General features: G+C 48.9%; 2 protein-coding genes, 5 long non-coding RNA genes and 1 pseudogene across 8 annotated transcripts; 5 read left to right on the plus strand and 3 right to left on the minus strand.

Annotated features, from left to right (window-relative positions):
* Nucleotides 1-11,910: 11,910 nt before the first annotated feature.
* On the plus strand, nucleotides 11,911-47,762 carry LOC116798923. Its single transcript, XR_004360966.1, has 3 exons — nucleotides 11,911-12,109; nucleotides 46,881-47,486; nucleotides 47,547-47,762. It is a non-coding gene; the product is annotated as an uncharacterized LOC116798923 (long non-coding RNA).
* LOC116798925 lies at nucleotides 19,203-23,988 on the plus strand. Of its 2 annotated transcripts, none has more exons than XR_004360969.1 (5): nucleotides 19,203-19,362; nucleotides 22,317-22,326; nucleotides 22,413-22,472; nucleotides 23,680-23,803; nucleotides 23,851-23,988. It is a non-coding gene; the product is annotated as an uncharacterized LOC116798925 (long non-coding RNA). The 2 variants fall into 2 exon arrangements; XR_004360968.1 differs by having other exon boundaries at nucleotides 19,205-19,362; nucleotides 23,680-23,759; nucleotides 23,856-23,988.
* Nucleotides 35,010-59,399, minus strand: LOC116798922. Its single transcript, XR_004360965.1, has 3 exons — nucleotides 58,783-59,399; nucleotides 52,393-52,397; nucleotides 35,010-35,021 (listed from the first exon to the last, which is right to left on the minus strand). It is a non-coding gene; the product is annotated as an uncharacterized LOC116798922 (long non-coding RNA).
* LOC116798926 lies at nucleotides 39,700-45,940 on the minus strand. Its single transcript, XR_004360970.1, has 3 exons — nucleotides 45,765-45,940; nucleotides 42,724-42,761; nucleotides 39,700-39,845 (listed from the first exon to the last, which is right to left on the minus strand). It is a non-coding gene; the product is annotated as an uncharacterized LOC116798926 (long non-coding RNA).
* Nucleotides 59,400-61,410: 2,011 nt separating the features above from the next.
* Nucleotides 61,411-82,215, plus strand: LOC116798924. The gene is made up of 3 exons (XR_004360967.1): nucleotides 61,411-63,382; nucleotides 72,749-72,753; nucleotides 82,205-82,215. It is a non-coding gene; the product is annotated as an uncharacterized LOC116798924 (long non-coding RNA).
* Nucleotides 63,432-64,699, plus strand: LOC116798921 (annotated as a pseudogene).
* A 36,792-nt stretch (nucleotides 82,216-119,007) lies between the features above and the next one.
* On the minus strand, nucleotides 119,008-121,860 carry LOC116798691 (acrosin-like). Its single transcript, XM_032711279.1, has 5 exons — nucleotides 121,672-121,860; nucleotides 121,261-121,461; nucleotides 120,659-120,924; nucleotides 120,231-120,376; nucleotides 119,008-119,773 (listed from the first exon to the last, which is right to left on the minus strand). The coding sequence occupies exons 1-5, from the start codon at nucleotides 121,755-121,757 to the stop codon at nucleotides 119,198-119,200; spliced, it is 1,275 nt and encodes a 424-aa protein (XP_032567170.1). The 5' UTR covers nucleotides 121,758-121,860; the 3' UTR covers nucleotides 119,008-119,197.
* Nucleotides 121,861-136,510: 14,650 nt separating this feature from the next.
* On the plus strand, nucleotides 136,511-137,352 carry LOC116798514 (olfactory receptor 10A4-like). Its single transcript, XM_032711010.1, has one exon. The coding sequence runs from the start codon at nucleotides 136,511-136,513 to the stop codon at nucleotides 137,297-137,299; it is 789 nt and encodes a 262-aa protein (XP_032566901.1). The 3' UTR covers nucleotides 137,300-137,352.
* Nucleotides 137,353-140,473: the final 3,121 nt, after the last annotated feature.

Raw genomic sequence — 140,473 nt, forward strand, 5'->3', positions numbered from 1 at the left:
AGGAGTCTCTACGTGGCAACAGAGGAGGAATGTGAAGGAAGAGACGATGGCTGTGAACAGAGATCATGACCTGTGTCAATCTTGAGTTCCTCGATACTAACCCGCACCCCTGCCACCCAACCCGACCCCGGTGCCTCCGTGGTGCAGAACCCCGACAGTCGCCGTGCTGCCCCTGTTGAAGGGGAGATCAGAGAGAAGAGCAGTTTTCTCTTCTTTCTCTCCTCATTTCCTTACAGAAGTAAGATCGTCTGGACTGAACACATGCAAGGGAGCAAGTACGAGATTTGGAACGATTTTTCTCTATTCAGTGGTGTTCCCCCACGGTGCCTGAGAAGGTTGTTGAGTGTTTTTTGGGAGGAGGAGGAAGGACACATTGATGAAAAGCCGGGATAGAGAGAGGAGGAGGTCCAGGCAGAAAGTGAGGACGAGATAGCCGAAGTTCATGGTGAGACCGTTTTACCTGTTTACTGAGAGGGTCAGAAATCAACTCCCTGTCCCGAGAGAAGAGAGCTGCCAGAAACGACTCCCTTGGGGAGCAAAGGAAGCAGGAGGGCAGAGAAATGAATTGTTCTTTCAGTGTCTGGACTGCTCTCTGTGTTTCTCCCTCCCACAGCCGCAACCCCTGTGGCTCCCTCAGCCGTTGGCCCCAGTCACTGCCCCGGACCCCACCGTCCCCGGTCGCCAGCCCCGCGCACGGAGCAGAACCGCAGCCAGCGCCGCCAGCCCAGCTCCCCGCCAGCGCCGCAACCGCCGATCCGCCACCCGGCATCTCGCTGCCCCCGCCAGCACCAGTTCTCTGCTCTGGGTGGGCCGCCTCCTCTCCACCTCCTCTCCCTCCTCTGCCTTCCTCTCCCTCCACTGCCCTCCTCCGACAATTTCACCCCGCGGCTGAGCACGGCACCGGCGCCCCTCGGGTTCTCGTTGGATGCGGGCTGGATGCCGAGGGCAGGCGAGAGTGGCGGCAGCGAGGCGACGGTCGGGGCTCTGCACTGCGGAGGCGGCGGGGCCGGGCTGGGTGGCAGGGGTGCGGGTTGTTATCGGGGAGCTCAAGATCCACAAGCCATGAGCTCCTTTCACCGCCATCATCTCTTCCCTCACATCCCTCCTCTGCTGGCACGTGGAGACTGCTGAATTGTCCTCCAGGGCACGCGTTCTGCTGTGTCCCTCCTCCTGTTCCTCTTGCCAGAGGACCAGCGAACAACCTGTCACACCATACTGGATGTCCTGGAAAGAGCGTATCAATGGCAGGTTGGGGGGCACTCAGGGGCACAGCCAAAAATTCATTCTCTTTCCCATCGCTGTCACTCACCTCCGTAGGAGGACATGAAGGACCACCAGGGTAGGGTGTGATTTGTTGCCATGTACACTGGAAAACCCAGGTCGGCTCCCCAGGGCGTGCATCCCAGACCTGAGAACCAGTCTTGGCTGGCACTCACAACAGGACCACTACTTCCAGCACTGGTTTCTCACCCAGCCCACAGAGGTTCTTTAACCTTCTCTGGAGAGACACGGAAGGACTAAACAGGCTGTCTCTATTTGCATTGCACAGACAAGTCTTGAGCACACCCCTGGTGTTGGTGCGGGGAGATGACCCTGAGCAAGTACAAATGCCATCAGTCTCCTGGGGGAGACTTGAAATTATGTGGGACAGAGTGTCTCGGTGTCACATTGCATTTACAGTACTAAACACCGACAAAGGCCTGGATTCACCTCTGGGATGTGCTTCTGTGGCCAGATCTCCCCGTGTCCATCCCTCAGACTGTGGGACACCTCGGATAGTGGCAGAGCAGGTGGTACCCCACAAGGGCTGAGGTACATCTAGGCTCCGGGCGTGGCAGCAGGAGCCCCAGGAGATACTGTCCCTGCTGCCATGAACTGTCTGCGTGCGTATGCAAGGGAAGGACTCGTGTGTCTGAAAACTCTTGTGTGACTGAGCAGTGAGCCCCCGCCAGGGCACCACTGACTCTCGGTCAACTGGCCATCCACCAGGACCCCAGAGGCCATTTTCTAGTGCTGCTATGCAGCAAGTCATTCCCAGTCTGTTCGTACATCAGGGGTTACCCCATCCCAGGGACAGAATCCGGCACTGAAATGGGAGAGGATCTCCTTTCTAAAAGACTTCGGAATTCATAAGTGTTTTCTTAGACAAATATCCTAATCAACAAAGGGATTTGTTTTCTTAGTATGGTAGTGGTCTTTTCTTTTAAGATTACAATTAGTTTTAGGAGAGAGAAGGTAGATGATACATGGAAACTAATAGAGAGTGCATCGTATGCCCATCTTCAAGAAATTAGCTTACATACCTCAGAAAACTTGTTTAAAAAGAGATTGTTCTCCTAAGAAGAAAGTCAATTAAACATTGTTTAAGTAAATGGGAAGTTCTCAGACAAATGTCCTAGCTGGTCCTAGAACATTTAGTTTAGGGGTTAGAGGTCGGATAGATCAACCAGAGATGCTACGAGGCCTGCTAAGCGAGAAGACTACTCCGCGAAAATGACTGTCCCCCTAGAAGAAATGGAAGCTAGATGGCAGTCTTGCTCCACGAATGCTATTTGACCCCAAAATAATAACAGAATCCTGGACTGCTTGTGAAGCGGAGGGGCGTTCAAGTATCACTGTGTTTACATTCCTAAATTTATACTGATTCTTTGATTCATGCATAGCAGAGTACCCCCATGAAACCCCAGGTGGCATATTAAAGAAATGTTCGATCCAATGGTTTCTGGTCATTGGGTTTAATTCTTTTGGTTTACCCCTCTGATTCCATGAAGTTCCAAAGAGATCCCAGGGTTTGTTTAGTTCATTGAGGTCCTGCACGTCCCGATGACCTCCCTTAATTCCCTGGTTTTCTGTAGTTTCCCAGGGAACATTTGCCTCCATGACGCAGGACAGTGTCACGACTGTCGCATGATTCCCTGAGTTCTCCCAGTGTCCCAGCAGTCCTTTGGTTCCATGAGACCCTGCAGTGTTGCAGGGGGTTGACCTTACCTGGATACGAGGTGCCCACCAAGCCGCTCTATCGCTGCCCTTCCCAGTCAGACAGAAGAGACAGAAAAACATGGAAAATGACTTCTACCTTGAGATCAGGCACTTTACTAAAGCAAAAACCAAAGTTTGTGCATGCATAAGTGAAGAGGAAAATAAAAAGATTTATTCTCTACTTCCCATCAGCAACCATGCCTGACCACTTCACGGGAAGCAGGGCTTCACCACACAGAGAGGTCACTCAGAAGGCAAGTATTGTAAAAAAATGGATTTCCCCCCTTTCCTGTTCCTTTCCTGAGCTCTTGTAGTTGAGCTGACGTCATATATTCTGCAATATCCCTTTGGTCCATTTGGTTCAACTGCTCTGTCTGTATCCCCTCCCATGATCTTACACCCGATTCAAGAGAGGAAGCTGACAATGTGGATGCTGCATCAACTCTGCTCAGCAGTTGCCAAAGCACTGGTGTGATTAACCCCTTTGTAGCTCCCAATGCAAAACACAGCACTGTGAACGCTGCAGTGAGAAAATGAACTCCAGTTCAGACAGACCCAAGACACGTGGGATTCTGAAATGTCTCAGGGTTCCTTTGGTTCCACGACACCCCCCGTGTCATTGTGACACAGCTGTCAGACCTGGCAGTAGAAAAATAAATCCAAAAATTCAGAAGAAATCATCTTAAAGTCATGCTAAGCCTGTCTTCTACAGTCCAGAATCTACATATGTGTGACTGCAGATACTTGGGATGAGGGTAGATGCTCAGAGGAATTCATGGGTTTGATCTAGGAAACCTGTCCCAAAGTTTTCCCTGGCTTTTCCTCCTTGGACACTTCCTGATGCCTGGAGGAAGCTCATGTCCAACAGCAACTCCATCCCCCACTTCCTCCTCCTGGCATGCGAGGGCTGCAGGTCTTGCACTTCTGCTTCTTCCTGGGCATCTCCCTGGCTACCCTCCTGGGCAACAGCCTCATCCTCATCGTCGTAGCCTGCCACCACCAGCTGCACACCCCCAGGGACTTCTTCCTGCTCCACCTCTCCCTCACAAACCTGGGCTGCACTGTCCCCAAAGACATGGTCAATTTCCTCTGGAACACCAGGAGCATCTCCTACTCAGGATGAGTTGCACAGGTGTTTTTTGCTTTTCTTCTTGATCCCAGCGGAGGTTACCCTTCTCACCATCATGTCCTACGACCACTGCATGGCCATCTGCAAAACCCTGCATTACAGGACCCTCCTGGGCAGCAGAGCGTGTGCCCACATGGCAGCAACTGCCTGGGCCACTGGGAAGAGGGTCTGATCCTGGGGCTGCAGGAGCTGCCGCCTGAGCTGATGATCTCCTGAGCAGTCCAGTCCCTGCCCCTGTCCTCTATTTCCTCCCTTTCTTGATGCACGACCAGAAACGACTGTGCTGCTCTACTGGGCTGGGGCGGGGCAGGGAGATGGGGGGACCGGGGAGGGGCTGGACTGGGCAGTTCCAGTGAGTAGAAAACCCCAATGTTCATCTGAAGTGTAGGAGTGGGCAGGGTGGGAGTACTACAGGGTTGAGGTGGCTCCAGGCTCTGGGAGTGGCAGCAGGAGCCCAGGGAGACACTGCCCCTGCTAGAATGAACTGCCTGTGTGTGTGTGAGGGAAGGACTCGTGTCTCTGAACACGCCAGTGTGTGTGAGCAGTGCATCAGTCCAGCTCAGGGGTGGACACCTCTCAGAACCCTGACACATTTCTGAGTGTGACTCCAGGAAAATCCCCATCGTGCCAGGGAGTTATCAGATCCTTTGCTGTCACCCTCCTGGCGTCCTGTGTAATGATGAAACTAGAAAAGGTGATCATCAGACCCTTTTAATTTTCTAAGAGGAGAAATGTCACTACTGGAAAGCAGTGTCACTGAAGAGGTGAGAAGAGGGAGCATCATTGTTTCCTTCAGCCTGTTCCACAACAGGTTCCCCTGGAGCCCCAGGGACACCTGCGGGGAACCCAGAGGGGCAGAGAAAGGGCTGCCTTTGGCTCTTGCTGTGTTGCTCAGCTGGGCCGGGCTCCTGGCACACAGGGAACTCCTGGCAAGCGGGCAGCACTGCAGAGAGACAGCTCTGCCCAGGAGCAACTCCTCTGCACAGCCCAGCAGGGCCGAGGGCGCTGCCTGTAGGCACGAGAGAAGAGAAGCAAGGCAGAGGGAGGTTAAAGGCAGTGGAAAGATGGGAGGTGTTCAGCTGAGACTTCCCTTGGGGACACAACTTCACATTCCTCTGCAGAGTGAGTCTACAGGTGCAGGGCAATGTCGCTTGTGTTCCTGGAGGAATCTCCTAAAGCTACCACATCCCACAGCCTTGTGCCTCTGTCAGGAGTCTCCCAGTTTGTCTGTTGCACAGGAGGAGGATGTTCTGCAGGGCAGGCCTTCCCTGCAGCACCATCAGAGGGACAGTGCAGGTGGGCTCCTTCTGCCAGGGATGGTTGCCGGCTAGGAAGGTGAGGGTGCAACCAGGGGTGCCTGGGGCTGTCCTGCAGAACCGGGTCCCTGTGCTCTGGGGTTCTTCGTGCCAGGGCAGGGACCCTGTTGCCTGACGGGGTCAGGTCTCATCCTGCCTGGGGAGTTGCCCACACCTGTGCAGGGAGAAGCTGTCGGTGGGGGAGGGGTCACAGAGTGGGGGAGGATCCATGGGGTGGTGGAGGGACCATAAAGTGGGGGAGGGGTCATAAAATGGGGGAGGGGCCACAGAATGTGGGAGGGGTCATAAAGTGGGGGAGGGGTCAGGGGGTGGGGGAGGGGTCAGGGGGTGGGGGAGGGGCCATAAAGTGGGGGAGATTTCACAGAGTGGGAGAGAGGTCACAGAGTGAGGGAGGGGCCACAGAGTGGGGGAGGGGTCATATAATGGGGGAGGGGCCACAGAATGAGGGAGGGGGCGGGGCAGTGACCCTGGGAAGTGGGATGGGTCAATGGGTCGGGGAGGGGCCTCACCTGATCCCAGAGCCATCGGGGTCATGGCAGGGCCGAACCTGGGGGGGACACCCAGATTTTTACCAAATTTCCCCTCATTTTTCCCAATTTTTCATCCATTTTTCCCAAATGTCCCACTTTTTTCCCAAATTTCCCACTCTTTTCTCCATTTTCCCCAAATTTTCCACTTCTTTCCCCAATTTTTCTCCTATTTCCACCATTTTTCCCAAATTTTTCCGTTTTTCCCAATTTTTTCCAAATTTTTCCCAATTTTTCATCATTTCCCCTGAATTCCCCCATTTTTCCCAAATTTCCCCATTTTTTCCCAAATTCCTCCTATTTTTCCTCAATTCTCCCATTTTTTCTCAATTCCCCCATTTTTTCTCAATTCCTTCCATTTTTCCCAATTTTTCCCCCCATTTTTCTCAAATTTCCCCCATTTTTCGCAATTTTTCCCTAATTTTCCCCAATTTTTCATACAGTTTTTCCCAAATTCCCCCATTTTTTCTCAATTAACCCCATTTTTCCCAAATTTCCCCATTTTCCGCAAATTCCACCCTTTTTTCCCAATCTTTTTCTCAAACTCCCCTAATTTTTCCAAATTTTCCCTCATTTTTCGTGATTTTTCACTCGTTTTCCCCAAATTTCCCACTTTTTCTCCAATTTTCCCTCCATTTCCCTTCAAAATCCCCCATTTTCCCAAATTTCTGACTTTTCCCCCCAAATTTCCCCCATTTTTCCCAAATTCTCCCCATTTTTCCCAATTCCCCCCCCCATTTTCTCTGATTTTCTCCCATTTTCCCACATTTCCTGATTTTTTCCACATTTTCATGGAATTTCCCTCATCGTTCCCAAATTTCCCCCCATTTTTCCCCATTTTTGATCAATTTTCCCCAAATTTCCCCAAATTTCCCACATTCTTCCCAATTTTCCCTCCATTTTTGCCAGTTTTTAATTCATGTTCCCCAAATTTCCCACTTTTTCCCCAATTTTTCCCCATTTCCCCCAAAATTCCCGCTTTTTGCCCAAATTTTCCCCCATTTTTTCCCACTGGTGAAACTTGGGAAATTTTGAAAACTGCGGGCCCAAAAATCCAGGAGAATGGGGGGAAATGTGGGGAAAATCTGGAGAAAAATCTGGGAATATGTGGAAAAAATGGGGGAAAAAATTGGGAAAATGGGGAAAAATATGGGAAAATGGGGAAAAATCTGGGAAAATGTGGAAAAATGGGGAAAACCGCAAGAAATTCCAGGAAAAATATGGGACAAATCCAGGGTAATGGGGAAAAATGTGGGAAAATGTGGGAAATTCTGGGAAAAATGGGGAAAAATCTGGGAAAATGTGGAAAAAATGAGGAAAAAATGGGGGGAAAATGGGGAAAAATGTGGGAAAACGCGGGAAAATCTGGGAAAAATGGGGAAAAATCAGGGGGGAAAATGGGGAAAAATCTGGAAAATCTGGGGAAAAATCTGAGAAAATCTGGAGAAAACGCTGGGAAAAATGGGGAAAAATCTGGGGGAAAAATGGGGAAAAATCTGGGAAAATCTGGAGAAAAATCTGGGAAAATGAGGAAAAAATGGGGGAAAAAATGGGAAAAATCTGGGAAAATGGGGAAAAATCCAGAAAAATGGGGAAATTCTGGGGAAAATGAGGAAAAATCTGGGAAAATGTGGGAAAATGTGGGAAAAATGTGGGGAAAATAGGGGAAAATGGGGAAAAATACGGGAAATTCTGTGAAAAATGGGTGGAAATGGGGAAAAATGGGAAAAAATTTGGGAAAATATGGAAAAAATGGGGGAAAATGCGGGGAAAATCAGGGAAAAAGTGGGGAATAATGGGAAAAAATTCGGGAAAATGGGGGAAAATCTGGGAAAATGTGGGAAAAATGGGGGAAAAATCTGGGAAAATGGGGGGAAAATGGGAAAAAACCTGGGAAAATTGGGAAAAATTGGGAAAAAAATCAGTGAAATTTGGGGAAAAATGGGAGAAAATCTGGGAAAAATCTGGAAAAAATGGGGAAAAAATGGGGAAAGTGGGGGGAAAATGGGGAAAAAATGGCGAAAATGGGGGAAAATGGGAAAAATCTGGGAAAATAGGGGAAAAAATGGGGAAAAAAACCCAGGAAAATGGGGGGAAAATGGGAAAAAATCTGGGGAAATGGGGAAAAAAATGGGGAAAAATCCGGTAAAATGGGGGGGAAATGGGGAAAAAATCTGGGAAAATGTGGGAAATTCTGGGAAAAATGGAGGAAAAATGTGGGAAAATGTGGAAAAATCTGGGGAAAATACAGGGAAATGGGGAAAAAATGGGGAAAAATCTTGGAAAATCTGGGAAAAATGGGAAAAATCTGAGAAAATGGGGAAAAAATGGGGGAAAATGCAGGAAAATGGGGAAAAATGGGGGGAAATGGGGGAAAATGAGAAAAAATCCGGGAAAATCTGGGAAAAATGGGAAAAAATCTGGGAAAATGGGGGAAAAATGGGAAAATGTGGGAAAATTGGGAAAAATCAGGGAAAATGTGGAAAAAATGTGGAAAAACTGGGTTAAACTGGGAGGAACTGGGAGAAACTGGGCCAGAGGGAAAGGGCCGTTGCCATGGAAACATGAGCCCACCCCTCCCCCACCCGGCCCAGGGCCCGCGGGGGGGGAACTGGGTTAAACTGGAACATACTGGGAGGCACTGGAGGGGACACTGGGAGTTACTGGGAGCTACTGGGAGCTACTGGGGGCGGTCACTGGGGTTACTGGGATGGACACTGGGGTTACTGGGAGCTACTGGGGGGGTTACTGGGAGTTACTGGGAGCTACTGGGGGGGTAACTGCTGGGAGTTACTGGGATGGACACTGGGGTTACTGGGAGTTACTGGGAGCTACTGGGATGGACACTGGGGTTACTGGGAGCTACTGGGAGCTACTGAAAGCTACTGGGGGTTCACTGGGGGGGTTACTGGGAGCTACTGGGGGGTCACTGGGGTTACTTGGAGGGGTCACTGGGGTTACTGGGAGCTACTGGGAGGGTCACTGGGGTAACTGGGAGGGTTACTGGGGTTACTGGGAGGGTCACTGGGGTTTACTGGGAGCTACTGGGAGGGTCGCTGGGGTTACTGAGGGGGTCACCAGTAACCTAAGAGGGGTCACTGGGAGGGTTACTGGGGTTACTGGGAGGTACTGGGGGGGTCACTGGGGGTTACTGGGAGCTACTGGGGGGGTCACTGGGGGTCACTGAGGTTACTGGGGTGGTCACTGGGGGTCACTGGGAGGGTCACTGGGGGTACTAGGGGATCACTGGGGTCACTGGGGAGGTCACTGGGGGTTACTGGGAGCTACTGGGGGGGTGATTGGGGGGGTTACTAGGGTTACTGGGAGGGTCACTGGGGTTACTGGGAGCTACTGGTGGAGTAACTGGGGTTACTGGGGGGGTTACTGGGGTTACTGGGAGGGTCACTGGGGTTACTGGGGGGTTCACTGGGATTATTGGGGGGGTTGCTGGACATATTGGGTGCGTTACTGAGGTTACTGAGGTTACTGGGAGCTACTGGGGGGTCACTGGGATTACTGGGGTTACTGGGAACTACTGAGGGGGTCATTGGGGAGGTTAGTGGGATTACTGGGGGGTTACTGGGAGTTACTGGGGGGGTCACTGGGGATTGAGGTGAGTAACTGGGGTTACTGGGGGGCTCACTGGGGTTACCGGGAGCTACTGGAAGCCACTGAGAGCGGCCCATCCCCCTCCCCCACCCAAGGTCACCCCGAGGACATGGAGGGGGGGGAGGAGGGGAGGTCCCGCCCCCTCCCAGTCCCTCCCAGTTCCTCCCAGTTCCCTCCCAGTCCCTCTCAGTCCCTCCCAGTACCTAAACTGGTTGCACTGGGAGCAGCTCCAGGTCCCTCTCCCCAGTTTGGGCCCCCCCGGGCTATTTTTGGGACCCGGTGACGTCACTGCAGGGGGAGGGACCTCGAGGGGGTGGCCCCTCCCCTCTCCCTTCCCAGTACAGACCAGTAAGGGATCAGTAACGGCCCCTGCCCTCCCAGTTCCACCAGTAAGGCATCAGTAAGGGCTGGGGGGAGATCGGGGGAGGCTCCCAGTTCGACCAGTAAGGGACCAGTGGCGGCGTGAGGCCACGCCCCCTTCCCAGTAACGGACCAGTAACGGACTGGGGAGGTCCGGGACCCTCCCAGTAACACCAGTAAGAGCCCAGGTACCCTCCCAGTAACACCAGTTAGAGCTCAGTGACCCTCCCAGTAACACTAGTACCAGCCCAGGGACCCTCCCAGTAACACCAGTAAGAGCTCAGGGACCCTCTCAGTAACACCAGTAACACCAGTAAGAGCCCGGGGACCCTTCCAGTAACACCAGTAAGAGCTTGGGGACCCTCCCAGTAACACCAGTAACAGCAGTAAGAGCTTGGGGACCCTCCCAGTAACACCAGTAACAGCTCAGGGACCCTCCCAGTAACACCAGTAAGAACTCAGGGACCTTCCCAGTAACACCAGTAAGAACTCAAGGACCCTCCCAGTAACACCAGTAACACCAGTAAGAGCTCAGGGAACCTCCCAGTAACACCAGTAAGAGCTCGGGGACCCTCCCAGTAACACCAGTAAGAGCTTGGGGACCCTCCCAGTAACACCAGTAAGAGTTCGGGGACCCTCCCAGTAACACCAGTAACACCAGTAAGAGCTCAGGAACCCTCCCAGTAACACCAGTAAGAACCCAGTAAGAGCTCAGAGGGTGGAGGAGGGGCCTGGGAGGGGGGTTTTTGGGGGTGGGGGAGAGACCTTGAGCATGGGGGAGGGGCAGGAGGGGACCCTGAATGTGGGGGAGGGGTAGGAGGGACCCTGAGTGTGGGGGAGGGGAACCCGGTATCCCGAGGGTGGGGAGGAGTAGGTGGGTCACTGAGGGTGGAGGAGGGGCAGGAATTGATGGGGAGGCATGAACATGATGCTCACAGGCCATTATGGTCGGCAATATATCAAATTTATTATTTAAATCAGTTAACTTTTATACAGTTTAGTTTGTTTGGGGCACATACTTACAACAAAGTGATTGGATAGCTCAGTCTGTGCACGCGTCTCATGTCTCCAGTTCATTGGACCTGATATTCTGTCCACGCGATCTGAAATCATCCTTGGCATAGAAACCTCTTTCTAATTAATCTGCTTTTAGGGTTTTACTAAATTTGCAGGTGTTTCATTATCTTCAGTTTCTCAAGGTTTTTTTTCTATAAACATATTATGTTCTCAAACCTTATAATTAGACACAGAGCTAACAAGTATAAACATCACATATTTTCACAGAGTCTATAAGTATATACAATACAGCTTGTCACTTCCATGGCAAGCAAGGCCTACAGTGCGCAGGAAAAATTGTTCAGAGAAATCTCTCTGTTCTGGTGACAGGCAGGAGGGTCCCTGAGGGTGAGGAAGGAGGTACCCCGAAGGTGGGGGAGGGGAAGGAGGGTCCCTGAGGGTGGGGGAGGGGCCCTGAGGGTCCCTGAGGGTGGGGGAGGGGCAGGAAGGGACCCTGAGGGTGGGGGAGGGGCAGGAGCGTCTCTGATGCTGGAAAGGGGCAGGAGGTTCCCTGAGGGTGGGGGAGAGGTAGGGAGGGAGCTTGAAGGTGGGGGAGGGGCTGGAGGTTCCCTGAGGGTGGGGGAGGGGCAGGAGGAGACTCCGAGGGTGGGGGAGGGGCCCTGAGGGTCTCTGAAGGGGGGGGGAGGGGCAGGAGGGGACCCCGAGGGTGGGGGAGGGGCAGGAAGGGGGGGGGAGGGGGTTTGGGGGGGGTCCTTAAAGGTGGGGAGGGGGGCTGAAGGTGGGTCCGTCCATGGGAGGGGACACCCCCACTCAAAAACCAGTAAGTCCCAGTTGAGCTCCCAGTTCAGGAGGGGGAGAGGAGGCAAAAGACACACCACTTGGAGAGACCACGCCTACCTTGGGAGGGGACACGCCCACCAGGGAGAACAGCCCACCTAAAGAGGAGACATGCCCAGCCCCATACCAGTAAGTCCCATCTGAGTTCTGCCTTAACTGGTCCTTACTGGTCCCACCACCCCATTCCACGTTCCAGTGACCCGTACTGGTTTATACTGGTCTATCCTGGTTTATACTGGTCTATACTGGTCTATACTGGTTTGTACTAGTCTGTACTGGTCTGACCTTGATGGAGATGCTGAAGTGCCCCCAACCCCCTTAACTGGTCCTTACTGGTCCCACCACCCTGCTCCCCATTCCAGTGACCCATACATACGGTCGGTGGTGGCGAGAACCCCAGCAGGAGCCAGGCAGGGTCTTCCTGCCATTGGATGAGTGCTGTGAGAGGTCAGGGCTGCTCACAGATCCAGATCACAACAGCACATTTCCAAGAGCACTGTCAAATGGGAAGGACAAAACACAATTATAAGGAAGGAAAGGAGCTTTTCTGAGTCAGTGCTTTCAGTTTCCTACTCCGGAGGAATCTGGGGGTTGAGAAATGGAAAAGGAGCTCTCCTGTTGGACAAGTCACTGAGACTCCTGAGTTGTAACTTGGAATGCACCGTACCTCTGCAAGCAACTTCCTCAAGTGCTTTCGACCTCTGCTCTGCTTTTGACAGAAGTAGCATCACTTCTACCGGACCCATTGAATCCGAAAAATCGGTCTAAGAAACTGCTCAGAGACTTTTTTATCTTTAAGCAGCAAGGTATTTCTTTATTCAAAGCTGGGAGCAAGCCAGCTTGCGCTGGACAAACTTGCTCAAAGGCTTCACACAAAATCAGTATTTTTATACAATCTTCAGATGTGATTACAACATCTATCAATGCATATTAATAATAGGTGGCGTATAGGTGGAGCTCGGGCAGGGTTTGGGGCGGTGCTTCTCTTGGTCCTCAATTTTGGTGGGTCTGGGGGCTTAAACTCATCTTCCTCAGCTTGACCTTCCTTCTCTTCCATTGTTCTTGACCCGCTCACTGAAGCTTGGAAGAAGCCCTCGCTCCAGGCCTATTTCTCCTATAAAAATGTCTACCTGATCCTGTTATATTTCTAATTTATTGCTTCTAGGCCTATTACATGTTCTTGTACTATTCTCTGAAGCTTTGGTCCAGTAAGTAGAACAGAACAAGTACAGATCGTTTTGGATGTTGGTAGTTTGTTAGCAGGCCCAAATTTCTTAGTTAACTCTTTTGAGCCTGGCCTCCTGTTTCACCATCTCTTTTTTCTTTATCTGCCCTTTTCCACCTGCAAAAAGAAAAGTTGTCCTGTCAGTGCCCTGCAAACAGGCAGGTTTCTCTCAGGCCAAAGTGAGTGCACAGACATTCGCATGGACTACTGACACGGAAGTCATGAATGGACTCTGATGTTGAGTCTACTGTTTTGAAATCAGAAAATATGCTGTTGAAGTCATCGTTAGCCTTTGAGAGGGAAACAGGAGAAAAATCGGATAAACTTGTTGCTAAAAATGAGCTGCTTCAAACTGAGGTTGACCATCTTCAAAGTCTTGTTGCACCAGAGTGCAGAGAGAAAATTTGCTGAAAAAACAGGCTCCTGGTTTGGTCAGGCAACTTCATAAACCAGTGTCTTATCCTGGCATTGAGACTTGGGAAACCACAGAGAACCCTGATTCTAAGTCTGAGGAGAGACAGAAACCGGGAGACTTTGAAGTTCAAGTGATGTTTCTACAGTCTCCCAGCTTTCCTCACATTAATGAAAATAGAGTGAGTGACCCCTGTGATAATGAACAAAGGGAAGATTATTCTTTACCTCTCTCAAATTCCTTTGTGCCTGAAACTGAATCCGCTAAAAAACCTTGGACTCAACAAGAGAACCCGACCCGGAAAACAACTCAATTCAATCTGATTCAGGTGGCTAAAGAGCAGAAACATTATGGTGATAAGCCTGGACAAATAAAAAGCCAGCCAGTGAAATCCTATCAATATATCACATACCTTGGAATTCCACTTAGTTCTCATCGACATTTAATACAATTTCCAATGGATATGGGGACACAACGTTCACAGCAAAATGCCAAAGATGGGATTAAAATCCAGATGAAAAAGAGTTAAAATCACTGGAAAAAAAGGAAGCAACCAGGGTCTTCAACAAGAGTTTCACCCTGTTACTGTTTTGTTGATATTACCTTTTAGCTTTTTATTCTAATAATCATATTGTATGTTAAAATGTGGATGATTATTGTAATAGATTAGTTGTAGTAAAATAATTTACTCATTAAATTAGTAGTAGTAAAATAATTTACTAATTCAATGGTATTACATGTCATATTTGTTTCATCTTTTCAGCTCCACCTCTCAAACTACAACCAGGCACCCAAAATTGCATACGGACGAAGATTCCTCACAGAACAAAGGTGCCAGCAGAGAAAGCTCTTGTTGCCCAAGGAGTCTCCAGGCTGACAAACAACAAAAAGCAAAAGCTTCCAGTCTTTCTTTCCTGTTTTTTCCTCTTTTCAGCTCCACCTCTCAAATGCCAGTCAGACGCCCAAAATTGCAAACAGTCAAAGATTTTTTCCACACCAAAGGTGCCAACCAAGAAATGTCTTGCTGATCATGGAGTCCCAGGCTTGACACACCAACTGCACCACAAAGGTAAAGTTTCCAGTCTTTCTTTCCTGGAGATAAGGGCTGTTGTTTCCTGTTTTAAGCGCTGCCTCCCCACTGCCAGCCAAACTTCCAAAATTGCATTCGGGCAAAGATTCCTCCCACACCACAGGTGCCAGCACAGAAAGCTCTTGCTACCCATGGAGTCCCCAGGTTTCCCCACCAACTGCACCACAGAGTCAAAGCTTCCAGGCTCTCTTTCCTGGCCATAAGGGCTGTTGTTTCGTCTTTTCAGCCCTGCCTCCCCACTGCCAGCCTGACCCCCAAAATTGCATACAAAGAAAGATTCCTGCCACACCAATGAGGTCAGTAAAGAAAGCTCTTGGTGTTCATGGAGTGCCAAGACTGGCCCCCCAACTGCACCACAAAGCCAAAGCTTCCAGGCTTTCTTTCCTGGGGATAAGGGTTGTTGTTTCCTGTTTCCATCACCGCCTCCCAACTACCAGCTCGACTCCCTAAATTGCATACGGATGAAGATTCCTCCCAAAACAAAGGTGTCAGCACAGAAAACTCTTGTTGCTAATGTAGTAGCCAAGCTGGTCCACCAATTACACAAAAGTGTCAAAGTTTGCAGTCTTTCTTTCCTGGGGATAAGGGCTGATGTTTCCTGTTTTCAACCATACCTCCCAACTGCCAACCCAACTCCCAAAATTGCATACAGCGAAGATTCCTCCCACACCAAAAGTGCCAGCACAAAAAGCTCTTGCTGCCTATGGAGTGCCCAACCTGGCCCTTCAAGTGCACCACAAAGCCAAATCTTCTAAGCTTTCTTTCCTGCAGATAAGGGCTTTCTTTCCTGGTCATATGGGCTGTTGTTTCCTGTTTTCAGCCCTGCCTCCCGACTTCCAGCCCTACTCCCAAAATCGCATACAGATGAAGATTCCTCCCAGACCAAAAGTTTTTAACTGTGTCTGACAACTGCCAGCCCGACACTGAAAAATGCATTCGGATGCAGATTCATCCCACAGCAAAGATGCCAGCACAGAAAGCTCTTGCTGCCCATGTAGTACCCCAGTTGACACACCAACTTCACCACGAAGTCAAAGCTTCCAGGCTTTCTTTCCTGGGGAGAAGGGCTTTTGTTTCCTCTTTTCAACCCTGTTTCCCAACTTCCAGCCCGACTCCCAAAATTGCATAAAAAGATTCCTCCCACAGCAAAGAGGCCCTGACAGAAAGCTCTTGCTTTGGAGTCCCTTGGGTGACACAAAAACTGCACCACAAAGTCAAATCTTCCAGTCTTCCTTTCCTGGCGTTAAAGACTGTTGTTTCCTGTTTTCAGCCCAGCCTCCAACTACTAGCCCGACTCCCAAAATTGCATACAAAAAAAGATCCTCCCACACCAGGGGTGCCAGCACAGAAAGCTCTTGCTGCCCATAGAGCGCCCAGCCTGACGCACCAAGTACACCAGAAATGCATAATTAGATCTTACTCATCTGAGGGCAAAACACAAGAATGATAATTTCTCAGTTCACAACTAGAAAACACAGTAAAATACAACTCAAAAGTATGTTTGTGTGAGAGCATGAAAGTTGTGTGAATGTATGCATGTGAATATATGAATATATGATTATTAATATATTCTGGTTTTGCTCACAAATGCGTAAACATATTGCCTCACATATGCATAAGCACCAATAGATAAAAATAGGAGACACATAACCCTGAGTAAAATGAAGTTTCATTTGAAAAATAAAAGTTTTCAAGAACCACATGGAACAAAGAGCCGAACCAAGTGAAAGACCATCAATCAGGCCTGGATAGTGCAAAATAAAAAGGGGGAATTGTTGAGATAATATTAGATGATGCAAGACATATGCTACTTCAGGCCTGCTTGCACAATTCGACCTGCGTGCCGGATTGCAGGGACCTGTGTTCTCCAGGAGCAGATGTGTGTCCTTGAGCAGTAGATATCAGAAAGCTTCCTAGAGAAAAACAAGGAAGGAGGTTGTTATCCAGGGTGTGAGAAACCAGAAGATGGGGGGCCTGGAAATGTGCCTTGGCTAGTAGAGCCAATAAAGTTATAGATATAGTGTGTGGAAGTGAATGTAACCAATAGAAAGTTAGAATAGAGTGTGTGAACCCTGTAGGACCCTGGATAATGGGTGTATTTTTGGAATAAAGTTAGAACATTCACTGTACCTCCATGAGGATGTGTCTTTGCCTCTGGAGTTCCTTTTTTATATCTTCTTGTATTAGTGTGTCAGGCTGGGGACTCCATGAGCAACAAGAGCTTTCTGTGCTGGGACCTTCGGTGTGGGAAAAGTCTTCATCCGTACGCAATTTTGGGAATCTGACTAGCATTTCCGAGGTGGGGAAACAATAGCCCTTATGACCAGGAAAGAAAGACTGGAAGCTTTGGCTTTGTGGTGCAGTTGGTTTGTGAAGCTGGGAACTCCTTGGGCAGTAAGACTTTTCTGTGCTATCACTTTTGTGCTGTGAGGAATCTTCGTCCGTATGCAGTTTTGGGAATCTGGTTGGCCTTGGGAGGCGAGGTTGAAAACAGGAAACAACAGTCCTTATGACCAGGAAAGAAAGCCTGGAAGCTTTGGCTTTGTGGTGTAGTTGGATGGTCACGCTGGGCACTCCATGGGCAGCAAGAGCTTTCTGGGTCTGGGAGTCAGTCTGGGAGCCTCAGAGGGTTTGAGGGGAAGTTGGGAGTGTCCTGTGGGACCAGGATGGGATTTCAGGGCTCCTGGAGGGGCTGGGAGGGGTTTATTCCTTTATACTGCGGGCATCGTCTAGTATTGATGGGGGTAATCGGTGAGCTGACTGTTTCATAATCATCCCAATTTTAACAAACAAGATGATTATTAGAATAAAAAGCTAAAAGGTAATATCAACAAAAGAGTAACAGGGTGAAACCCTTGGTTGAAGACTCTGGTTGCTTCCTTTTCTCCAGTGATTTTAACTCTTTTTCGTCAGGGTTTTAATCCCATCTTTGGCATTTTGCTGTGAACGTTGTGTCCCCATATCCATTGGAAATTGTATTAAATGTCGATGAGAACTAAGTGGAATTCCAAGGTATGTGATATATTGATAGGATTTCACTGGCTGGCTTTTTATTTGTCCAGGCTTATCACCATAATGTTTCTGCTCTTTAGCCACCTGAATCAGATTGAATTGAGTTGTTTTCCGGGTCGGGTTCTCTTGTTGAGTCCAAGGTTTTTTAGCGGATTCAGTTTCAGGCACAAAGGAATCTGAGAGAGGTAAAGAATAATCTTCCCTTTGTTCATTATCACAGGGGTCACTCACTCTATTTTCATTAATGTGAGGAAAGCTGGGAGACTGTAGAAACATCACTTGAACTTCAAAGTCTCCCGGTTTCTGTCTCTCCTCAGACTTAGAATCAGGGTTCTCTGTGGTTTCCCAAGTCTCAATGCCAGGATAAGACACTGGTTTATGAAGTTGCCTGACCAAACCAGGAGCCTGTTTTTTCAGCAAATTTTCTCTCTGCACTCTGGTGCAACAAGACTTTGAAGATAGTCAACCTCAGTTTGAAGCAGCTCATTTTTAGCAACAAGTTTATCCGATTTTTCTCCTGTTTCCCTCTCAAAGGCTAACGATGACTTCAACAGCATATTTTCTGATTTCAAAACAGTAGACTCAACATCAGAGTCCATTCATGACTTCCGTGTCAGTAGTCCATGCGAATGTCTGTGCACTCACTTTGGCCTGAGAGAAACCGGCCTGTTTGCAGGGCACTGACAGGACAACTTTTCTTTTTGCAGGTGGAAAAGGGCAGATAAAGAAAAAAGAGATGGTGAAACAGGAGGCCAGGCTCAAAAGAGTTAACTAAGAAATTTGGGCCTGCTAACAAACTACCAACATCCAAAACGATCTGTACTTGTTCTGTTCTACTTACTGGACCAAAGCTTCAGAGAATAGTACAAGAACATGTAATAGGCCTAGAAGCAATAAATTAGAAATATAACAGGATCAGGTAGACATTTTTATAGGAGAAATAGGCCTGGAGCGAGGGCTTCTTCCAAGCTTCAGTGAGCGGGTCAAGAACAATGGAAGAGAAGGAAGGTCAAGCTGAGGAAGATGAGTTTAAGCCCCCAGACCCACCAAAATTGAGGACCAAGAGAAGCACCGCCCCAAACCCTGCCCGAGCTCCACCTATACGCCACCTATTATTAATATGCATTGATAGATGTTGTAATCACATCTGAAGATTGTATAAAAATACTGATTTTGTGTGAAGCCTTTGAGCAAGTTTGTCCAGCGCGAGCTGGCTTGCTCCCAGCTTTGAATAAAGAAATACCTTGCTGCTTAAAGATAAAAAAGTCTCTGAGCAGTTTCTTAGACCGATTTTTCGGATTCAATGGGTCCGGTAGAAGTGATGCTACTTCTGTCAAAAGCAGAGCAGAGGTCGAAAGCACTTGAGGAAGTTGCTTGCAGAGGTACGGTGCATTCCAAGTTACAACTCAGGAGTCTCAGTGACTTGTCCAACAGGAGAGCTCCTTTTCCATTTCTCAACCCCCAGATTCCTCCGGAGTAGGAAACTGAAAGCACTGACTCAGAAAAGCTCCTTTCCTTCCTTATAATTGTGTTTTGTCCTTCCCATTTGACAGTGCTCTTGGAAATGTGCTGTTGTGATCTGGATCTGTGAGCAGCCCTGACCTCTCACAGCACTCATCCAATGGCAGGAAGACCCTGCCTGGCTCCTGCTGGGGTTCTCGCCACCACCGACCGTATGTATGGGTCACTGGAATGGGGAGCAGGGTGGTGGGACCAGTAAGGACCAGTTAAGGGGGTTGGGGGCACTTCAGCATCTCCATCAAGGTCAGATCAGTACAGACCAATACAGACCAGTATATACCAGTATAGACCAGTATAAACCAGGATAGACCAGTATAAACCAGTACGGGTCACTGGAACGTGGAATGGGGTGGTGGGACCAGTAAGGACCAGTTAAGGCAGAACTCAGATGGGACTTACTGGTATGGGGCTGGGCATGTCTCCTCTTTAGGTGGGCTGTTCTCCCTGGTGGGCGTGTCCCCTCCCAAGGTAGGCGTGGTCTCTCCAAGTGGTGTGTCTTTTGCCTCCTCTCCCCCTCCTGAACTGGGAGCTCAACTGGGACTTACTGGTTTTTGAGTGGGGGTGTCCCCTCCCATGGACGGACCCACCTTCAGCCCCCCTCCCCACCTTTAAGGACCCCCCCAAACCCCCTCCCCCCCCTTCCTGCCCCTCCCCCACCCTCGGGGTCCCCTCCTGCCCCTCCCCCACCTTCAGAGACCGTCAGGGCCCCTCCCCCACCCTCCCAGTCCTCCTCTGCCCCTCCCCCACCCTCAGGGAACCTCCAGCCCCTCCCCCACCTTCAAGCTCCCTCCCTACCTCTCCCCCACCCTCAGGGAACCTCCTGCCCCTTTCCAGCATCAGAGACGCTCCTGCCCCTCCCCCACCCTCAGGGTCCCTTCCTGCCCCTCCCCCACCCTCAGGGACCCTCAGGGCCCCTCCCCCACCCTCAGGGACCCTCCTTCCCCTCCCCCACCTTCGGGGTACCTCCTTCCTCACCCTCAGGGACCCTCCTGCCTGTCACCAGAACAGAGAGATTTCTCTGAACAATTTTTCCTGCGCACTGTAGGCCTTGCTTGCCATGGAAGTGACAAGCTGTATTGTATATACTTATAGACTCTGTGAAAATATGTGATGTTTATACTTGTTAGCTCTGTGTCTAATTATAAGGTTTGAGAACATAATATGTTTATAGAAAAAAAACCTTGAGAAACTGAAGATAATGAAACACCTGCAAATTTAGTAAAACCCTAAAAGCAGATTAATTAGAAAGAGGTTTCTATGCCAAGGATGATTTCAGATCGCGTGGACAGAATATCAGGTCCAATGAACTGGAGACATGAGACGCGTGCACAGACTGAGCTATCCAATCACTTTGTTGTAAGTATGTGCCCCAAACAAACTAAACTGTATAAAAGTTAACTGATTTAAATAATAAATTTGACATATTGCCGACCATAATGGCCTGTGAGCATCATGTTCATGCCTCCCCATCAATTCCTGCCCCTCCTCCACCCTCAGTGACCCACCTACTCCTCCCCACCCTCGGGATACCGGGTTCCCCTCCCCCACACTCAGGGTCCCTCCTACCCCTCCCCCACATTCAGGGTCCCCTCCTGCCCCTCCCCCATGCTCAAGGTCTCTCCCCCACCCCCAAAAACCCCCCTCCCAGGCCCCTCCTCCACCCTCTGAGCTCTTACTGGGTTCTTACTGGTGTTACTGGGAGGGTTCCTGAGCTCTTACTGGTGTTACTGGTGTTACTGGGAGGGTCCCCGAACTCTTACTGGTGTTACTGGGAGGGTCCCCAAGCTCTTACTGGTGTTACTGGGAGGGTCCCCGAGCTCTTACTGGTGTTACTGGGAGGTTCCCTGAGCTCTTACTGGTGTTACTGGTGTTACTGGGAGGGTCCTTGAGTTCTTACTGGTGTTACTGGGAAGGTCCCTGAGTTCTTACTGGTGTTACTGGGAGGGTCCCTGAGCTGTTACTGGTGTTACTGGGAGGGTCCCCAAGCTCTTACTGCTGTTACTGGTGTTACTGGGAGGGTCCCCAAGCTCTTACTGGTGTTACTGGAAGGGTCCCCGGGCTCTTACTGGTGTTACTGGTGTTACTGAGAGGGTCCCTGAGCTCTTACTGGTGTTACTGGGAGGGTCCCTGGGCTGGTACTGGTGTTACTGGGAGGGTCACTGAGCTCTAACTGGTGTTACTGGGAGGGTACCTGGGCTCTTACTGGTGTTACTGGGAGGGTCCCGGACCTCCCCAGTCCGTTACTGGTCCGTTACTGGGAAGGGGGCGTGGCCTCACACCGCCACTGGTCCCTTACTGGTCGAACTGGGAGCCTCCCCCGATCTCCCCCCAGCCCTTACTGATGCCTTACTGGTGGAACTGGGAGGGCAGGGGCCGTTACTGATCCCTTACTGGTCTGTACTGACCAAACCAGGAGCCTGTTTTTTCAGCAAATTTTCTCTCTGCACTCTGGTGCAACAAGACTTTGAAGGTGGTCAAGCTCAGTTTGAAGCAGCTCATTTTTAGCAACAAGTTTATCCGATTTTTCTCCTGTTTCCCTCTCAAAGACTAACGATGACTTCTCAGCACATTTTCTGATTTCAAAACAGTAGACTCAACATCAGAAATCCATTCATGACTTCCGTGTCAGTAGTCCATGCGAATGTCTGTGCACTCACTTTGGCCTGAGAGAAACCTGCCTGTTTGCAGGGCACTGATAGGACAACTTTTCTTTTTGCAGATAGAAAAGGGCAGATAAAGAAAAAACAGATGGGTCCAGCAGAAGTGATGCTGCTTCTGTCAAAAGCAGAGCAGAGGTCGAAAGCACTTGAGGAAGTGGCTTGCAGAAACACTGTGCATTCCAAGTTACAGCTCAGGAGTCTCAGTGACTTGTCCAACAAGAGAGCTCCTTTTCCATTTCTCAACCCCCAGATTCCTCCGGAGTAGGAAACTGAAAGCACTGACTCAGAAAAGCTCCTTTCCTTCTTTATAATTGTGTTTTGTCCTTCCCATTTGACAGTACTCTTGGAAATGTGCTGTTGTGATCTGGATCTGTGAGCAGCCCTGACCTCCCACAGCATTCATCCAATGGCAGGAAGACCCTGCCTGGCTCCTGTTGGGGTTCTCACCACCACCGACCCAGTATGGGTCACTGGAATGGGGAGTAGGACGGTGGGACCAGTAAGGACCAGTTAAGGGGGTTGGGGGCACTTCAGCATCTCCATCAAGGTCAGACCAGCATAGACCAGTATAGACCAGTATAAACCAGTATAGGCCTGTATAAACCAGTATGGATCAGTACAGACCAGTATGGGTCACTGGAATGGGGAATGGGGCAGTGGGACCACTAAGGACCAGTTAAGGGGGTTGGGGGCACTTCAGTATGTCCATCAAGGTCAGACCAGTACAGACCAGTATAGACCAGTATAGACCAATAAAAACCAGTACGGACCAGTACGGGTCACTGGAACAGGGAGTGGGGTAGTGGGACCAGTAAGGACCAGTGTAAGGGGGGTACTTTTGAATTGGATGATCAATGGAGAATAAGAGGCGTGAGAAAGGAATCATAGTAGGATGTGAAACCAACCAGAGTATGGTACAACGTAACTTCATGGTACAGGCTAATTGTGCTTTTTAGTAAGTCAGTTTGATATCCCCTATTATCAGAGCTGAGTTCTTCCTTGGTTTTGCTACATATTGCAAGATGGATACATCTACTCTTGAAACACAATGGTAGAGGTCATACATAGGGGTGAGAAAGATGATGATGGGAGGAAGATTATGTGGGCAGGGGTCGCTCGCCCCTTGCCCTACAAGTAGGGCATGCGCAGACTTGTTATCAGGTGATGAACAGGCGGGGTTTGGCTGCCATTCAGGCATCACCTTATACTACGTACTGGCCTTACGCAGTGTAATGTGGAACTGATAAAAGTGGGGTGTCGGGACTGCTGAGCTGAGCAATCCTCATCCTGCCACAGAGACTGTGTTGCTCCACGGAGACGCCCGCTAAGCATGGGTACCGACCAGCTGCTGCAGATCCTGACAGCCCTGGCCTGTCTGTGTGGGTAAGCACAGTTTATTGATAGGAAGCAACTGAGAGAACAAACTTTTTAATATCCTTTTAGTGTTCCCTTTAATTTCCCTTTTTACTAACCAATATTGTGTTAATAGTTATCCATAATACTGTGTTAAGATCCCTTTTTTGGTATCCCTTTAACCCCCTTTTCACTAGTTAATACTGTATTAAATGCTGTTGGTAGTATTTGTTTTTAAGGCCACACAATAAGATATCTTGTATCCTTTTTTAGTTTTTTGATTCTCTTTGCTAAGTTTATTGTTATTATTATTCTCACTGTAATAAAAGATATTTTGTGTGTTTGAATATTTCTGGCACTTGTCTTTATTCCAGACATGTATCCAAACAAACTGTTAAAACCGGTTAAGGGGGTTGGGGGCACTTCAGCATCTCCATCAAGGTCAGACCAGTACAGACAAGTATAAACCAGTATAGACCAGTATAGACTAGTATAAACCAGTATAGACCAATATAAACCAGGATAGACCAGTATAAACCAGTACGGGTCACTGGAATGGGGAATGGGGTGGTGGGTCCAGTAAGGACCAGTTAAGGGGGTTGGGGGCACTTCAGCATCTCCATCAAGGTCAGACCAGTACAGACCAGTATAGACCAGTATAGATTAGTATAAATCAGTATGGACCAGTATAGACCAGTATAAAACAGTACGGGTCACTGGAAAGGGGAATGGGGTGGTGGGACCAGTAAGGACCAGGTAAGGGGGTTGAGGGCACTTCAGCATCTCCATCAAGGTCAGATCAGTACAGACCAGTATAGACCAGTATAAACCAGTATAGACCAGTATAAACCAGGATAGACCAGTATAAACCAGTATAAACCAGTACGGGTCGCTGGAACGCGGAATGGGGTGGTGGGACCACTAAGGACCAGTTAAAGCAGAACTCAACTGGGACTTACTGGTTTGGGGGTGGGCGTGTCCCCTCTTCAGGTGGGCGGAGTCCCTCTCTGGTGGGCGTGTCCCCTGCCAAGGTGGGCGTGGTCTCTCCAAGTGGGTGTGTCTTTTGCCTCCTCTCCCCCTCCCTGAACTGGGAGCTCAACTGGGACTTACTGGGTTTTGGGTGGGCATGTCCCCTCCCAAGGATGGACCCACCTTCACCCCCTCCCCCCATCTTTACAGAACCCCCAAGGCCCCTCCCCCCCCCCTTCCTGCCCCTCCACCACCCTCAGGGTCCCTCCTGCCCCTCCCCCACCTTCACAGACCCTCCAGGTCCCTCCCCCACCCTCTCAGTCCCCTCCTGCCCCTCCCCCACCCTCAAAACGTCCTGCCCCTCCCCCACCCTCGAGCTCCCTCCCTACCCCTCCCCCACCCTCAGAGAACCTCCTACCCCTCCCCCACCCTCAGGGTCCCTCCCTACCACTCCCCCACCCTCAGAGACTCTCCTGCCTCTCCGCCACCCTCGGGGAACTTCCTACCCTTCCCCCACCCTCAGGGACCCTCAGGGACCCTACACCACTTTCGGGGTCCCTCCCTGCCCCTCCTCCACCCTCAGGACCCTCCTGCCCCTCCCCCACCCCCGGGGTCCTCTCCTGCTCTTCCCTCACCCTTGGGGACCCCTCCTCTCCCTCCCCCACCCTTAGGGACCCTCCTGCCCCTCCCCCCCTTTGAAGTCCCTCTCTACCCCTCCCCCACTCTTGAGGTCCCCTCCTGCCCCTCCCCCACCCTTAGGGACCCTTCTGCCCCTCCCCCACCCTCAGGGACCCTCCTGCCCCTCACGCACCCTCAGGGAACCTCAGGCCCCCTCCTCCAGCCCCAGGGTTCCCTCCTGCCCCTCCCGCAACCTCAGGAACCCTCCTGCCCCTCCCCCACCCTCAGAGGACCCTCCTGCCCCTCCCCCACCCTCGGGGTCCCCTCCTGCCCCTCCCCCACTCTCAGGGTCTCCTCCTGCCCCTCCCACACATTCGGGGGCCTCTCCTGCCCCTCTCCCACTTTCAGGGACCCTCAGAGACCTTCCTCCACCCTCAGGAACCCTCCTTCCCCTCCCCCACCCTCAGGAACCCTCCTTCCCCTCCCCCACCCTCAGGGACACTCCTGCCCCTCCCCCACGCTCAAGGCCTTTCCCCCAACCCCAAAAACCCCTCTCCCAGGCCCCTCCCCCACCCTCTGAGCTCTTACTGGGCTCTTACTGGTGTTACTGGGAGGGTCCCCGGGCTCTTAGTGGTGTTACTGGTGTTACTGGGAGGGTCCCTGATCTCTTACTGGTGTTACTGGGAGGGTCCCCGAGCTCTTACTGGTGTTACTGGGACGGTCCACGGGCTCTTACTGGTGTTACTGGGAGGGTCCCTGATCTCTTACTGGTGTTACTGGGAGGGTCCCCGAGCTCTTACTGGTGTTACTGGGACGGTCCACGGGCTCTTACTGGTGTTACTGGGAGGGTCCCTGATCTCTTACTGGTGTTACTGGGAGGTTCCCTGATCTCTTACTGGTGTTACTGGGAGGGTCCCTGAACTCTTACTGGTGATACTGGTGTTACTGGGAGGGTCTCTGGGCTCTTACTGGTGTTACTGGGAGGGTCCCAGACCTCCCCAGTCCATTACTGGGAAGGGGGCGTGGCCTCACGCCGCCACTGGTCCTTTACTGGTCGAACTGGGAGCCTCCCCCGATCTCCCCCAGCCCTTACTGATGCCTTACTGGTGGAACTGGGAGGGCGGGGGCCATTACTGGTCCCTTACTGGTCTGTACTGGGAAGGGAGAGGGGAGGGGCCACCCCCTCGAGGCCCCTCCCCCTGCAGTGATGTCACTGGCTCCCAAAAATAGCCCAGGGGGGCCCAAACTGGGCGGGGGGACCTGGAGCTGCTCCCAGTGCGACTAGTTCAGGACTGAGAGGGACTGGGAGGGAACTGGGAGGGAACTGGGAGGAACTGGGAGGGACTGGGAGGGGGCGGGGCCTCCACCCCTCCCCCCTCTCCGTGTCCTCTGGGTGACCCTGGGGGGGAGGGGGATGGGTCGCTCTCAGTGGCTTCCAGTAGTTCCCAGTAACCCCAGTGAGCCCCCCAGTAACCACAGTTGCTCACCTCATTCCCCAGTGACCCCCCCAGTAACTCCTAGTAACCCCCCAGTAACCCCACTAACCCCCCAGTGACCCCCCCCAGTAGTTCCCAGTAACCTCAGTAACCCCAGTAACGCCCCCGGTATCTCCAGCGACCCCTCCAGTAACCCCAGTGACCCCCCCAGTAGCTCCCAGTAACCCCAGTGTCCATCCCAGTGCATCCCAATGACCCTCTCAGTAACCCCAGTGACCCCCCCAGTTACTCCACTAGTAGCTCCCAGTAACCCCAGTAACCCTCCCAGTGACCCCTCTCAGTAACTCTAGTGACCCTCCCAGTAACTCCAGTGACCCTCCCAGTAGCTCCCAGTAACCCCAGTGACCCCTTCCAGTAACCCCAGTGACCCCCCTAGTAACCCCAGTGACCCAGTGACCCCCCCAGTAACCCCAGTTACTCCACCAGTAGCTCCCAGTGACCCCCATGTCCATCCCAGTGTCCATCCCAGTAACTCCCAGTAATCCCCCCAGTAGCTCCCAGTAACTCCCAGTAACCCCCCAGTAGCTCCCAGTAACACCAGTGTCCATCCAAGTAACCCAAGTGATCCCCCCAGCAGCTCCCAGTAGCTCCCAGTGTCCCCCACAGTGCCTCCCAGTATGTCCCAGTTTAACCCAGTTTACCCCCCTCGAGCCCTGGGCCGGGTGGAGGAGGGGTGGGTTCACATTTCCATGGCAACAACCCTTTCCCTCTGGCCCAGTTTCTCACAGTTCCTCCCAGTTTAACCCAATTTTCCTACATCTTTCCTCCATTTTTTCCACATTTTCCCCCATTTTTTCCACATTTTTCCCCATTTTCCCAGATTTTTTCCCCATTTTCCCAGATTTCCACCATTTTTCCCAGATTTTCCACCATTTTTCCACATTTTCCTGAATTTTTCCCCATTTTCCCAGATTTTTCCCAATTTTCCCACATTTTCCCCATTTTTGCAAATTTTTTCCCCATTTTTCCTCATTTTCTCGGATTTCCCCCGTTTTTATCCCATTTTCCCAGATTTTTCCCCATTTCTTCCCCATTTTCCCAGATTTTCCCAGATCTTTTCCCATTTTCCTGGATTTTTCCCCATTTTTTCTGCATTTTCCCAGATTTTTCCCATTTTTTCCACATTTTTCCAACATTTTCCCCGATTTTTCTCACATTTTTCCCCATTTCTACAGATTTTTCCCAGAATTTGCTGCATTTTTCTCCATTTTTCCCAAATTTTTTTTGATCTTTCCCCATTTTTCTCATTTTCCTGGATTTTCCCACATTTTTTCCACATTTTCCCAGATTTTTCCCCATTTTTTCCCCATTTTCCCAGATTTTTCTCCAGATTTTTCCCACATTTCCCCCCCATTTTCCTGGATTTTTTGGCCCCCCAGTTTTCCAAATTTCCCCAGTGGGAAAAAATGGGAGGAAATTTGGGCAAAAAGTAGGAATTTCAGGGAAAATGGGGAAAAATTGGGGAAAAAGTGGGAAATTTGGGGAACACAAATGAAAAATTGGGAAAACTGGGGGGAAATTTGGGAAAACTGGAGGAAAATCCAGGAAAATGTAAAAAAAATCGGAAAAATGTAGAAAAATGGGGGGAAATCCAGAGAAATGGGGGGGGGAAATTGGGAAAAATGGGGAGAATTTGGGAAAAATGGGGGAAATTTGGGGGGAAAGTCAGAAATTTGGGAAAATGGGGGCTTTTGAGGGGAAATGGAGGAAAAATTGGGGAAAAAGTGGGAAATTCAGGGAAAACAGGTAAAAAATCAGGAAAAATGGGAGGAAATTTGGAAAAATTAGGGGAGCTTGAAAAAAAATTGGGAAAAAATGGTGGAATTTGGGGAAAATGGGGCGAACTGAGAAAAAATGGGGGATTTTGGGAAAAACTGGAAGAAAATTGAGGAAAAATTGGGAAAAATGGGGGGGAATTTGGGGGAAATGGGGAAAAATGGGGGAAGAAGAAGGAAATTCGGGAAAAATGAAAGGAATTGAGAAAAAATGGGGGAATTTGGGAAAAAGAGGAGGAATTTGGAAAAGAATGGGGAAATTTGGGAAAAATGGTAGAAATAGGAGGAAAATTGGGGAAAGAAGTGGGAAATTTGGGAAAAATGGAGAAAAATGGATGAAAATTTGGGAAAAAAGTAGGAAATTTGGGAAAAATGGAGAAAAATGGATGAAAATTTGGGAAAAAAGTAGGAAATTTGGGAAAAATGGATGAAAAATTGGGAAAAATGAGGGGAACTTTGGGAAAAACTGTCCCCCTCAGGTTTGGCCCCGCCATGACCCCAATGGCTCTGGGATCAGGTAACCCCCTTCCCCCACCTCCTGACCCCTCTCCCTCCCCGGGGTCACTGCCCCATGCCCCTCCCTGGTCCAGGCTGTGACCCCTCCCACATTCTGCAGCCCCTCCCCCAATTTATGGACCCTCCCCAACTTTATGGCCCTTCCTCCACTCTCTGACCCCTCCTCCACCGACAGCTTCACCCTGCAGAGGTGTGCGCAACTCCCCAGGCAGGATGAGACCTGACCCCGTCAGGCAACAGGGTCCCTGCCCTGGCATGAAGAACCCCAGAGCACAGGGACCCTGCTCTGCAGGACAGTCCCGGGCACCCCTGGCTGCACCCCCACCTTCCCAACCAGCAACCATCCCTGGGAGAAGGAGCCCACCTGCACAGTCCCTCTGACGGTGCTGCAGGGAAGGCCTGCCCTGCAGAACATCCTCCTCCTGTGCAACAGACAAACTGGGAGAGTCCTGACAGATGCGCAAGGCTGTGGGATGTGGTAGCTTTAGGAGATTCCTCCAGGAACACAAGCGACATTGCCCTGCACCTGTAGACTCACTCTGCAGAGGAGTATGAAGTTGTGTCTCCAAGGGAAGTCTCAGCTGAACACCTCCCATCTTTCCGCTGCCTTTAACCTCCCTCTACCTTGCTTCTCTTCTCTCGTGCCTACAGGCAGTGCCCTCGGCCCTGCTGGGCTGTGTAGAGGAGCTGCTCCTGGGCAGAGCTGTCTCTCTGCAGTGCTGCCCGCTTGCCAGGAGTTCCCTGTGTGCCAGGAGCTGAGCAGCACAGCAAGAGCCAAAGGCAGCCCTTTCTCTGCCCCTCTGGGTTCCCTGCAGGTGTCCCTGGGGCTCCAGGGGAACCTGCTGTGGAACAGGCTGAAGGAAACAATGATGCTCCCTCTTCTCACCTCTTCAGTGACACTTCTTTCCAGCAGTGACATTTCTCCTCTTAGAAAATTAAAAGGGTCTGATGATCACCTTTTCTAGTTTCATCATTACACAGGACACCAGGAGGGTGACAGTAACTCTGATAACTCCCTGGCACAGTGGGGGTTTTCCTGGAGTCACACTCAGAAATGTGTCAGGGTTCTGAGAGGTGTCCACCCCTGAGCTGGACTGATGCACTGCTCACACACACTGGCGTGTTCAGAGACACGAGTCCTTCCCTCGCACACACACAGGCAGTTCATTCTAGCAGGGGCAGTGTCTCCCTGGGCTCCTGCTGCCACACCTCAGCCCTGTAGTGCGCCCACCCTGCCCACTCCTCCACTTCAGATGAACACTGCGGTTTTCTACTCACTGGAACTGCCCAGTCCAGCCCCTCCCCGGTCCCCCCATCTCCCTGCCCTGCCCCAGCCCAGTAGAGCAGCACTGGTCGTGCATCAAGAAAGAGAGGAAATAGAGGACAGGGACAGTGACAGCGTGTCTGGACTGCTCAGGAGATCATCAGCTCAGGTAGCAGCTCCTGCAGCCCCAGGTCCAGACCCTCTTCCCAGTGGCCCAGGCAGCTGCTACCACGTGGGCACACGCTCTGTTGCCCAGGAGGGTCCTGTAGTGCAGGGCTTTGCAGATGGCCACGTAGCGGTCGTAGGACATGATGGTGAGAAAGGCAACCTCTACTGGGATCAAGAAGAAAATCAAAAAACACCTGTGCAGTTCATCCTGAGTAGGAGATGCTCCTGGTGTTCCAGAGGAAATTGACCATGGTTTTGGGGACAGTGGTTCAGATGCAGCCCACGTTTGTGAGGGAGAGGTGGAGCCGGAAGAAGTCCCTGGGGGTGTGCAGCTGGTGGGTAGGCTACGGCGTTGAGGTCGTTGCCCAGGAGGGCAGCCTGGGAGATGCCCAGGAAGAAGCAGAAGTGCAAGAGCTGCAACCAAGAGGAGGAAGTGGGGGATGGAGTTGCCGTTGGACATGAGCTTCCTCCGGGCATCCGGAAGTGTCCAAGGAGGAAAAGGCAGGGAAAACTTTGGGACAGGTTTCCTAGATCAAACCCATGAATTCCTCTGAGCATCTACCCTCATCCCAAGTATCTGCAGTCACACATATGTAGATTCTGGACTGTAGAAGACAGGCTTAGCATGACTTTAAGATGATTTCTTCTGAATTTTTGGATTTATTTTTCTACTGCCAGGTCTGAGAGCTGTGTCACGGTGACACGGGGGGCATCATGGAACCAAAGGAACCCTGAGACATTTCAGAATCCCACGTGTCTTGGGTCTGTCTGAACTGGAGTTCATTTTCTACTGCAGCCGTCACAGTGCTGTGTTTTGCATTGGGAGATACAAATCACACCAGTGCTTTGGCAACTGCTGAGCAGGGCTGGCACAGTGTCCGCATTGTCAGCTTCCTCCCTTGAATCGGGGGCAAGATCATGGGAGGGGATACAGACAGGCCAGTTGAGCCAAATGGACCAAAGGGATATTGCAGAATATATGACGTCAGCTCAACTACAAGAGCTCAGGAAAGGAACAGGAAAGGGGGAAATCCATCTTTTTACAATACTTGCCTTCTGAGTGACCTCTCTGTGTGGTGAAGCCCTGCTTCCCCCTGAAGTGGCCAGGCATGGCTGCTGATGGGAAGTAGAGAATAAATCTCCTTATTTTCCTCTTCACTTATGCATGCACAAACTTTGGTTTTTGCTTTAGTAAAGTGCCTGAAGGTAGAAGTCATTTTCCATGTTTTTCTGTCTCTGCTCTCTGACTGGGAAGGGCAGTGATAGAGGGGCTTGGTGGGCACCTGGTATCCAGGCAAGGTCAACCCACTGCAACACTGCAGGGTCTCATGGAACCAAAGGACTGCTGGGACACTGAGGGAACTCACGGAATCATGTGTCCGTCGTGACACTGCCCTGCGTCACGGAAGCAAATGTTCCCTGGGAAACTACAGAAAACCAGGGAATTAAGGGATGTCATTGGGACTTGCGGGACCTCAATGAATTAAAGAAACCCTGGGATCTCTTTGGAACTTCATGGAATCAGAGGGGTAAACCAAAAGAATTAAACCCAATGACCAGAAACCATTGGATCGAACATTTCTTTAATATGCCAGCTGGGGCTTCATGGGGGTACTCTGCTATGCATGAATCAAAGAATCAGTATAAATTTCGGAATATAAATACAGTGATACTTGAACGCCCCTCCCCTTCACAAGTAGTCCAGGATTATGTTATGATTTTGGGTCAAATAGCATCTGGGATTGTATTCGTGGAGCAAGACTGCCATCTAGCGTCCATTTCTTCTGGGGGGGACTGTCATTTTCGCGGAGTGGTCTCGCTTAACAGGCCTCGTAGCATCTCTGATTGATCTGTCCGACCTCTAACCCCTAAACTAAATGTTCTAGGACCAACTAGGACATGTGTCTTAGATGTCTAAGCATTTGCTTAAACAATGTTTAATTAACTTTCTTCTTAGGAGAACAATCTCTTTTTAAACAAGTTTTCTGAGGCATGTAAGCTAATTTCTTGAAGATGGGCATAACACATTAGTTTCCATGTATTATCTACATTCTCTCTCCTAAAACTAATTGTAGTCTTAAAAGAAAAGACCACTACCATGCCAAGTAAGCAAATCCCTTTGTCGATTAGGATTTTTACCTAAGAAAAACCTTCTGATTTCCTAAATCATTTAGAAAGGAGATCCTCTCTCATTTCAGTGCCATTGTGACAATATGGGGGCATCATGGAAGAGGGAGGTCCTGCAGAGAGACTTCAGATCAGAGGTTTGGGCAATAATCAACCAGAGGAAGTTCAACAAGGGCACGTACCGGATTCTGTCCCTGGGATGGGGCAACCCCGGATGTACAGACAGATTGGGAATGACATGCTGCATAGCAGTTCTGGAAAATGGCCTCTGGGGTCCTGGTGGATGGCCAGTTGACCGAGAGTCAGTGGTACCCTGGCAGGGGCTCACTGCTCGGTCACACGAGGGTTTTCAGACACACGAGTTCTTGCACACAGACACAGACAGTTCATGGCAGCAGGGGCAGTATCTCCTTGGGTTCCTGCTGCCACACCCGGAGTCTAGATGTACCTCAGTCCTGTGGGGTGCCACCTGCTCTGCCACTATCAGAGATGTCCAACGGCCTGAGGGACAGACACGGGGAGCTCTGTCCACAAAAGCACATCTCAGAGCTGCATCCAGGGCTTTGCCAGCGTTTAGTACTGTAAATGCAATGTGACACCGAGACACTCTTTGTCCCACGTAACTTCAAGGCTCCCGCAGGAGACTGATGGCATTTGTGCTTGCTCAGGGTCATCTCCCCGCACCACCACCAGGTGTGTGCTCAAAACTTGTCTGTGCAATGCAAACAGAGACAACCTGTTTAGTCCTTCCATGTCTCTCCAGAGAAGGCTAAAGAACATCTATTGGCTGGGTGAGAAGCCAGTGCTGGAAGTAGTGGTTCTGCTGTGAGTGCCAACAAAAAGTGGTTGTCAGGTCTGGGATGCACGCCCTGTGGAGCTGACCTGGGTTTTCCAGTGTACATGGCAACAGATCACACCCTACCCTGGTGGTCCTTCATGTCCTCCTACGGAGGTGAGTGACAGCGATGGGAAAAACTATTTGACTGTGCCTCTGAGTGTCCCCCAACCTGCTGCAGATGTGCTGGTTCCAGCACATCCAGTTCAGGTGACAGGCTGTTCCCTGGTCCTCTAAGAAAGAGGAGCAGGACGAGGGACACAGCAGAGCTCACTTAAGGAGACTGCATCTCCATGAAATACAAAGCAGGTGGGAGATGCCACACCACGTCCGAGTTTTCTCTGCGGAAGGTGCTTCTCCCATGCACTGCCTCACCGTAACACTGGTGCCACAGCCCCCGACAAAAAGCCAAGTGGTCTTTGCCTCCAGCAGAAGTGCTCCTGCTGCCAGTAAGGTTGCTCTCCGGGACGGAGCAGGAGAGGCTGTGCCCGGGGTGCTGAGCCCGGAGGCATGTTCTACCTCTCGTGCCCCTCGACCATTCTCACAAGCTCGTGCCGTGGAGGACAATTCAGCAGTCTCCAGGTACCAACAGAGGAGGAATGTGAGGGAAGAGAAGATGGCGGTGAAAGGAGCTCATGGTCTGTCAATCTTCAGTTCCCCGATGCCAACCCCCACCCCTGCCACCCAGCCCGAACCCACCGCCTCCGCGGTGCAGAGCCTCGACAGTCGCCGTGCTGCCACCGCTCTCGCCTGGCCTCCACCTCCAGCTCGCACCCGACGAGAACCCGAGCACCGCCGGTGCCGGGCTCAGTCTCGGGGCCGAATTGTTGGAGGAGGGCAGCGGAGGGAGAGGAAGGCAGAGGAGGGAGAGGAGGCGGAGAGGAGGCCCGCCCAGAGCGGAGAACAGGGACTGGTGGGAGCAGAGAGACGGATCTCTGGATGCGGTGCTGCCGGGGAACTGGGCTAGCGGCGCTGGCCTCGGTTCTGTTCCGTGCGCAGGGCTGGCGGTCGAAGACCTCGGGGGTCGGGGCAGCCGCTGGAATGGCCATGCAGGTCCCTCGAGACTACCGTCCTGCCTGGCAGGTTCTTCACAGAGCCCTACCCCCGAACTATCCTCCCGTCTGTTCCCCCCTCTGTTCCATAAAGCATTCCCTCGGAACACTCATCGCTCTTTTCTTTGTCGAGCCATTCCTCTTTCCTTTCTTTACTTTCTGTCCTTTAGAGAACTCCTGCTGTCCGTCCTTCGCCTTTCCTACTTTTCTTCCTCTCTTTGCTTTGCTTAGTCCCGTGGCTTTCCATTCTTCGGTGACTCCACCAATCCACCTCTCTTTCCCGCACTCATCTCTCCAGCAAACACTAATGGACACTTCCACTACTACACACCTTGACATCCTCTTAAAATTCTTCTCCGTATGGTCCTGACTGCTTCTGTGCCCTATGTTCTGGGAAACAACATCCAGTGCAAAGAGCACTTCTGACGAACTTTCTTCTTTTTCTCCCCTCCACTGGCTGCAGTTAGAGCCCAGGTGCAGCAGGACCCATTGGTGGAGACCACCGAGGACAGTGAAATCACCATCAAGTGCTCACACGCCAACGCAAGGAGAGGCGATTTTATCCATTTCTACCGGTAACTCCCTTGCCACAGCCCCGAGTTCCTGGCACGCGCTGCTAAAGGGTTCAGAGAGCTGAGGACGAAAGCCGGGTTGCTGCCGGTGTCGGCAGACCGTCTTTCCACAGTCTTCTGGTTCTCCCGGTCCCGTCATCGTGACGCGGTTCTGCACCCTGGCGGACGCCGAATCATTGACACCGTCGTCTTTGGAGCTTTCAGGGGATTTTCTTGGAAATACACAAATCGGTTAATTGGTTCTACTGTGGAGCAAATTAGCACCCCTATGAAAACAGGACGATTCAGTCCTAAGCAGAGCACAGACTTGTAAAAAAATGCCTGTGTGCCAAGTGAGGTACACAGTACAGTGCAAGTCTGGGCATTCTGCAGTCAGCTGCAATGTGTGTCTCTAACTTCTCCTGAGCCATCCTTGCTTACACCTTCCTTACACCTTCCTTGCTTCTCTGGTTCATGGAGATGTATCTCTTTGGATAGTAAAATGTTCTGACTTTGCCTTGAGTGTGGAAAAGACACAGTAAGGGTCGGCAAGAGGAGGAATGTCACTCGTAAAAGATCTGAACACTATATCTCGGACGTGTGCTGAAGAAATTGTGAAGGTAGACAGCGCTACTGAGTGAGGTGCAGCCAAGCCAGGCCAAGTGTTAGAGGTGGTGAGAGAGGAAACAAAAGCAGGAAGAAAGGAGAGACTTCCATTCATGTGGCCCTGGGCTCAGGAAGGATGGTTACAGGACCATCCTCGATTATTCTCTCAGTACAAATGTAGACTTTTCACCTTCCTGTAAATGTGTTACCTCTGCTCTGATACCTAAAAGGGGAGAACCATGGCAGGAGCACACAGGCATAGGAAGGGTGAGCTTTATGCTGATCTTCCACCTGGGAAGACTGTGAAAGACTCAGGACCCTGTACGAGCCAAGGAGTCTCTTTTAGATCTTGTGGACGTGCAGCACTTCCACTGGAATGCTCTTACTCATACCATTATCCTCATTCCATCGTTTATCATATCATCATATTTACTTTGTAGAGAAAACACCGTCTTAGACAAACAAAATGAACAGTATGTTTCCTGTTGTGTGATGGGTGCCAGGGATCACAGTGGAGTTGATCTAGAGAAGGGGTTGGGAGTAAGGATCTCCATCTACCAAGCCCCCAGACCTTCAGTTGCGCTTTCAGGTGGGTGGGCCAGGGCTCTCCCAGCCCCACCACTGGCAGGAAGCACTCTGGTTGTTGCCCAGTGTGCTCCCTTAGTGTGCGTGACGGTCACATACTGAGTGTTCATCCTGTTCCCTGCTCATCCCTCAGCACATTCCCTAGGGTTTATGCTGTCCTTGCCAACACTGAGGCTGGGATATCCAGCAGCCCTGCTTAAGCCACTTTCCTCTATCGCACTGTGCATTTTCCCAGCTGAGAAAGGTACAACCAGAGACACTGGGCTGCTGCCAAGGAAGACTCATCTCCTTGGGAGCTGGGAGAGAGGCATTCTTCCCAGGTAGATGAAGAAGGAAAACGGAAAAACCACAGAGGTGGAGGAGACACGTGTTCCCCGAGGAAGTTGCAAGCAGCACAGAGAGCTGAGGAGAGCACGGGAAGTTGTGAAAGGTGCAGCAGGGAATAAGTCACGAAACTCCCAAAAGGTCAACAGTGGGTGTGCAGTAGACCAGGTGATTGCAACTGGGGAGGGGAGGACTGCAATGCGATCTGACGGGGAACAACCGCTGCCCATGAATGAGGACTCAGAGCCAGGCATAGCTCAGAATACAGTCGACGGAGGGATCGAGAGGGACTGCTGCTTGGGGAGGGAGAAACTCAAAGACAGAAGAGGTGATTTCTTTGCCCTCCTGCTTCTTTCTCCCCAAAAGAGTCGTTATTGGCAGCTCTCTTCTCTAGAGAGGGAGGTGATTTCTAACGCTCAGCAACCAGGCAGGTTGGTCTCACCATGAACTTCGACAATCTCCTCCTTAATTTCTACCTTTACCACATCCTCTGTAGAGTGCTGCATCCCCATGACGGGGTCGGGAGAGTCAGAGGACTGTGGAAAGACGGTCTGCCGACACCGGCAGCAACCCGGCTTTCGTCCTCAGCTCTCTGAACCCTTTAGCAGCGCGTGCTAGGAACTCGGGGCTGTGGCAAGGGAGTTACCGGTAGAAATGGATAAAATTGCCTCTCCTTGCGTTGGCGTGTGAGCACTTGATGGTTATTTCACTGTCCTCGGTGGTCTCCACCAATGGGTCCTGCTGCACCTGGGCTCTAACTGCAGCCAGTGGAGGGGAGAAAAAGAAGAAAGTTCGTCAGAAGTGCTCTTTGCACTGGATGTTGTTTCCCAGAACATAGGGCACAGAAGCAGTCAGGACCATACGGAGAAGAATTTTAAGAGGATGTCAAGGTGTGTAGTAGTGGAAGTGTCCATTAGTGTTTGCTGGAGAGATGAGTGAGGGAAAGAGAGGTGGATTGGTGGAGTCACCGAAGAATGGAAAGCCACGGGACTAAGCAAAGCAAAGAGAGGAAGAAAAGTAGGAAAGGCGAAGGACGGACAGCAGGAGTTCTCTAAAGGACAGAAAGTAAAGAAAGGAAAGAGGAATGGCTCGACAAAGAAAAGAACGATGAGTGTTCCGAGGGAATGCTTTATGGAACAGAGGGGGGAACAGACGGGAGGATAGTTCGGGGGTAGGGCTCTGTGAAGAACCTGCCAGGCAGGACGGTAGTCTCGAGGGACCTGCATGGCCATTCCAGCGGCTGCCCCGACCCCCGAGGTCTTCGACCGCCAGCCCTGCGCACGGAACAGAACCGAGGCCAGCGCCGCTAGCCCAGTTCCCCGGCAGCACCGCATCCAGAGATCCGTCTCTCTGCTCCCACCAGTCCCTGTTCTCCGCTCTGGGCGGGCCTCCTCTCCGCCTCCTCTCCCTCCTCTGCCTTCCTCTCCCTCCGCTGCCCTCCTCCAACAATTCGGCCCCGAGACTGAGCCCGGCACCGGCGGTGCTCGGGTTCTCGTCGGGTGCGAGCTGGAGGTGGAGGCCAGGCGAGAGCGGTGGCAGCACGGTGACTGTCGGGGCTCTGCACCGCGGAGGCGGTGGGTTCGGGCTGGGTGGCAGGGGTGGGGGTTGGCATCGGGGAACTGAAGACTGACAGACCATGAGCTCCTTTCACCGCCATCTTCTCTTCCCTCACATTCCTCCTCTGTTGGTACCTGGAGACTGCTGAATTGTCCTCCACGGCACGAGCTTGTGAGAATGGTCGAGGGGCACGAGAGGTAGAACATGCCTCCGGGCTCAGCACCCCGGGCACAGCCTCTCCTGCTCCGTCCCGGAGAGCAACCTTACTGGCAGCAGGAGCACTTCTGCTGGAGGCAAAGACCACTTGGCTTTTTGTCGGGGGCTGTGGCACCAGTGTTACGGTGAGGCAGTGCATGGGAGAAGCACCTTCCGCAGAGAAAACTCGGACGTGGTGTGGCATCTCCCACCTGCTTTGTATTTCATGGAGATGCAGTCTCCTTAAGTGAGCTCTGCTGTGTCCCTCGTCCTGCTCCTCTTTCTTAGAGGACCAGGGAACAGCCTGTCACCTGAACTGGATGTGCTGGAACCAGCACATCTGCAGCAGGTTGGGGGACACTCAGAGGCACAGTCAAATAGTTTTTCCCATCGCTGTCACTCACCTCCGTAGGAGGACATGAAGGACCACCAGGGTAGGGTGTGATCTGTTGCCATGTACACTGGAAAACCCAGGTCAGCTCCACAGGGCGTGCATCCCAGACCTGACAACCACTTTTTGTTGGCACTCACAGCAGAACCACTACTTCCAGCACTGGCTTCTCACCCAGCCAATAGATGTTCTTTAGCCTTCTCTGGAGAGACATGGAAGGACTAAACAGGCTGTCTCTGTTTGCATTGCACAGACAAGTTTTGAGCACACACCTGGTGTTGATGCGGGGAGATGACCCTGAGCAAGTACGAATGCCATCAGTCTCCTGCGGGAGCCTTGAAGTTACGTGGGACAAAGAGTGTCTCGGTGTCACTTTGCATTTACAGTACTAAACGCTGGCAAAGCCCTGGATGCAGCTCTGGGATGTACTTCTGTGGACAGAGCTCCCCGTGTCTGTCCCTCAGGCCGTGGGGCATCTCTGATAGTGGCAGAGCAGGTGGCACCCCACAGGACTGAGGTACATCTAGACTCCGGGTGTGGCAGCAGGAACCCAAGGAGATACTGCCCCTGCTGCCATGAACTGTCTGTGTCTGTGTGCAAGAACTCGTGTGTCTGAAAACCCTCGTGTGACCGAGCAGTGAGCCCCTGCCAGGGTACCACTGACTCTCGGTCAACTGGCCATCCACCAGGACCCCAGAGGCCATTTTCCAGAACTGCTATGCAGCATGTCATTCCCAATCTGTCTGTACATCCGGGGTTGCCCCATCCCAGGGACAGAATCCGGTACGTGCCCTTGTTGAACTTCCTCTGGTTGATTATTGCCCAAACCTCTGATCTGAAGTCTCTCTGCAGGACCTCCCTCTTCCATGATGCCCCCATATTGTCACAATGGCACTGAAATGAGAGAGGATCTCCTTTCTAAATGATTTAGGAAATCAGAAGGTTTTTCTTAGGTAAAAATCCTAATCGACAAAGGGATTTGCTTACTTGGCATGGTAGTGGTCTTTTCTTTTAAGACTACAATTAGTTTTAGGAGAGAGAATGTAGATAATACATGGAAACTAATGTGTTATGCCCATCTTCAAGAAATTAGCTTACATGCCTCAGAAAACTTGTTTAAAAAGAGATTGTTCTCCTAAGAAGAAAGTTAATTAAACATTGTTTAAGCAAATGCTTAGACATCTAAGACACATGTCCTAGTTGGTCCTAGAACATTTAGTTTAGGGGTTAGAGGTCGGACAGATCAATCAGAGATGTTACGAGGCCTGTTAAGCGAGACAACTCCGCGAAAATGACAGTCCCCCCAGAAGAAATGGAAGCTAGATGGCAGTCTTGCTCCACGAATACAATCCCAGATACTATTTGACCCAAAATCATAACAGAATCCTTGACTACTTGTGAAGGGGAGGGGCGTTCAAGTATCACTGTATTTATATTCCGAAATTTATACTGATTCTTTGATTCATGCATAGCAGAGTACCCCCATGAAGCCCCAGCTGGCATATTAAAGAAATGTTCGATCCAATGGTTTCTGGTCATTGGGTTTAATTCTTTTGGTTTACCCCTCTGATTCCATGAAGTTCCAAAGAGATCCCAGGGTTTCTTTAATTCATTGAGGTCCCGCAAGTCCCAATGACATCCCTTAATTCCCTGGTTTTCTGTAGTTTCCCAGGGAACATTTGCTTCCGTGACGCAGGGCAGTGTCACGACGGACACATGATTCCGTGAGTTCCCTCAGTGTCCCAGCAGTCCTTTGGTTCCATGAGACCCTGCAGTGTTGCAGTGGGTTGACCTTGCCTGGATACCAGGTGCCCACCAAGCCCCTCTATCACTGCCCTTCCCAGTCAGAGAGCAGAGACAGAAAAACATGGAAAATGACTTCTACCTTCAGGCACTTTACTAAAGCAAAAACCAAAGTTTGTGCATGCATAAGTGAAGAGGAAAATAAGGAGATTTATTCTCTACTTCCCATCAGCAGCCATGCCTGGCCACTTCAGGGGGAAGCAGGGCTTCACCACACAGAGAGGTCACTCAGAAGGCAAGTATTGTAAAAAGATGGATTTCCCCCTTTCCTGTTCCTTTCCTGAGCTCTTGTAGCTGAGCTGACGTCATATATTCTGCAATATCCCTTTGGTCCATTTGGCTCAACTGGCCTGTCTGTATTCCCTCCCATGATCTTGCCCCCGATTCAAGGGAGGAAGCTGACAATGCGGACACTGTGCCAGCCCTGCTCAGCAGTTGCCAAAGCACTGGTGTGATTTGTATCTCCCAATGCAAAACACAGCACTGTGACGGCTGCAGTAGAAAATGAACTCCAGTTCAGACAGACCCAAGACACGTGGGATTCTGAAATGTCTCAGGGTTCCTTTGGTTCCATGATGCCCCCCGTGTCACCGTGACACAGCTCTCAGACCTGGCAGTAGAAAAATAAATCCAAAAATTCAGAAGAAATCATCTTAAAGTCATGCTAAGCCTGTCTTCTACAGTCCAGAATCTACATATGTGTGACTGCAGATACTTGGGATGAGGGTAGATGCTCAGAGGAATTCATGGGTTTGATCTAGGAAACCTGTCCCAAAGTTTTCCCTGCCTTTTCCTCCTTGGACACTTCCGGATGCCTGGAGGAAGCTCATGTCCAACGGCAACTCCATCCCCCACTTCCTCCTCTTGGTTGCAGCTCTTGCACTTCTGCTTCTTCTTGGGCATCTCCCTGGCTGCCCTCCTGGGCAACGACCTCAGCGCCGTAGCCTACCACCACCAGTTGCACACCCGCAGGGACTTCTTCCTGCTCCACCTCTCCCTCACAAACCTGGGTTGCATCTGCACCACTGTCCCCAAAACCATGGTCAGTTTTCTCTGGAACACCAGGAGCATCTCCTACTCAGGATGAACTGCACAGGTGTTTTTTGATTTTCTTCTTGATCCCAGTAGAGGTTGCCTTTCTCACCATCATGTCCTACGACCGCTACGTGGCCATCTGCAAAGCCCTGCACTACAGGACCCTCCTGGGCAGCAGAGCGTGTGCCCACATGGCAGCAACTGCCTGGGCCACTGGGAAGAGGGTCTGGACCTGGGGATTGCAGGAGCTGCCGCCTGAGCTGATAATCTCCTGAGCAGTCCAGACACGCTGTCACTGTCTCTGTCCTCTATTTCCTCCCTTTCTTGCTGGGTTGGGGCGGGGCAGGGAGATGGGGGGACTGGGGAGGGGTTGGACTGGGCAGTTCCAGTGAGTAGAAAACCCCAGTGTTCATCTGAAGTGGAGGAGTGGGCAGGGTAGGAGCACTACAGGGTTGAGGTGGCTCCAGGCTCTGGGAGTGGCAGCAGGAACCCAGTTCATTGCCCCTGCTGCAATGAACTGCCTGTGTGTGTGTGAAGGAAGGACTCGTGTCTCTGAACAAGGTAGTGTGTGTGAGCAGTGCATCAGTCCAGCTCAGGGGTGGACACCTCTCAGAGCCCTGACACATTTCTGAGTGTGACTCCAGGAAAACCCCCACTGTGCCAGGGAGTTATCAGATCCTTTGCTGTCACCCTCCTGGTGTCCTGTGTAATGATGAAACTAGAAAAGGTGATCATCAGACCCTTTTAATTTTCTAAGAGGAGAAATGTCACTGCTGGAAAGAAGTGTCACTGAAGAGGTGAGAAGAGGGAACATCATTGTTTCCTTCAGCCTGTTCCACAACAGGTTCCCCTGGAGCCCCAGGGACACCTGCAGGGAACCCAGAGGGGCAGAGAAAGGGCTGCCTTTGGCTCTTGCTGTGTTGCTCAGCTGGGTCGGGCTCCTGGCACACAGGGAACTCCTGGCAAGCGGGCAGCACTGCAGAGAGACAGTTCTGCCCAGGAGCAGCTCCTCTGCACAGCCCAGCAGGGCCGAGGGCACTGCCTGTAGGCACGAGAGAAGAGAAGCAAGGTAGAGGGAGGTTAAAGGCAGCGGAAAGATGGGAGGTGTTCAGCTGAGACTTCCCTTGGAGACACGACTTCACACTCCTCTGCAGAGTGAGTCTACAGGTGCAGGGCAATGTCGCTTGTGTTCCTGGAGGAATCTCCTAAAGCTACCACGTCCCACAGCCTTGCGCATCTGTCAGGACTCTCCCAGTTTCTCTGTTGCACAGGAGGATGTTCTGCAGGGCAGGCCTTCCCTGCAGCACCGTCAGAAGGACAGCTCAGGTGGGTTCCTTCTGTGAGGGATGGCTGCGGGCTGGGAAGGTGGGGGTGCAGCCCGGGGTGCCTGGGGCTGTCCTGCAGAGCAGGGTCCCTGTGCTCCAGGCTTCTTCGTGCCAGGGCAAGGACCCTGTTGCCTGACGGGGTCAGGTCTCATCCTGCCTGGGTAGTTGCCCACACCTGTGCAGGGAGAAGCTGTCGGTGGGGGAGGGGTCAGAGAGTGTGGGAGGGGTCAGAGAGTGTGGGAGGGGTCACGGGGGGCACAGAGTGGGGGAGGGGTAATAAAGTGGGGTAGGGGTCAGAGAGTGTGGGAGGGGCCACGGGGTTGGGGAGGGGTCATAAAGTGGGGAGGGGACACAGAATGGGGGAGGGGCCATAAATTGGGGGAGGGGCAATGGGGTGGGGAAGGGGTCACAGTTTGGACCGGGGGGGGCCACGGGACAGTGATCTTGGGGAGGGGAGAGGTCAGGGGTGGGGGAGGGTTCTCACCTGATCCCAGGGCCATCGGGGCCATGGCGGGGCTGAACCTGGGGGGGACACCCAAGTTTTTCCCCAAATTTCCCCTCATTTTTCCCAATTTTTTATCCATTTTTCCCAAATTTCCCACTTTTTTCCCCAATTTCCCACTTTTTTCTCCATTTTTCCCAAATTTCCCACTTCTTTCCCAAGTTTTCCCCCAATTTCTACTATTTTTCCCAAATTTCCCCATTTTTCCCAATTTTTCCCCAATTTTTCCAAATTTTTCATCCTTTCCCCTGAATTCCCTCATTTTTCCCAGATTCCCCCCTTTTTTTTCAATTCCTTCCATTTTTCCCAAATTTCCCCCATTTTTCCCCATTTTCCCCAAATTTCCCCTCATTTTTCCCAATTTTCCCCAATTTTTCATCCAATTTTTCCCAAATTTCCCCATTATTTTTCTCAATTCACCCCATTTTTCCCAAATTTCTCCATTTTCCCCAAATTCCACCCTTTTTTCCCAATTTTTTCCCAAACTCCCCTAATTTTTCCCAATTTTCTGCAATTTTTCCTGATTTTTCACCCGTTTTCCCCAAATTTCTGACTTTTTTCTTAATTTTACCTCCATTTCTCCTCAAAATCCCCCATTTTCCCAAATTTTTGACTTTTTCCCCCAAATTTTCCCCATTTTTCCCAATTTCCTCCTTCATTTTCCTGGATTTTCCCCCATTTTTCCACATTTTCCTGATTTTTCCACATTTTCCCGGATTTTCCCCCAGTTTTCCCAAATTTCCCCCCATTTTTCCCTGTTTTTCATCAATTTTCTGCAAATTTCCCACATTTTCCCCAAATTTCCCACATTTTCCACAATTTTTCCCCCATTTTTCCCAATTTTTCATTTGTGTTCCTCAAATTTTCCACTTTTTTCCCGAATTTTTTCCCATTTTCCCCAAAATTCCTGATTTTTTTCCCCATTTTTTCCCACTGGGGAAATTTGGGAAATTTGGAAAACTGGGGGCCCAAAAATCCAAGAAAATGGGGAAAAATGGGGGGGAAATGGGGAAAAATCCAGAGAAAAATCTGGGAAAATGTGGGAAAAATGGGAAAATGTCGGAAAAATGGGGAAAAAATGGGGAAAAATCCGGGAAAATGGGGAAAAATCTGGGAAAATGTGGGAAAATGGGGAAAAACGTGGGAAATTCCAGGAAAAATGTGAGAAAAATCTGGGGTAATGGGGAAAAATGGGGGGAAATGTGGGAAATTCCGGGGAAAAATCTGGGAAAATGTGGAACAAATTAGGAAAAAATGTGGAAAAATGGAGACAAAATGGAGAAAAAGGGGAAAAACGTGGGAAATTCTAGGAAAAATGTGAGAAAAATCCGGGGTAATGGGGAAAAATGGGGGGAAATGTGGGAAATTCTAGGGAAAATGGGGAAAAATTCCAGGGGAAAATGGGGAAAAAGTGGGAAAAAAATGGGAAAATGTGGGAAAAATGGGGAAAAAAGGGGAAAAATCCGGGAAAATGTGGGAAAAATGGGGAAAAATGGGAAAAATCCGGGAAAATGTGGGGAAAATGGGGGAAAATGAGGGAAAAATGTGGGAAAATCTGGGGAAAATGGGATAAAATCTGGGAAAATGGAGAAAAACGGGAAAATCTGGGAAAATGTGGAAAAAATGTGGAAAAATTCGGGAAAATGGGGGGAAACTGGGGAAAAATCCGGGAAAATTTGGGAAAATTGAGGAAAAATTAGGGAAAATGAGGAAAAATGGGAAAAATCAGGAAAAATGGGGGAAGATGCAGGATATTCTGGGAAAAATTGGGAAAAAATCTGGGAAAATGGGGAAAAATCTGGGAAAATGTGGAAAAAATGTGAAAAAATCCAGGAAAATGGGGATAAATCCCGGAAAATGGGGAAAAATGGGGAAATCCGGGAAAATCTGGGAAAAAAATGAGGGAAAATGTGGAAAAAATGTGGGAAAAATGGGGAAAAATGTGGAAAAATGGAGAAAAATGAGGAAAAAATGTGGAAAAATCAGGAAAAGTCTGGGAAGAATGGGAAAAAATAAGGAAAAAATGTGGGGAAATGGGGAAAAATGGGGGAAAATGGGGAAAAATCCCGGAAAATGGGGAAAAAATCTGGGAAAATGGAGAAAAATGTGGAAATAATGGGGAAAAATGTGGAAAAACTGGGTTAAACTGGGAGGAACTGGGAGAAACTGGGTCAGAGGGAAAGGGTCGTTGCCATGGAAATGTGAGCCCGCCCCTCCCCCACCCGGCCCAGGGCCCGGGGAGGGGGAACTGGGTTAAACTGAGACATACTGGGAGGCACTGGGGAGGACACTGGGAGTTACTGGGGGGTTACTGGGGGGGTCACTGGGGTTACTGGGATGGACACTGGGGTTACTGGGAGCTACTGGGGGGTTACTGGGAGTTACTGGGAGCTACTGGGAGCCCTGGGAGATACTGGGAGGCACTGGGGTGGACACTGGGAGTTACTGGGAGCTACTGGGATGGACACTGGGGTTACTGGGAGTTACTGGGATGGACACTGGGATTACTGGAAGCTACTAGGAACTACTGGGGGTTCACTGGGGGGGTTACTGGGAGCTACTGGAGGGGTCACTGGGGTTACTGGGGGGGTCACTGGGGTTACTGGGAGGGGTCACTGGGGTTACTGGGAGCTACTGGGGGGGTCACTGGATGGGTCACTGGGGTTACTGGGATGGTCACTGGGGGTCACTGAGAGGGTCACTGGGGTTACTGGGGGGGTCACTGGGGGCTACTGGGGGCTACTGGGGGGGTCACTGGGGGTTACTGGGGAGGTCACTGGGAGTTACTGAGAGCTACTGGGGGGGTGATTGGGGGTGTTACTGGGGTTACTGGGAGGGTCACTGGGGTTACTGGGAGCTACTGGTGGAGTAACTGGGGTTACTGGGGAAGTCACTGGGGGTTACTGGGAGCTACTGCGAGCCACTGGGAACAGCCCATCCCCCTCCCCCACCGAAGGTCACCCCGAGGACACGGAGTGTCCCCTCCCAGTTCCCTCCCAGTCCCTCCCAGTCCCTCCCAGTACCTGAACTGGTCGCACTGGGAGCGGCTCTGGGTCCCCCTCCCAGTTTGGGCCTCCCGGGGCTATTTTTGGGACCCGGTGACATCACTGCGTGGGGAGGGGCCTCGAGGGGGTGGACCCTCCCCTCTCCCTTCCCAGTACAGACCAGTAAGGGACCAGTAACGGTCCCTACCCTCCCAGTTCCACCACTAAGGCACCAGTAAGGGCTGGGGGGAGATCGGGGGAGGCTCCCAGTTCGACCAGTAAGGGACCAGTGGCAGCGTGAGGCCACGCCCCCTTCCCAGTAATGGATCGGTAAACAAACTGGGGAGGTCTGGGACCCTCCCAGTAACAACAGTAAGAGATCAGGGAACCTCCCAGTAACACCAGTAATATCAGTAAGAGCTCAGGGACTCTCCCAGTAACACCAGTAAGAGCTCAGAGACCCTCCGAGAAACACCAGTAACACCAGTAAGAGCTCAGGGACCCTCCCAGTAACATCAGTAAGAACCCAGTAAGAGCTCAGAGGGTGGGGGAGGGACCTGGGAGGGGGGTTTTTGGGATTGGGGGAAAGGTCTTGAGCGTGGGGGAGGGGTAGGAGGGGACCCTGAGGGTGGGGGAAGACCAGGAGGGGACCTCAAGGGGGGGGGAGGAGCAGGAGGTTCCCTGAGAGTGGGGGAGGGGCAGGAGGGGACCTCAAGGGTAGGGGAGGGGCAGGGAGGAACATCAAAGGTGGGGGAGGGGAAGGAGGGTCCCTGAGGGTGGGGGAGGGGCAGGAGAGTCTCTGAGGGTGGGGGACGGGCAGGAGGGGTCCCCGAGGGTGGAGGAGGGGTAGGAGGGTCCCCGAGGATGGGGGAGGGGCAGGAGGGACCCTGAGGGTGGGGGAGGGGCAGGAAGGGGGGGGAGGGGACCTGGTGGGTCCTTAAAGGTGGGGGGAGGGGTTGAAGGTGGGTCTGTCTTTGGCAGGGGACACGCCCACTCAAAACCCAGTAAGTCCCAGTTGAGCTCCCAGTTCAGGGAGGGGGAAAGGAGGCAAAAGACACGCCCACTTGGAGGGACCCCGCCCACCTAAAGAGGGGACACGCCCACCCCCAAACCAGTAAGTCCCAGTTGAGTTCTGCCTTAACTGGTCCTTACCAGTCCCACCACCCCATTCCGCATTCCAGTGACCCGTACTGGTTTATACTGGTTTATACTGGTCTATCCTGGTTTATACTGGTTTATACTGGTCCATACTGGTTTCTATTGGTCTGTACTGGTCTGACCTTGATGGACATGCTGAAGTGCCCTCAACCCCCTTAACTGGTCCTTACTGGTCCCACCGCCCCATTCCCCATTCCAGTGACCCATACTGGTTTATACTGGTCTATACTGGTCCATACTGGTTTATACTAACCTATACTGGTCTATAATGGTCTATACTGGTCTATACTGGTCTGTACTGGTCTGACCTTGACGGAGATGCTGAAGTGCCCCCAACCCCCTTAACTGGTCCTTACTGGTCCCACCACCCCATTCCCCGTTCCAGTCACCCTTACTGGTACGTACTGGTTTATACCAGTCTATACCGGCCCATACTGGTCTATACTGGTCTATACTGGTTTATACTGGCCTGACCTTGATGGAGATGCTGAAGTGCCCCCAATCCCCTTAACTGGTCCTTACTGGTCCCACCACCCCATTCCCCGTTCCAGTGACCCGTACTGGTCCGTACTGGTTTATACTGCTCTATACTGGTTTATACTGGTCTATACTGGTCTATGCCGGTTTATACCAGTCTATACTGGTATATACAGGTTTATACAGGTCTGTACTGGTCTGACATTGATGGAGATGCTGAAGTGCCCCCAACTTCCTTAACTGGTCCTTACTGGTCCCACCGCCCTGCTCCCCATTCCAGTGACCCATACTGGGTCGGTGGTGGTGAGAACCCCAACAGGAGCCAGGCAGGGTCTTCCTGCCATTGGATGAGTGCTGTGGGAGGTCAGGGATCCTCACAGATCCAGATCACACCAGCACATTTCCAAGAGCACTGTCAAATGGGAAGGACAAAACACAATTATAAGGAAGGAAAGGAGCTTTTCTGAGTCAGTGCTTTCAGTTTCCTACTCCTGAGGGATCTGGGGGTTGAGAAATGGAAAAGGAGCTCTCTTGTTGGACAAGTCACTGAGACTCCTGAGCTGTAACTTGGAATGCACAGTGTTTCTGCAAGCAACTTCCTCAAGTGCTTTCGACCTCTGCTCTGCTTTTGACAGAAGCAGCATCACTTCTGCTGGACCCATCTGTTTTTTCTTTATCTGCCCTTTTCTACCTGCAAAAAGAAAAGTTGTCCTATCAGTGCCCTGCAAACAGGCAGGTTTCTCTCAGGCCAAAGTGAGTGCACAGACATTCGGATGGAGTGCTGACAGGGAAGTCATGAATGGATTTCTGATGTTGAGTCTACTGTTTTGAAATCAGAAAATGTGCTGTTGAAGTCATCATTAGTCTTTGAGAGGGAAACAGGAGAAAAATCAGATAAACTTGTTGCTAAAAATGAGCTGCTTCAAACTGAGGTTGACCACCTTCAAAGTCTTGTTGCACCAGAGTGCAGAGAGAAAATTTGCTGAAAAAACAGGCTCCTGGTTTGGTCAGGTAACTTCATAAACCAGTGTCTTATCCTGGCATTGAGACTTGGGAAACCACAGAGAACCCTGATTCTAAGTCTGAGGAGAGACAGAAACCAGGAGACTTTGAAGTTCAAGTGATGTTTCTACAGTCTCCCAGCTTTCCTCACATTAATGAAAATAGAGTGAGTGACCCCTGTGATAATGAACAAAGGGAAGATTATTCTTTACCTCCCTCAAATTCCTTTGTGCCTGAAACTGAATCCACTAAAAAACCTTAGACTCAACAAGAGAACCCGACCCGGAAAACAACTCAATTCAATCTGATTCAGGTGGCTAAAGAGCGGAAACATTATGGTGATAAGCCTGGACAAATAAAAGGTCAGCCAGTGAAATCCTATCAATATATCACATACCTTGGAATTCCACTTTGTTCTCATCAACAATTAATACGATTTCCAATGGACACAAAGTTCACAGCAAAATGCCAAAGCTGAGATTAAAACCCAGACGAAAAAGAGTTAAAATCACTGGAAAAAAGGAAGCAACCAGAGTCTTCAACCAAGAGCTTCATCCTGTTACTGTTTTGTTGATATTACCTTTTTGCTTTTTATTCTAATAATCATATTGTATGTTAAAATTGGGATGATTATGAAACAGTCAGCTCACAAATTTCCCCCATCAATACTAGATGATGCCAACAGTATAAAGGCAAAAACCCCTCCCAGCCCCTCCAGGAGCCCTGAAATCCCATCCTGGTCCCACAGGACACTCCCAACTTCCCCTCAAACCCTCTGAGGCCCCCAGACTGACCCCCAGACCCAGAAAGATCTTGCTGCACATGGAGTGCCCAGAGTGGCCGTCCAACTGCAGCACAAAACCAAAGCTTTCAGGTTTTCTTTCCTGATGATATAGGTTGCTGTTTCCTGTTTCCAGCCCTGCCTCCCAACTGCCAGCCAGACTCTCAAAATTGCATAAGGATGAAGATTCCTCCCACACCAAAGGTATGCACCACACCAGCACAGAAAAGTGCTGCCAATGGAGTCTCCAGGCTGACACACCAACTGCATCACAAAGTCAAAGCTTCCAGTCTTTCTTTCCTGAGGATAAGAGTTGTTGTTTCCTGTTTTCAGCCCCCCCTCCCAAATGCCAGCCTGACCTGCCAAAATTGCATAAAAAGAAAGATACCTCACAGACGAAAGTTGCAGCACAGAAAGCTTTTCCTTCTCATGAAGTGCTCAGCGTGGTCCACCAACTGCACCACAAAGTCAAAACTTCCAGTCTTTCTTTCCTGGCCATAAGGGTTGTTGCTTCCTGTTTTCAGCCTTGCCTCCAAAGGTCGGACAGATTCCCAAAATTGCATATGGATGAAGATTCCTCCCGCACTAAAGGTGACAGCACAGAAAGTTCTTGCTGCCCAAGGAGTCTCCAGGCTGGCAAACCAACTGCAATGAAAAGCAAAAGCTTCCAGTCCTTCCTGGAAGGAAGCTGTTGTTTCCTGGTTTCAGCCCTGCCTCCCAACTGCCAGTCATACTCCCAAAATTGCGTACAGAGAAAGATTCCGCCCACAAGAAAGGTGATACCACAGAATACTCTTGCTGCTCATGGAGTCCGTAGGCTGACACACCAACTGCACCACAAAACCAAAGTTTGCAGGTATTCCTTCCTGGGGATAAGGGCTACTGTTTCGTGTTTTTAGCCCTGCCTCGCAACTGCCAACCAGACTCCCAAAATTGCATACGGACGAAGATTCCTCTCGCACCAAAGGTGACAGCACAGAAAGCTCTTGCTGCCCATGGATTCTCCAGGTTGACACACCAACTGCAATACAAAACCAAAGCTTCCAAACTTTCTTTCCTGGCGACAAGAACTGTTGTTTCCTGTTTTCAGCCCTACCTCCAAACTACCAGCCCTACTCCGAATACTGCATACGGACGAAGATTCCTCAAACACCAAAGATACCACCACAGAAAGCTCTTGCTGCGCAAGGAGTCTCCAGGCTGACAAACCCACTGCAACAAAAAGCAAAAGCGTCCAGGCTTTCTTTCCTGGGGATAAGGGCGGTTCTTGCCTTTTTCCAGTCCTGCCTCCCAAATGCCAGCTCTACTCCCAAAATTGCATACGGACAAAGATTCCTCCCACAAGAAAGGTGCCAGCACAGAAAGCTCTTACTGCCCATGGAGTCCCCAGGTTGACACACTAAAACGAGAAGAAGCAGAAAAGGAGTTCCAGAGGCAAAGACACATCCTCATGGAGGTACAGTCAATGCTCTAACTTTATTCCAAAAATACACACATTATCCAGGGTCCTACAGGGCTCAAACGCTAACTTTCTACTGGTTCCATTCATTTTCACACACTAGATCTATAACTTTATTGGCTTTACTAGCCACGGCACATTTCCAGGTCCCTCATCTTCTGGTTTCTCACACCCTGGATAACATCCTCCTTCCTTGTTTTCCTCTAGGAAGCCTTCTGATATCTGCTGGTCCAGGACACACATCTGCTGCTGGAGAACACAGGTCCCTGCTGTGCGACATGCAGGCCGAATTGTGCAAGTAGACCTGAAACAGAATGTTATGTGTTCCATCATCTAAGATACTCTCAACAACACACCAACTACAACAAAAAGCTAAAGCTTACAGTCTTTCTTTCCTGGGGATAAGGGCTGTTGTTTCTGTTTTTCAGCCCCGCCTCCCAACTGCCAACCCGACCAGCAAAAATTGCTTAAAAAGAAAGATACCTCACAGGCGAAAATTGCCAGCAGAGAAAACTTTTGCTTCTCATGGAGTGTTCAGAGTGGCCCACCCACAGCAACAAAAAACCAAAGCTTCTAGTCTTTCTTTCCCGACCATAAGGGCTGTTGTTTCCTGTTTTCAGACCTGCCTCCCAACTGAAAACCTGACTCCCAAAATTACATACAAAGATTCCTCCCACAAGAAAGGTGCCAGCACAGAAAGTTCTTACTGCCCATGGAGTCCCCAGGCTGACAAACAAACTGCACCACATAACCAAAGCTTCCAGGCATTCCTTCTGGGGAATAAATGCGGTTTTTTCCTCTTTTGAGCCCTACCTTCCAACTGCCAAGCCGACTCCCAAAATTGCATAGAAACAAAGATTCCTCCCAAAACAAAGGTGCCAGCAGAGAAAACTCTTCCTGCCCATAGAGTCCTCAGCCTGATCCACCAACTGCACCACAAAACCAAAGCTTCCCGGCTTTCTTTCCTGGGGATAAGGGCCGTTGTTTCCTGTTTTTTTACCGTACCTTCAAAATGACAGTTTGACTCCCAGAATTTCATAAAAACAATGGTACCTCACAGACTAAAGTTTCCAGCACAGAAAGCTCTTGATGCTCATGGAGTGCCCAGCCTGACCCACCAACTGCACCACAAAGCCAAAGCTTCCCGGCTTTCTTTCCTAGCGATAAGGGCTATTGTTTCCTGTTTTCAGCCCTGCCAGTTCCACTCCCAAAATAGCATACAAACAAAATTCCTCCCAGACCAAAGAGGCCATGACGGAAAGCTCTTGAAGCCCAGGGAGTCCCCAGGTTGACACACCAACTGTACCACAAAGCCAAAGTTTCCAGGATTTCTTTGTGGGAGATAAGGGCTGTTCTTTCCTATTTTCAGCCCTGCCTCCCAACTGAAAACCTCCCTCCCAAAATTGCATCCGGACGAAGATTCCTCCCACACCGAAGATGCCAGCACAGAAAACTCTTTGTGCCCATGGAGTCCCCTGGCTGACACACCAACTTCGTGTGAGAGGAATCTTCGTCCGGATGCAATTTTGGGAGTCAGGCTGTCCTTTGGGAGGCAGGTTGTCCGTTGGGAGGCAGGTCTGAAAAAGGAAAGAACAACCCTTATCACTAGGAAAGAAAGACGGCAAACTTTGGTTTTCTGGTGCAATTGGTTGTCCAACCTGGGGACTCCATGGGCAGCAAGAACTTTCTGTCATGACCTAATTGCTGTTGTAGAGATCTTTGTTTATATGCAATTTTGGGAGTGGGGCTGGCAGTTTGGGAATAGGCTTACAAACGGAAAACAACAGTACCTATTCTCAGGAAAGAAAGACTGGAAGCTTTGGCTTTCTGCTGCAATGGGTGGACCAGGCTGAGAACTTCATGTGAGGCAAGAGCTTTCTGTGCTGGCAGCTTTCCTATGGGAGGAATCTTCATCCGTATGTAGTTTTAGGAGTCTCTCTGGCTGTTGTGAGGCAGGGCTGAAAACGGTAAAAAGCAGTCATCATTCCCAGGAATAGAAGGAAGGTGGAACCTTTGGCTTTGTGGTGCAGTTGGTGAGTCAACCTGGAGAGTTCATGAAGAGCAGGAGTTTTCTGCGCTAGCAACTTTCTTTTCGGAGGAATCTTTGTTTGTATGCAAGTATGGGAGTCAGGTTGGCAGTTAGGAGGCAGGGTTGAAAACAGGAAACAAAACCGCTTAACCCCAAGGCAGAAAGCCTGGAAGCTTTGGTTTTGTGGTGGAGTTACTGGGTCAGTCTTGACACTTCATGAACACCAGGAGCTTTTAATACTGGCATCTTTGCTGTGTGAGGAATCTTTCTTTTTATACAATTCAGGGGTAGGGCTGCCAGTTGGTAGGCAGGGCTGAAAACAGGAAAAATCAACCCCTATCCCCAGGAAAGAAAGCCTGGAAGTTTTAGCTTTGTGTTGCAGTTGGTGGACTAGACTGGGGACTCCATGAGTATCAAGAGCTTTCTACACTGGCACCTTTGGTGTGAGAGGAATCCTTGTCTGTATGCAATATTGGGAGTTGGGATGGCAGTTGGGAGGCTGATCTGAAAAATGAAACAACAGTCATTACGCCAGGCAAGAAAGACTGGAAGTTTTGACTTTCTGGTGTACTTGATGGGTCAGCCTGGGCACTCTATGGTCAGCAAAAGCTTTCCGCGCTGGCACCTTTGGTGTGGAAGGAATATTCATCCGTTTGCAATTTTGACAATAGGGTTGGCGGTTAGGAGGCAGGTCTGAAAACAGGAAACAACAGCCCTTATCGCCAGGAAAGAAAGCCTGGAAGTTTTGGCTTTGTGGTGCAGTTGGTTTGTCAGCCTGGTCACTCCATGGGCAGCAAGAGCTTTCTGTGTTGGCACCTTTGGTGTGGAAGGAATCTTTGTTTGTATGCAATTTTGGGAGTCGAGTTGGCAGTTGGAAGTCACGGTTGAAAACAGGAAACAGTAGCCCTTATCCGCAGGAAAGAAAGCCTATAAGCTTTAGCTTTGTGTTGCAGTTGGTGGACTAGACTGGGGACTCCATGAGCATCAAGAGCTTTCTGCGCTGGCACCTTCGATGTGTGAGGAATCTTCCTCTGTATGCAATTTAGGGAGTCGGGTTGTCAGTTGGGAGGCAGGTCTGAAAACAGGAATGAACAGTCCTTATTCCCATGAAAGAAAGACTGGAAACTTTCACTTGTTGGTTCAGTTGGTTTGTCAGCTTGGAGACCCCATGGGAATCAAGAGTTTTCTGTGCTGGTACCTTTGTTTTGGGAGGAATCTTTATTTGTAGGGAATTTTGGGAATCGGGCTGTCAGTTGGGAGGCAGACTGAAAACAGGAAACAGCAACCCATACTGCCAGTGTAAGGGGGGTACTTTTGAATTGGATGGTCAATGGAGCATAGAGGCGTGAGAAAGGAATCATAGTAGGATGTGTAACCAACTAGAGTATAGTACAATGTAACTTCATGGTACAAGCTAATTGTAAGGTCAATTGTGCTTTTTAGCAAGTCAACTTTATATCCTCTATTATCAGAGCTGAGTTCTTCCTTACTTTTGCTACATATTGCATGATAGATACATCTACCCTTGAAACACGATGGTAGAGGTCATACATAGGGGTGAGAAAGATGATGATGGGAGGAAGATTATGTGGGCAGGGGTCACTTGTCCCTTGCCCTACAAGTAGGACATGCGCAGACTGTTGCCATTAGGTAATGATTAGGCGGTGTTTGGCTGCCATTCAGGCATCACCTTATACTATGTACTGGTCCTATGTAGTGTAATGTGGAACTGATAAAAATGGGGTGTCGGGACTGCTGAGCTGAGCAATCCTCATCCTGCCACAGAGACTGTGTTGCTCCACGGAGACGCCCGCTAAGCATGGGCACCGACCAGCTGCTGCAGATCCTGACAGCCCTGGTCTGTCTGTGTGGGTAAGCACAGTTTATTGATAGGAAGCAACTGAGAGAACAAACTTTTCTTTTTAATATCCTTTTAGTGTTCCTTTAATTCCCCTTTTTATTATTGAATATTGTTACATAAAAAAGTTGTTCATAATATTTCCCTTTAATTTCGCTTTTTACTAACCAATACTGTGTTAATAGATCCCTTTTTTGGTATCCCTTTAACCCTCCCTTTTCACTACTATTAAATGCTGTATTAAATACTGTATTAAATGCTGATCGTAGTATTTGTTTTAATGTCACCCGTTAAGGTAGTTATTTTGTATCCCTTTTTTAGTTTTTTTTTTTTGATTCCTCTTGCTAAGTGTAGTACAATTTTTATTATTCTCACTGTAATAAAAGATAGTTTGTGTGTTTGAGTATTTCTGCCACTTGTCTTTATTCCGAACATGTATCAAAATGAACTGTTACAGCCAGGAAAGAAAGCCTGGAAGCTTCGGTTTTGTGGTGCAGTTGGTGTGTCAACCTGGGGACTCCTTGGGCAACAAGAGCTTCCTGTGCTGTCACCTTTGGTGTGGGAGAATTTTTGTCTGCATGCAATTCTGGGAGTCGGGTTCGCAGTTGGGAGGCAGGGCTGAAAACAGGAAACAACAGCATTTATTCCCCGGAAAGAGAGCCTGGAAGGTTTGGCTGAGCGATGCAGTTTGTTTGTCAGCCTGGGGACTCTATTAGCAGAAAGAGCTTTCTGTGCTGGAACCTTTGGTGTGGGAGGAATCTTCGTCAGTATGCAATTTTGGGAGTCAGGCTGTCAGTTGGGAGGCAGGGTTGAAAACAGGAAACATAACAATTTATTCCCTGGAAGAAAACCTGGAAGCTTTGTCTTTGCGGTCCAATTGGTGTTTCAGCCTGGGTACTCCATGGGCAGCAAGAGCTTTCTGTGCTGGCACCTTTGGTGTGGGAGGAATCTTTGTTTGTATGCAATTTTGGGAGTCGGGCTGGTTGTTGGAAGTCACGGTTGAAAACAGGAAACAGCAGCCCTTATCCCCAGGAAAGAAAGCCTATAAGCTTTAGCTTTGTGTTGCAGTTGGTGGACTAGACTGGGGACTCCATGAGCACCAAGAGCTTTCTGCGCTGGCACCTTCGATGTGTGAGGAATCTTCCTCTGTATGCAATTTAGGGAGTCGGGCTGTCAGTTGGGAGGCAGATCTGAAAACAGGAAACAACCATTATGGCTAGGAAAGAACGCCTGGAAGCTTTGACTTTGTGGTGCAATTGGTGGGTCAGCCTGGGGACCCCATGGTCAACAAGAGCTTTCGTGCTGGCATCTTTGCTGTGGGAGGAATCTTCGTCCGTAGGCAATTTTGGGAGTCCGACTGGCAGCTGGGAGGCAGGTCTGAACACAGGAAACAACAGTCTTTATTCCCTGGAAAGAAAGACTGGAAGCTTTGACTTTGTGGTCCAATTGGTGAGCCAGCTTGGGTACTCCATGAACAGCAAGAGTTTTCTGTGCTGGAACCTTTGGTGTGGGAGGAATCTTCATCCGTATGCTGTTTTTGGACTCGGGCTGGCAGTTGAGAGGCAGGTCTGAAAACAGGAATGAACAACCCTTATCCCCAGGAAAGAAAGACTGGAAACTTTGACTTGGTGGTTCGGTTGGTTTGTCAACCTGGAGACTCCATTAGCAGCAAGACCTTTCTGTGCTGGCACATTTGGTGTGGGAGGAATCTTTGTTTGTATGCAATTTTGGGAATCCGGTTGGCAGTTGGGAGGCAAGGCTGAAAACAGGAAACAACAGCCCTTATCACCAGGAAAGAAAGCCTGGAAGCTTTGGCTTTGTGGTGCAGTTGGTGTGTCTGCCTGGGGACTCCTTGGGCAGCAAGAGCCTTCTGTGCTGGCACCTTTGGTGTGGGAGGAATCTTTGTATGCAATTTTGGGAGTAAGGCTGTCAGTTGGGAGGCAGGTCTGAAAACAGGAAACAACAACCCATACTACCAGGAAAGAAAACCTGGAAGCTTTGACTTTGTGGTACATTTGATGGACCAGGCTTGGCACTCTATGGGCAGCAAGAGTTTTCTCTGCTGGCACCTTTGGTGTGGGAGAAATCTTTGTTGGTATGCAATTTTGGGAGTCGGGCTGGCTGTTGGAAGTCACGGTTGAAAACAGCAAACAGCAGCCCTTAACCCCAGGAAAGTAAGCCTACAAACTTCAGGTTTTTTGTTGCAGTTGGTGGGTTAGGCTGGGCACTCCGTGAGCATCAAGAACTTTCTGTGCCGGCACCTTTGGTGTGGGAGGAATCTCCATCAGTATGCAATTTTGGCAGTCGGAGTGTCAGCTTGTAGGCAGATCTCAAAATAGGAAACAACAGCCGTTATCGTTAGGAAAGAATGCCTGGAAGTGTTGGCTTTGTGGTGCAGTTGGTGGGCCAGCCTGGGGGCCCCATGGTCAGCAAGATTTTTCTGTGCTGGCACCTTTGGCCTGGGAGGAATCATCATCCGTATGCAATTTTGGGAGTCGGGCTGGCAACTGGGAGGCAGGTCTGAACATAGGAAACCACAGCCATTATCGCTAGGAAAGACTGGCTGGAAGATTTGGTTCTGTGGTGCAGTTGTTGTGTCAGCCTGGGGACTCCATGGGCAGCAAGAGCTTTGTATCATGGTCTCTTTGCTGTGGGAGAAATCTTTGTTCGTATAGAATTATGGGAGTCGGGTTGGCAGTTGGGAGGTGGGGTTGAAAACAGGAAAGAACAGTTTTTATCCCCAGGAAAGAAAGCCTGGAAGCTTTGTCTTTGCGGTCCAATTGGTGGGCCAGCTTGGGCACTCCACGAACAGCAAGAGCTTTCTGTGCTGTCACCTTTGGTGTGGGAGGAATCTTCATCCGTATGCAATTTTTGCAGTTGGGCTGGCAGTTGAGAGGCAGGTCTGAAAACATGAAACAGCAGCCCTTATCCCCAGGAAAGAAAGACTGGAAGATTTGACTCAGTCGTTCAGTTCATTTGTCAGCCTGGAGACTCCATTGGCAGCAAGAGCTTTCTGTGCTCACACCTTTGTTTTCAGAGGAATCTTTGTTTGTATGGAATTTTGGGAATAGGACTGGCAGTTGGGAGGCACGGCTTAAAAGAGGAAACAGTAACCCTTATTCCTAGGAAAGAAAACCCGCAAGCTTTGACTTTGTGGTCCAATTGGTTGGGCAGCCTGGGCACTGCATGGGCAGCAAGAGCTTTCTGTGCTGGCACCTTTGTGTGGAAAGTATTACAGAAATGTGGCTGATAGAAAGAGGACATGAGAAAGATGCTATAGTTCTGGTCCCACGGTAAGGGAAAACTATTAGAAGGTCACTGTGTCTGTGAAACTGCATACGTGACAGAAGAATAGAATAAAGCGGATAGGAAAGTGAAGCAAGTAGTAAACAAGTAACCATAAGAATGAGAAAGAAACAGCATTTGCGCAAATATAACTTAGGTAATCAGAAGCCAATGATGAGCTAGCACTTGCAATGTGTATGAGGCTAATTAACAACACTATAAAGCTATGCTAACACCACAATAAAGTTGGATAAATTATGATTCACATTGGATTCGTGTGTTCTTATCCCGTCATCTACAACACCTTTGTTCTGGGAGGAATATTCGTCCGTATGAAATTTGGGAGTTTGGCTGGCATTGGGAGGCACTTTCATGTACTGTTGGTTTGGCTCTTCCATTTCGTCTCTCATCAAGGTGCAGTTTAATTCATGCTCACCAGACATATTTTTGCTCGTCAATTTCACAAAAAATTACAAATATTTTATCATTTTTGTAATGATCTAGGGACTTTCCCTCTATCTATCATTAATTTTTGTTTTTAAATTTTTGAACAAATTTTTAAATTTTACAAACATTTGATCTCGCTAATTTTCACGTTCAAAGAGTTTGCATCATTAATTTGTTAAATTTATTTGCTTACCTTTTTTTACCCCCTTATTTTCCATTCATCAAAGTTTGTTTTTTTCATTCGTTTGTTCATTCACTTACTCCCTCATTTCCTTATACCATTTGTTTGTTTATTCATTCATTTGTTCATTCACTCACTCCATCATTTCCTTATACCCACTTACCTGCTTTACCAATCATTTACCCCTTCCCAATTGCTCTTTTTTACCCCCTTCTTATGATCCCAACATTCCAACTCTCCTAAAACACATTATACTAATCAATAAACCTCAAACCTTCTCCTCCTAACCCCTCAGAAAAAAGGAATCAAACCTTTATCACCAACTCCCAAAGTTGGCATTTTCATTAAACTACTTTCTGAACTATATCTCTTTAAATCACCCGAACTGCCCCCCGAGACAGCCCTCGTACAAGCTCTAGCACAACAAACAACGTCAACAACAAACACCAACCCGCAACTAAAAATTGCCCCACCCCCCAAGAATAAAACATAGCCACACCCTCAAAATCTAACCGAACAGAAGAAACACCCCCACTATCCACCGTGTCCATCCCCAACCACCGTAACTCAGACAGCCCTATAACAAATGTCCCTCCCCCCAACCTTAAAATCAACCCAATACCATACCCAACAACTCACCAGTCTCCTCAAGTCTCAGGAAAAAGATCCGCTGCTAATGAAACCGAATATACAAAACCCACCAACACCCCACCTAAATATACAAAAAATAACACCAACGCTACAAAAGACACCCCTAAACTCATTAACCACCCACACCCTACAATAGACACTAGCACCAGCCCTACCACCGCATAATAAGAAGAAGGGTTAGAAGCAACTGTTAACCCCCCCAAAATAAAACTAACACTTAAAAAAAGTATGAAATATGTCATAACAATTCCTGCTGGGCTTCTATCCAAGAACTTTGGTCTGAAAAACCAGCGTTGTATTTTCAACTACAAGAACCTACAACTTTAACAAACACCCCAATTCAATACAATAACTGAACTCCTCTCTACACCTTTAATACTAATCCCACTAGCCCGCCAATACCCACACCATCAAACCTCCTCCAACCAATACATTTTTGTTATCCATTAAAACTGCTTCTCCAAGCACCAAAAATTTACCAACCAAACAAACCCTAAATCAACATCAAGTACCACTACAACTAAAAGAAAACTCCAATAACAATCATCAAACCTAAAAACAACCACTGTCCTTGTAGTTTACAATAAAGCATAACACTGAAGATGTTAAGACGGCTATTACACATACTCAAGGACAAAAAAGACTTAGTCCTAACCTTACAGTTAGTTCTTGCCAAACATATACATGCAAGTAACCGCATTCCAGTGAAAATGCCCTCAATACCTTAAAAAGACAGCAGGAGCAGGCATCAGGCTCACCACCCAAATTGTAACCCAAAATGCCTTGCCTAGCCACACCCCCACGGGTACTCAGCAGTAATTAACATTAAGCAAAAAGTGTAAACTTGACTTAGTTAAGGCAACTCACCAGGGTTGGTAAATCTTGTGCCAGCCACCGCGGTCACACAAGAAACCCAAATTAACTTTACACGGCGTAAAGAGTGATTTTTCATTATCACCTCAACTAAGATTGAAATGCAACCAAGCTGTTATAAGCACAAGATGCATTCAATACCCCCCAAAAAATGATCTTAGCTTCATGACCAACAAAACTCCACGAAAACCAGGACACAAACTGGGATTAGATACCCCACTATGCCCGACCCTAAATCTCAATGCTTCTATCACTCAAGCATCCGCCTGAGAACTACGAGCGCAAACACTTAAAACTCTATGGACTCGGTGGTGCTCCAAACCCACCTAGAGGAGCCTGTTCTATAATCGATAACCCACAATACACCCGACCATCTCTAGCCAAATCAACCTATATACCACCGTCGTCAGTCCCCCCCTAAACTGAGGGTCTAACGGTGAGCACAATAGCAACATCCCGCTAATAAGACAGGTCAAGGTATAGTTTATGAGATGGTAGAAATGGGCTACATTTTCTAATACAGAAGACCCTCACGACAAGGAATGTGAAACCACTCCTAAAAGGTGGATTTAGCAGTAAAGTAGGATAATGATGCCTCCTTTAAGCTGGCTCTGAAGTACATACATACCGCCTGCCACCCTCCACACAAACTACAACCAATTACATTCATAATAAACCCCCAAGCTAGAGACGAGGCAAGTCGTAACAAGGTAAGTGTACCAGAAGGTGCACTTAGTCTACCAAGACGTAGCTATAATAAAAGCATTCAGCTTACACCTGAAAGATATCTGTTTCATACCAGATCGCCTTGAAGCCTAACTCTAGTTCTTCTACCAATCAGTACATAAACTAAACTAATGTCGCCCACTAAATCAAAACATTCTCTCACCCAGCCTGGTACTGGCAATAGAAAGGCGTGATAGAGATCACGTACCGTAAGGGAAAAAAGAAAGCAATGACAAACCAAGCACCAAATAGCAAAGACCAACCCTTGTACCTTTTGCATCATGATTTAGCAAGAATCACCCAAGCAAAACGCCAATTTAAACTTGCCACACCGAAACCCAAGGGAGCTACTTATGAGCAGCTATTCACTGAACAAACCCGCCTCTGTTGCAAAAGAGTGGGATGACTCGTTAGTAGAGGTGAAAAGCCAACCGAGTTGGGTGGTAGCTGGTTGCCTATGAGACAAATCTTAGTTCCCTCTTAATTCACCTCCTAGGACCACAGTCAACCCACATGAAGGGCTATTTAAAGGAGGTACAGCTCCTTTAAAAAAGAACACACTCTTTCCCAGCGGATAAATCAAATCACACCTTGACTGTGGGCCTTCGAGCAGCCACCATCAAAGAGTGTGTCAAAGCTCTGCACCTAAAAATCCAAACCTCCCCATGACTCCCTCCCCCCTAATAGGTTAACTTATGACAAATAAGAGAATTTATGCTAAAATAAGTAAATTGGGATCTCCCTCTACGGCACAAGTTTACATTACAATATTATTAACAAGCCATCATAAGATATTTTCTAACCCTAACAAGACCCTATATCAAAAACCTTGTTCACCTGCCTACGGAGTGCCTCTCAAAGAATGATTAAAATCTGAAAAAGGAACTAGGCAAATTCAAGGCCCGACTGTTTACCAAAAACATAGCCTTTAGCAAACCAAGTATTAAAGGTGAAGCCTGCCCAGTGACAGCACGTTCAATGGCCACGGTATCCTAACCGTGCAAAGGTAGTGCAATCAATTGTCCCATAAACTGAGACCTGTATGAATGGTTCAACAAGGTCTTAGCTGTCTCCTACAGATAATCAGTGAAATTGATCTTCCTGTGCAAAAGCAAGAATAACTTCATAGGACAAGAAGACCCTGTGGAACTTTAAAATCTGCAACCACTCCCATAAACAACTCTCCTCCACAGGACCTACTCCCCTGGGATATCGCTGGCATGCATTTTTTGGTTGGGGCGAACTTGGAGATAAACCTAACCTCCAAAAACCAGACGACTCATCATGACCAAGAACAACTCAACAACGTACTAACAGTAACCAGACCCAATATAATTGATTAATGAACCTAGTTACCCCAGGGATAACAGCGCAATCTCCTTCAAGAGCCCCCATCGACAAGGAGGTTTACGACCTCGATATTGGATCAGGACATCCTGGTGGTACAACCGCTACCAAGGGTTCGTTTGTTCAACGATTAACAGTCCTACGTGATCTGAGCTCAGACTGGAGTAATCCAGGTCGGTTTCTATCTCTGCTATAACTCCTTCTAGTACGAAAGGACCGAAGAAGTAAGGCCTATACCACAAGCACGCCTTCGCCCCCAGTAATGAACCCAACTAAATTACTAAGGGTTCCATCATATCCCCTCCTCCTAGAAAAGGACCGCTACCGTGGCAGAGCTTGACAAATGCAAAAGGCTTAAGCCCTTTACCCAGAGGTTCAAATCCTCTCCCTAGTTCCACATAAAACACATGACAATTCACCCAGCCCTGACCTACCTCATTATATCATTATCCTATGCTCTATCCATCCTCATCCCCGTAACATTTCTCACCCTAGTCAAACGTAAAGTTTTAAGCTACATACAAGCCTGAAAGGGACCTAACATTTTAGGACCATGTGGTCTCTTGCAACCGTAGCAGATGGAGTAAAATTAATTATCAAAGAGCCAATCCGTCCATCAACCTCATCCCCCTACTTATTTATGACCACTCCTATCTTAGCTCTCCTCCTAGCAATCACAATCTGAACACCGCTCCCACTACCCTTTCCCCTCACCGACCTAAACCTCGGCATACTCTTTCTCGTAGCTCTATCCAGCTTAGCAGTCTACTCTATCCTATGATCAGGGTGAACCTCTAACTCAAAATATGCCCTAATTGGTGCCCTACGAACAGTTGCACAAACCATTTCCTGTGAAGTCACCCTAACCATTATCCTCCTATCTGTGATTATTCTAAGTGGCAACTACACCCTAAACACTCTTGCTACAACCCAAGAACCCCTCTATCTCATTTTCTCTTCCTGACCCCTAGTAATGATGTGCTACATCTCCTCACTTGCTGAAACAAACCATGCCCCATTCGACCTAACAGAGGGAGAGTCTGAACTAGTCTCAGGGTTTAATGTAGAGTATGCTGCAGGACCATTTACCTTATTCTTCCTGGCTGAATATGGTAATATCATACTAATGAACACATTCACGACCATCCTATTTCTAAACCCCAGCTCACTTAGTCTCCTCCAGGAACTCTTCCCTTTAACTCTAGCTACAAAAACCCTCCTCGTCTCCTCAGGCTTCCTATGAATCTGCGCCTCCTATCCTCGATTCCGTTATGATCAACTTATATATTTACTTTGAAAAAACTTCTTACCCCTAACGCTAGCCTTATGCCTATGACATACTAACTTCCCTCTCTCCTATGAAGGCTTACCCCCCTACCTAAGGTACCCTAGGAAATGTGTCTGAATTCAAAAGGATCACTATGATAAAGTGAACATAGAGGTATACCAACCCTCTCATTTCCTAAACTTAGAAAAGTAGGAATCGAACCTACACTAAAGGAATCAAAATCCTCTATACTCCGTCTATATTATTTTCTAGTAAGGTCAGCTAATTAAGCTCTCGGGCCCATACCCCGAAAATGATGGTTCCACTCCTTCCCTTACTAATGAATCCCCAAGCTAAATTAATCTCCACAACAAGTTTACTCCTGGGAACCTCTATTACAATCTCAAGCAACCACTGAGTAATAGCATGAGTCGGCTTAGAGATCAATACTTTAGCTATTCTTCCCTTAATCTCAAAGAGCCACCATCCACGGGCCATTGAAGCTTCTACCAAATACTTTCTAACTCAAGCAGCTGCATCCACACTACTCCTGTTCTCTAGAATGACCAACGCATGATTCTCCGGCCAGTGAGACATCACCCAACTAACTCACCCCGTATCATGTATACTATTGACAATTGCAATTTCAATTGTCCCATTCCATTTCTGATTCCCAGAAGTCCTTCAAGGTTCAACCCTAATAACATACCTCCTACTAACTACAGTTATAAAATTTCCCCCAATCACCGTATTTTTCCTTACATCCCCTTCACTTAACCCAACCCTACTATCTTCAATAGCTATCGCTTCCGCAGCCCTAGGAGGCTGAATAGGGTTAAACCAAACTCAAACTCGCAAAGTTTTGGCCTTCTCATCCATCGCCCATCTAGGATGAATGGCTATTATCCTCATCTACAACCCTAACCTCACTTTAATTACCTTCTATCTGTGTGCTATAACAACCTCCACTATCTTCTTCATTCTTAACACAACCAATACCCTAAAATTATCCACTGTAATAGCTGCATGAATAGCTGCATCCCCCCATTAAGCACAATCTTTATACTTGCACTCCTCTCCCTCGCAGGTCTTCCTCTCCTAACAGGATTCCTACCTAAATGATTAATTACCCAAGAGCTTACTAAACAAGAACTAACCATAGCAACCACAACCATTGCCCTACTCTCCTTACTCGGACTTTTCTTCTACCTCCGTCTTACCTATTGTGCAACTATCACACTACCCCCAAACTTCACTAACTACATAAAACAGTAGTAAACTAACAAATCAACTAATATTCTAACTACAACCTTTACTACTTTATCAATTATACACTTGCCATTATCCCCCACACTACGCGCAATCTCCTAGAAACTTAAGTTATTTAAACCGAAGGCCTTCAAAGCCTTAAACAAGAGCTAGTCCCTCTTAGTTTCTGTTAAGATTCACAGGATACTAACCTGCATCCCCTGAATGCGACTCAGGTGCTTTAACTAAGTTAGAACCTTTTCCTAGACAGATGGGCTTTGATCCCATAAAATTTTAGTTAACAGCTAAATGCCCTAACCAACAGGTTTCTGGTGCCAACAGGCACTAGATCCCGGTGCGTATCTAACGCACATCAATGAGCTTGCAACTCAACATGAACTTCACTACAGAATCGATAAGAAGAGGAATCAAACCTCTGTAAAAAGGACTACAACCTAACGCTTCAACACTCTTACCTATGACTCTCATCAATCGTTGATTATTTTCCACCAACCACAAAGATATTGGCACACTTTACCTTATTTTTGGTGCACGAGCTGCTATAATTGGCACAACCCTAAGCGTCCTCATTCAAGTAGAACTAGGACAGCCAGGAACCCTTCTAGGTGATGACCAAATCAACAATCACTGCACATGCCTTCGTCATAATTGTCTTTATAGTAATACCCATCATAACCGGAGGATTCGGTAACTGACGAGTCCCCTTAATAATTGGCGCCCCTGACATAGCGTTCCCACGAATAAGCAACATAAGCTTCTGGCTCCTCCCCCTATCCTTTCTACTGCTCCTAGCATCTTCTACAGTGGAAACTGGAGTCAGAACAGGATGAATTGTGTACCCACCCCTAGCTGGCAATCTTGCCCACACCTGAGCATCAGTGGATCTCACTATCTTCTCCCTTCATCTGGCAGGTGTCTCCTCCATCCTGGGAGCAATTAACTTTATCACCACAGCAATCAATATGAAACCACCTGCTCTCTCACAATATCAACCCCCCCTATTCTTTTGATCCGTCTTAATTACTGCCGTCCTTCTTCTCCTCTCCCTACCAGTTCTTGCTGTTGGCATCACAATACTTCTGACAGACCGAAACCTGAACACTACATTCTTCGACCCCGTAGGAGGTGGAGACCCAATTTTATATCAACACTTATTTTGATTCTTCGGACATCCAGAAGTTTACATCCTTATCCTACCAGGATTTGGAATCATTTCTCATGTTGTAGCCTACTACACTGGCAAAAAAGAACCTTTCGACTACATAGGCATAGTCTGAGCCATACTATCCATCGGTTTCTTAGGCTTCATCATATGAGCTCATCACATATTCACAGTTGGAACAGACGTAGACACCCGAACCTACTTTACATCCGCCACTATAATTATTGCAATCTCCACTGGTATGAAAGTCTTCAGCTGGCTAACTACCCTACATGGAGGAACAATTAAATGAGACCCATCTATACTATGAGCTCTAGGCTTTATCTTCCTTTTCACAATCGGAGGATTAGCAGGGATCGTTCTAGCTAACTCCTCTCTAGATATCACTTTACACAATACCTTCTACATAGTTGCACACTTCCACTATGTATTATCCATAGGAGCAGTGTTCGCCATTCTAGCTGGCTTTACACATTGATTCCCACTATTTACTGGCTATACCCTTCACCTTACATGAGTTAAAGCCCATTTTGGAGTGATATTCTCTGGAGTTAATCTAAGGTTTTTCCCACAACATTTCCTAGGTCTAGCTGGCATATCTCAATGATATTCAGGCTGCCCAGATGCTTATACCCTATGAAACACTTTATCTCCCATCGGCTCCCTCATTTCTATGGTCACTGTAATTATATTAATATTCATTATCTGAGAAGCCTTCGCATCCAAACGGAAAGTAATACAACCAGAACTAACTTCCACAAACATCGAATGAATTCACGGCTGCCCTCCCCCCTATCATACCTTCGAAGAACCAGCTTTTGTTCAAGTACAAGAAAGGAAGGAATCGAACCCTCATAAGCTGGTTTCAAGCCAACCACATCAAACCACTCATGCTTCGTTCTTATGGGTTGTTAGTAACATCATTACATAGTCTTGTCAAGACTAAATCACAGGTGAAAACCCAGTACATCCCATCTTCCACCCCATGGTCAACCACTCTCAATTTGGTTTTCAAGACGCCTTATCCCCTATTATAGAAGAACTTACTGAATTTCACGATCACGCCCTAATAGTCGCACTAACCAGTTGCAGCCTAGTCCTATATCTTCTAGCTCTTATACTCATAGAAAAACTATCCTCCAATACCGTCGATGCACAAGAAGTAGAACTTGTCTGAACAATTCTACCTGCCATCATCCGAATCATACTAGACCTCCCATCCCTCCAAATCCTCTACATAATAGATAAAATTGATGAACCTGACCTTACCCTTAAAGCTATCGGTCATCAATGATACCGATCTTATGAATATACAGACTTTAAAGTTTTATCTTTTGACTCTTACATATTACCAACTACGGACCTACTACTTGGCCACTTCCGCCTCCTAGAAGTTGACAACAGCATAGTAATTCCAATAGAATCTCCCATTCGAATCATTGTCACAGCTGATGATGTTCTCCACTCCTGAGCCGTACCTAGTCTAGGTGTAAAAACCGATGCTATTCCAGGACAACTAAACCAACCTTCTTTTATCACAACCCGTCCTGGAATCTTTTATGGCCAATGCTCAGAAATCTGCAGAGCTAATCACAGTTTCAAGCCTATCGTAGTAGAATCAGTCCCTCTAACGCACTTCGAAAACTGATCTTCACTTCTAACATCCTAATCATTAAGAAGCTATGAAGCAGCACTAGCCTTTTAAACTAGAGAAAGAGGACTACCCACCCTCCTTTATGACATGCCCCAACTAAACCCAGCACCATGACTTTTTATCATATTAGTTTCATGATTCACTTTTTCCCTTATTCGTCAGCCTAAACTCTTACTATTCACTCTGACTAACTCACCCTCCAATAAAATACTATTCACTATAAAAACCCCCTCCTGAGACTGACCATGAATCTAAGCTTCTTCGATCAATTCATAAGCCCATCACTTCTTGGAATCCCCCTTATCCTCACTTCGCTATTATTCCCAGCACTCTTATTTCCTTCCCCCAACAATCGATGAATCACAAACCGTCTTTCAACTTGTCAACTCTGATTCTTCCACCTAATCACAAAACAGCTAATAACCCCATTAAACAAAAAAGGGCACAAATGAGCCCTAATCTTATCATCACTCATAATCACACTACTAACAATCAACCTATTAGGCCTCTTAGCTCACACATTCACGCCTACTACTCAACTATCAATAAACCTAACCCTAGCCTCTATGACTTGCCACCTTACTTACTGGCCTGCGAAACCAACCTTAAGCATCCCTAGGGCACCTCCTACCAGAAGGCACCCCAACACCTCTAATCCTTGCCCTCATTCTAATCGAGACAACAAGCCTTCTCATTCAACCCTTAGCCTTAGGAGTCCGTCTCATGGTCAGCCTCACAGCAGACCACCTACTTATCCAACTCATTTCAACAGCCACTACCGTCCTTCTTCCCATTACACCTGCTGTATCCCTCCTAACTACAGCAATTCTCCTCCTCTTAACAATTCTTAGAAGTAACTGTAGCAATGATCCAAGCCTATGCCTTCATACTCCTACTAAGCCTTTATTTACAAGAAAACATTCAACCCCTAATGACACACCAAGTACACTCCTTCCACATAGTAGACCCAAGCCCTTGACCTATTTTTGGAGCAACAGCAGCTCTCCTCACTACTTCCGGGTTAGCCATATGATTTCACCACAACTCCACACAACTCTTACTTCTACGCCTACTCTCCATAATTCTGGTGATAATTCAACGATGACGTGATATTGTGCGAGAAAGCACATTCCACAGTGCATACCCCCACAGTTCAAAAAGGCTTATGCTACGGAATAATTTTGTTTATTACATGCGAAGCCTTCTTCTTCCTAGGATTCTTCTGAGTATTCTTCCACTCTAGTTTAGTCCCTACCCCAGAACTTGGAGGACAATGACCCCCTATAGGGATCAAACCCCTTAATCCAATAGAAGTCCCTTTACTAAATACTGCAATCCTCCTAACCTCAGGAGTCACGGACACATGAGCACATCATAGCATTACAGAAGGTAATTGAAACCAAGCCACCCAAGCTTTACTCATAACTGTCCTATTAGGATTCTACTTCACAGCATCCCAAGTAATAGAATACTATGAAGCTCCATTCTCTATCGCCGACGGAGTGTATGGATCAACTTTCTTCGTAGCTACAGGATTCCATGGGTTCCATGTAATCATGGGATCATCCTTCCTCTTAATCTGCCTTATCAAATTCCACTTCACATCCAACCATTACTTTGGCTTTGAAGAAGTGGCTTGATACTGACATTTTGTTGATATTATCTGACTATTCTTCTACATAACAATTTACTGATGAGGATCTTACCCTTCTAGAATATTAATTACAATTGACTTCCAGTCTCTAAAATCTGGATCAAAACCAGAGGAAGGCAATTAACATAATCGTCTTTATATTTACCATTTCTCTATCACTATGTATTATCCTAGCCACATTAAACTTTTGACTAGCTCAAATAAATCCAGATTCAGAAAAGCTATCCCCATACGAATGTGGCTTTGACCCACTAGGTTCCGCTCGCCTTCCATTTTCAATCCGATTTTTCCTTGTTGCAATCCTATTTCTTTTCTTAGACCTAGAAATTGCCCTCCTATTACCCCTCCCATGAGCTACCCAACTACACTCCCCCCTCATCACCCTAACCTGAACCTCCATCATCATTCTCCTCCTCGCACTAGGATTAGTCTACGAGTGAATCCAAGGGGGTTTAGAATGAGCAGAATAACCACAGAAAGTTAGTCTAGTAAAGACAGTTGATTTCGGCTCAACAAACCACAGTCCTACCCTGTGACTTTCTCAATGACCTTTCTGCATATAAGCTTCTACTCTGCCTTCACCCTAAGTAGTTTAGGACTAGCCTTTCGCCGAATACACCTAATTTCTGCTCTACTATGCTTAGAAAGTATAATATTATCCGTATACATTGCTCTATCCATATGACCAATCCAAGCCCAGATAACATCTTCCACCTTAATGCCCGTTCTCATGTTAGCATTCTCAGCCTGTGAAGCAGGTACCGGTCTCGCAATCTTAGTATCTTCCACCCGAACTCATGGGTCAGACCACTTACACAACCTAAACCTACTACAATGCTAAATACTACTCCCCATAACCCTTCTGTTCCCCCCAAAATTTCTATGGCTCAATGTCACCTCCCACAGCCTTTTAATTGCAACTGTTAACTTGCAGTGACTTTCTCCAACCTATTACCCAAGCAAAAATCTATCCCAATGATCTGGTATTGATCAAATTTCATACCCTTTTTAGTTCTATCTTGCTGACTTCTACCTCTTATAATCCTATCAAGCCAAAATCACCTCCAACGCGAACCACCCACATGAAAATATATCTTTATCATAACTACAATCCTCACCCAACCATTTATTATTCTGACCTTTTCAACCTTAGAATTGATACTGTTTTATATCGCATTTGAAGCTACCTTAATCCCCACCCTAATTCTAATTACACGATGAGGTAGCCAACCAGAACGCTTAAGTACTGGAATCTATCTGCTATTCTACACACTAATCAGCTCTCTTCCCCTATTAGTTACGATTCTCTATCTTCACACTCAAACAGGAACCATACACGTTGCCATAATAAAACTTTTACATTCATCTCTTACAAACTCCTGAACAGGTCTCATATCAAGTCTAGCCCCCCTTTACGGCTTGCACTTATGACTCCCAAAAGCACACGTAGAAGCACCAGTCGCAGGATCCATACTTCTAACTGCACTTCCCTCAAACTTGGAGGGTATGGCATTATACGTATCTCAGTAATCACAAACTCCTTACTAGATTACCTCTACTACCCATTCTTAACCCTAGCCTTATGAGGAGCACTAATAACAAACTCCATTTACCTAGGCCAAATTGAACTTAAATCATTAATTGCCTACTCCTCAGTAAGCCACATGGGTCTAGTCATTGCAACAATAATCCAAACCCACTGATCTTTTTCAGGAGCCATAATCCTAAGAATCTCTCATGGACTTACCTCCTCCATGCTATTCTGTCTAGTTAACACAAATTATGAATGCATGCATAGCCGTACTCTCCTTTTAACACAACCCCTTCTACCTCTCATAGGAATCTGATGACTTCTAGCCAACCTAACAAACATAGCTCTTCCTCCCACCACCAACTTAATAGCTGAACTAACTATCATAATTGTTCTTTTCAACTGTTCCATCTTCGTCATTATCCTGACTGGAGCTGCATCCTATACCCTATATATACTCATCATAACCCAACGAGGGCCAACCCCAACTTACATTATAACCATCCAAAACTCAAATACACGAGAACATCTACTTATAGCGCTTCACATCCTACCCTCCCTCCTCCTCATCCTAAAACCAGAACTAATCTCAGGAATCTCCACATGCAAGCATAGTTTAAACCAAACATTAGACTGTGATCCTAAAAATAGAAGTTAAACCCTTCTTGCCTGCCGTGAGGAGGTTTAACCAACAAGAACTGCTAACTCTTGCATCTGAGCCTAAGACCTCAGCCCCCTTACTTTTAAAGGATAACAGCAATCCACTGGTCTTAGGAACCATTTATCTTGGTGCAAGTCCAAGTAAAAGTAATGGACTTCCCACTAATCCTTAATACCTCTACATTCTTAACCTATCCTCCTTCCCCTTCTATCCAAGAACTATCAGAACTCTCCAATCACTATTATATATACAGTTAAAACTTCCTTTATAACCAGTTTAATCCCCACAATCGTTTCCATTTACTCGAATATAGAAAACACTACTTTTTATTGGGAATGAAAATTTATTACAAACTTCAAAATCCCCTTTAGCCTCAAAATAGACCGATACTCCTTAATGTTCTTTCCCATTGCACTATTCGCAACATGATCCATCCTTCAATTCGCAACATGATATACAGCTTCAGAGCCTCATACCACAAAATTCTCTCCCTACCTCTTAATCTTTCTCATCGCTATACTCACCTTAATCATCACTAAAATATTTCTCCTACTCATTGGCTGAGAAGGAGTCGGAATCATTGGATGATGGCACGGCCAAGCAGAAGCTAATACTGCCGCACTTCAAGCTGTACTTTACAATCGTATTGGAGATATTGGGCTAATCCTCTGCATAGCATGACTAACCTCTTCAACAAACACCTGAGAGATTCAACAGCAATCCTCCCTAAACCAAATACCCCTCCTCCCTCTCATGGGACTTATCCTAGCAGCCACAGGAAAATCCACCCAATTTGGCCTCCATCCGTGACTCCCAGCCGCCATGGAAGGACCTACCGCAGTATCTACCCTACTACATTCCAGCACAATAGTAGTTGCCGGAATTTTCCTACTCATTCGCACTCATCACATATTATGTAACAACCAAATTGCCCGCACTATGTGCCTTGGTATAGGTGCTCTATCCGCACTATTTGCCACTACATGCACTCTTACCCAGAACGACATCAAAAAAATTATCACTTTCTCTGCGTTTAGGCAATTAGGCTTAATAATAGTGTGGGGGGAAACAGTTTTCCCCCTGTAGTTATAAAATGGTAAAACCCCAGGGGGTGGTGACCCTTGAAGTTTTGAGGTTTTACCCAGTGAGTGCTTCTGCAAAATATAAACATATCACAACCAGAACGGAAGAGAAGGTAGTTGTAGTGCTGTTGTAGAAGAAGTAACCATGTTCTGAGGCCACGAGGAAGGGGCTCGGAGCCCCTTGGGACCTCTGAGCTCCACCAGCCCCGGCTGGGGGGGGCTACAGGGACTTGGAACAGCGAGAGGCTGGGCTAAGTACCTGTGGCTGAAAGTTAAATAAGTTTTCTCCACCGTGAGCAAGCAGAGACAGAGCAGCAGCAGTGGCAGAACTGCACTGACTGAAGAAACGGTGGCAGAGAGCCAGGAGAGATAAGACCAAGTAGCAACAACAGGCAGGCAGCAACACAGAGAGAACTCCTGGAAGGAGAGAGAGAAAGAGAACGAGAACCAGCAGCAGAAAGAGAGGAAGTTGGGGTAAGAACTGAAATAAAACCCCATACTCCTCTGAGACCTCTGAGAAAGGAGGAGGATGATGCACTCTTACTTGAAAGAGTCTTGAAGTGCTACAACACTGCAGAAAGAGCTGTAAAGTTCAGAAGGAATGCGGAGGGGATGACCTTGGCCCCCCCGCTGCTTGAGGTACAGCATGGAGCTCTGCAAAGGGGAATTTGAATCCCCTGAAGATAGGGACCATCACGAAGACCCTGAGCTTCGTGATATGACGTAGTGAAGTAACCCTGGTCCCGGTGAACACAACCTACGGAAGAGGACCCTTGTTTGAAGACGAGTAGCCCAGGGGCTTGGAAACCCCCCTCGTGTGTACTGGCAGAGATCCAGCTGCTGCATGAGAAGAAGTGCGAAAGAGATAGACCTGCTGCCTTAGAGACATTACTGCTCTGAAGAAGGCTCTTCCCTTCTGGACTTTTATTTGGAGGGGAGAAGAGATTTGATCCATTGTAAATACTTATGTCATGGTAGAGATAATTAAAATTGCATATAATGTAGTATTTATTTGTACAGTCATTGTAATATATTCCCTTTCCCCCATTCTGAGTCTCGTGTGGTTGTCTGGAAAACCCATCTCACATTGGGTTGAGATGTGGGAGGGTGTTTGGACTAGGGAATTGGATTTTAGGGTTCTCAAACCATGACAGAGGGCCAGCCTGGGCACTCCATGGGCAACAAGAGCTTTCTGTGCTGGCACTTTTGTTCTGGGAGGAATCTTCGTCCGTATGAAATTTGGGAGTCTGGTTGGCATTTGGGAGGCAGGGTTGAAAAAAACCACAACAGCCCATATTACCAGGAAAGAAAAACTGGAAGCAATGGTTTTTTGTTGCAACTGGGTTTGTCAGCCTGGAGACTTCTTGGGCAGCAACAGCTTTCTGTGTTGGTACCTTTGGTGTGGGAGAAATCTTTGTATGCAATTTTGGGAGTTGTGTTGTCAGTTGGGAAGTAGGGTTGAAAACAGGAAACAACAGCCCATACAACCAGAAAAGAAAGCCTGGAAGCTTTGGCTTTGTGGTGCAGTTGGTGGGCCAGGTTGGGCATTCCATGGGCAGCAAGAGTTTTCTGTGCTGGAAAATTTAGTCTGTGATGTGTCTTTGTTTGTATGTAATTCCGGGAGTCGGGCTGTCATTTTGAAGGCATGGTAAAAAAACCTAAACAATGACCCTTATCCCCAGGAAAGAAAGCCTGGAAGTTTTGACTTTGTGTTGCAGTTGGTGGGTCAGGCTTGACACTATATGGGCAGCAAGAGATTTCTATGCTGGCACTGTTGCTGTGGGCGGAATTTTCATTTGTATGCAATTTTGGGAGTAAGGCTGGCAGTTGGGAGGAAGGGCTGAAAACAGGAAACAACAGCCCTCATCCCCAGGATAGAAATCCTATTTTCTTTTCTCAGGTCTGCCTCACAACTGCCTGCCCGAATCCCAAAATTGCGTAGAAACAAAGATTCCTCCCACAGAAAAGGTACCAGCACAGAAAACTCTTGCTGCCTATGGAGTCTCCAGGTTGACACACCAACTGCACCACAAAGTCAAAGCTTCCAGGCTTTCTTTCCTGGGGAGAAGGGTTATTGTTTGCTTTTTTCAACCTTGCCTCCCAACTGCCTGCTCCACTCCCAAAATTGCATACAAACAAAGATTCCTCCCAGACTGAAAGTGCCAGCACAGAAAGTTCTTGCTGCTCATGGAGTGCTCAGGTTGGCCCACCAACTACACCACAAAGCCAAAGCTTCCAGTCTTCCTTTCCTGGGTAGATGTGCTGTTTTATGCTTTTTTCAGCCCTGCGCTGAAACTGTCAGCCTGACTCCAAAAATTGCATATGGAGGAAGATGCCTCCCAGAACAAATATGAAAGGACAGAAAGCTTTTGCTACCCCTGGAGCACCTAGGCTGGCACACAAAGCAAAAGCTTTCTTTGCTGGGCACAAGGGGTGTTGTTTACTTTTTTCAACCCTTCACTTATTCTGCCTGCCAGAGTCCCAAAATCCCATACGGACGAACATTCCTCTCAGATCAAAGATGCCAGAAAAGACACAGGGATATTGGTGACATCATTGAGGACATGGGTACCACCCCTGGGGACATCCGTGACATCACAGGGACATTGCTGACATCACTGGGGACACCGGTCAAGACAGAGTCATGCTGCAGTAAAAGAGGTGGAATTTTATTTTGAGAGAGAAGGAGGGAAATAGAGGACTGTTGGGTGCTGGAAGAGCATTAGGAGAGTATTGCGAGATTTGGGAGTCCCCCCAAATTGGTGGGGGACTCACAGTGATAGGCAAGTCTTCAGAAAAGCACCAGATCAAGCATCCGGATATTTTTGTCTTAGTTGAGGTCTTCTTCCTACGTTTAACATGCTGAGCGCTCCAGACACCCCTCTCTCTAACATTCCCTTCCATGTCTCAAAAGTCTGCCCCTTATCAAGGGGCTTTTTGGCCAAACGGATTCCCCACCAGTCCCCATAGTCCGGGACTATGTTCCCTGTTTCTCACAACTGGTCAACTTACCCTTGCAGTTCTCTGCCTGTATTTTGGATCATTTCTGTCATGCTGCTCACTGCAGCACTGCCACGAGCATCAACCATCGGTTTTTCCAGAGCTGTCGGTGTAAGATTCGAGCACTCTGGAAGTTTAAGTCTAAGGGCTGTAGTGTGTCAGCCCTCTGGTCTGCAGGCAGGGACAGGCAATTAGCACTTCTGTGGCACAGCCACCCTCTGCAATAGTATTTCCATCCTACCAAGGGATCTCCTCTGGGTGGTGCCTGAAGATTTAGGTCTTCTTGTAAGTCCTCTCTCAAGAACATAGTGAGGAGAAAAAACCACCAGTGAACATCTCAAGAGTGGCACTGTGTTAGGGGAAAGAACTCAACAGTGTCTGTGCACTTCCAGGCTCCTGGGAGAGACATGAAGGACCACCAGGGCAGGGTGTGACCTATTGCCATGTGCACTGGAAAACCCAGGTCAACTCCCCAGGGCATGCATCCCAGACCTGCCAACCGCTCTTGGTTGGCACTCACAATGGAACCACTACTTCCAGCACTGGTTTCTCATCCAGCCCACAGAGATCCTTTAGTCTTCCCTGGAGAGACACAGAAGGACTAAACAGGGTGTCTCCGTTTGCATTGCACAGACAAGTCATGAGCACACACCTGGTGTTGGTGTGGAGAGATGACCCTGAGCAAGTACAAATGCCATCAGCCTCCTGGGAAGGTCTTGAAGTTATGTGGGACAAAGAGTGTCTTGGTGTCACACTGCATTTACAGTACTAAAGCCTAGCAAAGTCCCTGGATGCAGTTCTGGGATGTGCTTCCGTGGACAGAACTCCCCGTGTCCATCTCTGTGGGGCGTCTCAGATAGTGGCAGAGTAGGTGGCACCTCACAGGGCTGAGGTGCATCAAGGCTCCGGGTGTGGCAGCAGAAGCCCCAGGAGATACTGCCCCTGCTGCCATGAACTGTCTGTGTCTGTGTGCAAGGGAAGAACTTGTGTGTCTGAAAACGCTTGCGTGACCAAGCGGTGAGCCCCTGTCAGGGCACCACTGACTCTTGGCCAACTGATCATCCACCAGGACCCCAGAGGTCATTTTCCAGCACTGTTATGCAGCATGTCATTCCCAGTCTGTCTGTACATCTGGGGTTGCCCCATCCCAGGGACAAAATCCGGCAGAAACTCACTTCTTCAAATGTATAAAAATCTGTTTGGTTTCATTGCTCAGCGGAATGCAGGGGCGGGCGAAACCCCCTGTATCCCCCAGTCGTAAAAAAAGTGTACTTTACATATTGTTTAAGGATTTCTTTGAATCAGTCTCTGTGTTTAAAAATACAAAGGACCCTTCCGTCTTTCTTTTTTTTTCTGAGATCCTTTACCCAAGACCTTTCTTTGAATTTCAGGGACAATTCTGTGTGTGCAGGGATGGATAGGAAAAGACTCCTGGCATGGTAGATCTTCCAGGAAGCGTCAGTACTTGGTCTTCCAGAGCTGCTCTCTTTAACGTCCACACTCTGATCTGATCCCCCTCTGATTGCTGGGGTAAAACCTGAGTGCTCTGCCAGTTTGGTCACAGTTCTGCTGTGTGTCACTCCTGCATGTATATCACACAGATAGGTCAGTTTAAACACACAAACTACAATTCTCACAGCTAATAGGTAGATTTTAGCTGAACTTTCTCAGTCCTACTTTCTCACAACATTTCTGTGCACCTGTCCCTGTTTTCCTTTATGTTTATATTTTTCTCAGTCCCTCTGTTCAAAACAAGTCCTCGTTCTCATGAGACAGTGTTCCCTGTTCTCACGGGACAGCTCTCTCCTGCTGCTCCTCTGCTCTCTCAGTACGTTGTCAGGACCAGGGCCTCCATTCTCAGCCAGTTTCTTGTTCCATACCAGGGGTCCCGGCCCAGCCGAGATTCCCCACAGGGCTTGTCTTTGGGCAACCCTGTCCCTCGTGCTGAGCGCAGGATGTGACAGCAACTGGTACAGCTGGGCCCTGTCTGTGCCAGCAGCTGAAAGGAGCAGCCTGGGGAAAGCACATGGAAGCTACTGCTGTCAGGGCAGGGGAAAGGCCCCAGGAAGGCTGAGGGGTTGCCATGCTGCTGGAAAGGCTGTGTCCCACCTGCTGGATCTTTCCTAGGAGGAAGGAAACTGCCCGAGACAGAGACACTGCCCCACACTGCATTTGGAAAGGTGGAGAGAGGGGACGAGGAGAAAGAAATGTCCCTGCAAGGGCATTGTTGTGGGAGGAGAAGCATCCAGAAGGAGGAGGAGATCACTCCATGTGTGTATTTGAAGAAACAGAGTGTGAGGGCGGCGGTCAGGGAAGGGTTGCAAATGGCAGGGGTGAGAGCCGGGGGGGGAAACCAGATGGGTGTCTGCAACCTGCAGGGAAACAGAAGCAGCTGTGGGACAACACAGGACAAGTTGTGCTGGAGATGGCCAAGGGCACTGGCAAGGCATGTTAACTATTGCTCTTAGGACCAGAGCTTGTGCTTGCTTCATATATGTCAGAAGATTGCTTTAAAACATATTTTTGCAGCGAGACCTTATCACCACTGATGACAAACCTTATTAACCTGTCACAATTTGTATTAAGAAAGAGCGCTTTTCCCTGAACTGTTGAAGGGAGTTCTTTCAGTTGCCAGTGGTGGGAAACACTTCAGCAGGGTCTGCTGAGGGGTATTCATGTTGTTGGCTGAGATCCCCCTGACAAGGGCACTCAAATCACCCTCTGATCTTGTGAATCTTTACGTGAAGGATCTCATTACAAGATGCCACAGGCTGGTTGGACACAAGGGTCTCGACTTTCCGGGGGGCACTGACAGACACAAATCTAAACTCCCCCTCCTTTCGGGTGGCATTAAATTGCTGCAGCGAAGCAGGGTTGTCAAGGATAATCTGCTGCAAAAATACAAATCTCTGCCTTCCCGGGCTGGGAAAGACTTGGTTCAAAGGTTTCAGAAAGTTAAGGAGAAAATTGTGCTATGCATGGAACAATGTCAGGTTAGGCAGAAATGTAAGCAAGGAAATGGTAAAGGTACAATTCGTGTAGTGTTATAAGCCTGTTTGTCTTGTGCACAATAAGAAGCTAAAAATTCACCTGCTTCTGCATGGATTTCTGATGTTGAGTCTACTGTTTTGAAATCAGAAAATGTGCTGTTGAAGTCATCGTTAGCCTTTGAGAGGGAAACAGGAGAAAAATTGGATAAACTTGTTGCTAAAAATGAGCTGCTTCAAACTGAGTTTGACCACCTTCAAAGTCTTGTTGCACCAGAGTGCAGAGAGAAAACTGTTGCTAAAAAGACAGGCTCCTGGTTTGGTCAGGCAACTTCATAAACCAGTGTCTTACCCTGGCATTGAGACTTGGGAAACCACAGAGAACCCTGATTCTAAGTCTGAGGAGAGACAGAAACCGGGAGACTTTGAAGTTCAAGTGATGTTTCTACAGTCTCCCAACTTTCCTCACATTAATGAAAATTGGCTCATGAGGATCATGAGGATGCAGCTTCTGCTATGGGGAATTCTAAGCATTCTGGGGTCGGTAAGACAACCTGGTAAGTAACAATTGAGTGAATGGGGGGTTGTCTTGGGGGCTTGTTTCCTTTCTCTTTTCTGTCTCTCGGTTTCTCATTTTGTTTGCTACTTTCTTTGGAATAAATGTTGTTTTGTTCAGCTTTCAACTGGTTTCAGTTTTGGCAATCTCCCTGCTACACACAGACATAACAAACGACAGCATCAGCAGATGCCTTTCCATCCCTCTTTCCCTTCCCATTCCCTGTTCCTCTTCCCTTCCCATTCACGCAGTCAACACACTATTTCACTTCTCACTTTAACAAAGCTCTTTTCTCCTTCAAGCCCCTCAAAGGCGCCAATGCCACATAGGAGGCCACACACAAACAGTACTCCTCTTCCCACTTGACAACACCTTCCCCCTCACTGTTCTACAGGGAACACCATGAATCTGCTTGCAGAGGCCTCTCGTTTCCCATCAGCAGCTCAGTACAAGGAGCTAAAGGAGCTCAAGTCTTAGGCCACGAGAGCTGACAGTGAGGAAACTTTGGGAGCAAACTAATGCTGCTAACACTGACCCAGTTGAATCCAGCACACGATCACAGAATCCGAGTCCTTCAGCTCGGAAAAGACCTCCAAACTCATTGAGTCTTGTGCAGTCCCTCCGCGACCACCTGCAGGGACTGGATGATGCTTTGCACAAGCATCAAAAGGAATATTGTGAAAGCCACGGCCTGCAGGAGGACACAGAGAAGGGCTTGGCTGGGGTTGGGAAGGAGGGAGCTGGCGCTGGGGGAGCGGGGACGGGAGCCTCGGGGATGTGGTGCAGCAAGGACAGGGGCCCAGGCAGCTGGCACGTGGCAAGACCTCACCCCCTGCCCCAGTAGCAGCACCGGGCCCTGCCCAAGGTGCTCCTACCAGGGGCTGGGCCCTGCAGGAAGGGGCAGAACCCACTCCCTGGGGCGGCCTTGCTGCCCCGGCCCTCGTCCGACCCAACCTCTCCCTGTGTGTGCACTCCCCACAGCACAGGCTGCATTGGGCAGCATCCCCTGATGGGCCCTGCAGAGCTGCCCCACAGGGACACTTCCCTTTTATGTCACAGGCGCCAAGCCTGTCCCAGCCAGCCCTGCCCATTGTCCCCACCCTGGTTCAGTGACTCACAGTGGCCCCTGGCAACCAAAGAACCAAAGCTCCACACCCCCAGAGTGCAGCCCCACCCATCAGCAAGGGGCCCCCTAAGGGTTCCCTGCACAAAGCAGCCCCTCCAAACCCTTGTCAGATAGAAAACTGGGGGACATGACCCTTGGATGCTTTTGGTACAGATACAAGCTATTCTTGAATAATGCAGGGGGTCACTTTTTTATTATTCATATTTACAGTTATCCAGTTGGGGACAGGATGTCCTACGGGCTAATGTGGTGTCACATTTGGAGTGAAAAGTACTTTTCAAAGAAACCCAGGGTGCATGGGTGATGCAGAGGAAGCTGCCAATCACCCAATGTGAAGCTCAAAACACTGCTTCGCATCAGCACTGCCCTTTCACACACATCTTTTGCAAAGACAAAGATGTCAGGGTTTAGTTTCTAAATCAGTAACACTTGACAAGACCTCTTTATGAACTGACAGCAAGAGAACTTCGGAGCAGCTTAGGGTTGGCAAGTGTAGGAGCCCAGAAGAGAAGGGGTTGAGGGGTATGTCGTGAACACTGACAGCTGGATGGGCATGGAGCCGACCAAGGACTGCTGGTAAAATAGAAAGAACATGTGACTGGGGAAGGGGTCACGTGGAGTAGGGCAGCACTTTTCCCGGACAAACCTCCTTGTGCCAGTTCCAACAGACACAACAAACAAGTGACAGCATCAGCACAGAAGATCCTCTTTGCCTTGCCTTGCCTTGCCAGACACAAAAGACATCACCTGCTGGACTCTGCCCAAACATCAGGCCCCTCCTCTCCCTTCTCAACCACTCAACCAGATCTTGCCCACACCCACACCTGCCAGGGCCAACTGGCTGTTTCTCTTCTCTTTTCTGCCTGGGGATGAAGGAAGAAGGACAGGGAGGGCATTTGCCTTCAGGCCAGAGCAAAGGGGAAGGAGATCCCCCCAATCCATCCCCGGAAGGATGGGGGCTGGGGGGACCCCCAAGAGTATTTCACGGGGGGGAAAGAATGGGGGCACCCACAGGGTGTTGGGGGGGGAGGGACCCAGGAATCTCGTGGTGGGACACTGGGGGGTTTCCAGTAGTTTCTGGGGGCGGGGTTGACCCCCAGCAGTCCGGGGAGAAAAATGGATGGAGGAATCCACCGTAAAGGGTTGGGGAGACCCAAAAGATTCTAGGAGGGGGTTGGGAGGGGCCCAAGAGTACTGAAGAGGGTTTGGGGGTCCCCAGGAGGGAGTTTGGGGGTCTGAGGTGGTCCCAGGAGATTTTCAAGGGTTAAGGGGATGCATAGGAGATTTGGGGGGAGAGGAGGAAAGGTGGAGGGGCAGCCCCCAGGAGGGGGGATTTCGGAGGGTCCCCAGGACTCTTGGGGGGGATCTGGGCAGTTCCCGAGAGTCTTGGGGGAGATTTGGAGAGGTCACCAGGAGCCCCTGGGCCCCCCAAACTCACCAGACACCACTTGTTGGGGTCGCACGTGAAAAACATCGCGGTGGGGGGAGACACTGGGGCCAGGATCGATCGGGACCAATCGGGTTCAATCGCGATCCTCCCCTCCCCTGTCCCCACCGTCCCGCTCCCGGCAGCCCCCGTGGAAGTATCGACGTTCTGTTGGATGACTCACCGGCGCCAGGAGAGGGGTAGAGCAGAATTTGCCAATGATGTCATTCCAGCAGAGCCGTTCTATTGGCTGCGACCCACGAGGGAGCCTCAAGACCTGTTCATGGCTTGGAGGGGAAGGAGAGCCAGCATGATCAGGAACAGGGGTGCAGAGGGTGTTCCAGTGCCCAGGAAAGGGGTAAAAAACTTTCCCCTGTCTCTCCCAATGCCCCCTCAGCCCATCCCAGTGTCTCCCCTCTCTCCCAGTGCCCCCTAAACCCATCCTGGTCTCTTCCCTGCTCCCAAAGTGCCCTCATCCATCGAGTTCCCAGCCCGGCCCTGCCCCCTGCTCTGCTCCGGGCTGGGTTTCTCTCCTGCACGGGTAGCTGAGGTGGTTCCAGGGCTGGCGGGAGTTTTCAGGGTAGGAGGTGGCTCCCGACATGCTGCTGGAACCGCCCTGGGTGGGTACACCTCCCCCTGCCAGGGTGGGGGACCTCAGCCCCGGCCACCTCCTCACTAGAGAATGGGGGAGGGGTCGGCAGCTGGGAGGAAGGTTTGGGAAGGAATGGGGAGGCTGAGAAGGGGTTGGGGGACGTGGAGGTAACTGGGAAGAGGTTTGGGGGAGCTTGGGGGGTTGAGAGGGAGGTTGGGGAGATTGGGGCAACTGTGAGGGGTTTTGGGGAATCGTCAGGGGTCTGGGAAGGGATTGGGAGAGTTTGGGGGCATCCTCGAGGGGAAGGGGGCGACTAGGAGAGGGTTTGAGGGGTCCTGCGAGGGCTGGAGGTAACTGGGAGGGGTTTGGGGGCATCTTGTGGGCTTTTGTGGGTCTGGGAGGCAGTCTGGGGGCCTTGGAGGGTTTGAGGGGAAGTTGGGAGTGTCCTGTGGGACCAGGATGGGATTTGAGGGTTCCTGGAGGGGCTGGGAGGGCTTTATGCTGCGGTCATTATCTAGTACTGATGGGGGTAACCGGTGAGCTGACTGTTTCATAACCATCCAAATTTTAAGAAGGCTTTGAAGGTGGTCAACCTCAGTTTGAAGCAGCTCATTTTTAGCAACAAGTTTATCCGATTTTTCTCCTGTTTCCCTCTCAAAGGCTAACGATGACTTCAACAGCACATTTTCTGATTTCAAAACAGTAGACTCAACATCAGAAATCCATTCATGACTTCCCTGTCAGCACTCCATCCGAATGTCTGTGCACTCACTTTGACCTGAGAGAAACCTGCCTGTTTGCAGGGCATTGACTGGGCAACTTTTCTTTTTGCAGGTGGAAAAGGGCAGATCAAGAAAAAACAGATGGGTCCAGCAGAAGTGATGCTACTTCTGTCAAAAGCAGAACAGAGGTCGAAAGCACTTGAGGAAGTTGCTTGCAGAAGCACTCTGCATTCCAAGTTACAGCTCAGGAGTCTCAGTGACTTGTCCAACAAGGGAGCTCCTTTTCCATTTCTCAACCCCCAGATTCCTCAGGAGTAGAAAAGCACTGACTCAGAAAAGATCCTTCCCTTCCTAATAATTGTGCTTTGTCCTTCCCATTTGACAGTGCTCTTGGAAATGTACTGGTGTGATCTGGATCTGTGAGGATCCCTGACCTCCCACAGCACTCATCCAATGGCAGGAAGACCCTGCCTGGCTCCTGCTGGGGTTCTCACCACAGTTTCTCCCTGCAGAGGTGTGGGCAACTACCCAGGCAGGATGAGAGCTGACCCCGTCAGGAAACAGGGTCCCCGCCCTGGCAGGAAGAACCTCGGAGCACAGGGACCCTGCTCTGCAGGACAGCCCCGGGCACCCCTGGTTGCACCCCCACCTTCCCAGCCCGCAGCCATCCCTGGGAGAAGGAGCCCACCTGCACTGTCCCTCTGATGGTGCTGCAGGGAAGACCTGCCCTGCAGAACATCCTCCTCCTGTGCAACAGACAAACTGGGAGACTCCTGACAGAGGCCCAAGGCTGTGGGATGCGGTAGCTTTAGGAGATTCCTCCAGGAACACCAGTTACATTGCCCTGCACCTGTAGACTCACTCTGCAGAGGAGTGTGAAGTCGTGTCCCCAAGGGAAGTCTCAGCCGAACACCTCCCATCGTTCCGCTGCCTTTAACCTCCCTCTGCCTTGCTTCTCTTCTCTTGTGCCTACAGGCAGTGCCCTCGGCCCTGCTGGGCTGTGCAGAGGAGTTGCTCCTGGGCAGAGCTGTCTCTCTGCAGTGCTGCCCGCTTGCCAGGAGTTCCCTGTGTGCCAGGAGCCCGGCCCAGCTGAGCAACACAGCAAGAGCCAAAGGCAGCCCTTTCTCTGCCCCTCTGGGTTCCCTGCAGGTGTCCCTGGGGCTCCAGGGGAACCTGTTGTGGAACAGGCTGAAGGAAACAATGATGCTCCCTCTTCTCACCTCTTCAGTGACACTTCTTTCCAGCAGTGACATTTCTCCTCTTAGAAAATTAAAAGGGTCTGATGATCACCTTTTCTAGTTTCATCATTACACAGGACGCCAGGAGGGTGACAGCAAAGGATCTAATAACTCCCTGGCACGATGGGGATTTTCCTGGAATCACACTCAGAAATGTGTCAGGGTTCTGAGAGGTGTCCACCCCTGAGCTGGACTGATGCACTGTTCACACACACTGGCGTGTTCAGAGATACGAGTCCTTCCCTCGCACACACACAGGCAGTTCATTGCAGCAGGGGCAGTGTCTCCCTGGGTTCCTGCTACCACTCCCAGAACCTGGAGTCACCTCAGCCCTGTAGTGCTCCCACCCTGCCCACTCCTACACTTCAGATGAACATTGGGGTTTTCTACTCACTGGAACTGCCCAGTCCAGCCCCTCCCCGGTCCCCCCATCTCCCTGCCCCACCCCAAACCAGCAGAGCAGCACAGTCGTTTCTGGTCGTGCATCAAGAAAGGGAGGAAATAGAGGACAGGGACAGGGACTGCGTGTCTGGACTGCTCAGGAGATCATCAGCTCAGGCAGCAGCTCCTGCAACCCCAGGGCCAGACCCTCTTCCCAGTGGCCCAGGCAGCTGCTGCCACGTGGGCACAAGCTCTTCTGCCCAGGAGGGTCCTGTAGTGCAGGGCTTTGCAGATAGCCATGTAGCGGTCGTAGGACATGATGGTGAGAAGGGTAACCTCCGCTGGGATCAAACACCTGTGCAGGTCACCCTGAGTAAGAGATGCTCCTCGTGTTCCAGGGGGAATTTGCCATGTCTTTGGGGACAGTGGTGCAGATGCAGCCCAGGTGTGTGAGGGAGAGGTGGAGCAGGAAGAAGTCCCTGCGGGTGTGCAGCTGGTGGTGGCAGGCTACGACGCTGAGGATGAGGCTGTTGCCCAGGAGGGTAGCCAGGGAGATGCCCAGGAAGAAGCAGAAGTGCAAGACCTGCCGCCCTCGCATGCCAGGAGGAGGAAGTGGGGGATGGAGTTGCTGTTGGACATGAGCTTCCTCCAGGCATCAGGAAGTGTCCAAGGAGGAAAAGCCAGGGAAAACTTTCAGACAGGTTTCCTAGATCAAACCCATGAATTCCTCTGAGCATCTACCCTCATCCCAAGTATCTGCAGTCACACATATGTAGATTCTGGATTGTAGAAGACAGGTTTAGCATGACTTTAAGATGATTTCTTCTGAATTTTTGGATTTTGTTTTTTGCTACTGCCGGGTCTGAGAGCTGTGTCACAATGATACGGGGGGCGTCGTGGAACCAAAGGAACCCTGAGACATTTCAGAATCCCACGTGTCTTGGGTCTGTCTGAACTGGAGTTCACTGTCTCACTACAGCGTTCACAGTGCTGTGCTTTGCATTGGGAGCTACAAAGGGTTAATCACACCAGTGCTTTGGTAACTGCTGAGCAGGGTTGATGCAGCATCCACATTGTCAGCTTCCTCTCTTGAATCTGGGGTAAGATCATGGGAGGGGATACAGACAGAGCAGTTGAACCAAATGGACCAAAGGGATATTGCAGAATATATGACGTCAGCTCAACTACAAGAGCTCAGGAAAGGAACAGGAAAGGGGGGAAATCCATTTTTTTACAATACTTGCCTTCTGAGTGACCTCTCTGTGTGGTGAAGCCCTGCTTCCCGTGAAGTGGTCAGGCATGGTTGCTGATGGGAAGTAGAGAATAAATCTTTTTATTTTCCTCTTCACTTATGCATGCACAAACTTTGGTTTTTGCTTTAGTAAAGTGCCTGATCTCAAGGTAGAAGTCATTTTCCATGTTTTTCTGTCTCTTCTGTCTGACTGGGAAGGGCAGCGATAGAGCGGCTTGGTGGGCACCTCGTATCCAGGTAAGGTCAACCCCCTGCAACACTGCAGGGTCTCATGGAACCAAAGGACTGCTGGGACACTGGGAGAACTCAGGGAATCATGCGACAGTCGTGACACTGTCCTGCGTCATGGAGGCAAATGTTCCCTGGGAAACTACAGAAAACCAGGGAATTAAGGGAGGTCATCGGGACGTGCAGGACCTCAATGAACTAAACAAACCCTGGGATCTCTTTGGAACTTCATGGAATCAGAGGGGTAAACCAAAAGAATTAAACCCAATGACCAGAAACCATTGGATCGAACATTTCTTTAATATGCCACCTGGGGTTTCATGGGGGTACTCTGCTATGCATGAATCAAAGAATCAGTATAAATTTAGGAATGTAAACACAGTGATACTTGAACGCCCCTCCGCTTCACAAGCAGTCCAGGATTCTGTTATTATTTTGGGGTCAAATAGCATTCGTGGAGCAAGACTGCCATCTAGCTTCCATTTCTTCTAGGGGGACAGTCATTTTCGCGGAGTAGTCTTCTCGCTTAGCAGGCCTCGTAGCATCTCTGGTTGATCTATCCGACCTCTAACCCCTAAACTAAATGTTCTAGGACCAGCTAGGACATTTGTCTGAGAACTTCCCATTTACTTAAACAATGTTTAATTGACTTTCTTCTTAGGAGAACAATCTCTTTTTAAACAAGTTTTCTGAGGTATGTGAGATAATTTCTTGACGATGGACAGACAAGACACTGTCTATTAGTTTCATGTATCATCTACATTCTCTCTCCTAAACTAATTGTATTCTTAAAAGAAAAGACCATTACCATGCCAAGAAAGCAAATCCCTTTGTTGATTAGGATTTTTATCTAAGAAAAATCTTCCGATTTCCTAAGACATTTAGAAAGGAGATCCTCTCTCATTTCAGTGCCATTGTGACAATATGGGGCCTCATGTAACACATGGAACACTGAACACTGCTGATGCCCATGGAATCGAGGGGCCATTGTGACACTCTAGGGCCTCATGGAAGAGGGAGGCCCTACAGAGGGACTTCAAATCAGAGGTTTGAGCAATCATCAACCAGAGGAAGTTCAACAAGGGACGTACCGGATTCTGTCCCTGGGATGGGGCAACCCCGGATGTACGGAAAGATTGGGAATGACATGCTGCATAACAGTGCTGGAAAATGGTCTCTGGGGTCCTGGTGGATGGCCAACTGGCCAAGAGTCAGTGGTGCCCTGGTGGGGGCTCACCGCTCGGTCACGCAAGGGTTTTCAGTTCTTCCCTTGGCCACAGACACAGACAGTTCATGGCAGCAGGGGCAGTATCTCCTGGGGCTTCTGCTGCCACGCCTGGAGCCTGCATGCATCTCACCCCTCAGGGGTGCCACCTGCTCTGCCACTCTCTGAGATGCCCCACAGCCTGAGAGACGGACACGGGAGCTCTGTCCACAGAAGCACATCCCAGAGCTGAATCCAGGGACTTTGCCAGACTTTAGTACCATAAATGCCAAGTGACAACAAGACACTCTTTGTCCCACATAACTTCAAGGCCTCCCCAGGAGGCTGATGGCATTTGTACTTGCTCAGGGTCATCTCCCCACACCAACACCAGGTGTGTGCTCAAGACTTGTCTGTGCAATGCAAACAGAGACAGCCTGTTTAGTCCTTCCGTGTCTCTCGAGGGAAGGCTAAAGAACCTCTGTGGGCTGGGTGAGAAGCCGGTGCTGGAAGTAGTGTTTCTATTGTGAGTGCCAACCAAGAGTGGTTGGCAGGTCTGGGATGCATGCCCTGGGGAGTTGACCTGGGTTTTCCAGTGCACATGGCAATAGATCACACCCTGCCCTGGTACTCCTTCATGTCCTCCTACGGAGGTGACAGCGATGGGAAAGAGAACGACATTTTTGGCTGTGCCTCTGAGTGTCCCTCAACCTGCTGCAGATGTACTAGTTCGAGCACATCCAGTTGGGTGTGACAGGCTGCTCCTTGGTCCTCTGAGCAAGATGATCAGGAGGAGGGACACAGCAGAGCTCATTTACGGAGACTGCATCTCCATGAAGTCCAAAGCAGGTGCGAGATGCCATGCCACTTCCGAATTTTCTCTGGGGAAGGTGCTCCTCCCTCGCACTGCCACAGCCCCCGACAAAATCCCAAGTGGTCTTTGTCGCCGGCAGAAGCGCTCCTGCTGCCAGCACGGATGCTCCCCGGGACAGGCCAGGGGAGGCTGAGCCCGGGGCGCTGAGCCCGGACGGATGATCTACCTCTCGTACCCCTCGACCATTCTCACAAGCGCTTGTCCTGGAGGACAATTCAGGAGTCTCCACGTGCCAACAGAAGAGGGATGTGAGGGAAGAGACAGTGGCGGTGACAGGAGTTCGTGACCTGTCAATCTTGAGCTACCCGATGCCAACCCGCACCCCTGTCACGCAGCCCGGCCCCGCCGGCTCCGCGGTGAAGGGAGGGAGAGAGAGGAAAGCAGAGGAAGGAGAGGAGGCGGTCCGTCCGGAGCAGAGAGCCGGGGTTGGCTGGGTCCCCGAGACGCCGGGCGGTGGATCGGCGGCTGTGGCACTGGCGGGGACCGCGACCCGCGACGTTGACCGCGGTTCTGCTCAGTGCGCGGGGTTTGTGGCCGGGGAAAGTGGGGGCTGGGGCAGCGGCTGTGGCGACCGCGCAGGTCCCTCGATGTTTCTGTCGTGCTTGGCACGTTCTTCACAGAGCTCTGCCCCCGAACTATCCTACCGTCCGTCTTTCCCTCTGCTGCAATAAAACATTCCCTCGGAACACTCATCGCTCTTTTCTTTGTCGAGCAGTTCCTCTTTTCTTGCTTTACACTTTGTCCTTCAGAGAACTCCTGCAGTCCGTCCTTCGCCTTTCCTTCTTTTCTTCTTCTCTTTGCTTTACTTAGTCCGCAGCTTTCCGTTCTTCAGTGACTCCACCAATTCAGCTGTCTTTCCTGCACTCATTTCTCCAGCAAATACTAATGGATACTTCCACTACTGCGCACCTCCGCATTCTCTTAAACGTCTTCATTCTCTTAAACGTCTACGGATCACTGATCCCAGCCCAAGTGGTGGCAAGAACAGCATATTCCTTAGGGAATGTGCTGAGGGATGAGCAGGGAACAGGAATTAGTCCCCGTCCGCCTGGGAGCAGGAATACAGCGTCACTTCCCCATGACGGGGACCGGAGAGCCAGAGGACGGTCCAACGACCATCTCCGACACCGACAGCCGCCCCGCTGGTGTGCGAAGCTCTCTGGACCCTTTAGTAGCGCGTGCCAGGAGCTCAGGGCTGTGCTATCCGTATGCCTGCCGTGTGAGCAATTGGATGGTGATTTCACTGCCCTCGGTGGTCTCTACCAATGGGTCCTGCTGCACCTGTGCTCTACCTGCAGACAACTGGCGGGGAGATAAAGAAGAAAAGCGGTCAGAAGAAAGCACTGGATGTTGTTTCCGAGAACATAGGGCACGGAAGGAGTCAGGACCATACGGAGAAGGACTTTTAAGAGGATGTCGAGGTGCGCAGTAGTGGAAGTGTCCATTAGTATTTGCGGAGAAATGAGGTGCATGAAAGACAGCTGAATTGGTGGAGTCACTGAAGAACGGAAAGCTGCGGACTAAGCACAGCAAAGAAGAAGAAAAGAAGGAAAGGCGAAGGACGGACTGCAGGAGTTCTCTGAAGGACAAAGGTAAAGCAAGAAAGAGAACGACTCGACAAAGAAAAGAAGCGATGAGTGTCCGAGGGACTTGCTTTCTTGGAGCAGAGGGAAGGACGGACGGCAGGATAGTTCGGGGGCAGAGCTCTGTGAAGAACGTGGCAGGCAGGACAGGGACGGCAACATGGTAGGGACCTGCTGGCCACCCCTGCAGCGCCCGCCCACCTTTCCCCGACAGCCAGCCCTGCGCACTGAGCAGAACCGCGGCCGGCGCAGCCGACCGCCACTCCCCACCAGATACGGCAGCCGCCGATCCGCCACCAGGTGTCTCACCGCCTCCGCCAGCCCCTTCTCTCTGCTCCGGACGGAGCACCTCCTCTCCGCTCTGCTCTCCCCTCCTCTGCCTTCATCTCCCTCCTACTGCACTTCGCCGACAAATCCTCCCACTTTCCCCGGCCCCCACTTTCCCCTGTCCCCACTTTCCACGGCCGCCGCCCCGCACACTGAGCAGAACCACGGCCAGTTGTCGCGGGCGCCGATCCACCGCCCGGCGTCTCGGGGACCCAGCCAGCCCCGGCTCTCTGCTCCGGACGGACCGCCTCCTCTCTTCCTCTGCTTTCCTCTCTCTTCCCTCCCTTCACCGCGGAGCCGGCGGGGCCGGGCTGCGTGACAGGGGTGCGGGTTGGCATCGGGTAGCTCAAGATTGACAGTTCACGAAACTCCTGTCACCGCCACTGTCTCTTCCCTCACATACCTCTTCTGTTGGCACGTGGAAGACTCTGAATTGTCCTCCAGGACAAGCGCTTGTGAGAATGGTCGAGGGGTACGAGAGGTAGATCATCCGTCCGGGCTCAGCGCCCGGGCTCAGCCTCCCCTGGCCTGTCCCGGGGAGCATCCGTGCTGGCAGCAGGAGCGCTTCTGCCGGCGACAAAGACCACTTGGGATTTTGTCGGGGGCTGTGGCAGTGCGAGGGAGGAGCACCTTCCCCAGAGAAAATTCGGAAGTGGCATGGCATCTCGCACCTGCTTTGGACTTCATGGAGATGCAGTCTCCGTAAATGAGCTCTGCTGTGTCCCTCCTCCTGATCATCTTGCTCAGAGGACCAAGGAGCAGCCTGTCACACCCAACTGGATGTGCTCGAAACTAGTACATCTGCAGCAGGTTGAGGGACACTCAGAGGCACAGCCAAAAATTTCATTCTCTTTCCCATCGCTGTCACCTCCGTAGGAGGACATGAAGGACCACCGGGGCAGGGTGTGATCTATTGCCATGTGCACTGGAAAACCCAGGTCAACTCCCCAGGGCATGCATCCCAGACCTGCCAACCGCTCTTGGTTGGCACTCACAATGGAACCACTACTTCCAGCACTGGCTTCTCACCCAGCCCACAGAGGTTGTTTAGCCTTCCCTGGAGAGACACAGAAGGACTAAACAGGGTGTCTCCGTTTGCATTGCACAGACAAGTCTTGAGCACACACCTGGTGTTGGTGTGGGGAGATGACCCTGAGCAAGTACAAATGCCATCAGCCTCCTGGGGAGGCCTTGAAGTTATGTGGGACAAAGAGTGTCTTGTTGTCACTTGGCATTTATGGTACTAAAGTCTGGCAAAGTCCCTGGATTCAGCTCTGGGATGTGCTTCTGTGGACAGAGCTCCCCGTGTCCGTCTCTCAGGCTGTGGGGCATCTCAGAGAGTGGCAGAGCAGGTGGCACCCCTGAGGGGTGAGATGCATGCAGGCTCCAGGCGTGGCAGCAGAAGCCCCAGGAGATACTGCCCCTGCTGCCATGAACTGTCTGTGTCTGTGGCCAAGGGAAGAACTGAAAACCCTTGCGTGACCGAGCGGTGAGCCCCCACCAGGGCACCACTGACTCTTGGCCAGTTGGCCATCCACCAGGACCCCAGAGACCATTTTCCAGCACTGTTATGCAGCATGTCATTCCCAATCTTTCCGTACATCCGGGGTTGCCCCATCCCAGGGACAGAATCCGGTACGTCCCTTGTTGAACTTCCTCTGGTTGATGATTGCTCAAACCTCTGATTTGAAGTCCCTCTGTAGGGCCTCCCTCTTCCATGAGGCCCTAGAGTGTCACAATGGCCCCTCGATTCCATGGGCATCAGCAGTGTTCAGTGTTCCATGTGTACATGAGGCCCCATATTGTCACAATGGCACTGAAATGAGAGAGGATCTCCTTTCTAAATGTCTTAGAAATCGGAAGATTTTTCTTAGATAAAAATCCTAATCAACAAAGGGATTTGCTTTCTTGGCATGGTAATGGTCTTTTCTTTTAAGAATACAATTAGTTTTAGGAGAGAGAATGTAGATGATACATGAAAACTAATAGACAGTGTCTTGTCTGTCCATCGTCAAGAAATTATCTCACATACCTCAGAAAACTTGTTTAATAAGAGATTGTTCTGTTAAGAAGAAAGTCAACGATACATTGTGTAAGCAAATGGGAAGTTCTAAGACACATAGCTGGTCCTAGAACATTTAGTTTAGGGGTTAGAGGTCAGATAGATCGATCAGAGATGCTACGAGGCCTGCTAAGTGAGAAGACCACTCTGCGAAAATGCCTGCCCCTCCCAGAAGAAATGGACGCTAGATGGCAGTCTTGCTCCACGAATACAATCCCAGATGTTATTTGACCCCAAAATTATAAGTATGGACTGCCTGTGAAGGGGGGGGTCTTTCAAGTATCACTGTATTTATATTCCGAAATTTATACTGATTCTTTGACTCATGTATGGCAGAGTACCCCCATGAAGCCCCAACTAGCGTATTAAAGAAATGTTGGATCCAATGGTTTCTGGTCATTGGGTTTAATTCTTTTGTTTTATCCCTTTGATTCCATGAAGTTCCAAAGAGATCCCAGGGTTTCTTTAATTCATTGAGGTCCCGCACGTCCCAATGACATCCCTTAATTCCCTGATTTTCTGTAGTTTCCCAGGGAACATTTGCTTCCATGATGCAGGGCAGTGTCACGACGGTCGCATGATTCCGTGAGTTTCCCCAGTGTCCCAGCAGTCCTTTGGTTCCATGAGACCCTAGCAGTGTGCAGTGGGTTTGACCTTGTCTGGAGGCCAAGGTGCCCACCAAGTCGCTCTATCGCTGCCCTTCCCGAGCCAGACAGGAGAGACAGAAAAACATGGCAAAATGATCAGGCACTTTACTAAAGCAAAAAAAGCCAAAGTTTGTTGCATAGCAGAAGTGAAGAGGGAAAATATAAAGAGATTTATCTCTACTCCCATCAGCAGCCATGCCTGGGCCACGTTCACGGGGAAGCAGGGCTTCACCACACAGAGACGGCTGCCTCGAAGGCAAGTATTGGAAAAAATGGATTTCGTCCCTTTCCTGTTCCTTGCCTGAGTTCTTGTAGCTGAACTGACACCATTATATTCTGCAATGTCAGTTGGGTCAATTGGCTCAACGGGTCGGTCTGATCCCCTCCCCTGATCTTGCCCCCGATTCAAGGGAAGAAGCAGACCCAGTGCAGATGCTGCGTCAGCCCTGCTCAGCAGTTGCCAAAAGCACTGGGTGTGATTTGTATCTCCAGTGCAAACACAGCACTGTGACGTCTGCAGTGAGAAAATGAACTCCAGCTCAGACAGACCCAAGACACGTGGAATTCTGAAATGTCTCAGGGTTCCTTGGTTCCAACAACGCCCCCCGTGTCACCGTGGCACAGCTGTCAGACCTGCAGTAGAAAAAATAAATCAAAAAATTCAGAAGAAATCATCGTTAAAGTCATGCTAAGCCTGTCTTCTACAGTCCCGAATCTACATATGTGGACTGCAATACTTGGATGAGGGGTAGATGACTCAGAGAGAATTCTTGGCCTTTTGACTCTAGGAAATCTGTCCTGTCAAAGTTTTCCCTGCTTTTCCTCCTTGGACAGTTCCTGATGCCCAGAGAAGCTCATGTCCACAGCAACTCCATCCCCCACTTCCTCCTCCTGGCATGCGAGGGCTGCAGCTCTTGCACGTTCTGCTTCTTCTGGGCATCTCCCCGGCTACCCTCCTGGGACAACGGCCTCATCCTCAGCGCCGGTAGCCTACCACCACCAGCTGCACACCCGCAGGGACTTCTTCCTGCTCCACCTCTCCCTCACAAACCTGGGCTGCATCTGCACCACTGTCCTCAAAGCCAATTCCCTCTTGAACACCAGGGGCATCTCCTACTCAGGATGAACTGCACAGGTGTTTTTTGCTTTTCTTCTTGATCCCAGCGGAGGTTACCCTTCTCACCATCATGTCCTACGACCGCTACGTGGCCATCTGCAAAACCCTGCATTACAGGACCCTCCTGGGCAGCAGAGCGTGTGCCCACATGGCAGCAACTGCCTGGGCCACTGGGAAGAGGGTCTGGCCCTGGGGTTGCAGGAGCTGCCGCCTGAGCTGATGATCTCCTGAGCAGTCCAGTCCCTGCCCCTGTCCTCTATTTCCTCTCTTTCTTGATGTACGACCAGAAACGACTGTGCTGCTCTGCTGGGTTGGGGTGGGGCAGGGAGATGGGGGGACCGGGGAGGGGCTGGACTGGGCAGTTCCAGTGAGTAGAAAACCCCAATGTTCATCTGAAGTGTAGGAGTGGGCAGGGTGGAGCACTCAGGGCAGAGGTGGCTCCAGGCTCTGGGAGTGGCAGCAGGAGCCCAGGGGACCACTGCCCCTGCTGCAATGAACTGCCTGTGTGTGTGCGAGGAGGACTCGTGTCTCTGAACACCCCAGTAGTGTTGTGAGCAGTGCATCAGTCCAGCTCAGGGGTGGACACCTCTCAGAGACCTGACACATTTCTGAGTGTGGACTCCAGGAAACCCCCACTGTGCCAGGGAGTTATAGATCCTTTGCTGTCCTCTCCTGGTGTCCTGTGTATGATGAAACTAGAAAAGGTAGTCATCATACCCTGTTAATTTTCTAAGAGGAGAAATGTCACTGCTGGAAAGAAGTGTCACTGAAGAGGTGAGAAGAGGGAACATCATTGGTTCTTTCAGCCTGTTCCACAACAGTTCCCGTGTAGCCCCTGTGGAGAATCCAGAGGGGCAGAGAAAGGGCTGTCTTTGGTTCTTGCTGTGCTGCTCAGCTGGGCCGGGCTCCTGGCACACAGGGAACTCCTGGCAAGCAGACAGCACTGCAGAGAGACAGTTCTGCCCAGGAGCAGCTCCTCTGCACAGCCCAGCAGGGCCGAGGGCACTGCCTGTAGGCACGAGAGAAGAGAAGCAAGGTAGAGGGAGGTTAAAGGCAGCGGAAAGATGGGAGGTGTTCAGCTGAGACTTCCCTTGGAGACACGACTTCACACTCCTCTGCAGAGTGAGTCTACAGGTGCAGGGCAATGTCGCTTGTGTTCCTGGAGGAATCTCCTAAAGCTACCACATCCCACAGCCTTGCGCATCTGTCAGGACTCTCCCAGTTTGTCTGTTGCACAGGAGGAGGATGTTCTGCAGGGCAGGCCTTCCCTGCAGCACCATCAGAGGGACAGTGCAGGTGGGCTCCTTCTCCCAGGGATGGCTGCGGGCTGGGAAGGTGGGGGTGCAACCAGGGATGCCCGGGGCTGTCCTGCAGAGCAGGGTCCCTGTGCTCCAGGGTTCTTCATGCCAGGGCAGGGACCCTGTTGCCTGACGGGGTCAGGTCTCATCCTGCCTGGGTAGTTGCCCACACCTGTGCAGGGAGAAGCTGTCGGTGGGTGGCGAGAACCCCAGCAGGAGCCAGGCAGGGTCTTCCTGCTGTTGGATGAGTGCTGTGGGAGGTCAGGGCTGCTCACAGATCCAGATCACACCAGCACATTTCCAAGAGCACTGTCAAATGGGAAGGACAAAGCACAATTATTAGGAAGGAAAGGAGTTTTTCTGAGTCAGTGCTTTCAGTTTCCTACTCCTGAGGAATCTGGGGGAAATGGAAAAGGAGCTCGCTCTCATGTTGGATGAGACTCCTGAGCTGTAACTTGGAATGCAGAGTGCTTCTGCAAGCAACTTCCTCAAGTGGTCTCTGCTCTGCTTTTGACAGAAGCAGCATCACTTCTGCTGGACCCATCTGTTTTTTCTTGATCTGCCCTTTTCCACCTGCAAAAAGAAAAGTTGCCCAGTCAATGCCCTGCAAACAGGCAGGTTTCTCTCAGGCCAGAGTGAGTGCACAGACATTCGGATGGAGTGCTGACAGGGAAGTCATGAATGGATTTCTGATGTTGAGTCTACTGTTTTGAAATCAGAAAATATGCTGTTGAAGTCATCGTTAGCCTTTGAGAGGGAAACAGGAGAAAAATCAGATAAACTTGTTGCTAAAAATGAGCTGCTTCAAACTGAGGTTGACCACCTTCAAAGTCTTGTTAAAATTTGGATGATTATGAAACAGTCAGCTCACCCCCATCAATACCAGACAGTGCCCGCAGTATAAAGGCATAAAGCCCTCCCAGCCCCTCCAGGAGCCCTCAAATCCCATCCCGGTCCCACAGGACACTCCCAACTTCCCCTCAAACCCTCCAAGGCCCCCAGACTGCCTCCCAGACCCACAAAAGCCCACAAGATGCCCCCAAACCCCTCCCAGTTACCTCCAGCCCTCGCAGGACCCCGCAAACCCTCTCCTAGTCGCCCCCTTTCCCCTCGAGGATGCCCCAAACTCTCTCCCAGTCACTTCCCAGACCCCTTGACGATTCCCCAAAACCCCCCCAGTAGCCCCATCTCCCCAAACCTCTCCTCTCAACCCCCCAAGCTCCCCCAAATACCTTCCCACTTACCTCCATGATCCCCAACCCCTTCTCAGCCTCCCCAGCCCTTCCCAAACCCCCTCCCAGTTGCCGGTCCGTCCCCCAGGCTCGGGTGAGGAGGTGCCCCAGGCTGACGGGCCCACCCTGCCAGGGGCTGTTCCAGCAGCACGTTGGGAGCCACCCCCTGCCCAGAAAGCTCTACCAGCCCTGGAGCCACCTACAGCTACCCCTGCAGGGGAGAAAATCCATGCAGGAGCAGAGCAGGGATGGGGTCGGCTGGGAACTCGATGGCCAGGGGCACCGGAGAGCAGGGAGAGACCGGGATGGGCTTGAGGGGGCACTGGAGAGAGGGGAGACACTGGGATGGGCGGAGGGGGCATTGGGAGAGACAGGGGAAAGTTTTTTGCCCCTTTCCTGGGCACTGGAACACCTCTGCACCCCCGTCCTGGCCATGCCGGCTCTCCTTCCCCCCAAGCCATGAACAGGTTTGGGACTCCCTCGTGGGTCGCAGCCAATATAACGGCTCTGCCGGGAATGACGTCATTGGCAAATTCTGCTCGGCCCCTCTCCTGGTGCCAGTGAGTCATCCACAGAAGTCGACACTTCCGTGGGGGCTGCCGGGAGCGGGACGGTGGTGGGCAGGGGAGGGGAGGATCGCGATTGAACCCGATCGGTCCCGATCGATCCCTGGCCCCAGGCTCTCCCCCGCCGTGATGCTTTTCATGTGCACCCCAATTGCAGGGTGGTGTCGGGTGAGTTCGGAGGGGTCCGGGGGCTCCTGGTGACCCCTCCAAATCTCCCCCAAGACTCTGGGAACCACCCAGATCCCCCCAAGACGCCCTGGTGACCCTCCGAAAGCCCCCCTCCTGGGGGCCGCCCCTCCGCCTTTCCCCCTCCCCCCCAAATCTCCTGTGCGTCCCCTTAACCCTTGAAAATCTCCTGGGACCACCTCAGACTCCCAGACTCCCTCCTGGGGACCCCCAAACCCTCTTCAGGACTCCTGGGCCCCTCCCGACCCCCTCCTAGAATCTTTTGCGTCTCCCCAAGCCTTTATGGTGAATTTCTCTGTCCATTTTTCCCCCCCAGACTACTCGGGGTCAACCCCACCAAGAAACTACTGGCAAGCTCCAATGTGTCCCACCACGAGATTCCTGGGTCCCTCCCCCCAATCCCCTGTGGGTGCCCCCATCCTTTCCACCCCTCGAAAATACTCTTGGGAGTCCAGAAATATCCCCCCAACCCCCATCCTGCCGGTGATGGATTTGGGGGGATCCCTTCCCCTTTGCTCTGGCCTGAAGGCAAATGCCCTCCCTGCCTTCTTCCTTCATCCCCAGGCAGAAAAGAGAAGAGAACAGCCAGTTGGCCCTGGCAGGTGTGGGTGTGGGCAAGATCTGGTTGAGTGGTTGAGAAGGGAGAGGAGGGGGTTGGTGTTTGGGCAGAGTCCAGCATATTATGTCTTTTGTGTCTGACAAGGTAAGGCAAGGCAAAGAGGAGCTTCTGTGCTGCTGCTGTCACTTGTTTGTTGTGTCTGTTGGAACTGGCACAAGGAGGTTTGTCCGGGAAAAGTGCTGCCCTACTCCACGTGACCCCTTCCCCAGTCACATGTTCTTTCTATTTTACCAGCAGTCCTTGGTCGGCTCCATGCCATCCAGCTGTCAGTGTTCACGACATACCCTCAACCCCTTCTCTTCTGGGCTCCTACACTTGCCAACCCTAAGCTGCTCCGAATTTCTCTTGCTGTCAGTTCATAAAGAGGTCTTGTCAAGTGTTACTGATTTAGAAACTAAACCCTGACATCTTTGTCTTTGCAAAAGATATGTGTGAAAGGGTAGTGCTGGCGTAAAGCAGTTTTGAGCTTCGCACTGGGTGATTGGCTGCATCCTCTGCATCACCCATGCACCCTGGGTTTCTTTGAAAAGTACTTTTCACTCCAAATGTGACACCACATTAGCCAGTAGGACATCCTGTCCCCAAATGGAGAACTGTAAATATTAATAACAAAAAAGTGACCCCCTCCATTATTCAAGAAAAGCTTGTATCTCTGTACTAAAAACATCTAAGTGTCATGTCCCCCAGTTTTCTATCTGACAAGGGTTTGGAGGGGCTGCTTTTTGCAGGAACCCTTGGGGGCCCCCTGCAGATGGGTGGGGCTGCACTTTGGGAGTGTGGGGCTTTGGTTCTTTGGTTGCCAGGGGCCACTGTGAGTCACTGAGCCAGGGTGGGGACAATGGGTAGGGCTGGTTGGGACAGGCTGTGGCGCCTGTGACATAAAAGGGAACTGTCCCCGTGGGGCAGCTCTGCAGGGCCCATCAGAGGATGCTGCCCAGTGCAGCTTGTGCTGTGGGGAGTGCGCACTCAAGGAGAGGCTGGGTCGGACGAGGGCCGGGGCAGCAAGGCCGCCCCAGGGAGTGGGTTCTGCCCCTTCCTGCAGGGCCCAGCCCCTGGTAGGAGCACCTTGGGCAGGGCCCGGTGCTGCTACTGGGCAGGGGGTGAGGTCCTTGCCACGTGCCAGCTGCCTGGGCCCCTGTCCTTGCTGCACCACATCCCGAGGCTCCCGTCCCCGCCTCCCCCAGCGCCACGTCCCTCCTTCCCACCCCAGCCAAGCCCTTCTCGTGTCCTCCTGCAGGCCGTGGCTTTCACATATTCCTTTGATGCTTGTGCAAAGCATCATCCAGTCCCTGCAGGTGGTCGCGGAGGGACTGCACAAGACTCAATGAGCTTGGAAGTCTTTTCCGAGCTGAAGGACTCGGATTCTATGATCGTATGCTGGATTCACTGGGTCAGTGTTAGCAGCATTAGTTTGCTCCCAAAAGTTTCCTCACTGTCAGCTCTCGTGGCCTAAGACTTGAGCTCCTTTAGCTCCTTGTAGCTGAGCTGCTGATGGGAAACGAGAGGCCTCTGCGAGCAGATTCATGGTGTCCCTGTAGAACAGTGAGGGGGAAGGTGTTGTCAAGTGGGAAGAGGAGTATTGTTTGTGTATGGCCTCCTTTGTGGCCTTGGTGCCTTTGAGGGGCTTGAAGGAGAACAGAGTTTTGTGAAAGTGAGAAGGTGAAATAGTTGTTGGCTGTGGAATGGGAAGGGAAGAGGAATGGGAATGGGAAGGGAAAGAGGAATGGAAAGGCATCTGCTGATGCTGTCATTTGTTTGTTATGTCTGTGTGTAGCAGGGAGATTGCCAAACTGAAACCAGGTTGAAAGCTGAACAAACAACATTTATTCCAAGAAAGTAGCAAACAAACTGAGAAACCGAGAGACAGAAAGAGAAAGGAAACAAGCCCCCAAGATAACCCCCCATTCACTCAAGCGTTACTTACCAGGTTGTCTTACCGACCCAGAATGCTTAGAATTCCCCATAGCAGAAGCTGCATCCTCATGATCCTCATGAGCCAATTTTCATTAATGTGAGGAAAGCTGGGAGACTGTAGAAACATCAGTTGAACTTCAAAGTCTCCCAGTTTCTGTGTCTCCTCAGACATAGAATCAGGGTTCTCTGTGGTTTCCCAAGTCTCAATGCCAGGGTAAGACACTGGTTTATGAAGTTGCCTGACCAAACCAGGAGCCTGTCTTTTTAGCAACAGTTTTCCTCTCTGCACTCTGGTGCAACAAGACTTTGAAGGTGGTCAAAACTCAGTTTGAAGCAGCTCATTTTTAGCAACAAGTTTATCCAATTTTCTCCTGTTTCCCTCTCAAAGGCTAACGATGACTTCAACAGCACATTTTCCTGATTTCAAACAGTAGACTCAACATCAGAAATCCATGCAGAAGCAGGTGAATTTTAGCTTCTTATTGTGCACAAGACAAACAGGCTTATAACACTACACGAATTGTACCTTTACCATTTCCTTGCTTACATTTCTGCCTAACCTGACATTGTTCCATGCATAGCCAATTTTCTCCTTAACTTTCTGAAACCTTTGAACCAAGTCTTTCCCAGCCGGGAAGGCAGAGATTTTGTATTTTGCAGCAGATTATCCTTGACAACCCTGCTTCGCTGCAGCAATTAATGCCACCCGAAAGGAGGGGGAGTTTAGATTTGTGCCTGTCAGTGCCCCCCAGAAAGTCGAGACCCTTGTGTCCAACCAGTCTGTGGCATCTTGTAATGAGATCCTTCACGTAAAGATTCACAAGATCAGAGGGTGATTTGAGTGCCCTTGTCAGGGGGATCTCAGCCAACAACATGAATACCCTCAGCAGACCCTGCTGAAGTTGTTTCCCACCACTGGCAACTGAAAGAACTCCCTTCAACAGTTCAGGGAATAACACTCTTTAGGGTAGAGGAAGGGAAGGGAAGGCAATTACACAACTCTCTCCAATTTTTGTTAAAACCTCTTTAATCTTTCATGTGGTAAACCCACTCTTTTGATTTGATCTACAAAAACAAATCAAACCAAAGAAACCCCACCACCTAACACAGGTCACAAGTTATGAAAAGACTCCAAGTTATGTTAGGAAAGCTACAAACATGTGAAGTTTTAAGGAAATCCCAGGTGTTCCAATGTCCTGCTCATGTTGCCTACACTACTCCCTGGATATGACCCACCCCCAGGCATCTGCCCAACAGCAGACACCACCGCTGCCCTCTCAAACAGCAGCACTTCAGCCATGAGTCACCACTGTTCCAAGAATCACAGCTGTAGATTCCGTGACCATCAGTGCCAGGCGTGGCAACTAAACAGAGTGCTCTGTCTGGTACCTGTCAGATAGGACCCTCTTCTCTAAAACAGCAGCTCAGCAGGCAACGCCATGATTTGCCAGACACGTGCCTTACTTCAAGAAGTCAATTAACTCTTAAAACACTTCATCAAGGCTGTGGGAGTACTTACAGGGCCTGAAGTCTCATGCTGTGACCTGGCACTTGTACAGGATCTCACTTGGTGTCTATGGAAACCATTCTGCCGCTGCAGAATGTTTTCTCCTAGAAAACGCACCCATTACACAAGTTACACATCTGACCAAAATGTAGCAAGTGACCTCCAATCCCATCAATTGTCTTCTTGCTGTCACCACATCCTTACCCTTAAAATAGAGGAGGAAGTCTACAGCTGTTGGTGCAGTTCTTAGGAACGCAATAAAACACCCTTTCGTTGGACTGCGCAAGGGCAAGTTCTGAGGGCATCACACTGCTCCTGCCCAAACCCCTGGAGCACAGCCCTGAACAGATCCCAGTGTTCCACCAGGTGAACATGGGCAGTGCCATCTCCACTCCCAACACATGGCCCTGCTTGGGCCAGCGATGTGCGGCCTCGTCATTTCCTGCCCTCCCTCACATCGCGGAGTCCAGCCTGGTTGGCTCCTGCCAGACTGACTGCTGCCAAAAAATCAACATGAATGCCACATGCAGTATTGCTGCTTTCTGCATTAAGGAGAATTGCCTGACCACTTGGTGTTACACTCCGGATTAAGCTATAATCTGCCCAGAGTGGTTACATTTTTATTTAAGACTTTTTAAAAGCCTTTTGGTTCATTATAACCTCTAATTAGCATCCAGAGAAGTAGTCACACACTCTCCTCTAAGAGAAATTCTTTTAATTTAGTGAGGAAAAATAGATATTTTGGCAAAAAGTTTTTACAGGAGTAAAATACAACCATGAAAAAAGCATTCACTGAAACATTCAACACAAAGACCCATTCCACAGGAAATACCTACTAAAAACAATCAATATACCAGCTTTAGTAAAACACAATTCATCGGTTTTAAGTTACCCACAAGAGAAGAAAAAAAGAAGAGTGATTAAAAGGAATAAAGAAAAGAGAGAAGAAAGAAGAGAGAAAGGAGACGAGAAATAGTTATCAATGATTCAATGGTTCACATGGTGTCAGCTGGACAGGGAGAAGAGAGAGAGAGACTACGTAGAGTGTTGTGTATTTACAGAGTTCAGTTTTCCCTGCCAGGCAGGATATCCGGTCAGTGCCTTCCTGGTCAGAGTGAGTTGTGCTGTAGCCAGTCACAGGCTCTAGGGGTGTGGTGTGGGTGGGCTACCAGGCAGATCTGCCTTGACTGACAGCCCAGCTACAGGCCTTCAGTGATACCACGTGCTTTGCATTGGTGCAAGCCTCCATGTACTTGCAGGTCCAGGTCCAGCTCTTCCCCACATGCACACACACAGTGAGTTGGTTCCAACCCATATCAATAATTCAGTGAGATTCGGATCCAGGATCTCACACTTGGGTCCTAAGTGCAAAATAAAAGAGCTCTGTGATTGGCACAATTGATCTGGACAGCAATTCTCTAACCATATGGCACTCATCACAAAGTATGGTCAGAAAAGAGCCCTGATTGTGGGCACATGCTCCCATCCCTGTGCACGAGGAAATCAGCCTGTCACCATCCACTGCCTTACTCAGATGCCAAAATACAGTCACCAGGAAAAAAATTACTAAGGAGAGGGCTGTCAGATTTATAGTGTGCCTTACTTCCTCTGTGCGGAGCTTCAGAAGAGGTCCATCCAAAATTAGCAGCTAGAAAAGTATGGTAAAAGTGAGCATGTAAGTTTCACAGCAGCAAAGAAAGCAGAACTTCAGGGAATGGAAATGAAAAAGGAAGAGGCTACAAAAACAAATTGGTAGAGGAAAAAACCCACATAATACAGGCGTCAAGTCAAAGCAAATGCATTTATTTCCAGCCTTGTTACTCAGGCAATGATGAAAGATACCTGAGAATCGTTTCTCAGGAGCAACTTTTTTAACTGCTTCCACAGCATGATGGCAACTTGGAAAGGCGAAAAATAAAAGGAAAAAAACCCGCTCTTCTAGGCTGGCAGCCTGCTTTGGGGCAGACAAACCTGATTTGGGAGGGGCTGGAGCAATCAATGAGAACCTCAGGATAGGTCTAAACGGTGGCATAGGAACTGAGTGACACCAGCCACTACAACAACAAGAATGTGGCCCAGAAGGGTGCCAGCTCCTGCACGACATGTATGCCAACATACCATCTAACCCTCTCAACACAGAATGCTGAGAGCCCTGCCAGCCTCAAGCACATCTGCACTCCAACCAAATTCAGGATCTGTGCAGCCAAGACACCAAAAGATTTAAGCTAGTAGCCCTGGCAGATGTTTAGCTGCTGTAGGTGAGTTTGCGGAAAACCACTTCCTCACTACAACAGAACCCTGACAAGACCTCGATCCCAACCTGCCTCTCGCTGTGTTGGAGGGGTCCGGGCAGAAAATCATGTCTAGTCCCTTGCATGGGCCAGTGGTTCTTCCTCAGCTTCAGTGCAGGAAAATATTTCAGCTCAGAACAACTGCCTGGCACAAGACTGCATTCCTTGAGGTAATGCAGAGGAGGAAAGCTGCTTTGGTTTTCACTTCATACACAACACCCCAAGTCTGGTGCTTTGGGGACATGTGTTCATGTGTCATCTTTGCAGGAAGAAGCTGGAAGAAGGTGCAGACACTCGAGCATCCTTGCCTTATATTAAACTATACCAAAAGGAAAGAGGTATCCAATTCTTTTGAAACCATTTCTCTTTTGTAGCTATTTAGCTCACAGTTAGAGTTTGCATTCTGTTAATAGCTATCTTGTCCAAAAGAAACCTGATCCAGCAGATTATGAACTGCAGGGATCCACAGGGAAATCCATTTCTTGGACTTCGGTTTCATTTGCTTGAGGATTCATAACAAAATAACAAGCTACCTCTCTAGAAGGAAATACTTAAATACATTTCATTTATTTATCCCAAATATTTTCCCCAAACTATCCACAGTCCATAAAGAAAAAAAGGTAAAATCCCCAAAATAATTCTTAAGCAACACATTTCCAGGTGGAAAAGCATTTCTACCAGTCTAACAAATGCACTATCTAGAGTACAAAGCACTCAAACACATCTGAACCTCTTAAAAAAAATACTTAAAACCCCCCATACTTAATATTGTACTGTGTTAAGGATGTTAAGGACATAAACTTTGGAATGACAAAAAACTGGTCAGGGTCACTACTTCAGGGATGACTTTCATGCACAGTGAACAGAATGATGCCCAGAGATAAACATGTACCCCTCAAAATTTGATACAAATACCTATTGTTCAGCTACTAAGCTTTTCCAGAAACCTATGTCATGGCCTGGGAAGTCAAGGCTGGAAATCCTCACTTATGCTTTCCACGTCACATCTGGATTTGCTGGGAAGCAAACACACAGACACACTCATTTCTGTGACATGTCAACCAGAAATCATGGGACCTAGCAACTTGCTCCTCACTGCACCACTTTGAAATAAATTAAAACCCAGGAAAAAACCAAACCCGAAAATAAAGAGCTTACTGCAGCACCATCTTAAACTTCTGCCCAGTGCTGGACAGAAAGAGGGAGAAAACTTGTTCTACCAGTTTTTCCAATTCTGGACTAAGCAGTCAGAAACAGACAATCTTGTCCTCATCTGCAGCCGTGGTGGCTTCTCTCCTTCCTTCATCTTTACCCCAACTTCTGAAAGACCAGAGGCACCACACAACCCCAAATTGCCAGGACTCACACACAGTATTAGGATGTACACCTTCATGTTCTATCTTCAGCCAAACAAATCTGAGATGCTTTTGCTTCCCTGACAGACTTAGCAAATTTCATTTACTTCTATCAAGGCAACAGGCATCCTGGATGGTACACAGCTGGCAGAAGTCTGAACAGGGAAACAAAAATTCATTGTTTTCTTACCTGTGGTGACTTAAACTTCTTCTAGGCCCATGCTCAAGAAAGGAAGGTGTTGCTTTACCTGTTCGAGAGGCTTATGCTGAAGATACCACTTGGCACACTGCTGTCACTAAACTGATCTCTACAGTCTCAGATTGCCTTCTGTGTCTTTTCCACTGGAATGTGCAGCCATCACAAGTTTTGGGAAAGCCCAGAAAGCATGACTGGAGCTCAGTGAAGTGTCTACTTATGTCTGGGGAATCCCTAAGCAACTCACAGATGCCTACCCTATCCCACTTGACTTGGGGCTAATTAAACCAAAATAAGGACAATCAGTGAAGTGGTGGCAGTTATTTCTTTTCTAGCAGAACATATCAGAAAAACATGGCATCACAGTTACATGGCCATTTGCACATTTAGAGTTGCTATTTGCACAAAAGCAAGACTGGAGGTAGGTTAAAGAGGTTTTATTTTCCCAAAGAGGGATTGAGTTGCTAAAAGTGTGGAAAACCCTAACTGAGAGGCAGACATAGGGGCAAGACAACAGAAAACATGGCGCAAACTTTTGAGCATCAGACCAAAGGAGTCCAGGATTATCAGCACAAAGCACTGATGCTACCAACTGGCACAATTTTCCAGCTGAACCAACTAATTCACCTCCTGACATCTTCCACAAAGTATCCTGTTAACTAGCATTAAAAAAATCTACTTCTATATGGTTTGTAAATAGAATATGTTTTCATTGGACCTAATTGTTTTTCTAAGAAAAAAATATTTGTACAGGTAAAAACCCATCCAAGCAGGTGTTTCTGAACCCACAGTTCCCAGGTAAAGGAGCAGAGGAGGAGCAGTACAGAAGGATCCAAAGGTGTCCGAGGGAGGTTAAAGTTGACCATATTGGTAGGAAAACCACTGCTCTGCAGCTGTCTCAAGTCTGGAGCTCACAGAAATGAAATATGCTCGCCCTCCTGCTTCATTTTATACCTTCTCTGATCAAGACAAAATCACATCATGCAAAAGATACGAGAGAAGATGGTAACACCTGTCCAATGTCCCCTGAATGGCTGGCACCAGGGTTCATTCCTTCATCTGGTTGATGGAACCGAAAGCCAGGTTTCTACTCATCCCTCTCAGCAGAGGTGACACCTGGGATGTGGATCCTTGGTGGAGGGCAACCCGTGCTGGGGACACCGGGTACGGCACCAAACCCTGAGGCGCGAAGACACCAGATCCCTCATCCTGAACAGCCTCCCCATTCCACCCCTTGCCACTGCAGGTTCCACTGGGCACACACAGCTCAGAATCGAGTCACAGAATGCTTTGGGCTGGAAGGGCCCTCAGGAAACCCCTCTGCAGCTGCAGAAACCATACCAGTGACCAGGGCAGTTCCAAAGGCACCTCTCAAAATGGGCAGCAGGGCAGCAGGACTTGAAAGGGAAGCAACAGCTGAAAGCAAAAACAACCATGAGCTCATTTAGAGATTATTTCCAATTTGCCTCTGTCAAAGAAAATAAAACAGACCAGAATCCTGGTCTCAAGTCCCTTCATTTCAGATTCCAAAGAAACACATGGACATCCCTGTCACAATGAACAGATGGCATTTGTCCTTGTGTCTGTCTCTCAAAGTCTGCAATTCACTGGTTTTTATTATCCCATTTCTTTGTTCTTAAACCAAAAAAGCCCCAAACAAACTATCTGATGTTGTCTCCCTTTTTTTTTGGCAAAGGGAAAGCACAAACTATTTTTAAGGAACTCCTCTAACTTCTATTTATTTTCCCCATCAGCCTTCCCTTGACTTCAGATGCAATGCTAAGACCAGAAAAGTTTCAGCCTGCTTCACCAAGAGTCCGAAAGGGAAAATAAAAGCACTGCCTCCAGCCCTCCCAAATCCAGTGCCTACAACACTTCCTCATTTTTACCACTTGCAAAGGAAGTACCACCACTCTTGAGTCTGTGCTTTACCTGATAATGCTATTTAACTGAGCAAGAGAAATTCCAAAGGCAGAGGTGAAAATGCAGAGGATTTTCACCAAGTGGAGAGAAAATATTGGCCCCGGGGTCCGAAGTAGCTTTGCAAGTTATTCAATATGTAGCTACCCTGCAGTTAATTTTTCAAATATTGGTCAAGAGAAGCCTTTCTGCACACAAAGGAGACTGAACTCTTGAGCAAACCCTGTGACATTGAAACAACAATGACAAACCTAGAAAAGAAGCATCCTAAAAATGACCCCCATCTTTGTGCTGACCTTTACTCCTGCTCTTGTTGATTGGTTCCTACAGGCGAACCCCACAAGGAAAATGGGAATTAGGGAAACCTACAGCAAATGCAGCAGCTACATACAACAGCCATTGGCTCACCGGGGAGCCAAAATGCAGCCCAGGCCATTGGGTTATTTTAGTGCTTTTTGGCAACTAGAGGTTTACGCTACTGTTCTGCAAGAACAGAGAATACAATTCTTCAGGGCAAGGCACACAGGAAGCAGATCTGGTTGCATGGACATGCCTCTGGGAGGCTGCAGGACAACCTGCAGGGGGATGGGAATCTGGGTTCCCAGACCCATCCAACAGCTCTGACCCTCATAACACTGCTGCACCTCCCACTCAGCCAGTGGGGCTGAGAGAGGGAAAACTTTCAGAGAGAACTGAAAAAAAACACCCCAAATCTCAGGAACTCTCTTTCTGATAAAATCTTGTGTCTGTGTTTACATACCTCTGGGAAAAACACTCCCACTGAAGGAGTCCTGGATTTTCCTTTGGCATTCAATGAACTGGCACAGCTCAAACTGATGCCATTAAATTCTCCATCTCTCAAATCCAGGTTCTCCTTTGCTGTGGGGTTATTGGCAGTTCCACAGTCCAGAGAGACCTCTGGCAGTTGTTCTGTCCAAGAGCTGCTGTGGGACTGTTGGGAAACACCACCATGAGGGAGGCAGAAATTAAACAGTTCAGGGCATTACCTCAAAACACTGGGGGAAAATTCCACACCATTTCATTGCATCCCTTTTGAAAGGGAACTGTGTGAGCCCCATGTGAGTTGGGAGTCTCTGGGCTGTGGGAAAGCACCCAGAGTGGTGGAGGGAGCACAATGCTCCTCTCCTCACTCCATCCCCAGAGCAGCCCTCTGGATACTCAGCACCACAGCTGGAGGATGGCCCTGGGGATGCTTCGCTCCATACTCATGGATTCTGCTCCCCCCTCCAGTCCACCCAGAGTCAGAACGACCTCCGGAGGGGGAATGCCAAGATGCTTGGTAGGAAAATGACGCATCCCAGCAGCACCCAAATCCCTGCAACTCTGTGTTTATTCCCACCCAACTCAGCAGATTCCCCTCTTCATCATCCCTGGATATGGTCCTCCTTCTCTAATCTCACGTTGGAAATGGCTCAGAACAGCAACAACTCCAGTCCCTTTGCTGCAGTACCAACTTTTGATCAGCAGAAGGCAGAGTCATTAAAGTCACTACGCATGCGCCATTCCGTCGCCGGGCCCCCTCCTTTACCATGTGACACCAGGCGTAGGGAATTGACTGCACATGCGCAACTCATCACCACGTTGCCCTTTCTTAGTACGTAATCTTGCGGGTTGTTTTCCACTACTGCGCATGCGTCCTCTTGTTTTTTACTTAGCACGTGACACTCTGCTTCAGCACTCTGCTTCAGCTGAGCAATTGCACCTGCGTGCCCTTATTCCTTTCACTACTACTCTTCAGTATGTATCACCCGCGAGTCATTGCGCACGTGCAGTACCTCGCCTTCACCACCAGGCAGCAGGAGCAGCGATTACTGCCCATTTTTAATTTTAGTTTTTACTTTATTTTTCATTTTATATGTTTTTCATTTTTATGTTATTTATCTTTTTATTTTCTATTTTTATTTTTGTTGTGTTTTATTTTTCTTTTATTTTTTTAGTATTTTCTTTGATTTTTTTATTATTTTCCTTAAAGGTTGTGTGAGGTGGCCACGCCTCCCAAGCCCAGTGGGGGAGGGGCAAAAAGGAAGGGGTGAGACCCGCTGGACTCCACAAAATTAGGCTAGGGGGCGTTATTGGGGTTTTCCCAGGGCCCGCCACCCCACCCTCCCCATTTTGAGGGTCCCTACTCACTTTTTTGCGGGGTTTCTCTGACATTTTAGGTCCCCTCCCTGACATTTTTTGAGGTCCCCACTCATGTTTTGGGGTCCCCTCTCCCACTCTTGGGGGTCACCACCCTCTTTTGGGGGTCCTCCCTCCTACTTCTGAGGGTCCTCATCCACTTTAGTGGGTCCTCACCTATTTTTGGGGCCCCTCCGTTACATTTTGAGGGGTCCCCGCTCCCTTTACGGGGGGGTTCCCCACCTTTTGGGGTTCCCCCACCTATTTTTGGGGCCCCTCCTGACATTTCGGGGCTCTTCCTCCAATTTTTTTTTTGTCCTTGGGTTTCTTCCCCCCATTTTTGGGGTCTCCCGTCCAATTTTTGGGGTCCCCTGTATTAGAGGAGGGGTTACTATATCAGGGAAAAAGGTTTGAGAGATTCTGGAACATGGAAAACTAAACACCGTTGCTAGTTAACAAAGTAACTATTTATTATGGAAGGTGGTAAACAGGGAAAAGGAAAAAAAACCAGGCACCTAAGGGAAAAGGATTAGGGAGGAGGAAAAATGTGGGAGGTATGTCTGAGGCACAAGCAAGGTGCCGGGGCAGTGAGGCCCAAAAGAGCATGCGCTGACATAGATAACTCCACTGGCTAAAGAAGTCACATGGTATGTAAGGATAAAAGAGCGGAGATTTTGAAATAAAGTCTCTTTGCCCCACCACCGACGAGGAGCTGTATTTCTTCCTTGTTATACAAGGACCGCGTCTACTACATATGGTGCCCTGAACAAGGGACTCTTTTAGCTTACATTAAGCCAGTTATTTATCCTGAATCAGGTAAAACACGCGGTAGTTCCATTTATCGACTCGATTTTTTGGAGGCGGGAACTTTTACCACAAAAAACGTAGATGTCTTTAAAACTGTTGTCTTGGTGACGTCTGAGAAACAGAAAGTTAGTTTAGGAGCTCCATAATATTAGGAAAAGTGCACAGAAACGAGAAGAAGAACGAAGAAAAGAAGAAGCTGACAGATCGAAGTGACCAGAGCAGGCGAACGAACTCCAACTTACACCAGAGCGGTGAGTCAAGCTGAACGCAGTGGTACACCTCACGCGGTAAAGACTTTTCCCTGATCAGTGCGGTGCACCGCAGCTCAGAGACCCGGACCGCGGAGCACCTTGAAACCACCAGGGGAAGCCCCGCTACTAGCCGCGTGCCACGGTATGGCCGTGTGCGTTAAAAAGGTGGTACCGTTGCTGCCGTCCCTTACCATCTTCAGCAACCACCAGCCCCGCAAGCTATAATGTCTGCATTGAGCAGAGCACACCAAAGAACAACAAACGCACCCAACACCAACACACACCCCCCTGCTCACACTGCTAGCAGCAGCCCATCTTTTACGCGCCACAGTTTAAACACACAAAACCTGGCGGGAGGGGGGGGTGGAGCTGTTCACGATTCCACTACGGGGAAGGGAACCGGGAGCCCAAGGGACACGGGTCGGCGGGAGGGGACGGGCCCTGAGATGCGAGATTCCAACCTGTGGGATCACCACAGGGGGCCCCGTAAAGGCGATGGGGGGGCTAACCCAGCTCATTTGCCAACCCATACCGCGGATGATTGCTGACTACGTGCCCAGGGACGGGCACCGCCATCTCGCCCGCCACGCAGACCAGAGAACGACCTGTCCTTTCCCGCCCCTGCGCCGTCCCCTCCACCCACCACCACTCCCCCACAGGGAACATGGTTCACCGGGGCCACGGGGGGGGAGGACTGGGGGGATGAGGAGGAGGATTTCGGGATGGCTCTACCGGGACGGGACGAAGCAACATACGGAGAGGGATCGATTGATATATGAGGTTTGTGTAGAGAGGAGGCATTGCGAATAGGGGATTTGCAAGTCATAAATGCATGTCCTGTAATTATTGGTCCACGTCAAAACTGCCGATTTCAGCCCTTGCCACATGAACTGACTAAGGAGCTGAGGCAGCTGATAAGAGAAACTGGTGTATCTTCCCCTAACACACTTGCATTTTTAGAAACACTGAGCTCCACATACATTTTCATGCCACACAACTGGAGAACCCTGTTGAAAATAAGCCTCACTAACACACAGTACAATGTGTGGCTGAACGATTTCAGAGAAATCTGCTCCGCTTATGCTAATGACCCACAAGCAGGGGGGACAACACACCAGCTCACAGGGGAGGGAAACTACTGTTCCACAGACGTACAAACCGGGTACAATAGAGAAATATATGAAGTTATAGCAAAACATGCCATGCGGGCAATGAGAAAACTACCCACATCAGATAAAGACACTAACTTGTCATTCACAAAGATAATGCAGGGCCCAACAGAACCTTACACACAATTCCTAGATCGGTTGCAATCTGCCCTAGATAGGCAGATTGAAAATGAGGAAGCCAGGGAAATTCTTAGCAGGCAACTGGTTTTCGAAAATGCGAACCCTGATTGTAAAAGAGTTCTGCAGACCCTTCCTAAAAGGGAAACCTGTAGCATTTCAGAACTGGTTCGTACCTGTCAGGGGGTTGGTTCCTTGACACACCAAACTGATTTACTGGCAGTAGCACTGAGTGCTCAATTGAGAACACAGGAGGGGGCCAAACCCAGAAATGGTTGCTACATTTGTGGGGCCCCCGACCACTTTCAAAGGGATTGCCCTAGGAAACCCCCAGCTGTGGCACCCTGCAAGCACCCAAAAGCAAGGAGGGTGCCAAAAAACTGGAGGCGAGGGGCGCTGTCGCACACCCCGATACAGCAAACACATGCGACACAGGGGAACAGGCTGACAATTTGTGCCCCCCCCCATCAGCCAGCAATCTGTGCCCCTACACCCCAACCAGCGCTCTGTGCCCCTCCACCCCAGGCAGCGCTGGGCTGGACTTATCCAACAGGGACATAGTCTTCATAACTTCCCCAGAGGTAGTGCTAATCCCGACTGGACATTGGGGTCCCCTTAGCCCAGGGGTGCATGCACTGCTGATTGGAAGATCCTCCACCACCAGAATGGGTTTGTTTGTGTTGCCTGGAGTGACAGACTCAGATTCTCATAGTGAGATTCTAATAATGGCATGGACCCCTTCACCCCCCTGTTTCATTCCAAAGGGACAGAAGATTGCTTAACTAATACCCTTCTACAGTGCATCGCCTGCAGGGGAGGGGGGGGAGGGAGCGGGGTTCAGGGACCTTTGGTAGCACAGGACACCCACAGGTTCACTGGGCAGCAGCCATCACAGCCACATCACAGCTCATGACGTGCCAAGTTAATGGGCACAGATTTACAGGCCTTTTGGATTTGGGAGCCGATGTTTCCATCATAAAGGACTCCGAATGGCCACTTGACTGGCCTACTGTTTGCCCAGCTGCAACCATTCAGGGGGTGGGAGGCACACAAAGGCCCAGACAGAGTGCTCAAATACTCACTATCTTGGGACCAGAGGGACAATTAGCAAAAGTAGCTCCTTTTATAGCTCCAATTCCTTGTTCTTTGTGGGGACGAGATGTACTTGGACAATTTGGTACAGTCATGCAAATTCCTCCTGCAAGCAGCCAGGTTTTTCAGCCGTTGGTCAGCCGTCCCAGGCACCTATTAAGCTAGTCTGGAAAAGTGACCAGCTGGTCTGGGTAGATCAATGGCCTATGAAAAGGGAATGACTTGAACATTTAAAAAAGCTTGTAAAAGAGCAATTAGAAGCAGGACACATTGTGCCAACAAACAGTCCCTGGAATACTCCTGTATTTTGCATCCCCAAAAAGACTGGCAGATGGAGGATGCTGCAGGACCTAAGGGCAGTAAATGCAGTCATTGAGCCTATGGGAGCACTGCAACCAGGGTTATCCTCACCTGCTATGCTTCCAGCAAATTGGCCACTAATAATAATTGATTTAAAGGACTGCTTTTTTACCATTTTTCTGCACCCCAAGGATGCACCAAGATTTGCATTTGCAGTGAACAATGCACAGCCCATGCAAAGGTATCACTGGGTTGTCCTTCCTCAGGGGATGAGGAATAGTCCTACTATATGTCAAACAGTAGTGGCAAATGCTATTCAGCCCATCAGAAAGCGTTTTCCTTCTGCAATAATCTACCACTACATGGATGACATTTTAATTAGCATGGCCACAGAACATGAACTGCAAATTGTTGTTACTGCCTTGACTGATGCTGTCCAAGAAGTGGGGTTGCAGGTTGCTCCAGAGAAAATCCAGTGATTGCAGCCCTGGACTTACCTTGGATGGAGAATCACACAACAAGAGATTTCCCCACAGCCACTGCAGCTCGAGGTAAAAGACACTTTGACCGTACATGAGTTGCAAAAAACTCCTGGGAGCCATTAATTGGTTAAGGCCTATTCTAGGCTTAACCACAGAGGAACTATACCCTCTCTTTGTGTTACTAAAGGGGGACTCTGACCTAACGTCTAACAGGGCTCTGACAGCAGAAGCCAAACAGGCGTTGGACATTCGTGCCAAGGCAATAGAAAATAGGCAGGGCAGGAGGAGAGATCCTGAACTGCCAATCTGCCTGGCCTTAGTTCCCAGCAGGTACCAGCCATTTGCGGTCTTGTTTCAGTGGGATCAGACTGAGAAAGACCCACTGCTGGTTCTAGAATGACTCTTTCTGCCCCATACACCACCTAAAACTGTATGGACAATTAATGAAATGTTTGCTAAGCTTGTTATTAAAGGCAGAGGACGACTACAGGAACTGGACGGAAGGGATCCAGCTGTCATCTACATTCCAGTCACGAAGGACAATTTGGATTGGATGCTGGCTGAGGACACCGGATTTCAAGCTGCCTTAGCAGGTTTTGATGGTGACATTTCAGTCAATCTCCCTAAGCACAGGTTTTGGGCAGAAATCAGCAATTTACCTTTAAAGGCCACAACCAGATGTAAAACTGAGTCGGTAAAAGGCCTCACAGTCTTTACAGATGCATCTGGGCGAACACAAAAGGCTGCAGTGACTTGGGTAAACCCTGATACAGGACAATGGGAACGGGAGGTACAGACCATAAACCAATGCTCTGTGCAGGTTATGGAACTGGTTGCCATTCATATTGCCTTGGGAAAGTTTTCTGAACAACTGGTTAATACTGTTACTGATTCTTGTTATGCTGCAGGGTTAGTCTCTCGTCTGGAATGTTCGTTTCTCTGAGATGTTTCTAATCCTCATTTGTTGTTTGAAATGCATTCTGTTTGGGTTCTTGTCAATCACAGAAAGTTTGATTTTTACATAATGCACACCAGGTCTCACACTGACATGCCAGGGCCAATAGCTGAAGGGAACCGGGAAGCTGACAAAGCAGCTATGTTTAACACAGTACCCAGGGTCCTAGAACAGGTAAAATTGTCCCATTCATTTTTTCATCAGAATGCACGCTCTTTAAAGAGACAATTCAAATTAACAATCAATCAGGCTCGAGACATCATATTAACTTGTCCAGATTGTCAAAAAATCACCCCCATGCCATCTCAGGAAGGCGTTAACCCCAGAGGGTTAATGTCAAATGAGATCAGGTAAACAGATGTTACACACATCTCCGAATTTGGCACCTTAAAATATGTACATGTAACTGTACATATTCACAATACATAACTGCTACAGCACACACAGGTGAGAAAACCAAGGATGTAGTGAGGCACTGGCTAAGTTGTTTTGCTACCCTTGGCACCCCAAAGCAGATAAAGACCAATAACAGACCGGCGTACGTCTCTGAAAAGGTAAGAAATTTCCTGTCAGAGTGGGGAATTTCACATATCACAGGAATCCCACACTCACCTACTGGACAAGCAATTGTAGAAAGGGCACACCGTACACTGAGAGAAATGTTAGCAAAACAAAGAGGGGGGGAGAATCTGTATAGTCCGCAAGAACGTTTGTGGAAAGCCACATATGTTATCAATTTTTTAAATTGTGACAGTGCTGAAAGAAGTAGGTATGAGAAGCAGCACAAATATCAGGCGTTTGCCTCTCCCAAGCCACTAGTCATGGTGAAAGATTTGATTTCGGGGCAATGGACAGGACCTTTAGATCTTATGACTTGGGGGAGAGGTTACGCTTGCGTGGCAACAGGAAAAGAACTGAAGTGGATCCCCTCCAGACGTGTAAAACCCTATTTAGGTACACAATCACAGCCACAAGAACCAGATAACGCAGGAGTTTAAAAAGAGTTATGTTTATGTTCAAGTTTATATTAATGAATGACTAATGTGGTAACAAGCAATCTACAAAATATCGGTGTATGTATGAGAGTGAGTGAATGACGGCCATCAGTGAATGAGAAGAGTTAATGAATAAAAAAAATGTGTGACTGGACAAATATCAAAACACAGAACACCTCACAAAACCACGTTACCTCCACCACAAGGTCACTTTAAAAAGATTGAGTTTTGCTAAACTTACCCTGTTTTTTAAATAAAGTTTGAAATCCCCAGTTATTTAAATACCCTCAGGTTAATAAAGGTTATAGTTTTATACATGGTTGGGCTAAGGCCCTAAGTTAATAAAGCAATTCTCCAAGTTGCACTACCCTGTAGGACTATAAGAAAGTTTTAAAAAGGTTTACAATAGAAGTATAAGAAACCAAGCAAGAAGTGTGCTGGGTCACTGCGAGTTTGGTAGTTTACAATGTTCTGATTGTTTGCACTGTTGTTTGCACTGTTTTTGTGACTTCTTTAGATAATTAAGGGAGGGGATGTGTGGGAGGCGTGTCTGAGGCACAAGCAAGGTGCCGGGGCAGTGAGGCCCAAAAGAGCATGCGCTGACATAGATAACTCCACTGGCTAAAGAAGTCACATGGTATGTAAGGATAAAAGAGCGGAGATTTTGAAATAAAGTCTCTTTGCCCCACCACCAACGAGGAGCTGTATTTCTTCCTTGTTATACAAGGACTGTGTCTACTACAGAAAAAGTGAACAAAAGACCCTAGAAAGAAGGCTCGACACCCTACTCACCCAGGTGTCACCTATAGGAGAGTCTTACCCACCCTAACCAGTAATAAAGCCTTTCTGCAGCAGCTGTGTGTTCCGAAGGGATGGCAGGTTCCCACTTCAAGCAGGCGTCCCTGTTAAAAGCAACTTGGTCCATCGTGAAGAGCCTACCCCCACCAAGGAAAACGTGTTTGCTTTTATGCAGTTCATTGAGAGCACCTGCCCCGGGGAGGTGTGGCCAGTACCGCCCCGTCAGGCGTTCCCAATCCCACCCCCTTGGTTATGTAAGTGCACCCCTTCTGCGCATGCATGAGCACTTTGGAAATCCGCTCACGCAGGAGCAGTAAGTCCTGAGGGGTCTTTCCCAATTGAGGTTGGGAGAGAGCCTTCATCATGTCATCGTCACTTTCTCCTCCAAATGCCCTTGACGAACCATTGACCAATCACAAAAGACCAATTAAAACAGTTTATACAGAAGTTCGCCCTCCAAGGCCAAATTCACTCTTTTATCAGTGAACTTGGCAAGGGTAACTATAAACTTCTGCAGGTGGCTAAGGCCAAACACAGACCAAAAATATCATCCCAACTCCTTCCCAATACAGTCCCCCCTCCCATTTTAGGGGTGACCCCCAATTTAGGGTTTGTGGGGGGAAGGGAGTAAAGGGCATCTCCACAAAGAGTTTTTTCTCTTTTATTTCAATTTTATTTCCTTTTTAGCTTCCTTGGGTTTAATTTTCTTTTTTAATTTTAATTTTGTTTCTATTTTTCTTTATATTTCTGTTTTCTTTTTCTTATTTTATTTTTTTTATTTTTTACTTTATTTTTTAAATTTTAATTTATTTTATTTCTTATTTTATTTTTTTTTTTTTATTTCTTATTATTCCAGAGAGGGAAACTCTGCAGCTCCTCTGGGGGCCACCCAGAGCAACTTTGCCAGCATAAAATGGAAATTACATCATGGTCAAACATATTGCCAGCAGGATTGGAAAGTCCTGGCCAAGGTGACTAGTCTGTGGAAGTCTGACCAGTGACGATCCAGGGAGGATTTTCAGTGGGATTCTTGCAGGTTTTACCGTCCAGAAACTCCAGTTCTTTCTGGCACCTTTTGCTTAAATGTTTCCCTGTTGAAAGAGGTCAATTAGTGTTTTTAGTGACCAGATTGCCAAAGTTCAGGAAACACAACCGGCATTCCCTCAACACCTCCAGCACCTCCACACCCACCTGGGATCTGGGGCCGATGGGCAGCAACCTGCCCTGCGCAGGCTCCAGGGGTGGTGTTCAGTCCTTTATTCCCATGCCTTGAATATCAGCTATTTACAACAGTCTGGGCTTTTGACAAAGACTGTAAATCAAACACTGTTGTAACTTCAGTATTACTATTAAATGACACTATATGTTCTATAAATATTAATTAGTTTGCATGATTAATTACTTAACTATTTTAAGCAGCGTACAAAGAAGAGCTGGACTTAAAGGGGATGTGTGGGGTCTGAGAAGCACCTTTCCCTCCAGAGACCACCTGAGATACTGAGTTCAACCTGGTGGGTACCAGGTACACAAACTTCAGGGTGCAACGTGATCAGACGCCCACCTCCAGGGAGGGTCCATGGATTGTGCCTATCACCTGCTTTCTGCCGCTGCCCTCAAGAGCTTCCCACCACGTTGCAAAAACAGCCAAACTGGTTTCTGCGATTGGTCCCCAAACCAGCTCACTTAGAGCCCATTTCTGAGCCCAAAAACCCAGCTGCTGAGCTTGAGTGCCCAAAAATGCAGCACTTCACCTCTGTTCCTAAGTGCAAAAGCACATAACTCAGTCTCCTGTGCCAGGTTTAGAAAATGCATGGTTCGAGATGTTTCTGAGCCCCAAAATCAGCCGCATAAGCCTGCTTTCAAGCCCCTGGAACAGAAGACCTGGTCTCCATCTTCTGGCCCCAAACCAGCTTTCTGGTCCCATTACAGTCCCTGTGTGCAACGCCAAAGGGCGCAGGGAGTGTGACCAGCCCACAGCACTGCACCCCGGGTCCCATACACAGTTCAGGGAGTGCCTGGTCCTGAGCCTCTGCAGATCAGCAGGAGCACAGGCAGGGCAGGTGTCACTGCATTGCTGCTGTTGCATCCGAAAAATCGGTCCAAGAAACTGCTCAGAGACTTTTTATCTTTAAGTAGCAAGGTATTTGTTTATTCAACGTTGGGAGCAAGCCAGCTCGCGCTGGACAAACTTGCTCGAAAGCTTCACACAAAATCAGCATTTTTATACAATCTTCAGATGTGATTAAATGCATATTCAAGTGATTACAACATCTATCTATGCATATTAATAATAGGTGGAGTATAGGTGGAGCTCAGGCGGGGCTTGGGGCGGCGCTTCTCTTGGTCCTCAATTTTGGTGGGTCTGGGGGCTTAAACTCATCTTCCTCAGCTTGACCTTTCTTCCTTTCCATTGTTCTTGACCCGCTCACTGAAGCTCGGAAAAGGCCCTGGCTCCAGGCCTATTTCTCCTATTCAAATCTCTACCTGATCCTACTGTATTTCTAATTTATTGCCTCTAGGCCTATGACATGTTCTTGTACTATTCTCTTAAGCTTTTGGTCCAGTAAGTAGAACAGAACGGGTACAGATCGTTTTAGATGTTGGTAACTTGTTTGCAGGCCTAAATTTCTTAGTTAACTCTTTTGGGCCTAACCCCCTGTATCACTGTTTCCGCCTGCTGATGGTCCCTACCCACTGCCTCAGTCCCCTCCTGGCCTCTGAGCTACCCCCTGCCTTGCATGGGGGAGGTATGCATGGTATCTGAGGGCAGGGGCAGGGGAACTGCTGGGCTGGCTGCCTTGGGTATGGACTGTGCTGCAGGGAGGCAGGCATGTGGGAGCTGAGGTGGGGGCAGTGAGCGCAGCAAGCTACGGGAAGGGAAGGTGCTGTTGGTTTCCCTTTTTTCCCACAGGCTGATTCTCTCTTCGATGCCAAGTCATCTCCCTGTTGGATGTCAAACTTCTTACCCAGTCCTTGGTGCTAACCTTGGGTCTTTCTAGAACCGTGTTTCCTGAGTCATGAAAGAGTCCAGTTTCAAGTCACACACACACAGATCCCACTGACAGGCAGCATAAAACAGTGTTCTAAACTGCTGTCCTCAAGAGCTGTAGCCCCCTATGACTTGTGTTCCCTTCTCCTGCCACTGCCTCATTTTGCAGGTGCAGGGTATGGGTCTCCTTGCCTTGCACAGGAGACTGAATTGGACTGAAAGCATGGCTAATGGTGACAATAGGAGACTTTATTTCCACAACTAAATCAACTTCAGCATTTGCATGCACGCAGAGGAGGAACACAGGCAGGACACAGCAGGCCTTTGACCCTGAGGCTGCCTTTGGGTCAGCAGGCACTGCCCTAAGGAAATGGTTGTGGTCTGCTGCAGCCTGCACAGGATCCTGTTCATCCTGTTGCTAAGTCTTTTTTCCCATTAGGTCTTGTAGGATCTCGTGTACCCGAGTTAAGAATTGCACCAGTATCTGGTATGGATGTGGAGCAGGTGTAAACCAGCCTGATTGTGTTGGTGTTGGCCTTGGCCACTGAAAGGGGGTTGAGCTGAAGACTGACTCTGGCACTGGAGTAGCTGTTACAGATGGACATGGATGTGGAGTGGGTGTAAACCAGTCCGATTGCGTTGTTATTGGCCTTGGCTGCTGGAAAGGGATAGAAATGAAGGCTGGCTCTGGTGTTGGAGTGGCTGTTACAGGTGTCTGTGGATGTGGAGTGGGCGTAGAGCAGCCTGATTGTGTTGGTATTGGCCTTGGCCGCTGAAAAGGGGTTGAGCTGATGGTTGCCTCTGGTGTTGGAGTGGCTGTTACAGCTGAGCACAGGCCCATCTGGACCAGGATCCAGTCGTAGAAGTGCTGAGTGGAGGTGTAGACTCCAGGTCGTTTTGCTCTGGCACAGCCTTTTCCCCAGCTGGTCACTCCAACAAGCCAGAAGTAGTTGGCACTGTTATCTTTGCACACCAGAGGACCTCCGCTGTCACCCTGCAGCAGACGAGAGAGGATTAAGGTGATGTTGGGTGGCTGCTGTCAGCACTAGGGGCTTGCTTCTCTCTTGCAGCCCCTGCCACAGCTGTATTCCTGGTACAGAAGGGCTCTGCTCAGATACTGGAGTCTTCAGAACCTTAGCTGGGAACAGGTTGGGGGGCTGTAAGGTAAGGCCCTCTCTCATATCTGCACAGTGATCCTGGATGCACGGAGGATGGATGATCCAGCATCTGGATATCTGGGCTGCCAAAAGCACTACATGGGCTTTCTGGGCGTAGTGGCAGGCCTTAGGGACATGGACACTAGGCAAGGACCTGTAGATATGGGGAAGGGGAGGGAAGCCCCACCGGTGGTGGGGGACCCAGGGCTGGGAAAGTGACTTGCTAGGAAGAGCACATACTGGTGATGGGGCTGTCTGCCGCTGGGGGCTGGCTGACTCATAGTACAGTCCTACCTGACAGGTGTCGATGCCGCCTTGTGGGTAGCCAGCACATAGGTTGTGGGTGTGGATGGTCCCAGCATACCATCGGCTGCTGTTAACAAGCTGGATATCAAGGAGACGGACCTTGGCCTCCTGCAGGACATCACCTGATCCCTGAGCTGTAAGCACAGAAAGGAATGAGCACTCAGCAGCTCACTGCCAGTTCTTTTCCTCTGTCTGAAAGTGAAGCCCTTTCCTAGGGCTTTTCTTTGCCTCTGGAGCAGCCATCAAAGTGCTGTGTCCCTTCTGTCTGGCTTTGAGTGGCAGGCCAGGCCCATCTCTCCAGAAGCATACATCCTGCAGCCTGACTCTGGCTTTGGCCTCTGCTGTTGGGAAGCACAACTTGTCTCCCCAGTGTGCCCAGTTTGCCCTCAGGGCATGAGTCCTTTTTGGGAACTCACCTTTTGTACTGGTGGAACTCCAACCAGCAATGTAGCAAGTTTTCAGATCTGACACTGTAAGAGAGGCGTTGGGCACACAGGCAAGCTGGATGTAGTCACTGCACTCCACAGGCTGATCCAATTCCACCAAGGCAATATCATTCTGCTGCGAAGAAGCAGCGTAGTGTTGGTGAACCAGGAGCCGCTTGATATGGCGCAGCTGGGCCTCAGGGCCCAGCTGAGTCAACTGGGTGGCCCCGATCAGCACGCGCCACATGGTGATGTTCCTGGAAGGCAGAGAGAGAGGGGTGAGAGGAAGCAGAGCCATGCGCTGCATCAACTCAGCACTTCCCTGCCTTCTACTTCCCAACGCAGAGAGGAAAGCAGTGCAACTGAAGGTGTGACTGCCTTAGCATGCCTTAGGCTCCAGGAATGTCAAGCTGGAGGCTGCTAGGCAGCAGTGGCATGAGCCCAGCCTTCTCCTGAGCAGTTTCTCAGCTGGGCTCTCTACTGCCCAGGCACTGGGCTCACTGCAAGGAAACAGGATGGGAGTAGTATGTGGTGCTGTGGACTAGGCACCTGCTTGTGTTGTGGGGATATCCCCGTTCTCTGCTCCTCCTTACCTGGCCTGGATGAAGCAGTTGGCTGCCGTGAGGACCCACTGTGGGCTGATGAGGGACCCTCCACATGTATGACCAGTGCCTATTTTCCTGGGATCCTGGATGCTGACAATCCAGGGCCAGGCCCCTGGCTGGGCACCTGTGCCACCCACAATATGTGGCACGCCATAGTCAGAAGCCATGGGCCGGAGCCCGCAGGTGTCTCTGTAAGCAGAAAGTCATTACTGCCCTGCATGACTGCTGCTGCTGCTGAGGCTATGTCCTTCTGCCCCAGCACCTGGGCGCTGGCAAAAAACTGAGACTCCCACATGGGGTTTGGGAAGCTGTGGTGTGGTGATGTGGGACAAGTGGGCCCCCTCCAGGGAACCACCTAAGGGTTGCCCAAGCTCCCTCCCGGAGTCTGGGGCCACTTACCCACAGGTGTCCCAGGTGCCATGTGCAGGCCTGAATATGGCCAGCAGGATGAGGAGGTACAACAAATTCATCACTGCCAGTGGCATGTGTCAACTGAAAGAAACAAAAGGTCGACTCCTCCAGTGTCACCACTGACCCAAGTGCCCACAGCACTCATGTTGCCCATGGCACCTGCAGCCTCAGGGCTGATGTCACAGAGTGTTGTTCCAGGTTCTGAGCACGGAACCCTCAGGGGATGGGGGAGGGGTAACACAGTCTCATAGAACCATAGAATGGTTTGGGTTGGAAGGAACCTTAAAGATCATGTAAGGAAAAAGAGGTTCCATGCCTAGCACCTGCAAAATGGGTCTACTGTGGGCAGTCAATCTGGGCACAATGGGAAAGAGTGACTCCAAAGGGAGTGCTTAGTCAGAGAGGAGGGTACTCATAGTGACAGAGTAACTACTAGGATGCTTTTCTCTGCTACCTCTCCAGCAGTCATATCTGCTAATTGATTTCCAACATTAGTTAGTGTGTTTCCAAATTGATGAGCTTTACAATGCATGAGAACCACTCTGATTGGTAACTGAACACTTTCCAGTAATTGTTTAATGACATCTTCATACTTGACAGGAGTTCCTTGTGCTGAAAGGAGCCATTTTTCCTTCCAGATAGCCCCATGGGCATGTACTACTCCAAAAACATAGTTAGAATCAGTCCATACGTTGACCTTCTTACCTGCAGACAATTCTAGGGCTTGCTGCAGAGCGATGAATTTAGCCTTTTGTGCAGAGATGTGAACAGGTAACGAGTCAGTTTTGATTGCCTTGATTTGGGTGTTCTGGTTTGAAAGTTAACCAGCAGAGGAAACCGAGTCAACTCAAAGAGAGATTACAAGTCAGAATAACAATTTAATAAAATAATACAATAAGTACGACCACACAGACAAGCAACAGGCACTAACCCACAAAGCCCAAATGTACAACCCAGCACCCCGGGGCACAAACAAAGCGGTGCTACCTGGGCCCCCCCTTGAGTCCAAAGCAAAGGGAGAGGGGAAAAACCTGCTGGTGGGAGAGCTGCTGCAGTCCAGCCAAAAGTGGTGATTGTAGTCCGGCCGAGGGTGGTGGTGAACTGCAGTCTGGTTGAGAGCGATGAGCTGTAGTTGAGAGCGATGAGCTGCAGTCCTCCTCTGGATCCCACGAGTGGTCCCAAAGGTTCCGAAACTCCAGGTTTATATACTCTCCAGTTCAGGTGGGAATGTTCAGTCCTCCCCTCAGAGCGGGGAATTCCATAAAAGGGTGTTTAGTCCTTCCCTCAGAGCAGGGAGTTCCATAAAAGGGTATGAGGGTGCTCATTCCATAAAAGGATATGAGGGTGCTCAGGAACATTCCCCCCCCCCCCCCCCCCCCCCTCGCAGGCCTCTACTGACAACAGTTTCTGGGAAATGGCATGGAGGGCTATAGAATACACAGTTTGGGCTATACCCATTCAGTGATGAATCGGTCCCAGCTGTTCTAACCAGGACATTATCCACCCCTTATTCTATGCTGTCCATGTCATGCCCAAATGTGCTGGTTTGAAAGTTAACCAGCAGAGGAAACCAAGCCAACTCAAAGAGAGATTACAAGTCAGAATAACAATTTAATAAAAAAATGCAATAAGTATGACCACACAGACAAGCAACAGGCAATAACCCACAAAACCCAAATGTACAACCCAGCACCCCGGGGCACAAACGAAGCGGTGCTACCTGGGCCCCCCCTTGAGTCCAAAACAAAGGGAGAGGGGAAAAACCTGCTGGTGGGAGAGCTGCTGCAGTCCAACCAAAAGTGGTAATTGTAGTCCGGCCAAGGGTGGTGAAGAGCTGCAGGTTGAGAGCGATGAGCTGCGGTCCTCCTCTGGATCCCACGAGTGGTAAAAGGGTTCCGAAACTCCAGGTTTATATACTCTCCAGTTCAGGTGGGAATGTTCAGTCCTCCCCTCAGAGCGGGGAATTCCATAAAAGGGTATGAGGGTGCTCATTCCATAAAAGGATATGAGGGTGCTCAGGAACATTCCCCCCCCCACACCCCCCCTCACAGGCCTCTACTGACAACAGTTTCTGGGACATGGCATGGAGGGCTATAGAATACACAGTTTGGGCTATACCCATTCAGTGATGAATCGGTCCCAGCTGTTCTAATCAGGACACCAAATTAACCCCCTTAAAAACTATGTCTCCTTAAAACTATATACACTTACATATATATATATATATATACAATGAAACATTACAGACCATTCTCACTCAAAATTAGGTCCCCTTGTGGTACACAACGTGTCTCCCCATCTTTTTGCATTACCCACCAGGTGGAACCAGGTCCTTGAGCAAAAACAATCCCTCGGATGGGTTTGCCTTTGCTTGAGGTGGGACTAATCCAAACAGTCTTCCCTAACATTCCTCTCATATGCACCACAGGGACTTTATCTCCATCTACAGTATGCAAAAGTTCTGATTGAGCAGGGCCAGCTGGATTGATGGAGCCTCGGGTGTTGACCAACCAGGTGGCCTTTGCTAAATGCAGCTCCCAGTGTTTGAAAGTCTTCCCACACAGTGCCTTCAGGGTGGTTTTCAGCAGTCCATTGCACCGCTCAACTTTTCCAGCCGCTGGTGCATGGTAGGGGATATGATACACCCACTGAATGCCGTGCTCTTTGGCCCAGGTGTCTACGAGGCCATTCTTGAAATGGGTCCCATTATCAGACTCAATTCTCTCCGGGGTGCCATGTCGCCACAGGACTTGTTTTTCAAGGCCCAGGATGGTATTCCGGGCAGTGGCATGAGGCACAGGGTATGTCTCCAGCCATCCAGTACTTCCTTCTACCATGGTCAGTACATAGTGTTTGCCTTGGCGTGTTTTGGGGACCGTGATGTAGTCAACTTGCCACGCTTCCCCATACCTGTACTTCGACCACCGTCCACCATACCATAGAGGCTTCACTCTCTTGGCCTGCTTGATGGCAGCACATGTCTCACAGTCATGGATGACCTGTGAGACAATGTCCTTGGTTAAGTCCACCCCTCGGTCACGAGCCCATCTGTATGTTGCATCTCTCCCCTGGTGACCGGAGGCATCATGGGCCCATCGAGCCAGAAATAATTCTCCTTTGTGCTGCCAATCCAGATCTACCTGAGAGACTTTAATCCTGGCAGCTCGGTCCGCCTGCTCGTTGTTACGATGCTCCTCATTAGCCCGTTTCTTGCCTACATGAGCGTCTACGTGACCGACCTTCACACTCAGCTTCTCTACCCGTCCAGCGATGTCCTGCCACATCTCTGCCGCCCAGATGGGTTTCCCTTGGCGCTGCTAGTTGGCCTTTTTCCATCGTTCCAGCCATCCCCACAGAGCATTGGCCACCATCCATGAGTCAGTGTAGAGATAGAGTCTTGGCCATTTCTCTCGTTCAGCTATATCCAAAGCCAACTGAACGGCTTTAAGCTCTGCAAACTGACTTGACCCACCTTGTCCTTCAGTCGCTTCTGCAACTCGCCGTGTGGGACTCCACACGGCTGCCTTCCATTTTCGGTTTGTCCCTACCATGCGACAGGATCCATCCGTGAAGAGCGCATATCGCCTTTCATCTGCTGGTAGCTTATCATATGGTGGGGCCTCCTCAGCCCGTGTCACCTGCTCTTCTTCTTCTTCAGAGGATAGTCCAAAACTCTCACCTTCGGGCCAATTGGTGATAATTTCCAGAATCCCAGGGCGATTAGGATTCCCTATCCAGGTTCGCTGCGTGATCAGAGCAATCCACTTACTCCATGTCGCATCGGTGGCGTGATGTGTAGAAGGAACTTTTCCCTTGAACATCCAGCCCAGCACTGGTAGTCGGGGTGCCAGGAGGAGCTGCACTTCGGTGCCGATCACTTCTGAGGCAGCTCGAACTCCTTCATAAGCAGCCAGGATCTCTTTCTCAGTTGGTGTATAGTTGGCTTCAGATCCTTTGTATCCCCGACTCCAGAATCCCAGCGGTCGTCCGCGGGTCTCCCCAGGCACCTTCTGCCAGAGACTCCAGGAAGGGCCATTCTTCCCGGCTGCAGTGCAGAGCATGTTCTTCATATCCTGTCCTGTCCTTACTGGCCCAAGGGCTACCGCATGGGCAATCTCCTGTTTAATTTGTTCAAAGGCTTGTTGTTGTTCAGGGCCCCACTGGAAATCATTTTTCTTCCGTGTCACAAGGTAGAGAGGGCTTACAATCTGGCTATACTCGGGGATATGCATCCTCCAAAAGCCCACAGCGCCTAGGAAAGCCTGTGTTTCCTTCTTGCTGGTTGGTGGGGACATGGCTGCTATTTTGTTAATTACCTCCATTGGAATTAGGCGGCGTCCATCTTGCCACTTCACTCCTAGGAACTGAATTTCCTGAGCAGGTCCCTTGACCTTACTCTGTTTAATGGCAAAACCAGCTCTTAGGAGAATCTGGATTATCTTCTCTCCTTTCTCGAAGACTTCCCCCGCTGTGTTCCCCCATACAATGATGTCACCAATGTACTGTAGATGTTCCAGAACCTCACCCTTTTCCAGTGCAGTCTGGATCAGTCCATGGCAAATGCTGGGACTGTGTTTCCACCCCTGAGACAGTCGATTCCAAGCGTACTGCACACCTCTCCAAGTGAAAGCAAATTGTGGTCTGCACTCCGCTGCCAAAGGAATGGAGAAAAAGGCATTGGCAATGTCAATGGTGGCGTACCACTTGGCTGCCTTGGACTCCAGCTCGTACTGGAGCTCCAGCATGTCCGGCACAGCAGCACTCAGGGGTGGTGTGACTTCATTGAGTCCACGGTAATCCACCGTCAGCCTCCACTCTCCGCTGGACTTACGCACTGGCCATATAGGGCTATTAAAGGGTGAGCGAGTCTTGCTGACCACCCCTGGCTCTCCAAGTCACGGATCATCTTGTGTATAGGGGTCACAGAGTCTCGGTCGGTGCAGTATTGCCAACGGTGCACTGTTGCTGTGGCTATTGCTACCAATTGTTCTTCAACCTTCAGCAGTCCCACAGCAGAGGGGTCCTCTGAGAGACCAGGCAAGGTGTTCAACTGTCTGATTTCCTCTGTCTCCACAGTAGCTATGCCAAAAGCCCAGCGAAGTCCTTTTGGGTCTTTGAAATACCCACTCCTCAGGTAATCTATGCCAAGGATGCACGGGGCCTCTGGGCCAGTCACGATGGGGTGTCTGTGCCATTCCTTCCCAGTCAGGCTCACTTCAGCTTCCAGTACAGTCAGCTGTTGGGGTCCCCCTGTTACCCCAGAAATAGAGATGGATTCTGCCCCTACGTATCTTGATGGCATTAAAGTGCATTGTGCGCCGGTGTCCACTAAGGCCTTATATCTTTGTGGCTCTGGTGTGCCAGGCCACCGAATCCACACTGTCCAATAGACTCGATTGTCCCTCTCCTCTACCTGGCTAGAGGCAGGGCACCCCTAGTCCTGGTCATGGTACTCGTTGTGCTCTTCTTGTGAGTATGACCTGGAGGTCCCTTCAAGAGGATCAGATGTATCATCATTCCTGTACCGTCTGGAGTCTTGCCCACGAGAGACTGGAGCAACATTTACCCTTGAAGAGTTCCTTGTGGCACTTGTTCCTCTTTTCAGTTCACGTACCCGGGCTGCTAAGGAAGAGGTGGGTTTCCCATCCCACTTCCTCATATCTTCTCCGTGCTCATGGAGGTAAAACCATAGATTGCCATGTCGAGTGTACCTTCTCTCCTTAGTTGGGGGACGCTGGCTCCTAATAGCAGAGACTCTTGTTTGTCCTGGCCCGATATGGAAGATCCCTTCCTTAATTTCTCCTCTTAGCTTCTGGTGCCCCTCTTCAATCTTCTCTTCCAGGCTTCGGACATGTTCGGCCAGTTTGGTTTCCACACATGAGACATGGGCTCGTAGTGGGGCGGTGACAGTGTCTTCATAAATCCTGAGTTTACTGACCAACGCGCCCACCTTGTCCTCTCCTTCCCTCCATTGCAGCGTTGCTAAGTAGCGGGAATACATTTCTGGCCCGAGTCGTGCAAACTTTAACCACATCTGGGATGTGCACTGTACACCATCTGGACTTTTAGGGAATCTGTCATCCTCTGAAAAGATTATCTCCAGTACAGCTAATTCTCTTAAGCACCGGATACCTTGTTCCATCGTGTTCCACTGTCCTTGCTGTACGTGGAGGTCCTCCTCACAAAGGTATCTCTCCCTCACACTGGACAACAGTCGCCGCCAGAGGCTGAGAGTTTCCTGCCTCCTTCCAATCCCCTGATCAATGACTACATCTTGAGACAGGGATCCCAGCTGTCTGGCTTCACTCCCATCTAGGATTGTATCGTTAGCTGCGGCATCCCAGATTCGGAGTAGCCAGGTCAGAATGGACTCATTCGCCTGTCGTGTGAACTCTCTCCGGAGCTCACGTAGCTCACCCAGGGATAGGGACCGAGTGATTATTTCTGGCTCTGTCTCCTCCGGTGGATGTGAAGGTCCTGCCTCTTCATCATCATTTGCTATACGGACTGATTTAGTCTTTGATTTCCTTTTCTGGAGAGGGGTGACTGCTATTGGTTTGGGTTGTTCTTCTGGCTCCTCGATGGTTTGTGTGGACACGGTGCCGGTTGATTCATTTCTTTCTCCCTCTGACTCAGCTGTGGTTTGGGTGGACGTGGTGCCTGTGGATCTGCTCCTTCTCTCCTCCCCCTGACAGCACTGTACCATGTCAAGTAGTGTCCGGTAGGCAGTGGCCAGGGCCCAGCAGGTTGCTGTGAGCTGGCCATCTCTGGAGCTGCCAGAGCATTTTCCCTTCACCAGTCTTATCATGCTAACAGGATCCTGCAGTTGTTCAGGGGTGAATTTCCAGATCATTGGAGGAGAAAACTTCTCCAAATACTGGCCAATGTCCTCCCACTTCCCGTGCCACTCAGCATTATCTGCTCCCAGGGCAGGTGTCCAAACAACCTCCCTAGAAGGCCCTGTTCTGACCCTAAACATGGTGTAGACAGTACAGAGCAGACAAAGCAACACTAACAATAACATTATGCTGTCCTTAACATCAAAAGGGAACTCAATATTTTCAAAAACTGTCGTAGCAGGTCTGAAGGGGAAGAAAGAGGTGAAAGGCTGGAAACAACCATTCCCCCCTGTTTCCCCAAAGGGCTGGGTGCGATTTTTAATGAGGCCCCAGAGGTAGCAACCCAAACCAGGACAGGCAAACAGGACTGAATACACATTTACAATGAAACTCATTGCTTCTGATGTTATGATGACATAAATATAGTAAACTAATAAAGCAATTTGGATCCCTCTCCCTGGTTTTAAAAAGAGCATCAAAACAGGCAAATAGTTCCCCATATGTGGAAATATGAACATGCTCAGATACAACATCCACGTGAATGCATCAAACAACATGGTGATCAGGGATTTTCTATATCCAAATAGACAAATGCTTAAAATGAAATTGTGATTCTGACTTCTCTCTCTCTCTGCCCCACGAGTGGGCGCCAGAATTGTTCTGGTTTGAAAGTTAACCAGCAGAGGAAACCGAGTCAACTCAAAGAGAGATTACAAGTCAGAATAACAATTTAATAAAATAATACAATAAGTACGACCACACAGACAAGCAACAGGCACTAACCCACAAAGCCCAAATGTACAACCCAGCACCCCGGGGCACAAACAAAGCGGTGCTACCTGGGCCCCCCCTTGAGTCCAAAGCAAAGGGAGAGGGGAAAAACCTGCTGGTGGGAGAGCTGCTGCAGTCCAGCCAAAAGTGGTGATTGTAGTCCGGCCGAGGGTGGTGGTGAACTGCAGTCTGGTTGAGAGCGATGAGCTGTAGTTGAGAGCGATGAGCTGCAGTCCTCCTCTGGATCCCACGAGTGGTCCCAAAGGTTCCGAAACTCCAGGTTTATATATTCTCCAGTTCAGGTGGGAATGTTCAGTCCTCCCCTCAGAGCGGGGAATTCCATAAAAGGGTGTTTAGTCCTTCCCTCAGAGCAGGGAGTTCCATAAAAGGGTATGAGGGTGCTCATTCCATAAAAGGATATGAGGGTGCTCAGGAACATTCCCCTCCCCCCCCCCCCCCCCCCCTCGCAGGCCTCTACTGACAACAGTTTCTGGGAAATGGCATGGAGGGCTATAGAATACACAGTTTGGGCTATACCCATTCAGTGATGAATCGGTCCCAGCTGTTCTAACCAGGACACTGGGTCACTACTGCACACCCAGATTTCTGCTCTGCACATAAAACTGCTCCCATCTGTGAACAGTTCCCAGCCTGGATCTTCTACTGGAATGTCCCTTAAATCTTCCCTGTCGGAGTAAATCTGCTCAACAGTTAGAAGACAGTCATGTTGTGAGTCTCTTGGCATTCTGGCACAGATTCAAGGAACATATCTGAGTTCAAGGCGGTGGTTGTTTTCAGTTCTGCATCGTCCTGTTCCAACAGGACAATTTGATATTTGTGACTTTGATTTGGGAATAACCAGTGACCAGTTGTTTGGAAAAGCACGCCACAGCCCTTCTCCATGCCCCTAACCTCTGAGCCAGCACACCTAATGCAAGGTGTTGAGCATTCATGCACAAACAGCATGGAAGGTTTTGTCAGGTCAGGTAATCCCAAAGCAGGGCTGACATTAGAGCTCTCTCTACATCTCTGAAAGCTGTCTGGTATTCTGGAGTCCACGTAGTATCTCCTCAGGGTTTCTCAGGGTCTCATATAAAGGTCTTACCAACAGTCCATAATTAGGAATCCATAGCTGATATCAATCAACTATTCCTAAAAACGTCCCTAATTCAAATACAGACCTTGGCTCTGGAGTTTGGCAAATTGCCTCCTTCATTTCAATTCTGAGGCTTTGAATCCCTTAAAAATGGTGATTCTCAGATATGTAACCTCCTTTCTGCCAATTTGGGCTTCTTATTGGATACCCTGTAACCAGTTTGTCCCAAAGAGTTTAGTAAACTAATAGTCATTTCAATGCATCCAGTTTGAGTTTCTGTAGCTATCAGCTACATATTGCAGCAATGTGATTTCTTCATTTTCTTTTTTCCATATTTCCAATTCTTTTGCCAGTTGGTTCCCAAAGTGGGGCTATTTTTGAACCCTTTTGGGAGAATAGTTCATGTTAATTGGGTTTTACAACCTTTTGGGGGACCTTCCCATTCAAAAACAAACAAGGGTTGACTTTCAGTTTGAAGGAGTATGCAGAAGAAAGCATCCTTAAGGTCCAAAACAGTAAATCACTAATCAGAATCCTTAATTGTAGTTAGAAGTGTACAATGATTTGCTACCACTGGGTGTGTTCTTTATTGATAGGAGTATTTTATTCTGATTCACATTCCTTTAGTAATCCATGTTGCACAAGTTTAGTAATTAATTCCTCTAACACTTGCCTAGCTTTTAATTCTAAAGGATATTAGTTTTACCTTACCAGTTTGGAGTCTGGTTTAAACGGTATTCTTACTGTTTTTGCTGCCCTTGATTACTCTGGAGTTCCACCAACAGAGTAACAGCTTTTTCCACCTCCTCTGGGATTTCCTCTGTAATATTTGGTTGCTGTAACAACATAAAAACCTTGACCTCCAGGATCTCACTATCAGAAATTACATACTTGTATTTGTTTATTTTCAAATATTCTCTCTTTCCTAACAAAGGCATTGAGCATTCAGGCATATGTAGGAATTGATGTGTTAACCACTGTTTACCTATCTTGAATTTTAAAGGATGGAAAAATGACAAATTGAAGCTTTACCCTGTCACACCAACAAAACAAGGGAAATTACAAAGGTATAGTTAGAAGAAATAATCCCCTGACTTGGAATTCCATTGTGAATGTCCTCAGGAAGGGGACCTCAGTTTGTAGCAGAATTTGTGCAAAAATTGTCTAAAATATTAGGAATCAAATGGGATTTGTGTACTCCTAGGAGACTACAATTTAATTGGGAGGTTAAGAGAATGAACCAAAGCCTAAAAAGGCAAATACACAAAATCTGTCAAGAAACCTCACTTAAATGGACACATGCTCTTCCTCTGGCATTGTTAAAAACTAGAATCCAGCCAAGCTGCAAGGAAAAGGTAAGCCCATGTGAAATCTTTTATGGGAGATGTTGTGGTTTGAGACCCCCAAAAATCCAATTCCCAAGTCCAAGCCTCCCTCCCACAGCTCACCCCAATGTGAGAGGGGTTTTCCAGACACAACACAAGACTCAATATGGGAGGAAGGGAATTATATTACAACTATTACACAAATAAATATTATAATACATTATATACATAATCTTAAGTATCTCTCCTATGATAAAGCAGTATTCACATTGGATCAAATCTCTTTTCCCTCCAATAAAAGTCCAGAAGGGAAGAAGGAAAGATCCTTTCCACTTTCAGGGCAGGAGTGTCTCTCTTCTTCAATGTAACAGTCGTAGCTAGATTGTAGCTGGATCTCTCTCTCCATTACACACAATGGGGTCTTCTCTCACCCCTCTTGGTCCTTTGGCTCCAATCGAAGGTCTCTCTCCCATGGACTGCGATAGTTGGGACAAGGCTTGCCTCATCACGTCATATCATGAAGTGCAGGGGCATCTTTGTGAAAGTCCCTTCCTCAGGGGATTTAAGTTCCCCCTGAGTCACAACGTTTAGGGCAGCTTTCAGTTCAGTCTTTGCCCTAAACGTCCTATCAGAGCTCCTTTGCTCTATCTCAAAACTACCAGCCTGGTAGCAGAAGGGGGGCAAGGCCACCTCCTCCGCATTCCGGCCGGCTGTTCAAGTCCAGCTTCCAGGATGCCTATAAGCTTTTTAGCTCCTCTCTCTGCTGCATGCTGCATTTCAGGACTTCCATCAAGTAGGAGTCCACCCCCTACTCCCAGAAGGGGCCTCAAAGGGATTTTGGGGAGATTCAATTCAGTCTTACCCCAAAACTGTCTTTGTTGAACTTAGTCCTCTCTCTCTCTCTCTCTCTCTCTCTCTCTCTCTCTCTCTCTCTCTCTCTCTCTCTCTCTCTCATTCTCTCTCTTCGTGGTCTCAGAATATGGCCACTTCTCCTCCAGCTACATCATCATCCTTCTTTTCCAGTCTGGTGTGATATGTTTGAATTTTGCAGGGGTGCTGATTGGGTTAACATCAGGTGACACCACCCCCTTGGGGGTTACCATTTTTTAACTCCGGGGGGAAAACACTTTTTCCCCACCACAGGAGACCATATCAAACTGTAACTATTCCTGGAGAGAAACATGTGACAGATAATCACATTTTAAGAGAATATGTAATCTCTTTGGGAAAAATACTTTTATTACTGCATGAGTTTGTTGTTTTAGCCTCACTGGAAACCTTGGATATTCATGCACAACCTCACCAGCCAGGAGACTGGATGTATGTCTGGACATGGAGTAAGGAACCACTCAAGCAGGTGGGAACAACAATTTCAAGTTCTCCTGACTACTCACATAGCTGTGAAAATGATGGGTGGAGACTTCTGGATTCACTACACGTGAATCAAACCAATTCGGGACCCAGAAGGACCTCACTGGACAGTGCAGCAAACAGCAAATCTGCTACAGATAAAGTTGCAACAGAATCAGACACTCTAAAATGAGAGATGTTAAAAGGTTTATCTTTGTGTTGTGTTGTTTGTTCTCAACTTTCCACTCATTCAGATGAAAGTATTCAGATGGTGGGCCTTCCAACATCAGGTGTATTTTCCAATGCTCTTTCTCCAACTGGAATGATGTTACTTTTGGACAGAAAAGCAGACCAACCCCCCATAGATTAAAAAATTTTGTCAGTAAAAATGGCAGTTACTGAGCCCTCTTGTATTCAAAGATACCTAGAAGGAGGACCAGGTGTAGCCCCTCACCAGAAAATGGAATCACCAAGGAACGATGGTGGAAGATTATCCCAAATGTCATTCATATTTACATGTGACAGGAACAAGAATTTTAAATACACGTTGGTGGTGTATTCCAGATAACATGGGATACTACTTGCTTTGCAGAGACCAAGCTAGAAAAGCTCTATCCCCTGCATGGCAAGGAATATGCACCTCTGGACCTGTAGTACCAAAAATAGGTGTCATTGATAAATCAGAATTCCTCAGAGAACATCAGCGATCTTTTACAACAAGCCACAAATGAAATTTAAATCCCTTGAGAGGTCCTCTGGATTCCACCAGTTTGTGAGAGGACTTTTACCATGGTTAGGAGCGCCTGAATTGCAGAAAGCTGTAGTTACATACCCAGAGTAATTAAACAAATAGAAAACTAAACAAACGTTGTAATTAGAGCTTCGCAGCAAGAAGTTATCAGCCTTTCAAAAGTAGTTAAACAAAACTGAACAGCTCTAGGTCTGATTCTGGCTTCCAAAGGTGGTGTGTGCACAGTCATTAACACCAGTTGCTGTGTATATGCAGATCAGACTTTAAGAATTCAAACTTATTTGGTAGAAACTAGAAAAATCACTGGAATTTTTCATAGAATCATAGAATCAGCTGGGTTGGAAAGGAGCTCTGAGATCATCAAGTCCAACCCTTGATCCACTACCACCGTGGTTACTAGACCATGGCACTGATGCCACATCCAGTCTCATCTTAAAAACCTCCAGGGACAGAGAATCCACCACTTCCCTGGGCAGTCCATTCCAATGTCTGATTAACCTCTCTGTAAAGAATTTCTTCCTAATAGCTAACCTAAACCTCCCCTGGCAGAGTTCAAGACCATGCCCTCTTGTCTTGCTGATAGCTGCCTGGGAGAAGAGACTGACCCCCACCTGGCTACAACCTCCTTTCAGGTAGTTGTAGAGAGTGAGGAGGTCTCCCCTGAGCCTCCTCTTCCCAGACTAAACAACCCCAGCTCCTTCAGCCTCTCCTCATAAGACTTGTGCTCGAGTCTCTTCACCAGCCTTGTTGCTCTTCTCTGGACCTGCTCCAGCCCCTCAATATCCTTCCTGAACTGAGGGGCCCAGAACTGGGCAAAATACTCAAGATGTGGCCTCACCAGCGCTGAGTATAGGGGAAGAATCACTTCCCCGGACCTTTTTGCCCCACTGTTCCTGATCCAGGTCAGAATGCCATTGGCCTTCTTGGCCACCTGGGCACATTACTGGCTCATGTTCAATTTCCAAACTGCCAGGCCCCTTCCTGCCTGGCTGCTCTCCAGCCACTCTGTCCCAGCCTGTAGTGCTGCAGGGGGTTGTGGCCAAAGTGCAGGACCCGGTACTTGGCCTTGTTAAACCTCATCCCGTTGGAATCAGACCATCTCTCCAGTCTGTCCAGGTCCCTCTGAAGAGCCCTCCTGCCTTCCAGCTGATTGACGCTCCCCCCCAACTTGGTGTCATCTGCATAAATTTGCTAATGGTACACTCAGTCCCCTCATCCAGATCATCAATAAAAATACTAAACAGAACTGGGCCCAACACTGATCCTTGGGGACATGACTAGTGACCGGCCGCCAACTGGATGCAGCACCGTTCCCCGCCACTCTCTGGGCCCGACCCTCCAGCGAGTTCTTAACCCAGCACAGAGTGCCCCTGTCCAAGCCATGGGCTGCCAGCTTTTTCAGGAGAATGCTGTGGGAGACGGTGTCCAAGGCTTTGCTGAAGTCCAGGTAGACACATCCACAGCCTTCCCCTCATCCACCAGGCGGGTCACCTGATCATAAAATGAGATCAAGTTGGTCAAACAGGACCTGTCCTTCCTAAACCCGTGCTGCCTGCGTCTGACCACTTGTTCATCCTGTAGCTGTTGTGTGATTGCACTTAGGACGATCTGCTCCATAACCTTGCCAGGCACTGAGCTCAGGTTCAGTGGCCTGTAGTTTCCTGGGGCCTCCTTCAGGCCCTTTTTGTGGACGGGTGTGACATTCGCCAACTTGCAATCATCTGGGACCTCCCCAGTGAGCCAGGACTGTTGGTAGATGATGGAGAGCAGCTTGGCGAGCTCTTCCGCCAGCTCCCTCATCACCCTAGGATGGATTCCATCTGGTCCCATAGACTTGTGAGGGTCCAAGTGGCTCAGCAGGTAACTAATTGTTTCCTCCTGAATTACAGCTTCTTATCTCTGTCTACAAGGAAATATTTCCTATTTCAGGAAATACAAGAAAATCAAGGGGAAGATGTGGTTAATTGGATAATGTCATGGATCCCAAATTCAAGTGCAACTGCAAGAAATTGATTGGTATAGTTACCATAGTTTTGATATTAATTGTAGGTTTATGGATTTTATTCCAAATTTGCAAAATGAGATGCAACAGAATGTGTAGATTCAATAAAAACTATTTAATCTAAAACTGAAAAAGGTCTCAAAAGGATGGTTGGTTACTTTAAATAATAGATTTTTTTTTCTAAACTTAAGTTTATTCTTATAGTGTTAAGGATCTTGATTAGTATTGCTAAAGTACCAGATAATTTCAATAAGAAAAGTTTAAGTTAGTCCTAAAGAAGATTAAATTACATGTTTTAAGGTATAAAGTAGTCTGATAAATGTGCAAAGTTTTATAAGATGTTTATTAAGAGTTTAATAATTTAATAGTGATTATTGCATTTTAGTGTCTTAAATTGTGCTAGATACTCAATGATAAAAGTGGAAGTAATCTTAAAAGAAAAATTGAGGTCACTCCCAAAGAAGAGAATTGTTGAAAATGATAAAACTTTTCTAATTTTTTTAGTGTTCCTAATTAACAAAAGCTGTGTGAAGGAAACCACCTTGCTTTTCTCCACTAAACAGTCCTTAGCACTAAAAATACCTAAACACAACACTTCCTTTTCTGGGATCTTGTCCTATTAGAAAGTAACATATAAAAAGATTCAATTTACTATTTTGTATTTCTTTAGATTAACTAGAAAATGGACATGTAATGACTTCTGCAGTTAAAAGACACCTGAGGGACCTGGAGAGCAGTAATCACATTGTGGTGACCTATTTCCAATTTTTACCTTTCTCCAGCATTCCAGAGATCCAAGGCTCTCTCTTTTGTCTGTTACTGTTCATGTACCTCAGTACTTTGGTGGGAAACATCCTCATCATCACAATCACTATGGTAGATGCTGCCCTTCACTCTCCCACGTATTTTTTCCTTAAGAACTTTTCCTTCCTGGAGGTTAGCTATACCACATCCACCATCCCCAAGACGCTAGTGAACTTTCTCACAAAGAGGAAGAACATATCCTTTCTGGGCTGCGCCACACAGATGTATGCTTTCTCCCTCCTCGGGATCACAGAATGCTGTTTGCTGGCTGCCATGGCCTACGACCGCTATGTGGCCATATGCCAGCCTCTGCACTACACGACCACGATGAGATGGAACATGTGCTTCTTGCTTTCAGCTGTGCCTTGGCTTACTGGGGTCTTGGTGGCCTTAGTGCAGACAACTTTCATCTTTACCCTTCCATGCTGTGGTCCCAATGGGATCAATCACTTCTTCTGTGACTTGCTGCCTCTGCTTAAGTTGGCTTGTGGGGCCACCTGCAAAAATGAAATCACCACCTACATAATAGCTGTCCTTTTCATCATAGTCCTCTTCTTATTCATACTTGTGTCGTATATCCAGATTCTCCACACCATCTTCAAGATACCATCAGTGAAGGGCAAGGGAAAAGCATTCTCTACCTGCTTTTCTCACCTAGTCGTGGTCACTCTGTTTTAGGGACCTGGCATTGTGACCTACTTGAGACTCAAAGCTTCTTATTCAAGCAGCAGTAGCAAATTGCTTTCTCTTTCTTACACGCTGTTGTCTCCAATGATGAACCCCTTGATTTACAGCTTGAGGAACAAAGAGGTGAAACAAGCCTTTTAAAAGAGCTGTAGTCAAAAATAGAAATATGTAATATGTTTATGAATTATATTAAATGTAGTAGTAGCTTTGATATTGTGTGTATTGCTGGAAGGACAATATGATTTGCCAGCACTTACCCAAAAATTAATCTCTACCTTCCAGCTTTGAGTCAATCCTCCAGGTAATTCAGCCTTTAAAAAAAGGAAAAAAAAAGGTTGTTTCTCTTCAGATTCTTTCTTATATCATCTTAAGATAGGTTTGGCATCCAGCTCACGTTAATCACCTGCTACTGTATCCTCTATGTCCTGTCCATCAATACAGAAATAGTTCTTTGCTTTGCAGATGTATTTACCTGTGATAAGATGAACTTCACTATATTCTCTGAATATCGTGAAAACATTTCTGTGTAGCTTTTCTAAAAACACACTATGACGAGTGCAAGAAATTATCAGAGAAGGGGACAGTGGACCTCATGAGAAGTACTACGCAAATATTTAAGACATTAATCTTCTGGTGAGTTCTGATGAAGAGATTTCCCAGATGAGCTCTTCAACTCTATTTTGTGAAGAAAGTTTATTTGAAAGTTTATTTGAAAGTTTGAAGGGGTAAGGTTTCTCTTTGCTTCAGATACACAGTTTATCTGTTCTAAACCAGATTTCTGCCATAGAAAGAGACATCCTCATTGCTGTATGTTTGTTTTTGAAGTCAAAACAATGAATTTATACCAACATATGTATATCTCAGGCTTCTAAATTGAAAACAGAAAACAATGTCTCTTTTTGTGCAAAAAAAAAGGTTGACTGTGGAATGACAGAAACTACTTGAGTGTTAAGGAAACGGATGGTCACAGGGAAGCTGATTTGAGACATGAAATTTTTAAAAGTGAGGCTAAAACTTTAATTATTTTTCCTTTTTTTTTTTCTTCTGGTTTTGCTATGTACTCACTTGGAGGATTCATAGGATCCTAGTTTACCTCTTCACTCTTCACTTTTTCTTTGCTAAGCTAAGACAGTGGATGTGGAATTAATCATTCAAATGGGAGAAGCATACGAGGGTGTTTTGCACCAGGAATTGCTAGTTCATTTTGATCCAAATAAGACAGACACAAAGGTTGTGTCAAGGATAGAGATTTGTGTCAAGGATCATTTCAAGTGATTTAGTGGAGTTTACACCATAAAGAAGAGGATAATAAAGATAAAATTGCATCACTTCAGATTCTGGGAACCTGTACGCTGGGACACTAGGAGGTATTGAAAAACACCTGAAGGACAATGCAGTCATCAGTCACAGCCAGCATGGAGTCATGCTTATCAAATCTTCTGACCTTTTAGGAGGTAACCCACCTAGTTGACCAAGGGAAGCCAGCTGATGTAATCTTTTTGGATTTCACTAAAGCTTTTGATACTGTTTCTCACAGGATCTTTCTGGGCAAAATGTCCAGCCGACAGCTGGATAAACACATCATATGATAAGTAAGCAATTGGCTCATGGGTGAAGCACAGAGGGTAATAGTGAACGGGGTGACATCAGACTGGTGACCTACCCATAGTGGAGTTCCACAGGGCTCCATCTTAGGTCCAGTGCTGTTCAACACTGTCCTCGTTAGAACAGCTAGGACCAGTTCATCACTGTGTGGGTGTAACATACACTGTGTATTCTACACCCTCCATGTAATTTCCCAGAAACTGTTAACAATAGACCATTTGCAGCAGCTGCCCAGAGCACACCTGACTCCTCAGGCTGTAGTTATGGGTGATGTTAACTCCCCTCCAGGGAGTCATTAGCACCTCCACACCCAGCCGGAGGGGTCATGTCTGCTAACGGGCCACCAAGGATTCCAAAAATATCTCACCCATGGTGGAACTCCCCACCCTGGGGGAAGTACTGGGCATTCCTGCCTGAACTTGAGTGCGTATAATATTGGGGTCTTGGGACTTCTGGTACCATTCGTTGGATCCAAAGGAGGACCAGAACCTCGACCGGACTGCAACCACCACTCTCGACCGGACTGTGATCACCGCTGTCGACCAGACTGCGGTCACCACCCTCGACCGGACTGTGACCAGCACTCTCACCAACAGGTTTTTCCCTCTCCTTTTACTTTGGACTCAGGGGGGCCCAATGAACACCGCTCCGTTTGTGCCCCAGGGTGCTGGGTTATACATCTGGGTTTTGTGGGTTAAAACCAATTGTTCATCTGTATAATTGTATTTATTGTATTATTTTTATTAAATTGTTATTCTGACATAATCTCTTTCGAGTTGAGTTCATTTCCCTTGCCAGTTTACCTTTAAACCAGCACAAACACCTTCATAAACTTGGATGCAGGACTGGAAGGGATACTAAGTAAGTTTGCAGATGATACAAAATTGGAAGGAGCTGTTGACTCCCTGGAAGGCAGAAAGGTCCTGCAGAGAGATCTTGGCAAATTAGAGGGCTGGGACTTCACTTGAGGACTTCACAAACCGTATGATGTTTAACAGCAAGTGATCGATTCTGCAGCAGGGATGGGGCAACCCAGGATGCACAGAGAGACTGGGGAATGAGAAAGCAGTGCTGCAGAAAGGGACCTGGGGGTCCTGGTTGATGGCAAGTTCAATACGAGCCAACAGTGCTCTGGCAACCAGGAGGGTCAACCGTATGTCCGGGGGGGCATCAGGCCAAGCATCACTGGCTGGTCCAGGGAGGGGATTGTCCCACTCTGCTCTGGGATGGCCTCACCTGCAATATTGGGGCAGTTTTGGGCACCACAATAAAAAAAAGACATCAAGCCATTTGACAGCATCCAAAGGAGGGCAACGAGGATGGGGGAGGGCCTTGAGGGGAAGCCATGTGAGGAGCAGCTGAGGGCACTTGGTCTGTTCAGCTGGAGAAGAGGAGACTGAGGGGAGATGTCATTGCAGTTACAACTTCCTTGGGAGGGGAAGAGGAGGGCTAGACACTGATCTCTTCTCTGTGAGGACTAGTGACGGGAGCCTAGGGAATGGCCTGAAGTTGTGTCAGGGAAAGTTTAGATTGGATACCAGAAAGAGGTTCTTCACCCAG

Source organism: Chiroxiphia lanceolata, chromosome 26 (genome assembly GCF_009829145.1).
Source record: "Chiroxiphia lanceolata isolate bChiLan1 chromosome 26, bChiLan1.pri, whole genome shotgun sequence".
NCBI classification, from domain to species: Eukaryota; Metazoa; Chordata; class Aves; order Passeriformes; family Pipridae; genus Chiroxiphia; species Chiroxiphia lanceolata.

Excerpts from the sequence above, each read along its gene's own strand:
- LOC116798691 (XM_032711279.1), bottom strand. The coding sequence starts at position 121,757 with ATGCCACTGGCAGTGATGAATTTGTTGTACCTCCTCATCCTGCTGGCC. Across the intron at positions 120,925-121,260 it reads AACTGCTTCATCCAGGCCAG|GAACATCACCATGTGGCGCG; the intron begins GTAAGGAGGAGC and ends TCTGCCTTCCAG. Across the intron at positions 119,774-120,230 it reads GCGGCATCGACACCTGTCAG|GGTGACAGCGGAGGTCCTCT; the intron begins GTAGGACTGTAC and ends CGTCTGCTGCAG.
- LOC116798514 (XM_032711010.1), top strand. The coding sequence starts at position 136,511 with ATGACTTCTGCAGTTAAAAGACACCTGAGGGACCTGGAGAGCAGTAAT.